We start from the raw sequence: 144,179 nt of genomic DNA, 5'->3' as shown, positions 1-144,179 counted from the left end.
GGCCTCCCCGTCGACGGCAACCGCGGCGGCTCGACGGGTCCTGGGAACCAAGGTTGAACGGAAGTGCTCATAAAGAGGTCGGATCCTCTGCTCTACTGAGGTAAGAAAGATCCATCTTTTCTTCTTTCGGCCGGGGTGATCTTTTCTCTCTTCTTCTCTTTCTTTTTTCTCTTCCTCCCTTCTTCTATTCTCTGTGGGGTTTATCCTAGGCTAGCTTCTTCTTGTAGTTTCTTCTATGCTCTGTGGGGTCTAAAATTTTGGCTTTGTTTCCTTCATTTATTTTTTTAATTTTTTTTCTCATTTACAGATTTGAGTTGCGAATGCTTTTTGGTATAAACAGTCTAGTAGTTCTTATGGAAGATTCTACATAAATTCTGCACGAGAATAATTGTTTTTAAGTAGCATTTTTTTGAATGCTGGTAAAACCCCAAGATGCATGCCGTCATGTTATACAAAATACTGTAGCTTTCTTAGAATGAGAGTGTCATTTTTTTGGGAAAATAATAGTAAGATTTATGCTTAAAGCTTTGATCCTCTTAGTAAGACTGTAAGAGGGGCTTTCTTTGGCCTTAAAATCATTGGTTATAATAAGTTGCAAACATCAAACAAATAACTTGTCTAATGCATTTGTATTCAGGGCCTGGTTGTTCTTCTATTGGCAATTGGAGCTGATGCTCAGGGCTACACAGCAATATAAATTTAATTGGAGGTAGGATTCTTCTAATTTTGCCGACACTGGCAAGAAAAAAAGTAGGGGTGCCACAGGAGATGATTCTCAGATTACCACTGACTAACTTCATCCCGTTGCTGGATGATCGTAGATATATCGATGCTCGACCTCTTAGTTATTTATGACAATGATAAGCAGCGGACTGGATGGGCCAGCGTAGACTGCAGCAGGGCTTTCAAGTCTGTAACTTACCCGCTGGAATGATTTACGTCCTTCTTGAAAGGGTTGACAATAAGACGAAGACATGAGCATCCATTGTCTCTGACTTGATGTTTGCATGCATACATGCAGAACTTAGAATGAAACCTTTCTTACTCTACTATCTAATGATGTAATATTAAATACATCAAAATTCTCATCTTTTCTCTGTGAGTATTTTGTTGCTGTGCTATTTTTATACTGTACACTCTTCGAATAAGGGAATGGGAGCAGCGCTTTGCATTGTGCGCTGAACATAAAAACATGGCCTCTTTTTGCACAAACTGTAATGAATGGGATCTATTTTCTTGATTTTTGTAATGAATGGGATCTTCTTTTTTTTTGATTTTTTTCTTATGCTGCTTAATATATAAAATATGTTGGATCGGATTGGGTTGGGCTAAGGCCTAAGGCTAGTAGCCTAAGAGGTTATCTATTTATTAAACAGGTTAAACGGGTCGGATTGGGCAGGTTAAACAGGTCGGGTTGGGCAGGTTAAACAGGTCTAAACAGGTTAAACGGGTCGGATTGGGTAAACAGGTCGGATCGGGTTAGGCAAACAGGTTACCTGTTTATTAAACAGGTTAAACGGGTCGGGTCGAATTACCTATTTATTAAACATGACAGGTTCAGGTTCTAATTTCTGACCCGTTTAATAAACAGGTCGGGTTCAGGTTTATGATTTTCTGACCCTACCTGCATGTGACCCGACCTGTTTATGATCTGACCCGACCCGATTGCCACCCCTACCATTAATCCAAGGTAGTCATGTTTGCATCTCAAATTGAGGTGCTATTCATCCATTGGCTTCTAAAATCGAGATGCTACGTACTCAGATTCATTGGGTGCCAGACGCTCATCAAAAACCAGTGAGGCCAAAATTAGAAAATTTTAACCCATTTCCTCTAATTACTTTTACCGCATCTCCTTTTAAACGCACTAAATTTTACCATATCTTCCTAAATCTGCACTAAATTTCAGCATATCTGTACATTAAACTGGATTCTTCCACCATGGCCCTATGCCTTTGCATGCTTACCAACAAAAGAATAGATATCATCAAGAATATCAACAAAAAATTAGCTAAATATATAACAAACCAATGCTAATAGATATCATCAAGAATATCACCAAAAGATTAGCTAGATATAAAACAAAACGATCCAGTTCTGAACCAACACTACAGGAGAACTTACCTTTTCCGACGCTTTTTAGGACCTTTAGCGACGCTTATAAGCGTCACAGAAGCGTCGGCGATACCGGAGTGGGAAAATTTTTGCCGACGCTTTTTCCACGCGGGTTACGCCTAGGCCGATGGTTTTTACTGACGCTTTAAAGCGTCGGGCAATGTAATTATTTTAAAAAAAATTAAAAATATCAAACTCCATAAATTTATATATATCATAAAACACACATTATACAATATGAACCAAATATTCAAATTATATTGATATTGACACAAACATTTAGATCATTCGAAATATAAATTTACATAAAAAGTTATGAATTACAATGTACTTTTACATATCAAACTCCATAAAAAAACAATCTACAAAATATTAGGGATGGGATTCAGCTCCATCATCATCAAAACTGGAAAAGAGTATTAGAATGAAAATTGGAGTTGAGGCATAGTTACAGGGACTCTTAGAAGTATCTATGTTAATAAGTTTTGGGTTGTAATATATTGCATACTCAAGTATTTGATTTTGATGCTCGGTATTTGCTTCTTTATGATTAGTCAATAGATTTGATCGGATTTGGTTTCATTTTATGAAATAAAATTGTTATCATGGGCTGCGTGTTATTGTGGACAGCAACCAACAATAGCACGGCCATGTCATAAACTGGATTTGGGGCGCATAATATAAATAAATTAAAAAAAAAAACATGTCCGAAGTCTGTGCGTCTGCCTCGACTCTTGTCCGATGGTGGGAAGGGTGTGAGGCCCAATAGTCCCACATCGGAAAGACTCGTTCTAGAGCCTGGGCATATGAGGCGGGTGTCTCCTAATCCTGCAGACGCGTTTTGGGTGGAAAACAAAATCGGGGAGGGGTGAAGGACGCTTGCGTGAAGCCCCAGAACCGGACAATATCTGGCAGGGGAGCTCCGTGTTCCCCCTCATGTGGCCCCCACGTGGGCACTAGGTGCCTCACGTGCCTCGCAGAGGCGGGGGCGTGACATGATTGTCACACCTCTGGCTTTGGCGCGCGCGGGGCGTGCGCGGGCTCTGCCATGCGCAGGCCGTGGCACTGGGCGCACGGCTGGGCAGAGCGAGGAAGTGTGCGGTGGAGCACACGCGAGTGGCCAAAGGCCGGTGCTGGCCTGTGCACGGGCTGTGCGAAGGAGGCGCACAGCCAGGCCAGGCGCCGGGGCGTGCGCGGGTGTACGCACGCAGGATGGCCACGGGCGCGCAGAAGGCGTGCCGAGCACTTGGCCAGGGCCAGGCCTTGTGCGCACTGCACAGTGCGTAGGTTACAGCGCAAATGGCAGTGGCCCTGTGCAGCGGAGACAGGCCGGATCCAGCCTGTGCACAGGGGCGCACGCAGCGGAGACGTGCGCGGACGCTGGCCCATGCGCAAAGGCGTGCGTGGATGGGTCAAGCGTGGAGGCCAAGAGAGCGCGCGGGGCGCGTAGGCGTCGGCCCACCTGCAGGCCGTGCGCGGGGCACGGAAGGGCGGACGCTGCGGCGTGCGAAGGAGGCGCACGCACCAGGCCTCGGGACGGCATGCGCAAGAGACGTGTGCCCAGACTTGGCCGTGAGCAGGCCGGGCGCAGGAGCGCGCGCGGCCAGGCCGAGCGGAGAAGTGCGCGCGCGGCGCGCGCACATAGTCGGCGGACCGTGCGCGGGCGTGCGCACGGCAGAGCGGCATTGACGCGCGCGGGGCGCGCGCAGAGGAGTTGGACCGCGCGTAGGTGCGCGCGCGGCCAAGTGAGCCAGGGCCGGGCCTTGCGCTAGGGCAGTGCGCGGGGCGCACGGCAGGAAGGATGCGAGGGCCGCGCAAGGGGCGCGTGGCCGAGGCCAGACCCTGACCTGCGTGCGCGCGGGGCGGGCACGCACAGAGAGCCGGGCGTGGGCGCTCGGTGGATCAGCAGGGCCACGCGCAGGCGCGCGCACGGCCGAGCGACCAAGGCTAGAGCAGTGGCCGGGCGGGCCACTGCTGCGCGCAGGCAGGCACGCGCAAGAAGCCGCGGGCGCAGGAACGCGCCCGCCAAGACAGCTGTCACACCCTTGAAAAGGTCGGAATGGAGTAACCAATTTTTTCCTTGAGTTCTCCCTCTTTTCGGTGTGCGGCACTAGTGTGGAGTTGGCTACCCACTACTAGTCAGCCTCTTGCATGCGCCAAGGCCGGATCAAGCCCCGCATGCGTCTTGGCTCGGCCAAATCCTTTGCCAAGACCCTATCCTACCAAGCACACACATAGGCACAAGTCTTTAGGGGAAAGAAGGCTTGTATTGCTCATACCAACACAAATCCCTCCTCACAAGCCGAGGAGATAGCCACTACATTGGCCCCTCTAAAAACCCCCAGCCAACCTTGGCCCCCAAGCCCAAATAGACCCTCACAAAACTCCATTTGGTGGACGCATGTACAAGGATAGCTCACCTCTTTCGAACTCCCCTTCAGCCCACACTTAGGCCTAGGCTTTCCTCTCAAAGCCTCCAAGGAACCCCAAAGTGGTCGGCCAAGGAACCCTCCCTTGGCTCACAAGTCTTCCGCAAGGAAGCCTTCTCTTTGGCCTCTGCCAAGCGTGCCTTGGCCAAGCACCTCTTGGCCAAGGGCCTAGTGGCCCGGCGCTCCTTTGGCGACCCTCAAAACAGCCCCAAAAGCAGCCCCGCCCAAGCCTCAAAGCTCTCTTCCTTTTGGCTAGAATCCTACCACAAGACCTCAGCCAAAAGCCTTCTCTCGCATCAGGCTAGGGCCCCTTTTATAGCCAGCCCTTAGCCATCTGGTTGCAGCCTCCCTCAAGCTGAACCAATCCGTGTGCAAGCCCTCCACGGCCTCCCATTGGTCAATAGGCCTTTCACCCGGATCTGTGCTTCCTTGGCGGTTGAGGAATGTGCTTCCTCCTGCCCAGCTGCCCAGCAGCCTGCCCAGCCACCACCCAATGCACCGCAGCCTGCCAAGTGTCCATGGACAGCCCATGTGCCTGCCCGCTTGCAGCCTGCTGAGGGAACAGCCCACGTGCGGCTGTCTGCCCCGCCGCCCAGGGCCGCTCGGCGCCCTAGTTCGCCCGTGCGCGCACGCCCGGCGCGCGCGCCCAGGCCTGGCCGCGCGCGTGCCTGCGCACAGCAGTGGCCCGCCCGGCCACTGCTCAAGCCATGGTCGCTCGGCCGCGCGCGCACCTGCGCGTGGCCCTGCTGATCCACCGAGCGCCCACGCTCGGCTCGCCGTCTCTGTGCGCGCGCGCCCCGCGCGCACGCTGATCAGGGTCTGGCCTCGGCCACGCGCCCCTTGCGCGGCCCTCGCGTCCTTCCTGCCGTGCACCCCGCGCACTGCCCTAGCGCAAGGCCCGGCCCTGGCTCACCTGGCCACGCGCGCACCTGCGCGCGGTCCAGATCCTCTACGCGAGCCCCGCGCGCGTCAATGCCGCTCTGCCGTGCGCACGCCCGCGCACGGTCCGCCGACTGTGTGCGCGCGCCGCGCGCGCACTTCTCCGCTCGGCCTGGCCGCGCGCACTCCTGCTCACGGCCAAGTCTGGGCACGCGTCTTCTGCGCATGCCGTCCCAAGGCCTGGTGCGTGCGCCTCCTTCGCACGCCGCAGCGTCCGCCCTTCCGTGCCCCGCGCACGGCCTGCAGGTGGGCCGACGCCTACGCGCCCCGTGCGCTCTCTTGGCCTCCACGCTTGACCCATCCACGCGCGCCTTTGCGCATGGGCCAGCGTCCGCGCACGTCTCCGCTGCGTGCGCCCCTATGCACAGGCTGGATCCGGCCTGTCTCCGCTGCACAGGGCCACTGCCATTTGCGCTGTAACCTGCGCACTGTGCAGTGCGCACAAGGCCTGGCCACGGCCAAGTGCTCGGCACGCCTTCTGCGCGCCCATGGCCATCCTGCGTGCATACACTTGTGCACGCCCCGGCGCCTGGCCCGGCTGTGCGCCTCCTACGCCCAGCCCGTGCACAGGCCAGCGCCGGCCTTTGGCCACTCGCGTGTGCTCCGCGGCACACTTCCTCGCTCTGCCCGGCTGTGCGCCCAGTGCCACGGCCTGCGCATGGCAGAGCCCGCGCACGCCCCGCGCGCGCCAAAGCCAGAGGTGTGACAATCCTCCCCCGGCGTTAGAAGTCGACGCCCTCGTCGACGGCTCCCCTCAAGGCAACCCGAATGGTGGACCTCCGCCTCATGTTGCCTCGCCCGTCCGCAGCCTTTGTCCTCACCTTCGGTCCCATACCCGAAAGTGGGGACAAACCCGCGGCCTTGGACCTTTCTCCCGGTCCCATACCCGGAAGATCGTCCAAGTCCACCGTCGAGGACTCCTCCTCATGGCCGGCCCCTCCGCTCTGCCGCGCGACACTCGCGCAGCCTGCCCGCTCGCACGCCCTGGGCGCACGTTGGGCCTGGCCAGCCTGCTGGCCGACGGGCCTGCACCACGCCCGGCAGCCCCATGTGCGCCTCGGCCTGCTGCTGTGGCCAAGAATCCGTGCGCGCGCCCCGCGCGCTGTCCACGGTCTGGCCTGGGCGCGCCGTACACTCTCCTGCGCACGGCCTGGCTGCCTGCGCCAGACTGTGCGGGCGCGCTCCTGCGCCCGCGGCTTCTTGCGCGCGTCTGCCTGCGTGCAGCAGTGGCCCGCCCGGCCACTGCTCTGGCCGAAGTCTGCCGCTCGATGAGGCCCAATAGTCCCGCATCGGAAAAACTCGTTCCAGAGCCTGGGCATATGAGGCGGGTGTCTCCTAATCCTGCAGACGCGTTTTGGATGGAAAACAAAACCGGGGAGGGGTGAAGGACGCTTGCGTGAAGCCCCAGAACCGGACAATATCTGGCAGGGGAGCCCCGTTTTCCACCCTCATGTGGCCCCCGCGTGGGCACTAGGTGCCTCACGTGCCTCGCAGAGGCGGGGGCGTGACATTTGGTATCAGAGCCGAGGACGACTCTTGTCCGATCGTGGGAAGGGTGTGAGGCCTAATAGTCCCGCATCGGAAAGACTCGTTCCAGAGCCTGGGCATATGAGGGGGTGTCTCCTAATCCTGCAGACGCATTTTGGGTGGAAAACAAAACCGGAGAGGGGTGAAGGACGCTTGCGTGAGGCCCCAGAACCGGACAATATCTGGCAGGGGAGCCCCGTGTTCCCCCTCATGTGGCCCCCACGTGGGCACGAGGTGCCTCACGTGCCTCGCAGAGGCGGGGGCGTGACTAGTGTTGGGCAACGGGCCGTGCCGGGCCGGCCCGGCCCAGGCCCACCGGGCCAAAGGACTAAATGGGCCGTGCCTGGCACGGCCCGTCCAGCACGGAACGCCAGCCCGGCCCGGCCCCAGGCCCGTCTATTGGCGGGCCGGGCCGGGCACGGCACGCCACGGACCGTGCCAGGCACGGCCCGTAACAGGCGCAAACGGGCCGTGCCAGGCACGGCCCGCAACGGCTTCAAACGGGCCGTGCCTGGCACGGCCCGCAACGGCTCCAGACGGGCCGTGCCGGCACGGCCCGTCTGGAGAGGGGGGAGGAAATTAGCCGTTTCCAACGGCTATTTTCGGGAAAAAGTCCATTTTACCCCTCCCAACAGTCCAATAACGGCTAAATTGAGGGGTATTTTGGGAAAAAAAATTTTTGGGCTTCTATAAATAGCCCATTCCTCCCTCATTCTCACCACACCAAACCTCTCATTCTCTCCTTCTCTACTGCTATTATTTCTCTCTTCTAAAGTGCTCTTCTAGCAATTTAATTTTTAGTTTGTTCAAGTGCTACACAAGAGGAGGTTCCTGTTGAGAAGAGAAGGTCGCTTCTGTTGAGAGCACAAGAGGAAGCTCGGAATCTCGGCTCTGCCTCTGCCCTCCGACCCTCTACTCAATTCCTCCTTGCGGTTAGTTTTTATTTTTTGAATTAATCATAGATATGTCATCTTTTGAGAAAAGTCAGTTTGGCATTCCTGTTTCTGAGGGAGAAGAAACTAATCCCCAACCCCATGTTCCTAGTTCCTCTAGAACTGGTGAACCGAGTGAAGATCAAACCTCTTCTCGTAAGAGGACTAGTGCTGTATGGAATGAATTTGATAGAGTTATGGTTGATGGAGTCTGGAAAGCTAGATGTAAAAAATGTGCCAAACTTTATAGTTGTAGTAGTAGTGGGGGAGCAGGGCATTTAAAAAGACATCAAGAGAGTCATAGGATGTATGATTCTCATGCTCAAACTCAAAGTACCCTTAATATACAAGGGGGATTACTTGTAGGTAATTTTGCATATAATCATGAAAATCAAAGAAAAGCACTTGTAAAATGGATAGTTAAGGATGAATTACCTTTTAGTTTATGTGAATCTTTTAATTTTGAAGAATATGTTCAATTAAACCTACAACCTGCTTACAAAAGAACTAGTAGGCGTACATTTAGAAGAGTAGCTATGACCAACTTTTTAGCAATGAAACAAAATTTAATTGAAACACTTTCTACTTTAAATGTAAAAATTTCATTAACTTCTGATATTTGGTCAGCATCTGTAGGTAGTAATTGTTTTATTGCCATTACTGCTCATTATATTGATAATGATTGGCAATTAAATAAACGTATTCTTGCTTTTCGTGCTTTTGATTTTTCACATTCTGGGCAACAAATTTCAAATATTATTTATCAAACTGCATGTTCATATAATATTAATGATAAAATTATGTCTGTTACTTTTGATAATGCATCTAATAATAATTCTGCTGTTGCATTATTAAAAGACTCATTGCATCCCATATTAGATGGAAATTTACTGCATATTAGATGTGCATGTCATATCTTAAATCTTTCTGTTCAAGCTGGCATGGGCATGATTCAAGATGTGATTTCAAAAATTAGAAATGCAGTTTTTTTTATTCATGCTTCAAGATCAAGACTTCAAGAATTTAAGGAATTATGCATAAATCATGGTAAACGTTTTAAAAAATTTAAACTTGATGTAATTACTCGTTGGAACTCCACATATAGCATGATACATGATGCATACCCATATAAAAACTTATTAAGTGCATATATTAATGATCGTGGATTAGGCTTTACATTGTCTGAAACTGATTGGAATAAAGGAAAAATTTTGGAAGATTTTTTGCTTAGTTTTTATAATGCTACCAATGTTCTTTCTGGTATTTATTATCCTACTTCATGTTCATTTTTACAACAAGCATATATAATTAGTCAAAAATTTGCAGAACATAGATATGATGATGTTTTAATGCCTATTATTGACCTAATGGAATCTAAATGGAATGAGTATTGGGACAAGATATGTCCTATGCATAACTTAGCTGATGTATTTGATCCTAGAGTTAAATTAAATGGCGTGCTAATTTTACTTGATGCATATTCTGAAAATATGAATCAAGATTCTGAATCTGCTAAAGATGAGGTAAAACAACTTCTTTATGATATTTATGCTATATATGATGAAAAAATTCGTGGATCTAGAACACAAATACAAACCTCTATTTCTTCTTCTAGTTGTTCTCGTTCGTCATCTATTTTTTCATTCATTGCACAGAGAAGACACACACATGCTTCAAGTTCCTCTTCATCTTCTTCATCTTTAAGTAGTGAACTAGAATTTTATTTACGAAATGATCTTCAGTCTGCATATGATGAAAATCAAATAGAGAATCTAGATGTATTATCTTGGTGGAAGAGTGTTAGAAATCAATATCCTGTTATGTCTGCAATTGCACGCGATATTTTAGCTGTGCCGATGTCCACGGTAGCATCGGAATCCGCTTTTAGTGCAGGTCGGCGTGTTCTTGACGAAAAGAGAAGTAGGATGACGGGCGAAACGGTGGAGATGCTTCTCTGCTTCAAGGATTGGTTGGATGCTGAGGCAAGACTTCAAGATAAAGGTGGACATAATACAACATCCTCTGATAATGATGATACAAACACTACTGAAGACTGAAGACTGAAGAGTGAATACTGATTCACTGAATCACTGATGATTAGTAAGATTTCTTAATTTTTTATAATTGTACATTTTTATTGTATTCTAGAGGTCAGACCAAGGTCCAAACCTCGGCCCTTTCTTAGTTTCTTATTATATTCTAGAGGTCAGACCAAGGTCCAAACCTCCCTTCATGTACCATTTTGATTTAAATTAATAAACTGGTAGGGGTCTATGCCAAACCCCCCACCATTAAGGTGGCTTTATATTCATAAATCCTTAGTTTTCAATATTTATTAATTTTTTTAGGAAATTTATGAAGCATTAATTTTTATCGGGCCGGGCCGGGCCCAGGCCCGCGGGCCAACCCGGACCAGGCCCTTATGGGCCGTGCCGGGCTAGCCCGCGGGCCGTGCCGTGCTTGGCCCGCGGGCCTAGAGCGGGCCGTGCCGGCCCAGGTCCGAAGCGGGCCGTGTCGGGCTCGGCCCGCGGGCCAGTACCCTGTGACCCAGCACGGCCCTCTCAAATGGGCCGTGCCAGGCACGGCCCGGCACTGTAGCAAGCGGGCCGTGCCAGGCACGGCCCGCTTCGTGCCGGGCCGTGCCGGGCCGTGGGCGGCCCGGCCCAGTGCCCAACTCTAGGCGTGACGGCATGTAAATGAAAATGATAGATAGTTAAATGCACAAAGAATGGAAACAATAAAATTAATGCAACTTCACTAGAAACCACCACCAAAACTAGAAAATGGAACTCCCTTCAACCAGAGGAATATAATAACTGGAAAGGCCATCAGTAATTTTTGTTCTTCGCCTACTGCTCAGAGAACAAGTTTCATCTATTTGCGTAATGAAGATTAAGTACCTGGGTGGAGGAAGGGAATGGGGAGGCAGATGGGATGCTTACAGTTGATTGAAATTGAGGTCTCTTCCTCAAAAGCTGGTGGATGGCTCTTCCTGCAGCCATTTTAGTCAACTCCTCAAAGAGTGAAGATCAAGTAGCTCTGCATATGCAATAAGAGAGTGTAAGACAAAAGGCATATGAATTTCCAGATTGAGGTAAGATCAAGATTTTTCCCTTACTCAAAACAGTGCACAAAGCAGAGGAGAAATTCTGAGATACATTGATCTCCAAATATAAATATCAAAATGCATTATGGAAGAGATTTGAATTTTCCAAGGAGATGTGCACACGCACATCTTACCCTGTACTAGGACTGCTATAATATGTGCATCATTCTCCATTTAGACTTACATCTGTCAACTAGTTTCTAATGTGTTTATAAACATTATACTCTTGATGTTTGCATTGATATATATAGCAGGGAAATTGCACAGATACCGTAAATTGACTAAAGAGAAGCATATTCAAATGACATGTTAGACAAATTAAGAAAAACACAAAAATTCAATTAGACTTACATCTTGTAAGGTTCGGCACCAGTGAAACCAGTAGGTTTTGGTATCGGAATCAAAACCTGTGCACAAAATCAAAAGAAAAACAAATAAATAAAGAACAAATTATGAGGGCGGAAAACCCTAGAACAAAACCAAAGATCTTACCCTCCCGATTAACAGCAAAAATAGGGCAGTGGCGGTCAATAACATCGTTCCAGATAGTTCTTGACTGAGATTTCCCAAAGTACATCAGATCGAAGTGGATCAAGAATGGATCCAGATAAAACGAGGGTTTCAGTTCGAGCTTTTACCCCATGGTACTGGCCCGCCTTGCTCATTGGCACGATGTCTCCCGGCCTGTAAGCGAGCGAGATCGAGAGCAGAGACGAGATCCAGAAGAAGAAGAGGCAACGAACTGGAAGAGCTCTTCGATCGCCGGCCATGGCCAAGACTCGGACACGAGCTTTTGGGGGGAGGAAAAGGAGGGAGGAGGGAGGAGGAGAGGAGGTCGCTTGGCGCCAGAGAGGAGGGTGAAGGACGGGACAAGGGTCGGCGCCGGAGACAAGGGAGGAGGAGGGGACAAGGGTCAGCTAGCTCTATTAGGGCTTGATCGATCGAGGATAGAGGGAGAAGGGGGGGCGGCCACGGATTTTGATGAGATTTGGTTTTCAACGACGCGCATAAGCATCGTCTTATCCCAAACTCTACAACGACACTAATAAGCGTCGTAATTAGCTGACGCTTTTTACAAGCGTCGGCTATTTTCGGCGGTAATTGGAAAATTGCCGACGCTTGGAACAAGCGTTGGCAAAAAAGCATCGTTAAAACCCATATTTCCTGTAGTGCAACCAAACTATAAAAAAATATAAAATATATAAGTAAATCTACTTCATCCTATTAGCTTAAGCTTTTAAGGCAAGTGGTGATTTTAACACAAACTATCTGATCGAACTCATGCAAGCCCACGATGCTGGAACCAGAGTGGAGCCGCCCAATCTCCTCGAGGACGTGGTAACGAGATCAGTTCTTGCAGGTACTGACGACCATGCCGTCGAGATCGCCTGCTCGGAACCCGTGACAGAGCTGGACGGTCAGCACGAAGGTCACCACTATCCATCGCTGGCCAAGGCCCAGCGGATGAGCTTCCGAAAAACAACAAAGGAAGAAGAGACAAGGAGAGGCAGTCCTTGCACTACAAAAGAAGGAATAACTCCCGACGCTTTTTTTTGTCTCTACCGACGCTTATAAGCGTCGGCGAATTCCAAGCCCACGCTTCCCAAAGCGTGGCTCCGACGTCGGGCAGGTGGGTGTGGATCGGGTTTAACCCGACGCGTTTAAAAAGCGTCGTTGGTCTATGCCGACGCTTTTAAGCGTCGTTCCTTTTATCATACTCCGACGCTTAAAAGCGTCGTTAAATGCTACGATGTATCAAGAGTCAACGGCATCATCATCTCTACGAGTAGATGAAGTATCAGCAACCTACAAGAAAAAAATACTTTAGAAACTAAAAATACGAAAGTCATCACGCTCATACAAGAATACATTATAATTATATAAAATATTCAAATATATTTATTTATGTACCGGAGGAGCAAATCTCTGCAAAAAAGATGAAATATGGTCAAGCTGATCCTGCAAAGATTGTATCTTCAACTCTTGGCTCTGCTTCAACTCCGTCATATCAGTCATATGACTCTGCCTCATCTCCTCTATCCTTGTCTCATATGACTGCTTTAACTGTGCCATCTCTGTCTTCAAACTACAAACCTCTGCAGTGCTAGTACCTTGTCTGGCATCTTGCGTATATCGGCTCACTGCAGACAGCTGAGTGGGGGTAACTCCGACACCGTAACCCCTCACGCGTCCATAACATTCTGGGCCCATCAATTCTGCATAGACCTGAGCCTCGACGCGACTGGCCGCGTCGGATGATGATGACTCCCCGACGCACTCTGAAATGAGATTTGTAGCTCTTTCCTATATCTCTCTCAAAAAAATAAACAGTCACATTAATAATTTAAAGGAAGTAAAATTAATAAAATAATTATGATCAAATAAAAAATGAATACATACAACTATATCTCTCGACTCGTCCCTGACAAAGCTGCCATCTCGGTGAGTGTGGGTCATCTTATAAAACTCTACCTCACCAGGCTCCCTTCCATGCTCTACTATCTACACATACGGAAAGTATATTGCCAAACTATATATCATGATACGTGCTATATGTTAGTAGAGTTTCAAATAGTTTCAAACAAACTTACGAATTCATTTCTACGTCTCGCATAACTCTTCGAGCCTGAAGTATGAGGAACTGTTTGAGATGCTCGTGCAGCTCTACCAATATTAGAATATGTCTGCCAAAATAAAAGCACACAGTATAATATTATTCAATGTATATATTTGCAATCTATATTAGTAATAAAGATAATAGAAGATATTGAAACAATATACGTGACCTGTCCTCTTTCAGAAAATCAGTAGTGAACAAGCTCCCTCCACTGCTGAGGGTATACATCAGGAGGAGTCACACGAGCAACCTCCTCCTCTGTCATACCCTCGCGCTTGAAGTCCGTCTTCAATTTTGCTTTATATTCTTTCCATTTGCGGTTGAGGGACTTTAGCACCCAATCATGGCTCTCTGGAGGGAGTACAAACTTACCCTACAACAAGGTACAGAATGTTATAATAATATTAAAACTCTAAAATAAAATTATGGTACAAAGCAAATTAACATACAGAAGGTGTCGAATTAAAAAGAATAAATTCAATTCATTACCTCTATAAGTTTAAGAAGCTCAACCTTATACGAAGGAAGCATGTCATTCCACTTCGTATAGTTGAGCGGACACAGCTGACCCTTGCGTGCAACCGATCCTAAAAAGCTTGATAGTAGACTTCCAGCTCTATTGATGGGCTGCCCCAATTCGTTGCATCGGATGATGATCTTCTCACCCGGAGGAAGCTTCCACACATCCTTTGCTTGAGTGGGTCCCCGTCTCGTCCTCACCGTCCCATGTCCATCTATTAAAATTAAATAAAATATGTCTTAAAAAGTTGAAGACAAATATGAACATAAAATATGAACTTTAAATCGAATTACCCTGGATCCGGAGCTCATCCTCCGGACAATCAGCAGGAGGCTCGCGCTGAGATCCTGACTCGTGCTGCTGGTGCTCATATGGCTGCTGGGACTGCAGGGACTGCTCAGAAGTAGATCCCATCTGAGAATGCTGGAACTCCACATCTCTAAATCGTCTCCCTCGGGGCATATTGTTACCTGGTATGCGCAAAAAAGAATCAATATTTGGTTAAATGATAAATTTATACTAAATAAAGGGCTAATAAAAGAGATTATAATAACTCATTCAACGTATGCTTCATAAATTGTACTTACCATTATGAAACTACATTCTCATTCAACATCCATCCTGATCAAACTCATTGGCGCATTTACTTCATCAGTTGGCACAACATTATAAGGCATACACTGAGTATAAGTATCATCGTCCTCCTCTTCCAACCTTTTTCCCATATCATACAAGTCCCTAGGTTTCGTCTTAATAACGAGAGACCAATTTTTATCTTTTGAGTCTTGCACAAAAAATACTTGTCGAGCTTGAGATGAAAAAACAAATGGATCATCTTTCAATAACACACCAGTATGTATCAACCTTGAAAAATTTACAAGTGTGAATCCATTTATGTCTTGCCTCAAACCTCTAGGTGAGTTTATATCCACCCAATCACATCGAAATAATACTACCTTAAAATTTTCATAATAATCTAGCTCATAAATATCTGTTAGAGCACCATAATAATTTTTCCCATCCGCCTCAACCATAACCCCACTATTTTGGGTTTTTCTAAATTTCTCACGCTCTTTAGGATGAAATTTAAAACCATTTTTAATCAACCCACCATATCTGTTGACAATATTATTCGGACCTCGAGCAATGACTATTAACTCCTCGGAACAATTCCTCTCCATCATCATTGGTACCTAAAAAGAATTATAGAAGTAATGATTAATTTCTCTCTACAAAATTTAAAAAAAAGCTTAATATATTAGACATCTAACCTGTTTGAAAAGCCATTCTGGAAATAACTCAACCAACCATCGTTGCTCAATCCTTGGTGTAGGACAAATGTTATGATTGAGACTTCGCTGAGCTATTAAAAATTCTCTGCACGATCAGAAAATCATTAATTAAAAGCCAATATTACATTCTTCTGACATGACAGTAAATTTAGATTTCAATTAACCGTACTAACCTGCGAGACTCGGATATTATATCACTATGAAGTAAGACATAGCGATGTGCCTGTGCCAACGATTTCTGGTCAAGAACAACACTTTCAACTTTTTCCAAAACTCTTCCGCCAGATGAGAACTTGTAAACATCTGCATTCTCTATGATATCACAATTCCTTTGAGGTCGATTGAAAACCGTTTCAACACCTTCAAGATATCTCGAACAAAATGTCAAACACTCCTCAGCAATATATCCTTCAGCAATCGAGCCCTCGGGATAGGCTCGATTGCGTACATAATCTTTCAAGCGCATAAGAAACCTTCAACAATAAATTTTTAAAATAAATATCAAAATCAAACTGATTATTAAATAATTATATTAGAGTTTAGAAAAATCACCTCTCAATAGGATACATCCATCGGTAGTGAACCGGGCCACCAAGTTTAGCTTCCGCCGCTAAGTGAATGAGTAGATGAACCATAATAGTAAAAAACCCAGGAGGAAAGATCTTTTCCATATTGCATAGTGTAAGTGCAATTTTAGACTCCAATTGATCAAGCTCCTTAGGATCAAGAACTTTGGAACATAATGCCTTAAAGAATGATGATAATTGAGAAACAATTGCAAAAACTTGTTTCGGTGTTGACGATCTTAAAGCTAATGGAAAGATATCTTGCATCAAAATGTGACAATCGTGACTTTTAAGATTTGAAAGTTTTCGCTCTTTGAGATTTACGCATCGTGAAATATTCGATGAGTACCCATCAGGAACCTTCAAATTTTTCAGAACTGTCAGAAAAAGATCTTTCTCTTGAGTAGACATTGTATAACATGCAGGAGGTATATAAAATTTATCATTGGCAAGCTCTGTCGGATGAAGCTCTTGTCGTATGCCCATATCTTTCAAATCAAGACGCGCTTTCAAGTTGTCTTTAGTCTTTCCATCAAGATTTAACAATGTTCCAATTAAGTTATCACAAACATTCTTTTCTATGTGCATGACATCAAGATTATGTCGAAGAAGATTATACTCCCAATAAGGTAAATCAAAAAAAATACTCCTTTTTTTCCATAACTGTTTCTATGTAGAAGCAACCAATGTGTCATCATCATTTTCTTGTCCATATGCATTGTCATCATTCTCAAAAAAGTTAGCATCCTCTAAAATCTCTGATATTAACCCTTCATTTAATGAGCTACCAACATCCTCCCTTCCCCTCTTCTTTAAACATTTGGAGACCTTACCAGGTATGTAATTTGTGCCATGCATTTGTCTAAGAACTTCGGTACCAGTTGGTGGAATAGGGGCAGAACGCAACTCTGTGGTACTATCAAACAGATCATTCTGAAATCGAAATGGATGGTTTGGTTCTAACCATCGACGATGGCCCATATAATAGAACTTTCCTCCATTTTTTAACCAATATGAATGGGTTGAATCTCCACAAGAAGGACATGCAATACGCCCCTTAGTGCTCCAACCGGATAAATTAGCATATGCAGGAAAATCATTAATAGTCCATATAAGAGCTGCACGCAATTTGAATGTTTGACCAGTAAAAGCATCAAATGCATCAATACCCTCCCATAACTGTTTCAATTCCTCTATTAAAGGCTGCAAAAAAACATCAATATCATTACCTGGGCCCTTATCACCTAGAATAACCATTGACAAAATGAGTGAAGACTTTTTCATACACATCCATGGAGGTAAATTATATGGAACCAAAACAACCGGCCAAGTGCTATATGTAGAACTCATAGTTCGAAAGGGATTAAACCCATCAGTAGCCAAACCCAGTCTGACACTGCGAGCATCAGAAGCAAATTCGGGATGCCTATCATCAAATGCTTTCCATGCGGGACTATCCGCTGGGTGTCGTAACATTCCATCCTTTGTACGGCCTTCGTCATGCCATCTCATCGAGGAAGCCATCTTCGGTGATGCAAACATCCTTTTCAATCTTGGTATAAGAGGAAAATACCTCAAAATTTTAGCCGGTTTTTTCTTAGTCGGTGCAGCATCCACTTCAGTCAACGAATCATTCTCGTCATCTTTATGTTTTTCCCATCGTGGGGTTCCACATATTCGGCACAACTCTTGGTTCCTATTTTCACCACGATATAAAATGCAGTCATTCGGACAACTGTGTATCTTCTCATATCCAAGGTCCAACTCTTTTATCAGTTTTTTGGCTTCATATGAAGATGATGGCAGAGTAACACCTTCCGGAAATGCATCCTTTAATAATTGAAGAAGCATGGTAAAAGACTTGCTGGACCACCCATTCAAATATTTCAAATGTAATAAATGCAGAAGAAAAGAAATCTTCGTAAAATTCTTACAACCCGGATACAGTTCTTGATCACAATCTTTCACTAAGTTATCATAATGAGCTGTGTCATCAGCATGTATAGATTCCTCAACATGCATGGACTGATCAATAACTGCATGCTCATCTTCTCCTACAGTTCTGATATTATGTCCAAGAGCATCTCTAAGTAGGCCCCTTATATCATCTTCTTCTACAGAATTTTGTTCCGTGTCACTACATCCAAAATTGAAGGTGTCTTCTAGATCGGAGGGTTGGTTACATGAAGGTATGAACTCTCCATGGAGTACCCATTCAGTATAACCCTTTAGAAAACCATTCCATACCAAATGTTCTTCAACAATTTTTGGATCAAGAGCAGAACCGTTTACACATTTTTGACATGGACATAAAATTTTTCCATTCATATTAGATTTCTCAAAGGCAAACTTAATGAAATTCCGAACTCCATCCAAATATTCAGCACTAGATCTTAACTTATTTATCCAACTTTTGTCCATTCTATTAGAATACCGATTGAACTGCAGTTCATATAAAAAAGATAAACACTATTAAAAGGATGGACTACATATAAATTGCATGAAGAAAAGCATGTGACACTTACTATAACCTCACAATATATTGCATGACATTCAAAATACAAAAATAATGCGCTGTAATCATTCTCAAAACAAAACCATAGCTTGTTAAGAAACCTACCTTACAATTTAGACAATTTTGAAGGTTCCTTGGATCCCAGTTTTGAAATCCAGGTCAGAAGATACTAATTGAATCAATATTGGCAAACATCTACTATCACGAGTTGATCAATTCCCATACACATATGTAGTTTCATAGGAGCCTAAAGTTGATTTTATCATTTCTCATAAGGGTAAGTGCACCAATCCAAGATATTACGAATCAAGATCTAATATGCATAAGGGCAAGTGATGACCCAAAGATTGATTCATAGATTGATTTTGATGATCACAAAACCTTGAAGTATAGATACTAATGTTTATGTTGCAAGGAGAAAGATATTTATTTTGCAAGGAACATAGCAAGTTGGGAGAACACAAGAAGGCCTCCAAAGCTCTCAAGTTGGAAGAAAGCTACAATTTATTGGCCCAAGCTTAAAGTTCAAAGGATTCAAATTGGAGGAGTAAAATCAAAGAAAAAAATTCAAAAGAATAGTCTTCGAGTCGACTCCTGAGGAATTCGAGTCGACTCCAATGTTTACCGAGTCGACTCCGGGGAAGTATGAGTCGACTCCTAGGAGTCACAGGCAGAAAAGTCAGAGAGCAGTTTTCGGGTCTGAGATTCGAGTCGACTCCAGTGGAACGCGAGTCGACTCCGATGGTTGGTAGGTCGACTCCAAAGAAAGCAAGAGTCGACTCTCAGCGGAACACAAGGAAAAAGTCAGAGAGCATTTCATGGACTCTGAGATTCGAGTCGACTTCCGCAATACACGAGTCGACTCCGAGACTGCGCGACCATCAACAGACAGAAGATCAAGTTACTGCCTCTGAGATACGAGTCGACTCCCAGACAGCTCGAGTCGACTCCACGATAGCTTCACGTCAAAAGGCAGAAGACCAACTTTCAGAAACTGAGAGCCGAGTCGACTCCGAGGAAGTTCGAGTCGACTCCAAGACTGGATGAGCCAAAAGACAGAGGATCGGGAGTTCGGGCTCTGAGATTCGAGTCGACTCCCAGGACAGTCGAGTCGACTCGAGAGGACAAAATTCAAAATTGGATCCACGGACTTTAGTGGATGAGCTGACTCCGAAATTGCCAGGTCAGCTCCAGAAGTTGGCGAGTCGACTCCAGGTTAAGCCGAGTCGACTCCCAGTCAAGGCATGCACTTTAATTCAAATTTGGAACAGTGGCCGAGTCGTCTCCAGTAAAGCACGAGCCGACTCCTGCAACAGGCGAGTCGACTCCTGATCGCGCGAGTCGACTCCGATCCCAACGGTAATATTGTCAGGAAGTGCAGACTGTGTCCAACGGCTCTATTTTTGTCTCTAACGGCTATATTCTTGTTTCCACGCCATCTAAAGCTATAAAAACAAGAAGAGAGCTAGGGGAGAAATCATGGAAGTGGGAGAGATCATTTAGGAAAGAGATTCCAAAGAGATTACAAGGGAAATCTCCCATAAGCACAAAAGGGCCATTCAAAGTGAAATAGAGAGAAGAAGAGCATCCAAGAGAATCCCAAAGCTTCCTCTCCATCCGTGTGCTGCCTCAGGGATCCTCTACTTCATGCCAAATCAGAGGAGGATCAAGTAAAGAAGAAGCCGAGCTCCTCCATCTTCAAAACTCGTTTGAGGGCTTCTCTTTACTCTATTTGTTTATATTGTCATATTTGCTTGTTTAAGAAGCTTTGTTTTGTTTTATACTTTGTTTTAATATCTTGTAACTTGATTCAATCAAGGGATTGAATCAAGGGGTTAAGGTTTGTTGGTGAGCCAAAGAAAAACCAACGGTGTTAAGGTTTGTTGGTGAGCCAAAGAAAAACCAACGGTGTTAAGGTTTGTTGGTGAGCCAAAGAAAAACCAACGGTATTAAGGTTTATTGGTGAGCCAAAGGGAAAACCAACGGTGATAGGTTTGTTGGTGAGCCGAGAGTAAAACCAACGTGTAAGGGTTTGATTGTGATCCCGGAAAAACAATCGGGGAGGTTCTAGTCGGTGAGCCTGGAAAAACCGACCGAGTTCGTTGTGCGCTCGTAAAACAACAAGTTGGGTTGTGAGCTTGTAAAACAACCGGCTGTAATCGGTAGGATTATAGTAAAATTCCCAAGAGGTCTTGGGGAGTGGATGTAGGTGCTGGGTGCACCGAACCACTATATGTCCTTTGTGTTTGTAATGCCTCTAGTTATTGTCTAACTAACACACTTACTTATTTAGATAAATTGCTTGCTTAATTCTTATCCGCACATCCTTTAGTTGCAAGCATATTTAATCAAGTCGAAGTCTATACATCAAACCCTTGCTAAGTTTAACTTTCACTGTGCATCTATACAACTTAGCATAGTTAATCAAAAAGTTTTAGAAGTAGCATAAAAGTTTTAAAAGACCCAATTCACCCCCCCTCTTGGGTTGTATCTACTGGGCAACAAGTGGTATCAGAGCAGGTGCTCTAAGTTTAATCATTGATCTCACGATCAAGAGCCAAAGATCATGACAACTCAAATAGATAGTTTTCTAGGAGAAGGACAATCAATTAATACACCTCCACCATTTAATGGCATAAACTATACACATTGGAAAATACGCATGCGCATCTTTATTCAATCACAAAACTATTACTTATGGAAAATCATAATAAATGATCTTCACATACTCTCTCAAACTTTTAATGAAAAGGACTTAGCACAATTGAATGCTGATGCTATGAACATATTATATTGTGCTATTCAAGAAACAAAGTTTAATGAAATTTCTGCATGCTTATCTGCTAAGGAGATCTGGGATACTTTAAAAAATATTTATGATAAATCTCAGATTAGCTCTCATGTGCTTCAATTACATTCTAGCAATGAGACTGCAGAAAAAGGTGTTGAATCTCCCACCTCAGTCGAGTCGACTCCAAGTATTTCAGAGTCGACCCTCAAGATAACCGAGTCGACTCCAATAAGGTCCGAGTCGACTCCGAGGCAAATCAGCTTCCTAAAGACAAAGAAAAAGAGGAAGCAAGAAGAAAGGAAGAAAGAGATAAAAAGAAAGAAAGCCTTGACCAAGAAAGAGTCAAGCCAGAAAATAAAAGTTAGGAGCAACAATGATGATATTAGCTCCAAGAAACTACAAAAGGTAACGGACTTGTGCTTTATGGCACAGGAACACAAGGTAAAATCTGAATCTACTTTTACCTCAAATGATTTTCAAGACGAATTCTCTTATGATGAATTATTAAATGCTTTTCACGATTTGTATAGTGAATGTAGAAAATTAGCTGTAAAGAATAAAAATCTTAAGAAACTAAATCTGAAAATTTCAAAAGAAAGAAATTCTAATGATGAAATACAAGAGAAACTAAATTCTGAAAATGAAAGCTTAAGGTCATTTTCAGAAGAATTAATTCAGAAAAATCATAGCTTAATTAGAGAAAATCAAAACTTAAGTAAAGAAATTAATCAATTAAAATCTTTTATTAACAAATTCACCGTAAGCTCAGAACGATTGAAAATGATGTTTGAAAGCCAATATGTTGCTTATGATAAATCAAAACTTGGCTTGACTCCTTTACTTAACAATAAACCTCTAGAGAAAAAGGTTATCAATTCACCATGCAAACCATTAAATAAGATAACTTATCTCAAACATAAAAAGAATGGGAATAACAACTTTACCTATCGTTCTAGTATAATTAAATCAAATGGTAAAGTTATTACTATTAAACAGATATGGGTTCCAAAAGGAACCATATGTCCTAACTCTCAAGGACTCAAGCAAGCTTGGGTACCCAAAATGAGAAAATGAGGATGTACACATAGGTGTACCAAGGTACCTATGGAACATAAAGAAACTTAAAAAGTTATTAACAAAAAAAAAATAATAATGAAATCAGTAATTCTTGCATCTCATCATTATTTGTGCTTTAGTATTTGATATGATTTGCTAGTAGTGATCAATTTTGTGATATAGAAAATACTTTTGGAAATATAATCAAATCATTTCATTTTACTCACTAGTGGATAAGGTGCTAAATGATTAATCAACTTATTAAGAATAACTCTATGAATTCTCTATATGCTTGATTGAGAGTTTTTATCTATGGCATTATTGTTTATTGATCATAGATATGATAATGTGTACTTGGTATGCTTTTGAATATATGCACTATGAATACCAAGATTAAAGAAACCATATTTGGCATATGAAATCAGCTCATGCTAGTATGTACTTAATCTCAAAAGACCTTGCCATAGGCTTACTTAGATTATCCTCTTAAAGGTCAAAGTTTTACTATGCATGCTAACTAAGAAAACAAACAAAAATAATTTCTAAATCTAGAGATGTTGTTTCCAACACTAATTTTTTCAAAAGCTTACATTGGATTTATTCTTGAAAAATAAAACTGAAGTATTTTTCTGTATTTACTAAATCTTGTAAAAGTGGTTCAAATGATAAAGGTTTCCAAACTGTGAAGATAAAGAGTATCATGGCACAGTGTTGAAAACCAAAATCCCGATAAAGGTTATACAGAAAATAATATTAAATCCAATGATTTCAGCACCAAGGACACCATAAGCAAAATAGGATTAATAGAATTCTTGAAGAAATAAAAAAGACAATTATGTATGATAGTCATCTACTTAAATAATTTTTAAAAGACTATCATCACTGCTTGTCATACATATGATTTCTATTTTTGATGAAAATTTTGATCTTCTGAAAAATGGAAAATGAACCATTGCATATCTTTCATATTTTTCAGTCGTACATGTTATTATGAAAATAATGCCAAATCTGATAAAGATACTTCTATCCTTGGATATCATTCATCAAGCAATGCATATAGAACATTCATGAAAAATTCTAGTTGTAGAAGTATCAATTCATTTTATTCTTTATGAGACTAATGATTTATTATCAAAATACTAAAATCAAATTATATGGTTAATCTTTTACATATGCACTTAATGAAGAAAAATTGGTGACTACTAAAAGATTCAATCAAGAAAAGATGAATTAGATCTTGATGAAATTCTTGCATGATTAGAAGTAAAGATCACCATTATCATTTGCTTGCTTTATGAGCTTTATATTCTGTCAAATGAATGTGTAGAATATACGTCTATGTGGTTATTTCATTTAAAAAAAAAATCTATGTAAAATAACCACCTTATTTGAAAACACTCATTACCAATATGATAAAGCAATATGTGATTTGGAACAAGCATCAAAAGCATGATAGAATAATTATTTCATCATACACCTAATAGACCAGATTGTGTGATCATTATGTGCCCTTATGCAAGACTTCAATCTAACTCTAATGAATCATATTTTATTGATAACAAATAAATAATAATCTGAATTTTGATAGAAACAAATGTTTAAGATAAATTGATTAAAACATAGTTAACATATCTTATTGATAATTATCTTAAGCAAATAGAATCTAAACTAAATTGACTTAAACTATCTTGGTTAATGAATCTATCTCTTTAGTTCAAATGATATGTGCTTGCTTATATTTAGGCAATCTCTTGAGTAAAGTGACTCAACATGCAACTATTGTCATATCTTATATTGAGTCATCTAGTTAAAAAAAATATATATGTTGGATGAATGCTTTGTATCTTAAAGAAACTAATGACCTTCCTTCAAGAAAGAAAAATGAGAAATTTCAACTTGAAGGATATCTTCATGTAAGATACACTAAACATTCACATGCAAACAAGAGAGAGGATCTTCTTCAGCCAAAAGTTCACACATAAGAAATCTAGTTTGGCTTGAAGAACATATAATGAATAGGTAATTTAGATACCTTTCTCACAAATTAGTTGAGCAAAGTCAGTAACTTAAATCTTATTATGGCATGATTAAATTCTTTAATTATTAATTTTTGATATCATGTCTATATGTGTATTGACTGACTTATACTTTTAGAAATTATTTCATGGTTTGCCCAAACTAAAATATATCTTTGCCTATGTCATAACCATGAAATACACAAGTATATGCTTAAAATGTTGATGTAAAATAACTTGTGAGAAGTTATGAAACCTTGAGCATAATGAAAATGTTGTTTGCATGATATACATATATATGATACGTAAGATTAATTCTCTATTCTGCTCTCTCATGAAAATTACTTGAGAATAACAAAAAGAGAGAGAGATAAAGAAAAGAAAATGGATATTATTCAAGAGAAGTAAAATCCAAGTAGAGGCAAACACTTCAACCTTAAGGAAAAGCAAAACAAACTTAATATATTCGACACATTTGTGAGACTTGTGTGAGCATTCTTTTGGAAGGGATAAAATTCATAATTAATTACACTTAAACAGGGAGGTTTTGAAGTAAACATTTTAACCTTTCTATATTGCTCATCATAGGGATGGTGCCAATGGGGAGGCTAGTGGTAGTACCCGGCACTATTTGACCCAACTATTCGGTGTAGGGCATATTAGGGACGGCACAAGAGGGAGGCTAGTGGTAGTACCTCGTGGCCCTTCCCAACTCCACCGGATAGGGAGCAAGTAGAGTATAGAACATAGGAAAGTTAAAAATGAAAGACAAAGTAAATGAAAGTATATAAGAAGAATCAAGTCAAATTTTTAATCACTTGAAAACACACTTTAAGGATGAAATCAGTGCAAAATTATATTTAAATAGGGGGAGTTTATTTGAAAAGAATTGATTTTGATCCTTGACATTCTTTTTCTTATTATTTTAATGCATGACTTAACACATAATATATTTTGCATGTGGCATGATGTCTTGAATTATGGGTTCTCAATATTTTTGTAATGCCTCATACTTGGACAATTTGATTGAATGTTTGAAATACTACATAACATCTTGTGTTTGGTTTTATTGAAAAGAAATTTCAGATTTGTCGTTCACAATCATCGTTAAAATCTGAAAGTTAAATAAATTTGTAAAAAGGAGAAGAGAAGGATATCTCTATTTAGGCAAAATGAATTGAGTTTGTTTTATCTTTCAACTTGCTTAACTTTGGTATATAATGTGCTAATTCATACCAAAACTTAAATTAAATACAAAGATTCTGAACATGCTCTTATATATTTGAAATATAAGTTTTCAATCGTAATGATTTAAGATGAGCTATAATGTGGAAGATACATATCTCAAATTATGACCTTGAAAGGCTCTATTGAAAATCTTTATGAAATTCAGAATCTGATTTTGTATAAAAGCTTAAACTCATATGATTTCTAAATAAAATCTTAATATAAGAAAAATAGAATTAAAATTTTGATGCCTTGGTTGATTGCTCCGATACGCATCCGAAACATATCATTTCTTATCTTTAAAGTGTACTAATATTGGTCCAAATGATGTGTCTTTCGATGATTTTGATTGCAAACAAAAATTTCTAAATATATGATCTTATCTTGATATTAAAAAGATTTATTGTGTTTCATATATACATTGGTGAAAAACTATGATTAAGAAATTGAGTTCTATAAATATATATACCTCAATGATCATCTATATGTTTTTCTCTCCTACATTCTTAAAGACTTCCATCAGAATATATATATAGAGTGAATGATCTTAAAGCTAGAAATATTTCAGCTCACTCAAATGATTCTTAAAAGAAAGAAAATGTAAATGTTTTTGAAAGAAACTGAGCTACAAATGAATCATTTTCTGATTAATATTTCTATACATTTTCTCTAAGATTAGGAGAAAGCATAACTTGTGCTTAAAAGATTAAAAAGGGTGATTGCTATAAATTTTGAATAATTCTTGATCACTCTATATTCTCGATATCATAGAATTTCAGTTTTATTCACGCTTGTCATTAAAATCTGAAATTCAACAAAAGAAAAGAATGATTGAAGAGGAATGCATCTTTTGAGGGGGAGCTTTATATATCTTATCCTAAAGTTACTTTAATTTGATGCATACCTTGATTTTTATGGATTGATTTTGATGAACATCCTTATATTGCAATACATGCTTTAATTATAAGTTTATACCTTAAGATGAGTTCTATAAAGGTTGTCTTATCTCAAACCTTGAGTCTTATGAAAATAAGCTGAAACTTATAGAAAACATATTTTTGAGATTGACAATTTTATTGAACATTATCTACAAATTCTAAACTCTTAAAATGGAATGATCAATTAAGGGGGAGAAAGAAAATTTCAGAAGGAAAGATCTTATGGAACTTAATCGCATAAATCTATAACTAAAGGAGAGGGAAAGAATACTAAATGAAAAGTGATCCTAATACTCTCCAATATGTATCATCAGAAATTTAAATCTGAAAATCTTTATGATACACCTTGAGGCGTGTTATTTGGTTAGTATATCTCATGCATCACTCTTGAACCAAATTGCAAATTTTAAGAGCCTCTAATTTAATGAAAAAGGGAGAGAATAATGTGTTAAATTTTCTTGAGTATCTCTTAGAAAATCTATTTTTGAACTTCACTAATGAGTCCTAATTGGCTTGCTCTTTAGAACTTCAATTTTGTGCCAATTCATTATTTTATGTATCAAATTGTGCTTATTCTCTAAAGAAATAAAAGAAAGTCTTTAAAAGAGCTCTAAGATGTATCAAAAATTGCATGAATTCATATTTTGGTATTTGTGCCCCAATGCTCTTATTATCATAAAAAAAACTTTGAAGTCATGATCCAACATGATGATATGTTTTTCAAGTATATAAGTTTTGATCTTTTACTCTGAAAATCAATTAAATTGCTCTCATGTTGATAAAATACTTAATAGATTGGGCAAAAGTTCTTCAATGAACAAGCTTTCATACTTATTATTAAAGAGAGGTTAGATTTCCACTCATGTTTTTCCTTGAATATCATTTGTGGTACTTCTTGAATTAACCTAAGGAAGATTCCACCTACACTTGATTAGAAAACTATCTGTGGTATCAAATTAGAAAATCTCTTGAATTCACACTCGATGTGTTCTGCTCTGATCTTTGTGCTTAATGTTTCACTATCTTTTTGATGTTGTCAAAAAGGGGGAGAAATATCTAAGTATATGCTATATACCTCAGAATGCTTTATTACTTTGAATTGAATACAAATCAGCTTAAAATTTAAATATGTTAATTGTGTTAAGCTGATTAAATCTAAAGCATTATCATGAAGTATGTTTTTACATATATATGTTTTCTACTTCATGCAACTTAGCTATGTATTACTTCTAGAAATCAATATCTTTTATATTGCATATACTCCAAGTTTTGTCATCATCAAAAAGGGGGAGATTGATGACCCAAAGATTGATTCATAGATTGATTTTGATGATCACAAAACCTTGAAGTATAGATACTAATGTTTATGTTGCAAGGAGAAAGATATTTATTTTGCAAGGAACATAGCAAGTTGGGAGAACACAAGAAGGCCTCCAAAGCTCTCAAGTTGGAAGAAAGCTACAATTTATTGGCCCAAGCTTAAAGTTCAAAGGATTCAAATTGGAGGAGTAAAATCAAAGAAAAAAATTCAAAAGAATAGTCTTCGAGTCGACTCCTGAGGAATTCGAGTCGACTCCGGGGAAGTATGAGTCGACTCCTAGGAGTCACAGGCAGAAAAGTCAGAGAGCAGTTTTCGGGTCTGAGATTCGAGTCGACTCCAGTGGAACGCGAGTCGACTCCGATGGTTGGTAGGTCGACTCCAAAGAAAGCAAGAGTCGACTCTCAGCGGAACACAAGGAAAAAGTCAGAGAGCATTTCATGGACTCTGAGATTCGAGTCGACTCCCGCAATACACGAGTCGACTCCGAGACTGCGCGACCATCAACAGACAGAAGATCAAGTTACTGCCTCTGAGATTCGAGTCGACTCCCAGACAGCTCGAGTCGACTCCACGATAGCTTCACGTCAAAAGGCAGAAGACCAACTTTCAGAAACTGAGAGCCGAGTCGACTCCGAGGAAGTTCGAGTCGACTCCAAGACTGGATGAGCCAAAAGACAGAGGATCGGGAGTTCGGGCTCTGAGATTCGAGTCGACTCCCAGGACAGTCGAGTCGACTCGAGAGGACAAAATTCAAAATTGGATCCACGGACTTCAGTGGATGAGCCGACTCCGAAATTGCCAGGTCAGCTCCAGAAGTTGGCGAGTCGACTCCAGGTTAAGCCGAGTCGACTCCCAGTCAAGGCATGCACTTTAATTCAAATTTGGAACAGTGGCTGAGTCGTCTCCAGTAAAGCACGAGCCGACTCCTGCAACAGGCGAGTGGACTCCTGATCGCGCGAGTCGACTCCGATCCCAACGGTAATATTGTCAGGAAGTGCAGACTGTGTCCAACGGCTCTATTTTTGTCTCTAACGGCTATATTCTTGTTTCCACGCCATCTAAAGCTATAAAAACAAGAAGAGAGCTAGGGGAGAAATCATGGAAGTGGGAGAGATCATTTAGGAAAGAGATTCCAAAGAGATTACAAGAAAAATCTCCCATAAGCACAAAAGGGCCATTCAAAGTGAAATAGAGAGAAGAAGAGCATCCAAGAGAATCCCAAAGCTTCCTCTCCATCTGTGTGCTGCCTCAGGGATCCTCTACTTCATGCCAAATCAGAGGAGGATCAAGTAAAGAAGAAGCCGAGCTCCTCCATCTTCAAAACTCGTTTGAGGGCTTCTCTTTACTCTATTTGTTTATATTGTCATATTTGCTTGTTTAAGAAGCTTTGTTTTGTTTTATACTTTGTTTTAATATCTTGTAACTTGATTCAATCAAGGGATTGAATCAAGGGGTTAAGGTTTGTTGGTGAGCCAAAGAAAAACCAACGGTGTTAAGGTTTGTTGGTGAGCCAAAGAAAAACCAACGGTGTTAAGGTTTGTTGGTGAGCCAAAGGGAAAACCAACGGTGATAGGTTTGTTGGTGAGCCGAGGGTAAAACCAACGTGTAAGGGTTTGATTGTGATCCCGGAAAAACAATCGGGGAGGTTCTAGTCGGTGAGCCTGGAAAAACCGACCGAGTTCGTTGTGCGCTCGTAAAACAACAAGTTGGGTTGTGAGCTTGTAAAACAACCGGCTGTAATCGGTAGGGTTATAGTGAAATTCCCAAGAGGTCTTGGGGAGTGGATGTAGGTGCTGGGGTGCACCGAACCACTATATGTCCTTTGTGTTTGTAATGCCTCTAGTTATTGTCTAACTAACACACTTACTTACTTAGATAAATTGCTTGCTTAATTCTTATCCGCACATCCTTTAGTTGCAAGCATATTTAATCAAGTCGAAGTCTATACATCAAACCCTTGCTAAGTTTAACTTTCACTGTGCATCTATACAACTTAACATAGTTAATCAAAAAGTTTTAGAAGTAGCATAAAAGTTTTAAAAGACCCAATTCACCCCCCTTCTTGGGTTGTATCTACTGGGCAACAGCAAGTAATGCATAATGCATCAAAGTTATATCAAAGTAATGCATAAAAGTATGCATAAATTCGCTTTAAGGTAATGCATAAACGATATTACGAATCAAGATCTAATATGCATAAAAGTAATGCATAAAAGTAATGCATAAAGTTTTAAATCGGCGGCTAACCCATCATGACAGAACTTCATCTGATTGAAATCTTAGTGTAACTTCCTAAAGTTACAATATTCAGCATATAATGATAAATAATAAAGAAAATATTCAGCAAATCAAAGTTCATTCCTTTTCAAGCAATACGGTAAAAGTTATAGAAATAACGCATAAGGGGCATGGAACAAGCCTGAAGTATAAAACAGCATCATCTTGAGACATTTTTTCTGTTCTAAAGTCGTATGCTCACCTAGGAAGAAAAGTCCTCGAAAGGCTCGTCTCGCCTTATACATACCAAACAAAAGCACTATTCTTGTCCTTTGGAATGATTTTGCAATTGAGATTTAGATAAGCCTTTCAACAAAAGGCACTTTTCTTTAATTTGGATCCTTCATCATCAGATGTTATTCTAGAAACATTTCTTACATGATATTAAGGCAGCGGTTGGTTCTTCAAATAGATTTTGTGCCGGCCAAACAGGAATAAGGAACAGCCAGAATAAGTTTTCTGGCATAATTTCTTCCTGCCATAAACTTCCCATTTATTTACCTCTTTCCTTCTTTGGACAGAAAAAAAAATGCAGTCTAAAGTTACTCCCGAGATTGCTAAATAAAAACAAGAATAACTTGTGGAATCACTATTCCAAAAAGAGTTTACTAATGCACCTTTTCTCAGCCTAAATGCTTAAATATGGACTCGTCATTCATCACAGCAGACAATTAATTCACTACTATTAATGGGCTTTTAAACAATGAATGAATTTTTTATGTACATGCTATCTGTTCTCGCTCTTAGCATTGCTCATGAATTGTGAAGCTATTTCATACACTATTGTTCCTGTATGATCCCTCACCCAAGGAAACTGTTATACCGCCATGACATCAGAAAGGCAGCAGACTGAAGTCATGCATGACTGCTAGCACTATTGGAAGATGAATTGTGAAGTGTTTAGTGGCGAATTTACCAATCACTGCCAAATAGTCTTGGATAACCACTCAAACTTCTGTAAATAATAATAAGCCACTAAAACAAGGAATAGGATACAGTAACTAAAATGTGGGCAGTGGTCACAAACCATTACAAAAATCATCAGCAGCAGCACCACCATCATCATCAAAGCCTTACATATCAAATATGAGATTTACCATAGAGCATTAGTCTAAAGTTTAAGAATAATAGAATATCATGAATTCAATAACAATAATGCATCAAGTTCGTCATTGTTAAAATGAGCTGTATTAAAATATGCCCTTTCCCACTTATCACACCCAAAAAAAGGACAAAGAACCTCCAGTTAGTCCACTTCAAGCAGGAACCAGCCTCCATTGTCAATGGGAACCAACCTCCAATTGGCCCATTTCGGGGGGGGGGGGGGGGGGGGGGAATCAGACTCCTTTATATCTTCTAGAAGAAGAAGAAGAAGAAGACAGTTTTTCAAGCTCTAAGCTTCTTCATAGCCAACAACATCGACAAAGAACTCTAAATGGGAGGCTGGTTTCCTCTCTAAGTGGACCAATTGAAGGTTGATTCTCATTACAAAGAACCAGATTTCCTCTTTTTCAGACTCCAAGGAAAACGGCACCCAACTTACATAGATAACCCTTGCAACTAAGCATTTCCATCACCTAATATTATGTATGATTGAACAACTACCACATGCCACCATCAAGTCACATGCATATGAAGAACATCATGTCCTTCAACATTGCAAGTCCAGCTGAATGGATATCTAGAACACCAATTTGTAAATATTCATGAACACAGACTACTTCTTGAAGCTACATATGCTGGAAACAATCATATGCAATATAAACCACAACTTTATCAAGGCATAATCTCCAATCCGTACCTTCCTCTACCCCTCGGCGATTCAAATCCCAGAACCCTGCAAAACTGCAAGAATCCAGCAAAGGAAACTTTTTCAAACAAATAAAACCATCACACTTATACACACAAAAAAAAGTGAAAAATCGAATCAAATCCCAGATCTACCAGATCGAAACCATTTCCGGATCCCCGTACCTTCCAATCCGTACCTTCCTCTACCCCGAGATAGGCGGTGGGTTGGATCCAAGTTTTCTCCTCGGGCGGAGGCGGGCCTGAATCGATCGGGACTTGGGGCCGGTCGGTCGACGCCGGAAAAGAGAGAGAGAACAAACCCAGAACACCCGAAGAAGATGAGGAGGAGAAGAAGGAGAACAAGCGAGACCGTTGGAGAGGAGGGAGGAGGAGAAAAATACCTCCGGCGGAGCGGGTTGGGATCGGTCCGCGCCGGAGAGGAGGTAGCGCCGGAGACGAGGAATGGGGGCTAAGGCAGCGCCGGAGACGAGGAATGGGGGCTAAGGCAGCGCCGGAGACGAGGATCGAAGATGAGGGTGCTCGGGAGTAGCTAGGGCTTTTTTGCGGGCTCGGGGTCGGCTGCTGGGTATTAAGTGGGCTTCGGCGACGCTTATAAGCGTCGTATTATTAACCACGCTTGGAAAAAAGAACGACGCGTTAAAGCGTCGTTGGATGTTAGGTCCTCGACGACGCTTTTAAGCGTCGTTGATTGCTTCGAATTACCAACGCTCCTACAAAGCGTTGGAACGATTGGGCGCGGGAGCGGAATCTGCCGACGCTTTTTCCTAGCGTCGGCAGATAAGCGTCGGGATTTTGTTATTTTACTGTAGTGTTGTGTTAGGTATGGATGGCATGGAACAAGCTCGAAGGGCGCAAACCGTGCCTCTCGAGGGGTTTTTTCCTTCCCCGGGCACGGAGGAGGACGGCATGCAAATTCTGCTGCCAGGCTCCACGTATGTGCAATTGCCTACTTGCATCTGAGGTGAAAGTATTTGGAGCCTGGTCTGTTTTGCCACCACCCTCCTTGCACTCCGTTTATAATGCATGCTTTAGAGAAAGCTTCAGAGCTGGCTTCATTACATTCCACGATGTCGACATTCATATCTGTCTATATTTAAATGCCTGCAAAGGAACAGTTGTTAATCTGCAAATATTTCATTATTTGTTTCTCGAATATGATTGCGTGCATGAATTGGATTTGTGTAATGATTCATCCAGATAATTGCTGTAAATGCTTGTCTGATATAATAAGTTCTTTATTTTATTTATTTTTTTTGGGTACAAATAAAGGGGGAGGGAAAGCCGAACTAGAATGGTAAGTTCTTTATTTATCATACGTGCATTATTGATCTTCCGTATGCAAAGTTAGGCTAGCATGAAACACATGGTAGACATTAGTTTGCTATGGAAAAATAGTATTAGATGTGGAGAGCGCGCAAACATAGTATACAGATCATACACATCGTGCAGTATAATAAGTACTTTGTTAGTTCTTGCAAGAGTAGGTCGCTCAAATGAGGCTTACAGATCGAAATCTTCTCTTATTTGTAGCCTAATGGATGCTGATATGATGTGACTTCCACATACAATCCCTATTTATAAGGAGTCAAGTTAAAAGCTTACGGAAAAAGGAGTCGTGTTTCAAAGGAAGCACATAGCACTTTCATCTTTAGAGAGAAAGAGGTAGAAACTTATCTATATTATAGTTCTTGGAAATGAGTCCAAATTTTAGATAATTGCATCATTTAAGATTCGGACTTAAAATCTTAGATTTTAAAGCAAAAGTGATCGTTAGGATAAGCTCCAATTTACAATACTCAATTATTTTTTTATTATACAATATTTTTTTATTATACAACAACTGGTATTAGAAGCTTTAAAAGCACGATTATCATAAGCTCCATAAAACACAGTGATTTTATCGAAGGCCTAACAGAAAAACTGGCTATATATTATGAGTTTTATAGGGATCATAATATCACCTGCATGTCATAGCATGCAAGTTCCTAACATACGTGCAGTTGATATCAAGATTTGAATCAGAGGGATCACTAGATCGATATGGATCACTTTGGCCGCTATGAGTAGGATTGTATAAGATCTAAGAGCAAGATCCGCAACGTCGAAAAGCCGAATTAAGGGCCAAACTTTAAAAGCCATAATTTGGTCATGTGTTGTTTGATTAAGATTTTTTTTTTTTTTGAAATTGAATAATATTTTGAGACCTATGCCTTAGAGCGAGCCTCCTAGGGGGTTAAAATATACCGAAATCTATCTTTTGGGCCCTGAAACAAACCAATCAAATCGTAAGTTCTTTTTTCGAAGAAGATTTTGATTGAATATATCTTACAATCCATAGAAAATTAAGCAGAGCGACAGAGTGCAAGGTTCATATAGAAGTTGAGATATACTTTCTATAGAATTTTAGTTTTTTTTATGATTAATGCTATTAGTCATATTTATTTTTGGAGATTTAGCTCTATTCGAACTAGGAGAATTGTATGTAGACTATCATGCATATAGAAAATTGTATGTAACTATATACTATCATGCATATAGAAAATTGTATGTAGACCAATAATACATATGAAAAATTTCCCTTTCAAAAAAATTATTGTAGGACTATTTGTATAATCCAACATGATTTAGACTAAATTTTCTACCAGATTCATGGTTTAGGAAGCTTGTTTGAGTATCAACTATATCAATACAACATCTCCCAGCCCAAATCCTGGGAGAATAAAAAAAACTCTTCATGAATCTTTTTTCTTCAAGACCAATAAGCCTACAGGTTGGGATTTAGATTGGCACTTGATTGGTCCATAGAATATGCAAACTGGATGGATCAACAGACACTACAAAAGAAAGAAAATCTCCCGACGCTTTTTTTGGTCTATACCGACGCTTATAAGCGTCGGCGAATTCCAAGCCCACGCTTCGCAAAGCGTGGCTCAGACGTCGGGCAGGTGGGCGTGGGTCGGGTTTAACCCGACGCGTTTAAAAAGCGTCGTTGGTCTATGCCGACGCTTTTAAGCGTCGTTCCTTTTATCATACGCCGACGCTTATAAGCGTCGGCGAGAGGGGTTGCTTTTCCCGACGCTTTTAAGCGTCGTTTCTTCTATCAGACTCCGCGGAGAAGGGTTGGTTACTACGGGTTTAGGCCGACGCTTAAAAGCGTCGTTACAGGCTTGCTTTTCCCGACGCTTTTAAGCGTCGTTTCTTCTATCAGACTCCGATGCTTATAAGCGTCGGGGAGAATGGTTGGTTACAACGGGTTTAGGCCGACGCTTAAAAGCGTCGTTAAAGGCGTGCCATTAGCTTTTTTTCTGTTGCATTTCCCGACGCTTATAAGCGTCGGCATTAAATTTTTTTTTAAAAAAAAAATTTGTAACAGTAATTTTTAAATACTCTGTGTACATTAAATTCTTACAAAACAATAGAAACAAATACACTGAATCACATATATAACAAAATATGAGTCACAAACAAGAACTTTGATTACATTCATATTATCATATTTGATTACATTGTGCTTCAAAAACATTCTAAAAACATACAAGTCAAATTCCTAAGTACACAATCTACAATATGTATCAAGTTTCCTAAATGAGAAGCCAACTCTCGAGTTTGTTTAGCGAACTTCGCATCTTGGATTACTGGGTTGTTAGTGCGCACAGGCGGCGAGCCACAGAAGAAGCCTGCTTGGTTGTTCATGTCTGAATCACCATCAGGATCATCCTGAGAAGGACCAAACTTTAAAAAAGTTGGATACGAAAACTAATAAATTAAGACTAAAATATCTGTTACATGATTTTGAAGTAGACGGGTACCTTGTTCAAGATAATATCAAGGATCTCCGGACCACAATCCCCTCTATGGATAGGCAAAATGCTGGAAAAAAATAAAACAGAATCAGGGAGATGCAACCTTGGCGCCGGCATTGTAAGAATATAACGTTGAAAAGATGAGGGCATTGCGTCATGCATGCTTTACGGGCTTTATCTCTAGCTGGTTAGTTCAAAGTCATTAACTAATATATGTTCACTGGATGCTGACTCATCTTATTGAAATCACTTTGGAGAAACATGAAAAAGAAAAAAAAGTTCCATCTGCAATGTCAAATATACTAAGAATGACAAATAAGGTCAAAATTCAACCAGCCTTCTACTTTAATTCAAAACTATAACATGAACCAAACTGGCACAAAATTTATCAACAATTATACGCTTTTTTCAGAAGCATTTTCACTGCACGCTGGGAGTGAGCATCAGAAGCATATTCATTGAATAAAATGTAAATGCAAGAAAGAATCACTCACTTGAAGATGTCTGCAATATCATATATGCAATGGCCTCTTGGCAGTGTATATGCCGGAAATCACCAAGCTTCCTTGACTGGGCCAATATTCTGGTTATGAAAATGTTGGGCAAATCAGCATCCAACAATATGTTGCCAATCATACGGAACAAGGGTGCACTGAAAAAACCTGGAAGTTCCTTTTTAAGGTTTTGTTCCCGATAGCTGGGAGAAATGGCACTGTAGCAGTTTGACTGAGTCTAAAATTAATACATGAGCACAATAAATACCTAACTTGCACTGTACCACCCTGTTTGACCAACAATAAAGAATTAATACATGAGCACAATTAACTACAACCAAAACACAAGGTACCTGTCTAGCAGTAAATAAAGTTCTGGGCTGCTTTTTTTTTTTTTTTTTGGGTACAACAGCTGCAATAAGAAACAATAAGAAAGACATTTTTATTTCCCAACAGCAGCTTAGAGAAACAATTATACATGGCTCACATAGAGTCAATAAGAAAGACAAAAGTTATAAATATAATCTGCAAACCAAGAACAATGAAAGTGGTTGTTGCTGCCGTAATCTGCAAATCAAGAGTCAAAGCAAACGTATTAATAACGCAAGATACACTATAGATGGAAGTCAAATGCAACAAGACTTTGCTATAATAGAGTCAAATTTAATCGCTCAGGAAGTTGAAAGTGTTATAAATATATGTAAAAGCTCGATAAGTTGATACGATGAGCAGTCCATGAAAATTAATTAGGCCGCTTAAGTCACTTTTCGTACCTCTTCAACCTATAAATTAGAAATCAAAAAGTAAGTGATTAATAAGATTAGCAAGAACGCTGCCACATTTTATCATTCAAACAAATAAGAACTTTTCACATGGCACTTGAAGAAAATACCATCACCACCAGTGCTCGTATATGCCCTACAATACATTTCTAGCCTTTCTTCTTAGAGAGAAAGAGATATCAATACTGCTGGTTTAGATGAGAACAACTTGGCATAGAGAAATAAATTCTTTGTCTTCAAGCTCCAAATAATTAGTAAGCACAGATGACTGAAAAAAATAAGAGGACATGAAAGCAGTGAAATATTAGAATTCAATCAAGGGATTTTTATTTTTATTTTTATTTTTTTGTGTGTATGTGTGTGGTAAAAAGGATGTGGCAGCATGTCTATAGTTTTATTATGTTCTTTTGAGAAAGTACATACATATGGATTAGCATTTGCAAGAGTATATTGACATGATCAGCGTCTTCCACCTGAGTTGGGAGGTCCCAAGAGATCATGTATCAAACCCCTGGTGGAGAACTGATATTATTTGACTACCAAATCCATCAGAAATTGGCATCTTGCATGGAACTTGATTCTGCTCGTCCGATGGTAAGGTATAGATATCCTATAAATGAACTGTAGTGGAAGTATTGTTGTTCCAACACATAACATCATGTTGAAGATTCCTTGGAATAAATAGGCAGTGAGGAAATTAAATGGACCATATCTGAAGGAGTGGTGGTAGTAGCTGTCTTTTTGAGTCAGTTACAACTTACAAGGTTGTAAGTAGTAATTTCTCAAGGCACTCTTCCAAGAGGAACTTCACCTATCAAGCCCCAATACAGTCTTAGCTGCGCTGTCTTTTTGCCCAATAAGAACAAGTGCCCAAGAAGAATACATGAAGACAGTTCTGAAATAAAATGTTAATCACTCGATTGCAGTCATGTGAGAATTACCAAACAGCAAAATCTTCCCAGCATTAGCCTTGCATCCAGAAAATACATCATAACAATTATAAAAATGAGAATGATGCCATAAATCTGAACACATTAGATATGAAAGGCGTGACCTCAATTGATGGAAACCTGGTCTGGAAATTTATGTTTATGTTTTCTTTACAAATTCAAGATGGACTTTACAAAAAAAGGCAGTATAATTTCAGCTATCTTACCACTACAACCCTAGCAAACCCAACACAACACAATGAATATGTGCATGAAGAACCATGCAAAATGTAAAGCTATTCTGATTGAGGCTGGAAAAAAGACCATGGAATATTAGTTGATACATGGAAAGCTACCTTGGTAAGTGTTGCTATTCCACTCATTCTTTGCATAAAATTGAGGGCAACCCTTTCTGCCACAATAATGCTGCATGCACATCCTTAACATAACAAATAAAAAAGAAAAATAAACAAGCATTCTCATGAGTATAATCAAAAGACCAAGTCATGTTATAATCTAAATTTTTACCATATACTTTGCCAAACTGCATGCCTTTGTGAACATAGTTTCCATCTTTCTGAGACCATTCAACCTATCAAATTATCCAGAAAAATTCTGCTGAATGAAACTAGCGAGCATTATATTGAATCTTGGAGAATTTATAGCAAGGAGTTATACCTTTAATGATGGATCAACCTCATTAAAAATCATCTCTGCAAAAGAAATTCCAGCAATGACCCCATCCTCCTTTGCAATGAAGTGGGCTTCTGCTTTCATGTCCACCGGAACAGTGGCTAAACAAGTTACATCCCCTGTCTCAATACAAAGAAAACAATAAGCTAGATAATCGTCATACAAGTTCTGCAGGACTTCCACTGCAAAATATTGTGCAAATATTCCACTCAAGAACAGAGTGAGAAGAATTTGAAGACCCCAAACCATACTTTCCCTGGTAGTTGAATTTGTTACTGTACTTGCTATTAAAGCACCCTACCACCTTCACTCTTCCCCCTACTGGAAGTGTTTCAAATGGACTACACACTATAAAAATTAATTTATTGACTAGAAGTAATGATAAATACCGTAGAGCACTTACATAGAAAATCTGAACAAGGATGAAACGTAAGAAGGAATAAAGTGCTAAAGCTGCTTTATGGTCGCAAAGACTCTGTGAACTTAATTTTTCACATTGATCAGGTAATATCCACATCAGGGTTGGGATGACTGCAGACTTTAGTGTAAATAAACTGCACAGAAAAAAGAAGCTAACAGTAAATAAATCGCAAACACATAAAAATTAACAAAGTAGCTGTACAGGTATCAGCTCAACCCCCTGTATGACTATAACTCGTTAACCATTAACTACAAGAAACACGAGATTAGATTGCTGTCGAGTGCAAATAAAATAGCACATAGATATCACGAAAATTAATGCTTGGGACAAATGCCCATTGTTTCACAACCAAAAAAGAAGTTTAATGAAAGAAAGAATTTGACCAGTGCCAAGAAAACCATCTTTGATAACCAATGTTTTCATTTCTGTTTGGTTTTCTTCAATAATCTAAAGAGATAACCACTTTTAAGAAACGAGAGAAGAAGAAGGGAACCGGAGTGCGAGGTCGACGGTGGCGGGGAAGCGAGATGGGGAGGCGATGGATTAATGTCGGCGCGGGACGCCGATCGGAGCTCGGAAAGCGAGATGGGGAGGCGATGGATTGATGTCGGCGCGGGGACGATGATCGGAGCTCGGGAAGCGAGATGGGAGGCGATCGGAGCTCGGGGACGCCGATCGGAGCTCGGGAAGCGAGATGGAGAGGCGATCGGAGCTCGAGGACGCCGATCGGAGCTCGGGAAGCGAGATGGAGAGGAGAGGAGATGGGGACCCTTTTGAATGAGAGGAGAGGAGACGAGACGAGACTTTTTAAGGCAGAGAGGGTTGGAAAGGATTTGGCCTACGACGACGCTTATAAGCGTCGTCGTAGGTCCAGCTTACCGCGACGCTTAAAAGCGTCGTCTATTCTAATGATGTACCGACACTTTTAAAAAGCGTCGGTAAAATTTGGCGCTGATCAAAACTATCCCGACGCTTTTCCCTAGCGTCGGGAAAAAAGCGTCGGGAAATGTACCTTTTCCTGTAGTGAATGTATGTTACTTCTCATTTCAATAAAAGCACCCAATAATTCACACTTCTTCGATGTTTATTATCTAGCCCCTTTGGTTTTCACAGCAATACTCACATGTCATGCCAACTTAAAACAATCATGGCCAGTCCCAATCATGATAGGAAAGGTAAAAGTTTGCCATTAGGTTCACAGCCAGTTGTTAAAAAAAAAAAAATCCAAACTATCAAATGGATCCAAATTTGATATTCACAACTGCAAGTGCATCACTTGTTTTATCTAAAGGTAGTGCTAAATAGAAATGCTTGGAAAAAGAGGATTAAATAGAAATGCTTGCAAGTGCATCACCAATCATTATAAACCATCACCAAGCTTATTGGAGGCAACTGAGCCTCACAGTGTCAAACCAACAACAGGGAGCAAATCTATTGTATTTTATTGGCATCATAATACTTAGGTACAATATTTAGGCACAATGGCATTCCTTACAAACCATAAGCTTTACTTTGCACAGACTAATCCTCTTTTTTTTTTCTTCAGTTTTTTTCTCTATTTAAACTTACAGATTCTGGACAACAGTAACAAAAAAAGCTAAACATCAATTAAAAAGCAAGCAAGAAAGAAAGACCACGAATACTCCTATCCAAAACTAGATTAGAAAAATCAGCATCATCATTCCTCAAACATATTTTTTCCCATAAGATTATTGTCTAATCAAGGTAAGCACGTGTGAATAGTATATTAATGTGAAATTCAAGAGAGAGAAGAGGGAAAACGGTCTATAAACCCTGTAGCATAGAAAGATGCGGTTGGTTAATCCAGAACTATTAGGGCGAGCCAGATACCTGATTTCTATAAGGATAGATGTACTCTGAAGTGAGCTCCATGTATTTGCATTTCATGATCCCTGCTGGACCTCCCTTGAATCCGTACAGCGTGCTCCCCTTGGCTCGATCCTGCAAGTAATCTACCATGACGACAAAAAAGATGAGGAAACCAAGAAATTAATCCATCACACAATCAACCAAAAGCACACCAAAAAAAAAATCATCCATGACCACAAAAGGATATAGAAAGAAATCAATCAATCAATAAGGGGTAAAAATCCAAAAGAAACAATGAAACGAAGCGCTCACCAAAGATCCCAGAGATGACATTGTGCCCACCGGGAGCCTGGCCTCCAGAGAGCACCACTCCGACCTTAAGACTCCCAGCCATCTCCGAAGGAGCGGAACCCGTCGGAACTAGCGTGGCGGAGGGCTGGCCGAAAAGATTAGGAAACAGCTTCTTGATCTCATCTGCAATCGATATCGTCACAAGCATGACAATCAAAACACAGACCATCATTGGCCTCAGATCGATCGATATAGATCTCAATCAAGTCATAAGGGGGAGAGAGAAAACAGGGGAGACAGATACCGGGGTTCCCGGCGGCGGAGCTCAGAGGGCCGTCCACGATCTTGAAGGGTCCCCTAACGACGGAGGGGAGGGGGAGGGAGTGGTTGAGGCGGCTAGTCTGCACCTCGCTGTACACCGCCGCGAGGCGGCCGGGCGACGGCCCCTTGCCGCCGTTGGCGAGGATGGAGTTCGCAGCCATCCGCGGAGATCGAGAAAGATGATGAGATGAGAGCAAGCGACGGAGAAGATATATCACTTTGTATAGTGTGCTTACGGTCCTTTTATAGCAGGGGGAGAGGGAGCAGGGTGGGATCGGTTAGGGTTATCGTCACGGAGATTCAGGGGGTGAGGGAGAAAGTCTAGGGCTCAAGCCTCGAGCTATGAACCACCAGTTATATGAGCGGAGGTGAGGCAACGCTCGATCTATGAACCGGAGAGGAGGGAGGAGGCTTGAGGGAGAATCGGGAGGCGGAGAGGCGGAGAGGCGGAAATGCTTCCAGGCTAGGGATCGATTGGGAGAGGAGGAAGCTACCGACGCTTCTTTGAAGCGTGAGGACATGTGGCGCTTGGGGTATTTTTTTCCGACGCTAGTGAATAGCGTCGGCAAAAAAGGGTCGGCTTTTCCCACATTTCCTGTAGTGAGATTCGGTTCCTATGGGATACATCTACATCGCTCCTAAATCAACTGACTTCATGGGACTGTCTTTCAAGTACATTCCACTCGACGAGGGATGCCGGAGGAGAAAAGCAAGTTCCCTAAAACAACTATTTCAGCTCTACTTGTTTTGGTTCTCCAACCAGGCCAGGAGGACTGGTGCCTTTTGACCATTTGACAAAAGAATCATTCGATGCCAGTTTTCACCCCAACTAACACTACAGGAAAAAGGACCTATCCCGGCGTTTTTTTGGACCTTTAGCGACGCTTTTTAGCGTCGGCTAAAGTACCGCCCACGCGAAGACAAGCATCGCCAAAGCGTTGGAGATACCAGAGTGGCAAAAGTTTTTGCCGACGCAGGCGGAAAGCGTCGGCAAAAATTGGGCTTTACCGACGCTTTCATAGCGTCGGCGCTAACCCGACGGCCATTTTCGTCATGGGTGTGCTCCTGATTTTCTCCGACACTTTATAGCGTCGCAAATTTCCGACGCTTTAAAGCATCGGCATATCCTCATTTGCCGACGCTAACATAAGCGTTTGAAGCGTCGGCATAAGCGTGCCGGTGCAGTGCCACGACGGCTTTTACCGACGCTTAAAAGCGTCGGGAAATGTTTTTAAAAAAAAAATAAAACACCATTCCATATTAAAAAACACACATTACAAAACATACATTATTACAATATGAACCTGTATTACATTGATACATTGACACAAACACTCAGATCATTCGAAATATGAATATTGTCATATCTGATTAAAAATTTGCTTAATAAGTTTCAAATTACAATGTACTCTGAAAAATAAGAAACATATACATATCAAACTCATAAAAAATAATCTAGAATGCATCAGGGACGGGATTCAGCTCCATCATCATCTCTATAAGTGTTTGAAGTATCAGGAATCTACAAAAAAAAAAAAAAAACCATAGAAGTTAGGAATAATGTGATACATTAACTCATATATCATAAATGATAATATGTAAAGTATTCAAATATATATAGTTATTTATCTGAGAAGGAAGAAATCGTTGTAACATGGATGAAATATTCGTAAGCTGAGACTGCAAATTTGCTTCGTTTTGCTTCAGCTTTTCAATAGTTGCTTGAAGATGACGAACTTCTGCAGTGTTACTAGATTCTCTGGCATTTCTTGTATATGTGTCCACTGAAGACAACTGAGTGGGGGTAACTCCCACTTCGTAACCCCTCACTCGACCATAATGCTCTGGGCCCATCAATTCAGCGAGCACTTGAGCTTCAATATTATGGGTCGCGTCGAATGATGATGATCCTCCGACGCGCTCTGAAATAAGATTTGTTGCCCTATCCTATATCTCTCAAAAAAAAATTCAAATTAATGTATGCCAATAATAAAACCAAAAAAAATACAGCACAAGCCAAAGATGAATACATACAACTATATCTCTTGACTCCTTCCGGACAAAGATGAATACATACAACTATATCTCTTGACTCCTACCAGGCTCCCTCCCATTATCATCCATCTACAACAAAAAGTATATTTCAAGAGTATACATGCTATATGATAGAATAATTTAAGATAAATTTAAATTATTTCAAAAAAGCTTACGAATTCAGCTCTACGCCTCGCATAACTCATGGAGCCTGAAGTGTGAGGAACAGTCTGTGATGCTCGAGCAGCTCTACCAATATTGGAATATGTCTTCCCCGAAAAACAATAAACAATGTAATTTATACAATGTATAAATTTCTAATCTATAATAATAGTAAATACAATCAAGGTATTGAAAAAATATACACAACCTAAGCTCTCTCGGAAAACCAGTAGTGAACAAGCTCCCTCTACTGATGAGAGATTACATCTGGAGGACAAACACGGGCCACCTCCTCTTCAATCAAGCCCTCGTGCTTCCAATCCGCCTTTAGCTTCGCCTTATATTCTTTTCATTTGCAGTTGATGGACTTCAGCACCCAATCATGGCTATTTGCAGGAAGGACAAACTTTGTCTACATCAAAGTCAAAAATGTTATATCAATGTTAAATCAAAAAATAATTGAAGATAGTAAGCAAATTCAATTCTTTATCTCAACAACTCTAAGAAGCTCAACCTTATACGAAGGAAGCATTTCGTTCCATTTCGTATAGTTGAGCGGACACAATTATCCCTTCCGCGCAATCGATCCTAAAAAAGTGGATAAAATGCTTGCTGCATTCTTGATGGGCTGCCCCAGTTCGTTGCAATGGACGACAATCTTCTCATCCTCAGGTAGGGTCCATACGTCTCGTGCTCGAGTGGCCCTCGTGTTTTCCTTACTTTTCCTAGTCCATCTATAAAATAAGAAGTCCATTAAAGGCAAATGATTTAAAATAGTTAGAACTGGAATGAACATCTAACCATTAAAAGCAAATGATTTAAAGCTAAACAGTTAGAACTGGAATGAACTCATAATTCTACTAGATTTCTGGGCCTCCTATTACTTTCTATCATATATCATCAGCTTCAAATGAACATTTAGGTTTGCTGGAAAGAACATTGGCGTATCACTGCTATTGTAGTAAACAGCATAGGTACTATTACTGACAGCATATGATATATTTGTCTGTCCTATTCTAATTTAGTTTTGAACCTTGGTACAGAAGTTCATCCTAAGTTGGCCTTTGAATAGGTTTCTGGGCCACCTCCCTGTTCTCTAAGCAATGCCAGGTGGGTTCGCCATCTCTTTCCCTCACAGATACACACACACACACACACACACACAGAGCATGTGAAAGACTGCCAAAGAGCCTTCACAAGGGTGCTCACATCAGTGGAAGAGAGAAAGAATGAGGACTGCCAGCTGACATTTGTATGTTGTGCTTTTTAATATTGCTAGGAATTCAAAGATCTAAGAAAAGCCATAGAAATGTAAGCATAACAACCATTGTTTCCAATTTTTGTGATTAATTAAAAATCATGATATTCAAATGAAAAGCATGGATGAACATATGAATGATGGGAATAGGGGGGATCATTTATTCAAGATAAATTGCATACAATACTTCAATGAATTTATTATTTTATGGGATATATGAGAATATATTCAGTAGAAGTACCCATCTGGATGATAACCACGTTACACCCAGAAAAGTAAAACAAAGAAAGTAATGTGGACCTCTGACTTAAGCATCGGAGGGTCGGAGCCGGAAACCCCGGCCACCGGCATTTTGCAGGTCTTCCAGAGGATGCCGCCCGCCGACGGACCGCCACCCGCCATTCTCGCGCCGGAGCTCCACCTTCCTAGCCCAGTGGTCGCCCCCGGGTCCAAATTCCAGCAACAGTTGGCGCTAGAGGAAGGGTCCGAGTTGCGGCCATGAAACTAAGGAGCAGAGGAGCCTTTAATGCCTCTCGGCATCATGCTCCAAGTCGCAAACGCTCAGTCCAGAATTCACCACCAAGATCTCCGGTAGATCAAGTTCCACAAGTCCAACCCGAGCACTTCGACGCGCTAGTGCAGCCAGTCCAAGTGCTAGCCATTGCAGCCCAAAGCCTGCAACAAGTGGAGGCCCCTCCTGTGCCGCCTCCACGGGTTCATGTTAAGCAGAGAAAGAAACTTTCTCCCGAGCCATCTCGAATCAGGTATGGCTCTCGCTGCAATGACGTATGTGGGGGCAACCAGTGAGAAGTAGTAGCCCAAGTCTCATGTCAACGAGTTGGAGGAAAAGAGAAATAAAAGCTGAGGTCTAGAGAAGGAGATTATGGAGCTTTAAAATGGGATTGTAAGCCTCTGTGGCAAAGGGTACAGCCCCATTAAATCCCATTGTCCTTCCAAGTCTTCTGTCTTCCGACAGCAAGTAAGAAACCAGCATGTACTCCCTCCTCACGGGTGTAAGTCCTCAGGACGGCGCCCGCGACGTTGCTCTCCTTCAGAGCGTCGCCATCACCGATGTTGCCCAGAGATGGTCACCCAAGAGGGGGGTGAATTGGGTGTTTTAAAAACTTTTTGCCTAATTAAAAATAAAACACACAAATATATGAACTAAAATAAAGATAAAGAGATAAGAAGAGACAACCACAAACACACAGTTTTATAGTGGTTCGGAGCCTTCACCGCTCCTACATCCACTCCCCAAAGCGCCTTTGGGAATTTCCACTATAATCCAAGATTACAGTACGGTAGTTTTGCGAGTTCACTACCCAACTCGTTGTTTTACACCGGGCTCACAACAAACCCTAAAACTCCCAATTTCTCTTAGGCTTGGGACGCCTTTCCCTTGTTCCAAGTCCCTTGACTGGAACAAGCACCACAATAAAAGAGTTTACAAAAGGAAATAAAAGCTCTAAGAAGCAAATATAACAATTATGAATAATGTAACCCGGAAGAATCCTTTTGCCGTTGGAAGCGTGGGAAATGTTGATTCTTCCGAGGTGGAGCGCGTAGGGTTGAGTGTGAGCTTCGAATCCCGAGCGCACGAGAGTGGTTGAGCTTGAAATCGCTTGGGAGACTTGAGAATACTTGATTTCCTTCCTTGAATGCACTCACTCCCTTGAGTTTTTCTTTCTAACTTCTCTCTTGAATGATCTAGCTTTTTTTGGTTGGTGAAGAGTTGTTGAGAACCACTTAAGAGGTCCCTTTTTATAGCCCAAAAAGCAAATATAGCCGTTAGAAACAAAAAGAGAAGGATTTGAAATTCAAACCAAACCTGAAAAGCTGTCAGTCGCGTCCCAGGCGCTCCGGGGACGTCTCCGCTACAACGAGGGACGTCTCGCCTACAGGATCTTACTTTTTATGTTGTCTGGGGTCGACTCGGCACTTTACGGGGACGTCTCGGCTTGTCTGCACTTTTTGAGTGGGGACGACTCCGCTGCCTTGGGGACGACTCCGCTTCTTTATCTCCGAAAAAAAAAAAACATTCTCTGAAAAACCCTGAGAGAGCCGTCTCGGCTATCTTGGGGATGACTCGGAAACTCTCCTTTTTACCTGCGGGGACGACTCGGCGTACAGTGGGGACGTTTCGCGCATATCTCTTGAAAACTGCCTTTCTGCCGCCACTGAGAGAGTCGTCTCCGCTACTGAGAGAGTCGACTCCGCTAACGCGGGGACGACTCGGCAGGTGCCGGGGACGTCTCCAAGTGTGCCAGTTCTTCCTGTTTGTGCCAGAGACGTCTCTGAAACCATCAGGAGACGTCTCGGCTGTCCCTGAGCTTTTTCATTAACTCAAAATGTTCTTCAATGAATTCATAAAAATTATGGGAACTTGCCTAGACATTTCTCAACAATATTCTAGATAAAACACATGAATTCCTTAATTAAATTGTTAAGATATAATGGAATTATGCTCTAGTGTTTTGTATTCATCAAAATCCATTAGGGGGTCAACAATCTCCCCCTTTTTGATGATGACAAAACATTGAGTATATGCAAAATTTGAAATTTAAACATATACACAGTATTTGATCGGATGTACAAGTATAATATTTTGGCCTAGATACAATGTGCATCACTCAATTCAGTTCTTTCCTTGTGCATAAGATTGATCTTTATAGTTCTTAAATGATTTTGGCATATGAACTGAGTTTGAATCAAGTTAAAATGAAATATTGATGCTGAAGATAATTGAAAGCTAGATTCTTTTTGACTCCCCCTTTCTTTTCCAGAAGGGCAATTATCTTAAAATCAATATTCTTCAATTTTATCTTTCCTAATTCAACTTTGGAGTAAGATTAAAAATTTTGCATTCCATATTCAATATCCATGTCTACTCCCCCTTTCAATATCTCCATATTCAATATCTATTATAAATTTTGCATTTCCATATACTATCTACTCCCCCTTTTTGTCAGCAACATGAAGGGGACAAATTATCCTTAGGTGCTTAAGACTCAATTTATAGTGGAATTCAGCATTCATTTTACTCAAGGATATTCAAGTTGTGCTCCCCCTGTCCAAGTCATTTTTATTAATGTATTCATATCACTCCTCCTTTGTTTTGGAATTCATTTCAGACTTATCTTTTAGTTTAACATAGTTATCACAAGATGTGCTCCCCCTGTTTTATGTGCATTGTTTCTTTGTATCAAATTTGAACACTCAAGGTATGTGGTAAGAATTTTTATGGCATATCATACAATCACATACACAATCACAGAAACACATACGCAGAATTGGCAATGTACACAAAGTGTTCAAAAGAGATTGTATTCATTCATATGTCATCATAAACCTTTGAAGTCAGTACATAGTCAAAAGAAGAAATCATTACAAGTATTGATTTCTAATACAAAAGGTGTTTCAAAATAGCCTAGGATTTACAAAAAGAAGATCCTACAAGATATCCATCATCGGCGACGTTGCTCATGGGGCCTACTAGTTGTACTTTGTGCATAAGCCTTACAAGCTGCATCTATGAATGCATTGATAGAATCCATGAGGGTCTTAAATTGATCTCCCTGTGACTTGTGGAAACCTGCCACAAGTGCCTCAAACTCTATAGTTGCCATTTCAATTCTTCCTCTGAGTTGGGCAACTAAGGTGCTCACATTGCCATCTGGCTTTGTTAGCTCTTTAAGACTCTTGGAAATGCTCTTCAAGCTGTCCTTGAGCTCTAATGATCTGATGGTTTGGGTGGCACCCATACCAATTATTTCTTGTGTTGTAGCTTCAATTTGACTTCTAATATCCTTCATCTCTTGTAGAAGCCCTTCATGTGAAGCTCTGATGGGGGCCAACTCTGTGGAGATCATGGATCTCATCTCCTCCCTTATCTGCTGGCAAATGGCAGATGCTAAGGTGTGCATCTGATCCTCTGATAGGAAGGAGGGCCCACTGACTGGAGGAGGTGGTGGCATGGATGTGGAAGGTCCAGCTGAGCTGGAGGGAATATCAGGGATGTTCATGTGGCTAGGTGGAGGAGAGTGATGGTCAGACTCATGATGTGGGATTTCAGGCTCTATGGTTTGTGCTTTTCTTTTTGGAACCTTGACCCACGACCCATCTATCTTATGAAACTCCATTCTTCTCATTATGCCCTCATTATAGTAGTCGGTGTTTCTCAAGGCCTTTGCAGGTTCATTTGTTGGAATGGGAACCTTGAAGTGTTTAAAGATTAAGGTAAAGATCATGCCATAGGGTATACTAAACCTAGAATACCTATGACATAGGGCAATGTAATTTAGCATGAGTCTATGAAGGTTTAGAGGGATCCCTTGTAGGATATGATGCATAATAGCTAAATCTCGCTCCGAAACAAAATCGAAGCGACCGGTTTTGGGAAACAAGACCCGGTTGACAATACTTAAAAGTAATCTCATTTCGGCGTTTAGGTCTTGGGAGTTGATAACATCAAGAGGGCCGCAGTCCTCTTGTCCTAACAGCAGATTTAGGGCTAATTCCCTTTGGGGAAGTGAGGTTGGAGCCTCACCGTCCTTAGGGATTTGTAGGACAGTGGATAGGACATCTTCATTTACTTCCACTAATGTCCCCCGGACACATCCAGTGTACCCTTGGTCCCCTAATGCCATATTGCTAAAAAACTCTCTAACTAGGCCGGGATAGGTCGAGGTATTTAGTGTGCAAAGGTGCTCCCACCCTTGAGCTCGGAGTCTCTCTCCAATAGAGAACCCCTCATGATCTAAAAAGGAGAAATCGATGTACCTACCAGTCGTGACTGTGCGATTTGCACAGGAAATCGTCGTGGTCGGCGGAGCAACCGGAGGAGAAGGCGCGGAGGGTTCTTCCCGCCGTTCCTCACCGTCGGCCGCTACTCTAGGTCGCCTCCCACGGGTTGTCCTAGCTTTCTTTGGTGCCATGGATGCTAAGGTTTGTGATTTAGAGCAAACGGAGGCTGGGATTTGAGGTGGAGAGCAAATGGAGGCTAGGGTTTTCCGTTTTGGTCGGGAATGAGGGAGAAAGCTCGAGTCGGCTCGAGCGATTTTGACCTATTTAAAAAGCCCTCATTCGGTCCCCGAGACGTCTCCGCGACTAAGGCGAGACGTCTTCCCTTGGGGGGACGTCTCTGCGATTTGCCAGAGACGTCTCCGGCACTGAAAAATTTCAGACTGTATTCTATCTTCTCCCAATTTTGGTTAATTACCCTAATCGACATGATCTCTTTTGATAAACTTAGAGTGAATTTGTTTGTGATCCTCTCCCTTAATGATACAACCTATAATAATTTGATAATTTTTTGAATTATTAATATTGAAATGAGGAATGTTTGACCAAATTTCGAATACCTATGAAATAGGTTCTGAAAATATCTCCATGAAGAGTCTAAGGGAGGGTAACCATCCTCCGGAAAGTCAAACAGTTCGTCATTTAGCTTAGATGAATTCATGTTTTCACTTATGTCTACCTTGAGGTTGATTACTAGTTTGAGTAGCAAAGTAATCCAATACAAATTCAACTCATTTGCTAGGATCATACAAGCTCAAGGCATTCCTTAAGAAATTGAATCTTTCTTTACAAAGGGGCTTTGTAAAGATATCAGCTAATTGATTTTCTGTACATACATATTCAATCATCACATCATTTTTCAGCACATGATCCCTAATAAAATGATGCCTAATCTCTATATGCTTTGACTTAGAGTGTTGGACAGGATTTTTTGTTAAATTAATTGCACTTATATTATCACATTTAATTGGTATATTATCCATTTTGATACCGAAGTCTTCAAGTTGTTGCTTAATCCAAAGAACTTGGGCACAACAGCTTCCAGCTGCAATGTACTCAGCCTCAGCTGTGGACAAAGCAACTGAATTTTGTTTCTTGCTAAACCAAGAAACCAAATTGGCACCCAAGAATTGACATGTGCCACTTGTGCTTTTTCTGTCGAGTTTGCACCCGGCAAAATCAGCATCGGAATAAGCAATTAAGTTTATGTCAGATTGTTTAGAATACCATAAGCCTGCATTAGATGTCCCTACTAGATATCTAAAAATTCTCTTAACAGCTTGCAAGTGTGATTCCTTAGGACATGCTTGGTATCTAGCACACATACAAATACTGAATAATATATCTGGTCTACTAGCAGTAAGATAAAGTAGAGAGCCTATCATACCTCTGTATAATTTGCAGTCTATACTTTTACCTTTTTCATCTTTGTCTAGCTTGCAACTTGAGCCCATGGGTGTGCTGATTTCCTTTGCATCCTTCATCTTAAATTTTTCCAGCATTTCCTTGATGTATTTGGACTGACTGATGAAGATGCCTTCCTCTGATTGTTTTATTTGTAACCCAAGGAAGAAGTTGAGCTCACCCATCATGCTCATTTCAAATTCTCCCTGCATAAGCTTGGCAAACTCTTGACAAAGACTATCATTAGTAGCACCAAAAATTATATCATCCACATAAATTTGTACAAGCAATAAGTCATTTCCTTTTCTTTTAATAAAGAGAGTTTTGTCTACATTTCCTCTCTTGAATTTGTTCTCAATTAGAAAATTACTTAACCTTTCATACCATGCCCTAGGGGCTTGCTTAAGTCCATACAATGCTTTATGCAATTTATACACATAATCTGGATGTAAGTGATTTTCAAAACCTGGAGGTTGTCCTACATAAACTTTCTCCATTATATAGCCATTTAAGAATGCACTTTTTACATCCATTTGATAGAGTTTAAAATCCATGAAGCATGCATATGCTAAAAGCAGTCTAATAGCCTCTAACCTAGCAACAGGAGCAAAAGTTTCATCAAAATCTATTCCTTCCTCCTGATTATATCCTTTGGCCACTAGCCTAGCTTTGTTTCTTATTACTATTCCATCTTCATCTAGTTTATTTCTATACACCCACTTGGTGCCTATAATTGAAACATTAGGGGGTCTTTTCATTAGAGTCCAAACTTCATTTCTTTCGAATTGGTTTAATTCCTCTTGCATAGAATTCATCCAATTATCATCTTTTTCAGCTTCTTCTAGTGATTTAGGCTCTATTTGCGAAACGAAGGCAAGATAATTACTAGTGTTTCTTAAAGAGGATCTAGTTCTTATACCTTGTGAAGGATCACCAAGGATTAGATCCTTTGGATGACCATGTGCATACCTCCATTCTTTAGGAAGATCTTGATTTATTGATGGAGGTTGATCTCCTTCATCTCGTTGATTTGTATCTTCTTTGATCTCATCCTCATGTTGTTTGTCTTGAGTGGAGAGTTCCTTCATTTGGTCTTCAAGTATACCTACATCACCATCTTCTTCTTTTCTAGAAGAATCTCCATTAGTTTCATCAAAAACAACATGAATGGATTCTTCAACAACGAGAGTTCTCTTGTTGAAGACCCTGTATGCTCTGCTAGATGAGGAGTAACCTAAGAAGATCCCCTCATCTGATTTAGCACTAAATTTACTGAGATTGTCCTTTCCATTGTTCAAAATAAAGCATCGACAACCGAAAACATGAAAATAACTTATATTTGGTTTCTTACCTTTTATCAACTCATACGGTGTTTTCTTTAAGATGGATCTAACTAAAGCACGATTTAAGATATAACATGAAGTATTTATTGCTTCAGCCCAAAAATACTTTGGTAGATCCGATTCGCACAACATGGTACGAGCCATATCTGCTAGTGTGCGATTCTTCCTTTCTACCACCCCATTTTGTTGAGGTGTCCTAGGTGCCGAGAAGTTGTGATTGATACCATTTTCTTCACAAAATTTTTCAAAATACTGATTTTCAAACTCGGTACCATGATCACTCCTAATTGCTTTTAGTTTAAGATTGAGTTCATTTGAAACCCTATTATGAAACTTGATAAAAGCGGGAAAGGACTCATCTTTGTGTGCAAGAAATGAAACCCATGTAAAACGTGAAAAATCATCAACAATTACAAGACCAAATTTCTTACCCCCTAGACTAGCAGTTCTAGTGGGTCCAAACAAATCCATGTGAATTAGTTCTAAGGGTTTTGATGTTGAAACTATGTTCTTAGACTTGAAAGAACTTCTTGTTTGTTTCCCTAATTGACATGCAGCACAAATTTTATTCTTTTCAAAGTCTATTTTTGGTAGTCCTTTGACTAGATCCTTTGTAATTAATTTTGAGATTAAATTCATGCTAGCATGCCCTAACCTACGATGCCATAACCAACTAGTCTCATTGACTTTGGGATTCATGGCTACAAGACATTGGCCATCCTTCATGGTGAGATCATCAAGATCTACCATGTAAACATTTCCATGCCTATGTCCTGTGAGTATGATCTCATTGTCAAATGGACTACTAATTATGCATAGTGATGATTCAAATGATACTTTAAAGCCCTTGTCACAAAATTGACTTATACTTAACAAATTATGTTTTAGTCCATTAACTAACAATACATTGTCAATAAATGAGGAGGGTGATATGGAGATTTTACCAACACCAATAATTCGGCCTTTAGCATTGTCTCCAAATGTGACTACTCCTCCTTCTTTTAATTCCAAGGTGACGAAGAGACTCTTGTCACCGGTCATATGCCTTGAGCAACCACTATCAAGATACCACATTCTCTTTTTATTTCCGGCTGCAAGGCATACCTACAAAATGATCATGTGAAGCTCTTAGGTACCCAAGTTTTCTTGGGTCCTTCGTGGTTAGTGTAGTTGGTTCCCTTAGGCACCCATACTTTAGTTATGTTTTTAGCTTTTACAAATGTACTCTTCTTAGTTTGGATTTTTCTTTGAATACAAGAGTAGGCTTTATGTCCATTCTTTCCACAAAGAAAGCATGTTGGTTTTTCAGTTTTTACGTCTTTTGCTTTTACAAAGAAATTCTTTAGATATTTTTGTTGCTTATTAGTTTTATATCCTAATCCGGCTTTATTAAAAACAGCTCTTTGATTTGAAAGAATAAGATTTAATTTTTCAGAGCTTTGTGTAAATTTTTCAACAATTGGTTTGTATTTGTGTACCTCATTCTTAAGATTCAAATTTTCTTTGACTAGTTCTTCCTTATCCTTTTTAAGAGATTCAACATTTTGTACAAGTGAGGTATTGTTATCGAGTAGGGATTTTACTTTTAGATTTAATTCCTTAATTAGTGTTTTTGCCTTTTCATTTTCAATGCTCAGTTTTGAATTTTTGATTTCTAGGTTAGTAGTGTTAATATTTTTAATGCTCTCCTTTTCAATTAATAAGTTTTCAATATTTTCCTTTAGTTTTTGATTGGAAGCTTTTAATTCTTTATTCTTTGCTCCTAACATACTACAATCACCCATAAGTTCTTGAAAAGCCTCATATAATTCTTCTAAAGTAAAATTTATGGTTGGGTTTTGACATACCTCGTCGTCTTCGAACGCCATGAAGCATAGATTGGCGGTCTCTTCCTTCTCTTCCTCGGAGGATGATGTGTCACTGTCATCCCATGTTGCCTTTAATGCCTTTTTCTTCTTCTTTCCAAAATGCTTCTTTTATTGTGGGCATTCGGAACGAATATGTCCCGGTCTCTTGCAGTCATAGCATACGATTGGGTCTCTTTCTTTTTCTTTTTCTTTTTTCCAATCATTTCTCCCTCCAAATTTCTTTCTTGGGAATGGTTTCTTTCTTCTCATGAACTTTTTAAATTTCCTTACTATCAAACCCAAGTCCTCATCTTGACTTTCTTCTTCACTCTCACTGCTCTCTTCTTCACATACACTTGAGGTAGTCTTGAGTGCGATTGTCTTTTTCTTTGGCAACTCTTCTTCATGCTGCTTCATCGTGAGCTCATGCGTCATCAATGAGCCCAAGAGTTGTTCTAGCCCCAAGGTGTTGAGGTCTTTGGCTTCTACAATCGCCGTGACCTTTGCTTCCCATGCTTTTGGCAGTGACCTGAGAATTTTACTCACAAGTTCGGGGTTAGTGTAAGATTTGCCCAAGCTTTTTAGACCATTAATAATTTCGGTAAAACGTGTAAACATGCATGTGATGGTTTCATTAGGTTCCATCTTAAACAATTCATACTTGTGAACTAGAATGTTCACTTTGGACTCTTTGACTTGATTTGTACCCTCGTGGGTAACTTCAAGCCTATCCCATATTTCCTTAGCGGAACTGCATGTAGAGACTCTATTGAACTCATTTACATCTAGAGAACAAAACAATGAGTTCATGGCTCTAGAATTGAGTTGAGCCATCCTATCATCATTCTCATCCCAATCCTCCTCAGGTTTGGGAACTCGAATGCCATTCACCACGTGTGATGGTTCTTGTGGTCCCTTGACTATAACCCTCCACAAGGCATAGTCTTGTGCTTGAATGAAAATTCTAATTCTCGTCTTCCAATAGGTATAATTTGTCCCATTGAAGAGTGGAGGTCTATTGGTTGCTTACCCCTCGGCAGGAACATTGTTAAAGGGTGTTGCCATCTAGATCTTTGGCTAAGACGGTTCGGTCTTTCAAGAAATATACAGAGCACCCGCTCTGATACCACTTGTTGCCCAGAGATGGTCACCCAAGAGGGGGGTGAATTGGGTGTTTTAAAAACTTTTTGCCTAATTAAAAATAAAACACACAAATATATGAACTAAAATAAAGATAAAGAGATAAGAAGAGACAACCACAAACACACGGTTTTATAGTGGTTCGGAGCCTTCACCGCTCCTACATCCACTCCCCAAAGCGCCTTTGGGAATTTTCACTATAATCCAAGATTACAGTACGGTAGTTTTGCGAGTTCACTACCCAACTCGTTGTTTTACACCGGGCTCACAACAAACCCTAAAACCCCCAATTTCTCTTAGGCTTGGGACGCCTTTCCCTTGTTCCAAGTCCCTTGACTGGAACAAGCACCACAATAAAAGAGTTTACAAAAGGAAATAAAAGCTCTAAGAAGCAAATATAACAATTATGAATAATGTAACCCGGAAGAATCCTTTTGCCGTTGGAAGCGTGGGAAATGTTGATTCTTCCGAGGTGGAGCGCGTAGGATTGAGTGTGAGCTTCGAATCCCGAGCGCACGAGAGTGGTTGAGCTTGAAATCGCTTGGGAGACTTGAGAATACTTGATTTCCTTCCTTGAATGCACTCACTCCCTTGAGCTTTTCTTTCTAACTTCTCTGTTGAATGATCTAGCTTTTTTTGGTTGGTGAAGAGTTGTTGAGAACCACTTAAGAGGTCCCTTTTTATAGCCCAAAAAGCAAATATAGCTGTTAGAAACAAAAAGAGAAGGATTTGAAATTCAAACCAAACCTGAAAAGCTGTCAGTCGCGTCTCAGGCGCTCCGGGGACGTCTCCGCTACAACGAGGGACGTCTCGCCTACAGGATCTTACTTTTTATGTTGTCTGGGGTCGACTCGGCACTTTACGGGGACGTCTCGGCTTGTCTGCACTTTTTGAGCGGGGACGACTCCGCTGCCTTGGGGACGACTCCGCTTCTTTATCTCCGAAAAAAAAAAAACATTCTCTGGAAAACCCTGAGAGAGCCGTCTCGGCTATCTTGGGGACGACTCAGAAACTCTCCTTTTTACCTGCGGGGACGACTCGGCGTACAGTGGGGACGTCTCGCGCATATCTCTTGAAAACTGCCTTTCTGCCGCCACTGAGAGAGTCGTCTCCGCTACTGAGAGAGTCGACTCCGCTAACGCGGGGACGACTCGGCAGGTGCCGGGGACGTCTCCAAGTGTGCCAGTTCTTCCTGTTTGTGCCAGAGACGTCTCTGAAACCATCAGGAGACGTCTCGGCTGTCCCTGAACTTTTTCATTAACTCAAAATGTTCTTCAATGAATTCATAAAAATTATGGGAACTTGCCTAGACATTTCTCAACAATATTCTAGATAAAACACATGAATTCCTTAATTAAATTGTTAAGATATAATGGAATTATGCTCTAGTGTTTTGTATTCATCAAAATCCATTAGGGGGTCAACAACCGAGGCCCCCGCCGAGCTCATGTAGGCCGAGCCGAGCTCAGAAGGCCGAGCTCGTCATCCACATGCTGCAGCCACGACCTGCCGCAGTCTCATGCAGGCCGAGCTCATGCAGGCCGAGCCGAGCTCAGAAGGCCGAGCTCGTCATCCACATGCTGCAGCCACGACCTACAGCAGTCTCATGCAGGCCGAGCTCATGCAGGCCGAGCCGAGCAAAGAAGGCCGAGCTCCGAAGGCCGAGCTTAGAAGGCTGAGACCAGAAGGCTGCCGAGCTCACCCAGGCCAAGCTCATGCAGGCCAGGCCGAGCTCATCATCCACATGCTGCAGCCATGACCTGCAGCAGTTTCATACAGGCCGAGCTCATGCAGGCCGAGCCGAGCTCAGAAGGCCAAGCTCAGAAGGCTGAGACCAGAAGGCTGCCGAGCTTAGAAGGCTGTCGAGCTCATCCAGGCCGAGCTCATGCAGGCCGAGCCGAGCTCAAAAGGCCGAGCTCATACAGGCCGAGCCGAGCTCAAAAAGGCCGAGCTCGTCATCCACATGCTGCAGCCACGACCTGCAGCAGTCTCATCGAGGCCGAGCTCATGCAGGCCGAGCTGAGCTCATGCAGGCCGAGCCGAGCTCAGAAGGCCGAGCTTAGAAGGCTGAGACCAGAAGGCTGCCGAGCTCATAAGCCCGAGCTCAGAAGCCCGAGCGCAGAACACCTCTCCCAGAAAATTGAGCCAAAGAAAGCTAGTGCAAAGCCAAATCCTGAGGGACTTCGAAGTTCGAAAGCCATCAAAATATCTCCAAAAGGTACAGGATGTCATTTTGGCTTTAAATAATTTTAATATTTTACCTATCTCCAGGTCGGAGAATGCAAAAGACAACCTACGGGTATCTCTATCTCCAACGTCGCCCCACTCCAGGTGGGAACGCACGATCGCTAACAGACAAAGCCATCTCCGGTCTCCATCTCAATCTCCCTCAAAGACCCCGACTAAGTTCGGGATGCCCCGTGTGTCGACCTTAGAGTCTCAAACTCCCTCGACCTCGGAAAGTGTCGCAGGTCGACAGTGCGTTTCCAGACCCCTCGACCTTGCGCACGATCCCTCGACTAAGGTCGAGATGCCCCGCTGAGTCGACAGTGAGCCCAAGCTCCCTCGACCTCAAGAAGATGGGATAGTACCTTCGCGGTCCCCCGTAGCGCCTCCTCGATTAAGGTCGAGATGCCCCGTGTGTCGACAGTGCGTTCCCAGACCCCTCGACCTCGGGAAGCGTCGCAGGTCGACAGTGCGTTCCCAGACCCCTCGACCTTGCGCACGATCCCTCGACTAAGGTCGAAATGCCTCACTGAGTCGACAGTGAGCCCAAGCTCCCTCGGCCTCGGAAAAATGGGGTAGTACCTTTGCGGCCCTCCGTGGCGCTCGACATCGACAACGGGGTAGTACCTTCGCGGCCCCCCGTAGCGCCTCCTCGACTAAGGTCGAGATGCCCCGTGTGTCGACAGTGCGTTCCCAGACCCCTCGACCTCGGGAAGCGTCGCAGGTCGACAGTGCGTTCCCAGACCCCTCGACCTTGCGCACGATTCCTCGACTAAGGTCGAGATGCCCTGATAAGTCAACAGCAAGCCTAAGCTCCCTCGACCTCAGGAAGACGGGGTAGTACCTTCGCGGCCCTCCGTGGCGCCTGACAATGACAACGGGGTAGTACCTACGCGGACCTCCGAGGTATTCAACAACGTTCGACGATATTTCGACGACATTCAACGCCATTCGACGCCTCCTACGACAACACGCCCCGATCTGAGTGGGGGCACCCTGCTGAGTCGACCACAAGCCAAGGAAGGCTGCTGAGTCGACCTGAAGCATTTAACTCCAACTGCATGAGAGGTACACTCTACTTGGCACACACATCTCCATATATATTTAGCTATATTACAGGATGATCGATGACTGGACTACTTCCTTTGCCCGAGCCAAAAAGCGACTCGAACTCGAAAGTCGGGAGCTAGTGTTGGGAGGAAAAATGGACCACCCCACAAATACAATTAAAGCACCCAAATCCGACAGCAAGGCCGAGCTCATCCAGGCCGAGCCGAGCTCAGAAGGCCGAGCTCATGCAGGCCGAGCCAAGCTTAGAAGGCCGAGCTCGTCATCCACATGCCGCAGCCACGACCTGCAGCAGTCTCATCCAGGCCGAGCTCATGCAGGCTGCCGAGCTCAGAAGGCCGAGCACAAAAGACCGAGATCAGAAGGCCGAGCACAGAAGAATGCTGAGCTCAGAAGACTGCCGAGCTCAGAAGGCTGCCGAGCTCATTCAGGCCGAGCTCATGCAGGGTGCCGAGCTCAGATGGCCGAGCTCATGTAGGCTGCCGAGCTCAGATGGTCGAGCACACAAGGCCGAGTTGACCTCAGAAGGCCGACCTCGTCATCCACATGCTGCGGCCATGCCCTGCAGCAGCCTCACCTCACCATATTTTACTTGCCGGCCACGCCACGACATATCAACCAGGGACCATACCCTGCTACGACTGTCAACGTCTCACCATTCCCAGAATGTACTACACTGCGCGCCACAAGCAAGCTCTGGCTGCACGCCATCTCCTCCCATGATGGAAACAGGCCATCCACGGCAACTCATTACTTCCACGCCAACGTCGAATCATGACGGTAACACATTAATTCGCCCAATCACATCACAGGTAACCCTAGGACTCCCCCTATAAAAGGGGAGCTTCTTCCTCTAAAAAGGGGCTTCTTCCTCCGAAGGGAGGCTTCGGACTTCTACATACAGTCCCTCTCCTTCTCCAAAATTAAGCCCTCCTCTGACTTAAGCATTGGAGGGTCGGCGCCGGAAACCCTGGCCACCGGCATTTTGCAGGTCTCCCTGAGGACGCCGCCCGCTAACGGACCGCCACCCGCCATTCTCGCGCCGGAGCTCCACCTTCCAAGCCCAGTGGTCGCCCCCGGGTCCAAATTCCAGCAACAGTCTCCATTTCTAGTACCAGTTATCATATGCTTTTTGGTCTTTTGATTTCTTTCCGCTATACTGTGATTAGTAACTATGAATCTATATATATATATATATATAGTGATTCTTCTCGGTCTGTCTCATTGGTCCAGATACTTTCGTATGCTTTTTGATCCTTTGGTTATTGTCTCTACCTGGCTACGTTGTGATTGCTAGTGAATGTGGAAAGAAAGATCATCTGGATTTCGAGTCAGTGTTAATTTTCTTATGATGTTTAAATCCCTCTTTTATATATCAGAAGCGTGATAATCTGGTTATATTCTAGACTGCTTTTCGTTTTTGTTTCGTTTGTTCTTTAGTTCCTTCATTAGTTCTTTTTTCTTTGTTAATACTTTCTTGCTTTTGGTTATTGTTTTCTAGTTCAGAACTTGAAAACCTGAATAGAGTAGCATTGTTGAGAAGTCCAAGATTAGGGAGTTTACCCAAAAATACTTTAGGTAACTGCATCGAGTTTCTCCAAAGGTTGCAGAAATGTCTCATTTTATTTAATCAAATTTGGAAAAGGAACTTGCAATTACAGCTTAAAAAACAGGACCCAGTAGAAGCTCAGGTTTTATCCGAGAGTGCTTACCCACATTAAATGTTGGCACGAAGATATTAAAATATCACGGAAATTAATTCCCACACTGCATTTGCGTATAATTCCGGCATTTTTGATGACCTTTACCGACGCTTATTAGCGTTGGCAAAAACCCCTCCGATGCCAGAACAAGCGTCGTAGACGCGTCGGCGATACATGAGTGGGAAAGGTTTTTGCCGACGCCAAAGGAAAGCGTCGGCAAAACCGCGGATTTACCGACTCTTATTAAAGCGTCGGTGTAGCTTGTTTTGGCGACGCAACTTAGCATCGGCATAGACTACAACTAGGGCATGCCGGCATAGTTGTAATGGCGCTTATAAGTGTCGGCGAAAGCATTTCAGCCCGAGCCAAAGCTGGTTTTTAACGACGCTTTAAAGCGTCGGGACAGAATTTTTTTAAAAAAAAAATAGAAAAATACATGCATATCATAAGTCAGCATTTATATCAATATGAACCTGCATTACATTTACATCAACACAAATATTCAGATCATTCAAAACATTCATATTGTTTTATAAAATGTACTTTAAAATCATTAACTCATGCAAAATAAGTGATAATTATGTAAAGTCATCAAATACATATTGTTATTTACATGAGGAGGGAGAAGTCGCTGTAACATAGATGAAATATGCTCAAGCTGAGACTGCAAAGTTTGTTAGTTCCGCTTTAACTCTGCCAACTCTGCCTGATGGCGATCCTTCATATCTTCAATTGTTGCCCGAAGTCTATTAACTTCTGCATTGCTACTACCTTCTCCAGCATTTCTTGTATACATGCCCACTGCAGACAACTGAGTAGAGGTAACTCCAACGCCATAACCCTTCACTCTACCATAACGCTCTGAGCCCAATAATTCAGCGAGCACCTGAGCTTCGACATGACTGGTCGCGTGGGATGATGATGACTCCCCGACGCGCTCTGCAATAAGAGTTGTTGCCCTGTCCTATATCTCTCAAAAGAAAAAGTCATATTAATGTATGCCAATAATAGAACTAATAAAAATATCGTTGAAAGATTCAAAGATGAATATATACAACTATATCTCTTGACTCCTTCCGAACAAAACTGCTATTTCGGTGGGTGTGAGTCATCTTATAAAACTCCACCTTACCAGGCTTCCTCCCATTATCATCATCTACAACAAAAGGTATATTGGCAAGCTAGTTATCATGATACATGCTATATGATAGAACAGTTTAAAATAGTTTCAAAAAGTTTCAAAAAACTTATGAATTCAGCTCTACGTCGAGCATAACTCATCGAGCAGCTCTACCAATGTTGTAATATGTCTTTCCAAAAAAAGAATAAATAATATAAATTTATAATCTAAATTATTAGTGAATATAATCTAAGGTATTGAAAAAATATACACAATCTGAGCTTTCTTGGAAAACCAATAGTGGACAAGCTCCCTCCACTGATGAGGAATTACATCAGGAGGACAAACACGGGCAACCTCCTTTTCTGTCATACCATCGTGCTTCCAGTCCGCCTTTAACTTGGCCCTATATTCTTTCCACTTGCGGTTGACGGACTTCAGCACCCAATCATGGCTCTCTTTAGGGAGCAAAAACTTCTTCTACACCAAAGTAATTAAAAAATATTATAACAATATTAAATCAAAAAATAAAATTGTGATAGTAAACAAGTTCAATTCTTTACCTCAATAACTTTAAGAAGCTCAACCTTATACGAAGGAAGCATTTCATTCCATTTCGTATAGTTAAGCGGACACAACTGATCCTTCCGCGCAACCGATCCTAGAAAAGTCGATAAAATGCTTGCAGCGCTCTTAATGGGCTGCCCCAGTTCATTGCAATGTACCACGATCTTCTCATCCTGAAATAGGCTTTACACGTCCCGTGCTCGAGTGGGTCCTCGTGTCCTCCTCACTCTCCCCAGTCCATCTATAAAAATAAAATAAAATATCCATTAATTAAAACATTAAAGGCAAATGATTTAATATAATTAGATTGTAAGAAAAATTAATACATAAAATGTAAATCAAATTACCCTGGATGTGCACGTCATCCATGTCTGGACAATTAGCAGGTGGCACGTGCTCAAATTGAGACTCATGTTGAGTGTGGAACTCATGCTGAGAATGAGACTCGTGCTGCTGAGGCTCGTCGGGCTGCTGGGACTGTAGGGACTGATCGGAAGAAGATCCCACGGATGTGTGCTGAAACTCAATATCTCTGAATCGTTTTCCTCGCGGCATGTTGTTACCTAGCAATCCTATAATCACAAAGGCTTCATTTTTGTAACCTATCTTTGCCTCTAAAAATCTTTTGAATTACCTCTTTCTCAGGCGGAGGGAGATGGGGTCGGCCGGTCGGCGCCGCAGAGGAGGAGGAGAAGAGGAGGATGCGGACGATCGCTCGGCGCCGGAGAGGAGGAAGGAGGAGAGGAGCTTGCCGTCGGACGTCGCTCGGCGTCGGAGATGACAAGGGCCGGTCGCTCGTCGTCGGAGAGAAGGAAGGAGGAGAGGAGCTAGGGTTTGATCGATCGGGATGCAAAATGAGGAAGAGGGGGTTGGCCACTTGGTTTTGTTGTTAATTTGACTTTTGACGATGCTTATACGCGTCGTCGTAGGAGGCGAGTACGACGACGCTAATAAGCGTCGTTTATTCCTACGCTTTTTAAAAATGCGTCGGCTTTTTCTATAAGATTACGATGACGCTTTTACGCGTCGTCTATTATTGATAATTACCGATGCTTAGTTAAAGTATCGGCAAAGTTTGGCGGCATGCTTTTTTTCCCGATGCTTGTCCCTAGCGTCGGAAAAAAAGGGTTGGCAAAGGCCAATTTTTCTGTAGTGATATTTCATTTTAGTCCTTGATTATATCTTATATCTTAGATCATCGATGACTCTTATCTTGAAGTAATCTGGTCCCTGATGATCTAAGATCACTATATTTGATATTTCAGTAATTAAGAATTAATATATTTTATTAATATATTAATTATTAATATTTATATTTAAAAAAATTAATACTAATATTTATTTTGATTAAAAAATATGGTAAATAGAAGCAATATATTAGATAATTTCATTATATAAATATAAATTATAATAATATATTTCAACATAACTTGAAGTTATCAGTAATAACATATTACAATATAATATATATCATAAATATAATATAATGTCAATATAACATAATGTAAAATATTGATATAATATATTAATAGTGTATGGATACACAATTTTTTTTTTTGCTGGACCGAGGGACATTTTTATCCTCAAATTTCAGCTCAAGATCACCGCTATTGAATACCTAACCTCAAGGACGGGTATCCCATTATTAGGTTAGGTGATGATTTGAGGAGTGAGGATGATTTAGTATTGCTACCATGTAGGATCACCATGGTATAACTAAATATGTTGATCTCATCATCTCCATACATATCATCTTTGATCTTGGGATGATCGCCCCATACCAAATTCTCCTTACAAGTGGTCTATGATGATTCATCAACTATCTCTCAAGAATAGAAAATTACAAGTGGTCTAAGATGATTCATCAACTACCCCTCGAGAATAGAAAAAAAAGGGAGATGATTAGCCAGCTAGTTTGTATTCTCCTATTTTGTAATAGCACTAGCTCCGACCTAGCTTTTTTCTAGGGCTCGTTTGGTTCGCAGGAAAAGGAGGGGGGAAAGTGTGGTCAACGGGAAAGTAATGAAATGCCTCTTGTTTGGTTGGAGTTTTCAAAGGAGAGAGATGGAAAAGTTGTATTCCCATGGGAATATGATTTCCACATTTCATGGGAAAGTCTTTCCCATGAGAAACATGGGAAAGTTACTTTCCCATGAGGTGGGAATCACTCCTTTTTTATTTTTTCCCAAAAAGACCCTTCAGCATTAAAGAAGCATTAAAGAGGCATTAAAGACCTAATTTTTATTAAGGGCATAATAGGAATTATACATAACTTTCCTAGGAAAGTGGATGGTCAACCAAACATAAGCACTTTGGAAATTTGTTACTTTTCCATGGTTAACCAAATATGCCAAAAGTACTTTTCTAGGTATCCTCTTCCTAGGAATCTGATTCCCAGGAATCATATTCCTAGGAGGAAAAATACTTCCCGCGAACCAAACGAGCCCCTAATGTTGCCGCAATCGTTTGGCCGTGGACAAATAATATATAACCAAGGTGGTTAAAATGTTTCTGTCAAAATTAATTAGATAGTATCTGTCCCTATATTTTTTAAGAAAATGCATCTAATCTTCGATTTTTTTATTATATAAGCGAGGAAACATAATTATTTTACTTTTTGAAATGCCAAGATGACATGATATATTAACTATTGTTTCACTTAAAAAACAAGAAGAAATGTTAAATATTACAAGACTTTCTAACCCTAGGTCATTATTATAAACAAATATATAAAATAATAAATTGTTGAATTATTAAAATAATAAGATCTAATTTATATAGTTTTATTAATTGTTGTGCTCACTTTTTTTATTTTTTTAAAGACTTTTGAATGATCATGGTCCAAGGGTCTTGTGATATGCAACAATATATAGGTGTTTTTTCTTTAACAATAGTCATATTGCCAATTGTGTTGCATTTAATAACAAATATGGTTCATCTTAGACCTGATGCCAAGTTAGTGCAGTGGCTCAGGTCTCTCTTTTTGGATTTTTTTTTTCAGTATAGGCTGATGTTCTATAGAGTCATGGAGCTACTCCTTAAATAAAAATTAAATTTTGCGGGAATAATAATTTATCTAAAATAAAAATTAGGCATTATGAAGGAAATATGCTTTAATTTCAGTACATTTTATAAATACATATTTTTGAAAAATGCAACTTTTAATTTTAGGTTGCTATTTATTTTTATTACAAAAAATCATATCTAACAATTGCTATTATCATCCATTCAAAACCATGCTTCATTTTCCTTTTTAAGGTACTTAAGGCGTTCTTCTTTGTTGAAGCCTTCATGGATTGCAAGAATGTTGAAATTGAGCTTGGAACAAGAGTAGCTACAGCTACTAATTTCCTGCGATGGAAAAGGAGAACAGTTTTAGCAAAAAAAAGGAGAACAGTACAACCCAAAGAAAGACAACACAGGTGAAGGAGACAACACAGACAGGGAACTTGTATTCAAATCAACCCCAAATCAGTACACTATATGCAGGCCTATTTATAGGCTTATGAAACCCATCGTGGCATAGTGGCATGACCACCATACAAGGAAACAGTTAAAACAGAACCCATTAATATAGCTAGGCTACTAACTCGTTCAACTTAAAAACAAACAAAAGACTCTTTCAACTAGAATAGAAAAAGCCCTGAGGTCTTGAGCTTGCATCAATTTCCAACACTCCCCTTGATGCAAAACTATTGACACCAAGTAATTCACGGAAGTGAGCAAACTTCTCATAGGATAAAGCCTGGGTCATAATGTCAGCAGCTTGATTGTTCACCGAGCAGTGGTGCATGTCTATTAATCCTTCCGCTACAATTTCTCTAATAAAGTGATGCCAAATTCCAATATGCTTCATTCACCCATGAAATGTAGGATTATTTGTCATTGATATTGTTGATTTATTATCACAAAAGATAGTAGTAGCATCAAGTTGAGCGTGATGAAGATCTTCAAGAATCCTTCGAATCCATATTGCTTGACACGCTGTAGATGTAGCTGCTATATATTCTGCTTCCGAAGATGATAACGCTGTCGTGGCTTGCTTCTTCGATGTCCAAGAAATGGCTCCTAATCCAAGAGTGAAACAATAACCTAATATGCTTTTCCTATCATCCAAAAAACCTGCCCAATCACTATCTGTAAAACCAATAAGCTCGAAGTCAGTAACTGAAAAATACCAAATTCCAAAATTAATGGTGCCACGAATGTATCCCAGAATGCGTTTTGCTGCTCCCAAATGATGCTTTGATGGGTTGTGCATGAACCTTGAAACTAAACAGATAGCAAACATAACATCTGGTCGAGTATGAGTCAAATACATCAGTCCTCCAACTAATTTTCTAAAATATGTTGCATCAACCTTGCCAGTTCCATCTTCTAGACATAACTTTTCTCCTGCATTCATTGGTGTATTGTAACCTTTGCAATTTCCATATTAAATTTCTTTAATAGACCATATGCATACTTCTCCTGAGAAAGAAAAATTCCATTCTATGTTTGCTTGATTTCAAGACCCAGAAAGTAAGGTAAGAGGCCCAGATCAATCATTTCAAATTCATTCATCATTCTCACCTTAAATTCTTCAATAAGAGAAAATGAGGATCCAGTATAGATCATATCATCAACATATAAGGACACAATAAGAATGTCTTTACCTTGCACCTTGATGTAGAGAGTTGGTTCATTTATGCTTCTATCAAAGCCATTTTTCAGAAAATAGGCATCTATTCTACCATACCATGCTCTCGGAGCTTGCTTTAACCCATACAGAGCCTTTCGTAACTTGTACACCTTCTCCTCCATGCCTTGAATTGTAAATCCTTGTGGCTGCTCAACAAATAAAGTTTCTTTCAACACACCATTAAGAAATGCTGATTTAACATCAAATTGGTAAACTAACCATTTCATCTGTGCAGCTAGAGCTAAAACAATTCTTATTGTTTCAATTCTAGCAACGGGAGAGTAGGTTTCAATGAAATCAATACCTTCTTGTTGTGTATACCCCTTTGTGACGAGCTGTACTTTATACTTCTGTATGTTGCCATCAGCATTGTACTTGTTCTTGAAAACCCATCTCAAGCCTATTGCATTCTTCCCTTCTGGCAAGTCTACTAGCTCCCATGTGTTGTTTCTTTCAATTGCTGCAATTTCACTTTCCAAAGCTTGCTTCCATTCTTCCCTTTGAATTGCTTCCTCAAAACATGATGGTTCTATTGCTGCCTGGTGGTTGACGAAGTGTGTGGTTGCTCCATCTCCACAAATCTTGAAGGAACCTGTTCAACTTCATTCAAGCTATAACAGCCATTCTCATCAAAAATGACATCCCTGCTCATAATAAGCTTCTTAGTAATAGGATCATATAAGCGATAACCTTTGGTTTGTTCGCTGTATCCAACAAAAATACACTTTAAACTTTTCTCATCAAGTTTATGCCTAGTTTCAGAGTTTACATGAGCATAGGCAAGAGAACCAAAGATTCTTAAATGGCTTACTTGAGGTTTTTGTCCACACCAAGCTTCATATGGAGTACGATTTCGAACAGTCTTTGTAGGAGATCTATTTAGTAAATATACTGAGGTTGCCACAGCTTCTGCCCAAGGATAGTTTGGAAGATTTTTAGCCTTCAGCATGCTTCTAGCTATTTCAACTATCGTCCGATTCTTCCTTTCGGCCACGCCATTCTGCTCCGATGTGTAGCTTGTTGTTAACTGCCTATGAATTCCATTTGCTTCACAAAAGGACTGAAACTCATTAGATAAAAATTCTCCCCCACGATCTATCCTCAAGGTCTTAATGTAGTACCGAGATTGTTTCTCAACATATGCCTTGAATATTAAAAACTTAGGGAAGGTTTCATGCTTAAACCTTAAGAAGTACACCCAACTCATCTTGTTGAAATATCTACAAATAAGAGAAAATACTTACTCCCGTTCAATGTTGGTGTAATAACCCAAAAAAAAAATTATATATAAAAAGGGATAGAAGGGGTAAAATTGGAAGGAATCAAAGGATAATGGCATAGTTGTAGATGCGTTGAAGTGGTAAGGGTAAAATTGAAAGGAATCAAAAGTTAATGGCATAACAGTAGATATGTTGAAGTGTTAGGGGCAAAATGAAAATTTAATAATATTAAACAAAGGGTGAATAGTGCTTGATGTGACTTAATTCATGGGTTGGTGCTGTGTCCGTGGGATGAAACAGAGGAGGAAAGGGAGTCTCAGGCGGTGGAAACACAGAGAGAAGAAGAAGAAGAAGAAGAAGAAAGAGGGAGGAGATTCGAGGTAGAAGGGAGTTCCGGTTGCGCTGCCAGCTGCAGAAAAAAGCGTAGGTCTCCTTTTTCTCTACGCAAAGATCTCGATTTTTCGAAGAGAAAAAGGTAAATACCCATCCCTACCTAGTCTTTTGATGAAATTAGGCTATACAAAGGGTGGATGTAGTCTAGAGGGGTCGGATAAGGGTTGTAGAGGTGGCTAAAAGAGGAAGAATTGGATTTCGACAAGTTTTTCCGGCACTGCGGAGAAATTGTGTCGAAGTCCCAACTTCGGTGAATTATTTCAGGGGTCAATCGACCTCCGATGATGATGTATCTTATCATTTTGGAAACCCTATGAGTGTAGAACATTAGGTAAAAATTTCATAAACTTTGGAGTTTGGAAAGTGAATCAAAATCGGGATGAAATAACCCGCTGTCAGTTCGGGTTACTGTTTATCCGAGAGAAAAAAAAGTGAGAAAGTGGTGGGGGTCGCCTCAAAGCGCGCCGGAGTGGACTCGGGGCAGATTGGGGTCGACTCATGCCTCAGAGGGGTTGACTCACGAGGTTGGGGGTCGACTCTCTCTGAGAGTCTAGAAAATAAAGTTTTGCAGCTCTGTGGTCGGGGTCGACTCATGAGGTTGGGGTTAACTCACGCTTCAGTGAAATTTTTAGTGAAGGTGGATTTTGACTCTTTCTCGTACCTTGACCCTATAGCAGTGGCCTAAGGTGTGTATGTAATGCTTTTGCATCATAATACATATAAGAGAAAGATTAATTGATAGGAAAAAGGGAAAAAGGAAAGAATTTAGAAAAGGGGGAAGTTGAATCAATTAAAGTTTCCTATATTTATGACTGGCACGTAGATTATGGCCCTTGATACAAGACTAAATGTATTGTAAATGCATGTACCAGTTGGGCAAAAAGCTAGCGAACAAGAGGAGGAAGTCCCCTACTGCCTACTGTAGATTTTTGGAGGCGTATCAGGGCTGTGCCAGATTGACAGGTGAGTGGGAGTCATGTACTTTGCACCATGAGCATTCTTAATTCGTTTTCATGAATGTCGCCAAGTGTGAATTGATTCCACTTGTGCATATTGATTGATATTATAGTGGATTCCTCTATAATCTTGTTTCTCCATGCTTGATTATTTGTACATGCATTTGAGGGAACATTGAGAGGAATTACAAGGAGTAGATAAGTAGTTAAATTGGTTCCAAATTGTGAAATGACTTCTTTTGTAAATTAATTTCATTTCCTCTATTTTAAAGACTTGTAGAGCCTTTTCAGTGGTATATTGAGTTGCATTGCACTCCTATGATTCCTCACTCCCAACCCTAATGTTAGTTATGATTGGGTCGTGGTCGGATGAGTGGTAGTCTTCATTATACTCCTTTTTAGTAGAGTATTGGGAGGGTGCATTATGGCATTATGCATAGCTTGGCAGTATCTACAGGACACCTATAGTCGATGGGGTTAGACATCGGCCTGTGTGCACATAGTAGCCTTCTGGGTGGGCGGAGCCCAGTCCCTTCTTGAGGGGGGATACGGCCCTAGGCGTAGGATCGGCCGGTCCCACGACTTATATTTTGCTTGCCGCCGGACATAGTAAGACCCCGCGAGGTGCAGTATGGCTTTATGCGGATGTAGAATTTTCGCGAGGTGCCGTTTAGTATATAGATGTGAGATGTTTCTATGGATTTCTGTTCTGGATACTGGCCGGCATTTACATGATCAGTGTGGTGTCTTATCTTGCATATGCATGTGACAGTAGAAAGTTGTTGTGGTTCGCTTGGGGCGTAAGATCCACCTTCCGACAGCTGTCTAGTGATGATTTCGCATATTGACACTCTGATTTACATATTTGTGTGGTGTCATATTCTATGTATGCATATGGCAGTAGAAAGTTGTTGTAGTTCGCTTGGGGCGTAAGACCCACCTCCCGATAGCTATTTATCGATGATTCAGCATATTGACACCCGATTTGTATGTTACAGCATTATGATCTGTTGAGCATATTCATGAGTAGCATATATGTTTACTTGATTATTCCATATATGCTTTAGATGAGTTGATATTGATTGTGGTGATATTGATGATTTACTCCATATTTTCTATGTTGAGATCATGTTCATCTTGTTATTGATCTTGAGATTTCATCTCGAGCCATGATTATATCTTGTCTCATATGCATAGTACTCTCTACTTGACTCACTGAGTATTTATATACTCACTCCCCAGTTTGGTGTTTTTGATTTCAGGACAGGTGTTGTATAGAGAGGAGCAGGGTTAGAGATTGCCTGCTAGCTGTGCCGCTCCATAGTATAATGTAGATAGAGGTTTATACCTTTTGGTGTATTATAAACCTTCTATTGTATATAGTGCATAGTTACAGTCATAGATCCTGTTGTGGATATGGGTTGACCATGGATGGATTGGAAAGCATGTATATATATATATATGTGTGCAGATCAGTTGTGTGCCTGTGATAATGTATTGCTATATATTGTTCAGGTTTATTATGTGACAGATTATGTGATTGCTGCTCTGATAGGTAGTGTGTTGTATGTATTGAGATAATCCTGACAGGTCACCATAGGAAAGGTGATCATTTTGTGCATGCATCATGCCAAAATTTTCAAAATTTATTGATGATTGATAGGTAGTAGGGTTCTACGTGGTGGCTGGTGGCCTTATGCGTACCCGCACCCTAGGACCGTCGCGGCAGCCCGCCGGGAACGGGGCGGGGGTTGTAACAGTTGGAATTCGCATAGGCCCATAGAGCTCCATCTTCTCAATGTTGGGTAATCCAAACACCATATTCTTCTGCTGTAGAAACTTCAAACCACCATAGTGCAAGTGTCCATATCTCATATGCCACAACCAGAGTCATTCTTTAAACTAGAGACAAGAGCATGATCATCAAGACATGAAAATTCCAAAGGAAACATTTTGTTAGGTGACATGTTAACTGTCACAATGGCAACACCAGATTTCAAATCATGGATTTCACATGTATTTCCTTGAAAAATAATCGAATAACCTCTTTGTGCTAATTGTCCAATGCTTAACAAATTATGAGCTAAACCAGGAATATAAAGAACATCATGAATTTGTTTTTCTTTACCCGATTTAGTTTTGATAGTGATAACACCTTTGCCTGCAGCTGGAACTTGTTTGCCATCTCCAAGTTGAACTTGCAATTTTACTGATTCATCAATATTTTTGAAGATTCCTTTCAAGCCTGTCATATGATTGCTGCAACCACTATCTAATAGCCAGATATCATTCTTATTCTCTTTAACATTACAACATGTTAGAAAGAGATTGTTATCATCCATTTGTTCTTCAGTAAAATTAGCTTGTTGTTCAGACTTTTTTCTACAAAAACGTTCAATATGACCATACCTCTTACAAAAATTACATTGGACATTAGCATAGCGGTTACCTTGCTCATTATTAAAGCTTCTGTGTTCTGTGAATGAAGATCTTCCTCTGCCTCGCCCTGGTTACCACCTCTTCCTCGGTAAGAACCTCTTCCACGGCCTCTTCCTGCAAACTTTGGCTCATAACTTTCAAGGGGTTTAGCATGCAGTTTTCTGCTGATTAGAGATCTCCAACTTTAAACTAAAAGCTTGTTCAACATTTTTTTCAGCCGACCTATTAAGTCGTTGTTCATGAGCTTGCAATGAACCCATTAGCTGGTTAAGAGAGTAATCAGACAAATCTTTTGATTCTTCCATGGCTGCAACTATATGATCAAACTTAGATGGCAGACTTCGTAGAATTTTTTTAACAACCTTTTGGTCAGAAACATTTTCTCCAAGCGATCTCATTTGATTGATTATAACAAAACTTCTAGAGAAAAATTCTTGCACTGATTGTGTTTCTTTCATGCATAAGTTTTCAAGATCACGCCGAAAGGTTTGAAATTTTACTGAGATTACCTTATCCGATCCTTGATACTCTTTCTTTAATATGTTCCAAGCTTCTTTGGATTTAGTTGCTGCAGCAATCCTCGGAAAGATAGAATCTGTGACAGCTTGTTGTAGTGCTACTAGTGCCTTAGCATCCTTATTTCTGTTCTCCTTCAGCTCTGTCTTTTGTGTTGCTGTAAGCCTTGCCTCATCATCTGGTGCTACATAACCATTCTCAACCAAATCCCACAAGTCTAATGAAATAAAAAATGTTCTAATCTTAATACTCCAAAACTCATACAAACCTCCATTGAAAATAGGTATCAAAGTCTGAGAAATATTGAGAGAGTTGCTGTTTGTCATGACTACTTCACACAGACTTCTAATAAATCGGTAACAAGTAGAGATTACCTCTCAACTTCAGCAAGAAACTTGAGGAGAACTCGTACTGCTGACGATTCCCACTCTTCTTCCTTCCTGCCCGGGTAGAATGAACCTAAAGCTCTGATACTAAATGTTGAAATTGAGCTTGGAACAAGAGTAGCTACAGCTACTAATTTCCTATGATGGAAAAGGAGAACAGTACAACCCAAAGAAAGACAACACAGGTGAAGTAGACAGCACAGACAGGGAACTTGTATTCAAATCAACGGCATGACCACCATACAAGGAAACAGTTAAAACAAAACCTATTAATATAGCTAGGCTACTAACTCGTGCAACTTAAAAACAAACAAAAGACTCTTTCAACTAGAATAGAAAAAGCCCTGAGGTCTTGAGCTTGCATCAATTTCCAACAAAAGCTCCATGGACAGACATGGATGTCCAAACAAAAACCCCGTAAATTCGTCAACCCCTTAGTGTTGTCCCCTTCAACTTCATTTATACTAAACATCTAACCATGTAGAAATATATTCAAATAAAAGTATAAAATAAATAGATATCATTACATCCATTATCAAAAAGAGTAATGCTACGGTAGCACGGGAAAATGACATAAAAAAATAACAAAAGAAATTGTAGCATCACGGCCAAATGCCAATCCCACTCTTGTTCAGCCCACCCTCCTGCCCAAACTCATTTCAAAGAGTGAGAGAGAGAGAGAGAGAGAGAGAGGGAGAGGAAATGCCTCGCCTTGCAGAAATCCCACTTCTCACTCACTCCGCCGCCGCCGCCACCACCATCACCAGATCTGCCATCGCACGACTTCTGCTCACCGCCTTCACCATCCTTCTCGTTTTCCACCTTACTATCTCTCCTTCCTCCAAATCCACCTACCACTCCCTCTTCCTCTCTTTCTCCAACAACGCCACCGTCGCCCGCCACCTCCTCGCCCTCACCCGCCGCCCCCACGTCGCCGGCACCCCGGCCAACGCCGCTACCGCCGCCTACGTCCTCACCGTTCTCTCCTCCTCCTCCCTTCCCGCCCACTCTGTCTTATACGACGTCTTCCTCACCTACCCCCTCGGCCGCTCCCTCATCCTCTCCCCCTTCCCGCCGCCTTCCCCGGGTCCCACCCTGGCCTTCGACCTCGTCCAGGAGATCTACCCGGGCGACCCCTACGCCGATGTGGCGAAGGAGGTGCTCCCCACCTTCCACGCCTACGCCCGCTCCGGCGCCGCCGCCGGCCCGGCTGCCTACGCCAACTACGGCCGCCTGGAGGACTTTGCCGCTCTGAGGGCCGCGGGTGTGAACGTCACCGGCGCGGTGGTCCTCGCGAGGTACGGTAAGATATATCGCGGGGACATCATAAAGAACGCGAAGGACGCCGGGGCGGCGGCGGCGGTGGTGTTCACGGACGCCAAGGACTACGGCGGCGGCGGGCGGGGGCGGTTCCCGGAGGGACCAGGGATGCCGGCGAGCGGTGTGCAGGTAGGGACCACGTCCCAGGGGGTTGGCGACCCGACGACGCCCGGGTGGGCGAGCACCCGCGGGTGTGAGCGGTGGAGCGCTGCGGAGGTGGCGGCGAGCGGGCTGGTGCCGGGGATCCCATCGCTGCCGGTGTCGGCCCGGGACGGGGAGGCGATCCTGAAAACCATCGGGGGACAGGTGGCGGCCGATGATTGGCAGGGCGGCGAGGGGGCGCCCCTGTACCGGCTCGGGCCGGGTCCTGGTTTCCTCAACCTCACATACATTGTAAGTTGGAGTGTCACTCGGGATCATCTGATTGATGGTGATCTCCTAGGTTTCTTCTGGATTATCGCTCTCTTTTTAATTTTATTATCTTTTTTTGGACTTGTATGGTGGTATGTTTACTGAAATGTTACCGGCGGCCTCATCACTTACGGAAATGTTAGGGAGATGAAACATTGCCAACAATCCAAAATGTCTTTGCGGTGATCCAAGGGGAGGAAGAACCTGACCGGTAAGTTTTGTCGCTTGTATTATTTTAAAATGGCATCGTTATCGTTATTTGGGGTTAGATTTAGTTTTCTTATAGTTTATTAAAACAAGATGACTTAAACAAATTTCAGGATCTTCTGACTGTTTGTGGTGGGTGGAGAGTATAAAACAAATTTCTTTGTAAGTTACCAAAAAGTAAAAAACAGAAAGCAGGATGGGAGGAATTATGTAATTAATACTTCAATTAGATCGAGATGCTGCCTGGATGATGGAAGGGAGCACAAAAAGAAAAAAAAATAATTCGGCAATGCTTATGGAAATCGCATGCATGCATTTGTCAAGTAAAACAGATGAGATTTGAGGTTTTGGCGCAAGCTTTATTGGAATTTGGAAATGAATCTTATGATTGGACTTTAATAGCGGAGCATGTTTAATGATCTAGAGAGAATTTGGTGGTCAGTTGAGGAAATTAGGATGAATTTGATCCATATCCCTGTCAAATTGTTGAGTGTGGTTTTGTGGTTGAGCACTTGCTTTGGGCTGCTAAGATCATTGGAATATGTAGTCTGATTGACCATTCTAAAAGTCATGTGGATGTCTGTTTGGAGGAGAGACTAAAGACTTACTGTGCCAAAATTTCTGAAGAGCCTTAGTAGGATATTAAGTGCATGCTTGAGGGTTTGTTTACACTGTCAAAAATAATTTTAAATCTAAAAATAAAATTTTAATTATTTGGTTCCAATTCAAAAATAATTTTAGATCGTTGGAGATTGTACGAAATATAGTTTGCATAAAGCTATCCTTCTCTCATTTTCAGTACACAGTACATACGGCACTGTAAATTAAAATGTCATATTCGCAGAAAGTTATTATTTTTTTCAAAAAATAATGTGTTGCCTCTCAGCATCAAGTTTGCAGAAAATTATTATTTTTTAAAAAATAATGTGTTGCCTCTCACTACCCCTCTCTCCTCCGTTTCTTTCCGACTTGAGGCTCACTTTTTTCTGAAAAAAGATTAGCCTAACAAAGTGGTAATAATCACGTCTCTCTCTCCTTAGTAGCAACGAGATGTCCATTTCCAATCTTTTGTTATTAAAAAAAATCGGTGCAAATGTTTGTCTTTAATGACCACTTTCATTTCATTAATAATTATATTAGCTTTTTGTGCCCAACAAAAATTCGAACAAAAGAAGATTGTCGGTGACAATATTAAGGCCCTATTTGAGGAGCTGTTGGCAGTAGAACTTTTGGCAGTAGAGCTACTGAAAGTAGAGTTTTCTGAAGTAGAGGTTTATAAAAAGCTGTTTGTTATTTGATAACTATATTTCTAAAATGCTGTGGCATTTTAACATGTGTTTGATAAACAAACTGAAAAAGTACTTTTGTATGACAAAATTACTATAAAGGACATTGCATAGTATTATACAACAGAGTATAATAAAATATAACACATATTAATACATAAATATATGATATAGTATAATATTACTATAATGTAATATAATATTATTATAATATAGTAATATAATATTGTATACTATAGCATAATAATTTAATAAATATTAAATTATTTAACATAACATATCAATATATTATGATATTATGTAATATAATATTATATTTATAGTATAATACAATAATAAAGATAAAAAATATTATAATTATTAGCGTACATTAATTTTTCATAATATAGCATAATATTAAATTATTTAACATAACACATTAATGTATTATGATATAATGTAATAAAATATTATATTTATAGTATAATATAATAATAGGAAACAAAAATACCTATTCTTGCATGGAAGGGAGTCTGATTCATGGCTAGGGTTCTTTGTTAGGGCTCTAGCAGATTTTTAGATTTATAAAGAGACAAAGTATGTAATTGTTATATTTTATTATGGGTATTTTGGTCAAAAAAACTTCTCGAAAAATCGCAAAACAGCTTTTTCGAAAAATTTCAAAATAGAGCTTCTTCCAAAAAGCTGTTTTTAGCTTTCTGAAAAAACTAAAACAACTTTCCAAAATTTTTACCAAACGTTCTTTTCATCCAAAAGTACTTTTGGAGTGCTTTTTGGCCCTCCAAAAGCTCCTCCAAACGGAGCCTAAATTATCATTAAAACTCATTTTTAATCATTAATTTCTTATCAAATTGTCATTTTTGGGCCATTTAGCAATAATTTTTTGATCTTTGGAGACAAATAAAATCGTCACTAATATTTATCTTTAACAACCATTTGTGTTTCGTCGCTAAATGTAATAGTTCTTCTAACGACTTTGTATTTTGGGCAGTAAAATTTTAAGCACGGGTCTTTAGGGACCGTGTAGCGATGAAAGTAAAATACTTTATGATCGAATTTTTTGCCAATAAAAATCTGTAGTTTTGTAGTGTGTATTATTTGCCTAGTATCATGGAAAGCAGTTCAAGATGTACGATAGTTATTTTTATCCTTCAAACTAGCACATATGAATTACAGCAATAAAAGTTGGCCTACTTTAGCATCATCCGGCGATACCTGCAGGTATGTTCTCCTAGGTAATCATCGTGATGCATGGACGTTTGGAGCAGTTGACCCCAGCAGTGGAACTGCAGCTTTACTTGAGGTAACTCTAACCTCTTACAGTCAATACTTCATCCAAAAACTGTATCAGTTTCAGTTAAATAATTTCAGGATGAATCATCGCCTCATTTCACTGATTAATGTCATGTTTTGACATTTGTTTTGACGTAAGCTTGTTATCTAAATTCTTTTTTCTAGGTAGCTCAGAGGTTTGGGAAGCTGCAAAAGATAGGATGGAGACCTCGACGAACCATTATTTTATGTAATTGGGATGCAGAAGAGTACGGCTTGGTCTCTCTCTCTCTCTCTCTCTCTCTCTCTCTCTCTCTCTCTCTCTCTATCTATCTATCTATCTATCTATCTCAGTCACACATACACACATATGCATGCACGGTCACGCATTCAGTTACGCATTTGTAACATAGCTGGTAACTTGACATATTCCATCACCTCTGTACTTTTCTGCAGATAGGATCGACAGAATGGGTTGAAGAGAACAGGGAGATGTTAGCTTCAAGAGCTGTTGCCTATCTGAATGTTGATTGTGCAGTCTCTGGTCCTGGATTCCAGGCCTCTGCAACCCCGCAACTTGATGAGCTGCTCAAACAAGCAAGTGAAAAGGTGGATGGCATTGTCATTTCCTGTCAATTTTTTTTGACTTAACAAACATAAACTTAAACTTAGAATAGCATCAACATTCAAGAAACATTAGTTTAAGTGGACAGTTGATGGACAGTTGTAGATATGTGAGTAATTTTGTGCTTATGGTAATAGGAGTCTTTGACTCTTGACAATAGTAGTGTGTATGAGCTGATGAATATTAGAAATCATTGCGAAAGAGGCATTGCATTTATATCACCAGCCTTTTCTCTGTATAAAACCTTAATAACGTTTGTTATGTTTTTATTGTTAAGGTTCGAGATCCAGACAATTCCTCTCAGACATTATATGAATCATGGATTGCATCTAATTATTCTTCGCTGGTGAGTAGTTAAATTTGTTTCTTTGCTTCCGTGTTGAAAGTTGTATTTAACTTTGATGTATTTCCAGAGAAAATAATATGTATTTATATTTATCCCCAGTTAATTTTAGCTTTGATACTTGATAACTGAAAACCAACTTTTCCCTTAATCCATTGAAAGATTGGGAGATTAGGTGGTAGAGGATCAGATTTTGCGGCTTTTGTCCAACACGTCGGAGTTCCATCAGTTGACATGATTTTTGGAGGAGGTAACTTTCTTGTCTGTCCAAAAGTCTGAATCTCTTTTCATGATCTCACTTCCTAATTTTCTTTCTTCTATCGTAGATACTTTTCAGCACGCTTTAGCTACTAGCTAATAATTTTAGGAAAGAGATTCTATGCGGTACACACCTGCGTTCTCCCCCTGTATGAGAAATAACTTCTCCATAAAATCTATGCTTTCAAAGCTGCCTTATGGGTTGATTGCTTCCCCAATACATATATTATTGAGAGAGAGATCGGAAAGAACACTAACGAAGAAAGTACTCTACTGATGGAATTAAATATTCCAGTAGCTATAGTCATAAATGATAGATGGACATTGTACGTATTGACCCATGCAGTACTGCAACTAATGCAGTACTGCTTGCTGGCCATTTTGTGCTCGGGGGTTTGAAAGTGTGTTCGGCTGGGATATAATACTATACTTAGAAGTTTCATTGGTATACTTGAACTGTTGAACATCGAACTAACCATTATCTTATAGATATAAAGTCACCACGACGTACTCCAAGAATATACTGTGGGGCACTTTTATTACAATTTTGCTCTCACAATTAGTTCTAATTCCAGACATGTCCTTCTGTGTTATACGGCCCTTGCGTTCCTTTGCTTGCTTTTGTTTTTTTCTTTTTTATGCCTTCCCTTGGTGCTTCCAAGGTTAAGCATCATGTGTTTGACAAATTGTTTCACCCATTAGGATGATGGGGTTGGTGTCTAGGATTCTAGGTCAGGGTGGTCATTCTTTGATAACTGGCTATGTTTTGCCCTATTGTTTCAGGGACGTGTTGTTTTTAGCAACGGATTGGCCCAACCTAACTGGCCATTTTGTTAGAGTGGGCAGGATTTCGGTTTTGGTCCCTTCTAGTTGAGGTCAGGATCTTCAAGCATTCATTGTTGGGAAAGCATTATATGCTGGGTTGGTTTTGTGAACTAATGCTGACCGTCATGTGTTGGATGATTTTTCCCCTGCGTTCCAAGGGTTTGTGTAGATTGTTTTGGAGCATCATTTGTTTGATGAAATGTTTCTTCCGTTAAAATAGTTAATTATTTTTTGTTCGTTGCTGAAGTTTGGGTTCAGTATGGATATGGCTTATATTTGGCTTCCTGGGTTGAGCCTTGGCTCGGTGCATGGAGCCATGTGCTGGCGTGGAGGATATTGAGAGGAACCAACCTTATCTTGCTGAGCTGAGCCTTGTGCTAGTTCGTGGTGACTGAGAAAGACTAATTAGGCATTTGACATTGTGGAATGTTTGTGCCAACTATTTCTCCTTTCCTTAGATAGTAGTTTGAAAACAGCAATTTTGCCTTTGGTTTAATGTGGGCATTGGCCAGTTAAGAATGAGGTAACTCTTATAATTAATTAGTCGTTTTAGCTACTTAAGGTTGTTTTATTGTGAATTCTTGATGGGCAACAAGTATAAATGTGCTATTCTTCTGATCTCATATCAATTTTTTTCCTCTTGTAGTTTGGATGGCCAGTACTTTAGACTGACAATTGCTGCAGGAATCTAACATTTGCCTTCTATTTATGCTTGGAGTATGCAGCGATCTATGGGTTTTCCCCTAAATTCCATATGAGAGACTTTTTTCCCCAATGATTAGTTCTGCATTCATATTTTCCCTTTTAGATGCTCGAGTATTTTAGATTTATAATGCAGTCTGTGTTATTTTCTATTTTGGTTGTTTAATGTTTTTCTTTTTAAAATTTTGCGTGGTATTTCCATTCATTCAATAAGCAAAATGAGAGAGAACTATGGACATCCCTTCATAAATCAGAGCTGGAGAAGAATCATAAAACTTTTTTATTTGAAAAGTGAGGTTGGAATTGTAATTCTAAACTCATTTTTTATAAATGAAAGTTTATGAAAGTTTAAGATTAGAAAGTTTGAAAAAGTACATAAAGGTTATAATTCATAAACTTTGAAAGTTGAAACAACAATTCAGATTAATTGTCATTATTTTTCTAATCTTATCATATAGCACATAAAATGGCTGCCAACTAAATAGAGATACATGATAACCTCTTCATCATTATATTCCCAAATTCTTTGTTTTTCACCTAAACAAACTCCAACGCATAGCATGGCAGCTTTTGCTAGTTGTACAATATGCACTCAAACAAGTGTGTATGTGTGTATTTAATTTTAAATTTCTATTTTTATTTCTGAATTATAATGAATTAATTTTAATTTTTAATTATTTATATATCATTTATATTTAAAAATTTTTAAAAAATATCAACTGCATAAATGCCTGCATATTGCAGATGCTTTTTAGGGTGCTGCTTATTTACAACTTGCGCTTTTTTTCCTTGAAAAATATCATTTATAAGTATGAGTTTGCAAAGTGCTAGTTTAGAAAAGAAATGTTCATTAAGTATCATGAAGAGGTTTTTTGGTTGGATAGTATCCTTGTTCATAAAACTGGATATTGAAGTCAGTTGCTGATAAATTGGGTTCTGGTGGATGTCTATTGGCAAACCTCTTCTCTGAATACACTCTATCTTGTATCCTCATCTTGTGAACATCTACAAGAAAGTGGAGGGTTAGAAATATCATGTATCCTCCGAGCAAGCTGCAAAATTTGTTTACACAAGGCCTTGTCATGGGTTATAAGTGCTTGAACTTCTTCATCTACGATACTTGTATTTTCTTCCCTCTATATATTTGTACTTGAGGATAATCTTCTTACACTTGAAGATCATGCTTGCATTGTTTTATGTATGTTTGACAAACCAAAAAAGGAATCAGAAACATAAAATATTTCTATGACTGAAATCATGAAAAACTACAATATTGTTTGCATTAAATTACATAGCTAGAAACCTAAGATCTATATATTTTAGGAGCACTTTTCTTATATTTTTTCATTTTAACATCTCTAATTGAGGATTGACATCTCTTTCAGGATACCCAGTTTATCATTCCATGTATGATGACTTTGTATGGATGGAGAAATTTGGAGATCCTATGTTCCATAGGCATGTAGCAGGTACTCCATGCAATTTCACTTCAGTACAGACCGTTCTGAAAAATTCCAGCTTCACCTTTGGGGATGTTTAGTTGCCCCATTGTGCCATACAAGAAGCATCAGTCTTATATTAAAAAAATTAGTTGGCATCCTAGCCCAAGTAATGACAAATTGATTCCTGTTTTTTTTTTTTTTCAGTAGAATTCCCAGTCCTTTCATTGGCTGCCATTTCCTGTTAAACCTTGACCTAATTTTGTTTAACATTTACCCCCTGATATACAGTTAGGCTTGCTCTTTTACACACAGCTATGCCTGTTTTGCACACATTTATACATGGGCCAGGGACAAAAAGGAAAATGGCCAGCAAAACTAAGAGCGAGAAATAAAACAGGCAGTCAACAAGGCCTAAGCCCTAAATGGAAGTCTCCAAGGTCTGGGAATTAATTTCCCCAAAATTCAGATACCCTCCAACTTCTTATCCCAGACATCCAAAGTCCAAACACTGTACAATTGTTCTCTGCAAGGATGTACCCCCATGAGGTCCATATGTATGCTTTCTTTGGGGACCTTCTAATTGACCTTTTGATTTGAATTCCAGCTCTTTTACTATACGTGTATGAGAGGTCTGACTTCTGAGCTACCTCAGAAGCTACTATGTATATGGCCATTATGCTAATATCGGTTTTGGTTGGAATCCATCTTTGTGAGGTTTTAATTGTACTAAATGTTGCAAAACCAGACTGTCAGAACTCAGAAGTATTAGAGCACCCTTTCCTGGTCTAGCAATTATATGGTGATGTATTCCTAATTCTGTTTCACATTAGTCCAGCATCTTGTGGAATTTAGGTTTCTTGCTTTTGTTATAATATTTAAAAACTAATTTTATATACCTGAAGCTTTGCTAATGTTGCTGTGATGGAAACAAAAAACCATCATTTTTTCCTACTCCACCTCTTTTACCACCAGTTATTTATGACAATGGCAGAATCAAAGTGTTTGTGGATCTTGTTATTAACTGTTCCATATGAAGTATTGGCACATGCTAAGTTCAAGGTCATGAGAAGATTCATTTTGATTCCTTATCTCTTCAATCTCATATAGTGGCAAGCTTCTGGGGACTGGTTGCTTTGAGGCTTGCAGATGAGGAGTTCTTGCCATTCAATTACATCTCCTATGCTTCAGAGCTCCAGGTATAATTTTCTCCTGTAACTCACAACGTACAGATATTCATGCAGATATGCAGAACAATCTGAACGTACTGAGATCAATATGTGTGTCAATTGGTGTATGTCTGCAATATATTCCTTTCTTCTGGGACAACACTTCTCCTGGCATTCTGTTGCTTCGACATACATTTATGGAAACACGACATGGGGATCAAGTGCTTATTTGCAGGCTTCAGCAATATAAAGGACTTGCATATTTACCAACATGATTGGAGTGCATGCCACATATGAACACCTAAATTCATGCATAATTGGGTAGCTGAAGAATCTGACGGTGCCTTTTATTGACAGAGAAGCGCAAAGATATTAGAAGATGATGCATTGGGGATGCCTGTAACTTTTGCTCCCTTATACAAGTCTATAAAAGAGCTCAAGAAGGCAGCCACCGAAATAGACAACCAAAGAAAGGTATCCTTAAATCAAAAGAAGATTGAATTGAAATCATTGATGTTTTTAATTAACAGTCTTGTTGCATTTTTAGGCACTAGAAAGGAATTTTTTGTCATTGAATTGGAGGAAGGATCCTTTGAAAGTCAGAGAGCTCAATGATAGGTTGATGATGGCTGAGCGGGCATTTACTGATAGGGATGGACTTTTTGGTAGAGAATGGTACAAGCACCTGGTAGGTTTTTACGTTTAGAATATATATTTTGCATAAATATTGTAAACTTCAAACACATCTCATATTTTACAGTACTAATTTTCCTGCTGTGAAAATAATTTTAACAGATTTATGGACCTTCGACGCACAATAGTTATGGATCTAAATCATATCCAGGCATTGATGATGCCATTGAGAAGGCAAAGAGCTCGAACACTTCGGACTCATGGAGTTTTGTACAGCATGAAGTGTGGAGGGCTGCCAGGGCTGTGACCCAAGCAGCTTTAGTCTTGAACGGGAAATTCACATGAATGTTCACAAATCCATCTAAATGGTGTTCAAAGCTTTTGTACAGATTCATTAGCTGAACAATCATGTGAATTACTAGGAAATAAATGCAACCAATTTGTACAGCTAATGTTAACAAATTGTGGTAAGAATCTAATATTGCTCTTTGTTTGTATATCTTGAGCAAATACTTTTTAAGGGTATCCTTACAGCTTGGACTATCATATCATGGTAAGAATCAAATTCTGCGGTTCCTTTTATTTCTTGAGCAAATAATTTATAAAGATATAATTATATCATTCTTTTCCACTTCTGGTGCTATTGTGCTGTTACAAGAAACATGAATGAGACCTCGTGAAATCAGTTTGACGATCTTCTCGGTTCTTCAAAATGGAGTTCATGCAAGGGTATCCTTACAGCTTGGAGCCTTGGACTACCATGGCATGGTAAGGATCAACTTCAACGGTTTCTTTCACTTCTTGAGCAAATAATTAAAGATGTAATTGTATCATGCTTTTCCACTTGCATTGTTATTGTGCTGTTAGGAAGAACATGAATTAAGCAATTCAATCTCAAAAGCCATCACATGGTCTCGCAAGCATATTCGCTTATTGAGTACTGAACTAAGTCACCCGATGAGGGGATAAAGGACTTAGGTTTCGTTTGGCAGAGCTTTTAGTGGACCGAAAAGCACTTCTGATCCTTTAAAAGTACTTTTGGATGGAATAAAGATGTTTGGTAAAAGAATCAGAAAGCTGTTTTAGTTTTCCAGAAATCTAAAATAGCTTCTTAGGAGAACCTTCAAAATGGAGCTTTTTCGGAAAAGCATTTTTAGCATGCGTTGGAAAATTATTTTGATTTATAATTTTTTTTCTTTTTGGACCAAAATACCAATAATAAAATATTATAGTTACAGAAAATGTCTCTTTATATTATAAAAATTTGCAGGAGTCCCAACAAAAAAAATGAAAAGCCTAAAAATTAGTTCATAAAAATATTATATTAATAAAATATTAACATATAATGGTAATAATTATAATATTTTATATTTTTATTATTGTATTATACTATAAATATAATATTATATTACATTATATCATAATACATTGTTATGTTATGTTATATAATATCAAATTATGTTATATTATTATGCTATAGTATACAATATTATATTACTATATTATAATAATATTATAATATATCAAAGTAATATTATATTATATTATATATTTATGTATTAATATATATTATATTTTATGATGCTTTGTTGTATAATACTACACAATGTTATTTACGATCAATTTATTATACAAAAAGTACTTTCTCGGTTTGTTTACTAAACACATATTAAAGTTTCATGGCATTTTAGAAATGTAGTTACCAAATAGCTTTTTATAAAAATTCTACTTTCGAAAGTTCTAGTGCCAACAGTTTTGTGAAATGGAGCCTTAAACTCAAACCTCTTTTGGTTTTTTTACTTTTTGCTTGCTCCCCCCAAGTATTTGTAACCATTCCTGCAATGCGTCTATCTACAAATAATAACTGAAGTTTCCTTAAGGTCCTTAGTGTTATGTTACCAGTTAATTACTTAATTCACACTTTTGTGGCGTTAGTGTTCTCCCAGGTACAATCGCAGATGCCCAGAACGATGGCTCGTCAACAGGGGAATTTCCTGTGACACTGAATGTAATATGAATTTGCTTTCGCTAAGCCTGGTGGAATTGGGACTGTTTCTTGCGGAAGTTTTATCATTGCTTCCAGCTCGGATTGTGCCTTTGAGATTCTCATCCCGGTTTTATGTGCCTCAAAATCCCGTCATCCAAAGATTTATCCGGGAAAACCCTTTCTCCTTAAAAAAACTCCAATTCAGTCTACAAGCATCTAGGAGATACTGATGGGTAGAAGTCCCCAGATAGCTCTCCTTGTTATTCTTATAATGCTGTGGTGTAGAAGATCTCCATGGCCTGGACTGAGCGTCTCATGCTTCCGAACAGCCGAACATTCTCCATAACGTTACCAACAGAAGTAGACATTATTCTTGTACACCTACACCATGTATGGTCATCCTAATTAGTGCCTAAAATAGTTCTCTTTGCACGCACACAGTCACACACGTGGGACACCTTGGGATTGAAATCTTAATGATATTTTCAGCAATTTCTCCATCTCCTTGGATTGTTCGACTGAGCTACTGGGTTTCCAGGCATGCGTTAAAAGGCCTGGAGGACGGGTTCGCGTGTATGTTGGGGTTCACTACCACACAAACGTAAAGAACGTTTTTGCTTTCAGGCATGCACCGGGTATGCGCAACTTCACTTGCGCATCCAAGCTTGAAGTAGATGCTGATGCCGGGGATCCTGTCGCTTCTGGTGTCGGGGCGCCGTCCGCCGGGGAGGCGATCGTGACGGCCGTCAGGGAACGGGCGGCACCAGAGGATTGGCAACGCGGTGAGGGGGCACTGCTCTGCCGGCTTGGGCCTGGTCCGGGGGTTCCTCCACCTGACGTACACAGTGAGTCCCAAGTACAAATCATAGATTATAGTATGGGTGATCGATACTCTCTCCTCTTGAGAGAATATTAAATAGAGCGGTCTTCCTATTTAGCCACATATTCTATAGTGCTTATCTTAAAAAAGAATCCAAAAATCAGATTGGGACAAAACTTCTATTATTAATGGAGTCTGTCGGTTGCGTGACTCAAAAAAAGAAAAAAAGAAAAAAAAAAAAAGGAAATCACATGCATAAAGAGAGGTAGTTCGCTCTCATCCTCTCTTCTTCCTCATCAAAGCCTCTATCAATCCGTCCTCTTTCTCATCACACCATCTCTCTCATCCGTGAAACCTTCCTTCTCCTCCTCGTATTTCTTTCCTTCAAATCTCTCTTTTTCAGGATCAAAGAATTATAGTATGTATTAGAAAATTGTTGAGTATGTATCAACTGGCTATGTACTGTATACTGGTGAACATTATATTCTGTAAACTACATATCAATTTATCTAGAGGTGTGTGTTGGGATGCTATATGACTATTTTGCAAGCTAGGTGTGTCACCTGGCCATGTAGTGTGGACTAGTGAACATCTTGTTATGGGCACTATGTATCAATTTGCATTGAGATGTGTATTAATATATTGTGATTATGTTGCTAGTTATATATCATCTGACTATGTACCATATACTGGCGAACATCATGTTTTGAGACTGTATATCAAGTTGCCTAAAGATATGTATTGGATTGCTACTGAGTGTATATTAAAGAAGCTTACAATATGTATCTAGAAGCCGATGAATATGTATCATTTAACCATGTACTATGTATTGTTGAACATCATATTATAAAAATTGTGCATTGATTTACCTATGCGGTCATATTAAGATGTTGAATGACTATTTTGTTAGGTATGTATCATCTAGCAATGTGGTGTATATATTGATGAACACTATGTTTTGGAAACTATATATCAATTTATTCAGATATATGTATTGGAATGCTAGATTACTATTTTGCTAGGTGTGTATCATCAGATAATATAATATATACTGAAGAACATCATGGTTTAGAAACAGTATATCAATTTACTTGGAGGTATGTATTAGGATGCTGGATAACTATTTTGCTAGATGTGTATCACCTGATCATGTATTGTGTACTGCTTAACACCATATTTGGACACCTTCACAAATAAGAAGATTTGTAGAAGGAGAAAGGACTCGGGGATGAGGAAAAAAGCCTCATGAGGAAGAAGAGAGAATACCATGCAAATGACCTTACTTCACATGTGCAAAATAGAAAGCCCACCTTATCTTATACTTTTTGTTGTGCATATTAGAGAATTTTTGTTCAACATTGTTTATCTTCTTCCAATAAACATACAAAAAAAAAAGAAACAAAGGAAACAAGATGATATCAGTTTCCTCTCAAAAAAAGGATGACGTCGTCCGTTTAATTTTGTTCATAGATTTTTTAGGCCCTGTTTGGGGAGCTGTTGGCAGTAGAGCTGTTAGAAGTAGAGCTGTTGGAAGTAGAGCTGTCTGAAGTAGAGCTGTTATAAAAAGCTGTTTGCTGTTTGGTAACTATATTCGTAAAGTGCTGTGGTACTTTGTTTTGTGTTTGGTAAACAAACTGAGAAAGTACTTTTGTATGACAAAATTACCATAAAGGACATTGCATAGTATTATACAACAGAACATAATAAAACATAACATAAATTAATACATAAATATACGATATAGTATAATATTATTGTAATATAAAATAATATTATGTTAATATAGCATAATAGTAATATAATTATTAGAGTAAATTAATATTTGGTAATATAACATAATATTAAATTATTTAACATAACATATTAATGTATTATGATATAATGTAATATATATTATATTTATAGTATAATACAATAATAAAAGTATAAAATATTATAATTATTAGTATAAATTAATTTCTCATAATATAACATAATATTAAATTATTTAAAATAACATATTAATGTATTATAATGTAATGTAATATAATACAATATTTATAGTATAAAACAATAATAAAGGTATAAAATATTATAATTATTATTATAAATTAATTTTCCATAATATAACATAATATTAAATTATTTAAAATAACATATTAATGTATTATAATGTAATGTAATATAATATAATATTTATAGTATAATACAATAATAAAGGTATAGAATATTATAATTATTAGTATAAATTAATTTTCCATAATATAACATAATATTAAATTATTTAACATAACATATTAATGTATTATGATATAATATAATATGATATTATATTTATAGTATAATACAAAAATAAAGGTATAAAATATTATAATTATTAGTATAAATTAATTTTTCATAATATAACATAATATTAAATTATTTAACATAACATATTAATGTATTATGATATAATATAATATGATATTATATTTACAGTATAATACAAAAATAAAGGTATAAAATATTATAATTATTAGTATAAAATAATTTCCCATAAAATAATTTTCCGCGGTCTAGGGGCTCTTCTTCGTGGTCCACGCTCGAGGAGGACCTTAGCGTGGGCCGCGAGGTTGATGATAAAAAAAAAAAAAAAACAATAGATTGATTTTGGAAGGTATGGAAAATGATTAAAATTTTTTTCTTCTAAAATGTGGTTCAAGAGATGCATACAAAAATTGAAAAGAAAAATACCTTTTCTTACGGAAAGGAGTCTCACGGCTAGGGTTCTTGGCTCCAGCAGATTTTTAGGTTTATAAAGGGACAAACTATGTAAGTATGTTATTTTAATATGGGCATTTTTGTCAAAAATACAGCTTTCCGAAAAAGCTGAAACAGCTTCCTCCCAAAAGCTCCAAATTGGAGCTTTCTCCCAAAAGCTGTTTTCAGCTTCCCGCAAAAGCTGAAACAGTTTTTTGAAAAATTTACCAAACACAGTTTTTCATCTAAAAGTACTTTTGGAGGGCCAGAAAGTGCTTTCTAGCCCTCCAAAAGCTCCCCCAAACACGGCCTTACTAATCAAGTTAGAAGACAAGCGTAAACACTAAAATACTTTTTCTACTTCTTTATTGCGCTTATGATGCCTTTGTTCCAAGATTACAAGACACCAGCCTACTTCCTAATCAGATGGATAGATTAAAAATATTTGCTTTTTCAGAAACATTCACACACACTTTAATTCTTATACATATAATTTCAGCTCAGATATGACGTTTTCTAAGCATTTGGTAACTAATAAAACACCATATGCACGCACATACAAAAAGAAAATAGGTCTTGAGACATGAGTCAGGCAGCAAGGAGAGACACTTCCTGTTCGCCTTCGTTGAAAATTACCTGTTACTTCTACAATCATATCTCTAACATCTCTTGTTCCTTTTATAGTTCTTGACTCTTCAGAAGAGTTCAAGCCTCAAGGAGGTTTTTAAGAGAAGCTGGAAAGTGACTTTGGTGGATCATGACAGCACATTTTATTTTTCCTGTTTAGCAATAAACAATTAAGTTGTGATTTTTGTTTTTAATCAACCTTCCCTCTCTTTTTTTAGCTACCCCCATCCTTTGGAGTATTGAAGCTTAATTTTGTTGCGATCAGTTTCTCATCTTTGTAGAGAGGAAAATTAGGCTACGGACTGGCTAACTGGCTAGCTGCTCAGCAGCAGGCGATCCAATTCATCTTGACTTAGCTTATCTAATGGCTGTAGATCGGTTAGGAGTTATGTATATACGGGCCTAGGTCTATTTTTGTTGTTTAACTTCTTTTTTCACTGTTTAAGGAAGTTTATATCCTCCTTTCATCTAATCATAAAAGAAAAAGAAATAAGGGCCGGTTCTCCGATCACGGCTGCCCATATTTGGCACAACGATCTTGATCTGATGGGTCTTGCAGATTTGTTGCCTATGTATCTCGGTGAGACCCATTCAATCATAGTCATCATGCTGGTCATGGATGGCTGAGTGATTGAAGGACCAAGACGGGCTCTCTCCCACTGCAGCAGACCTCAACCACACTTAAATCCATTGTCTAGTTCAACACTTGGAACAGCGTTGTATCATGAAAGAAGGATTCACCTTCCTTCGCACCAGTCCACCGTCGAATCATCCATCGATCATTTTGAGATATGTGCAGATGGATAAATAGTGGAGTTCAGAGCGCTAAGAGATATGTGCGGTGGGTGAACCAATTAGAGAGATACAATCCCTATCTTACTTTAACACTCCCATGGGTCGTAGTGCATTCCATCAAAACTAGCAAGAAATCCAATTAGAGAACTTTTTGGAATAAGTATTACTTGTTTCCCATCTTAATTTAACACTCCCATGGGTCGTCGTGCATTCCATCAAAACTAGCAAGAAATCCAATTAGAGAACTATTTTGGAATAAGTATTACTTGTTTCCCAAAATATACCACAAATCATTTCCACCGGATCTAAACCGGTTCTCCTGTCCGCTGGCCGCTTAGAGAGATACAACCCCTATCTTAATTTAACACTCCCATGGGTCGCCGTGCATTCCATCAAAACTAGCAAGAAATCCAATTAGAGAACTGTTTTGGAATAAGTGTTACTTCTTTCCCAAAATATACGACAAGTCATTTCCACCGTATCTAAACCGGCTCTCCGGTCCGCTGGAAAGAGGCAGCCCTACGGGAACGAGTATCCGACCGTCGAAGAATTCGAAATTTGAACCGTCGTCTCAAGCGAATAAAAACCCTCCCCAACGGTCACTTTTCCTCGACTCCCTTGAGAAGGAAGACGAAGAGCAGTCAGTTTCCCGGTGGATATTTTCTTGCAAGGGAAGAAGGAGAGATTTTTTTTTGGTGGATTAAAAGGAGAGATTTTTCAGTGGAAGAATAATCGAGGAAGAAGAAGGATCTCCTATTGATTTCTCCAAGAAATCTCTCTCTCCAAATTCGCGATTTGGCATCGTCAATCCCACCCCTTCTGGTAAATTTCTTGTCGCCTTTTAGGTTTTTAGTCCGCCCTTCGTTTCATTTCTCATGGCAATATTTTGTCCGTATGATTCGATTGTGGGATTCTTTAGATATTCTCTGTACCTTTTCTTTTTGCTTTTTCTTCTTTTTGATTGCCCTTTTTTGGTTTATTCTTATCTTTTTTTCTCAGCAATTTTATTTGGGGATTCTTTAGCTGTTCTCTTGTAGCTTTTTTGCCATTTTCTTATCAATTCTGGTTCCAGATTCCCAAAGAAGAAACATGGAATTTACCCAAGACGCCGATGAGAACAGTGGGCGTTTTCACAAAGTTATGGGGCCAAGATCACAGAATCCGGGGAAAGGAACCAAGAACTCCAACCCTTCAACCACATCAACAATTTCAAAGAAGAAGATCTTGGCCGAGAAGAATGATTCTCTTCTCTCAGATTCTTATGATCTCTACGACGACATAACCTCACAAGAAAATGCCGTGGTGGTTTCGGGCCATCCTGGTGCCCATTCTCGAGTCATGCCCCTTTGTTTGAAGGTCTTCAAGTCTGGTGATCAAAATGCAATCAGCTCTGATTGTTCTCATTTGGCTCCTTATGATCCGCTGATCAATTACACATCCCCTAGGCCAGAGTTCCTCCGCTACAACCCAAACAGGTGTAAAGAAATTCTTCAGCGCATTGAGGGAGAGATGAAGAAAGAAGAAGAGGGATCAGAGGCCGACTGGAGCGCTTCATCTGATTCCAAGAAGATTCTTCAGGGCATAGAGGGAGAGATGAAGAAAGAAGAAGAGGGATCAGAGGCAGACTGGAGCTCTTTATCTGATTCCAAGAAGATTGCCGCGGGGGAATCGTCATCAGTGTCTTCCACACCTTTGCAGACATCCTTCCAAGATAAAGATGTTGGAGACGGTGAGGAAGGTATTAGTGATGCCCAGGACGACGATGACACAGAAGAGGAGGAGGTGGAAGTGACGCATTGGTATTGTAGAATTGCGTGGAGGCTGTTTCTTCTACTTGGGGTTTTGCTGCCCTCTTTCTTTTATATATATTTTTTGAATTATGCTTCTGTTCCTACTTTAAAAGAATATGGAGGCCTTGAAGAAACTCATCAGATGATTCGATATGGAGGGCTTGATCAACGAACCCATAGTGGGAATAAATTTCCTGGAAATTTCTGGGGGATTTTAATGGGATTGTCAAATGAGTGCTTTGACATACATTCCAGGGAATTATCATGTCCGCTTGATGGCTTTAAAAGGGAAGTCCCAGAGGAGAAGGATTTGGAAGAAGGAATATCAATTATCCATCTCAGAAATTTAACTGAAGATGAACAGTTGAATGAAAAATTTCTAACGTTCGAGGATACTGCTAGAAAGGATGCGTCTGAGGAGAAGCAATCCTTTGATGGAAATGGAACTGAACTAATAACAGAAAGATATAGAGATACATTGCTTGAGAATGGGACATTAGGTGGTGTTGACTTAGTGGCTGAAGAAATGAGTGAGGAGGTAGGTAGTTCTAATGAGCTTGAGCAGGAACCATATATTGAAGGAAACCCTGAGGCAGTTAAAGGTGCAGGGAGTGAAAAAGTTGAGATTTTGGAAGCTGAGTCGGCAGAGGTACACAATATTGCTCAGCTTTTGAAAGAATCTTCACAAGTTTCAGATACCGAATTGCTTTCAATTGACTCGTCATTTGGTCAAGATGCACTCAATGGATGTGGTTCTTTTGAACCAATGAAAGATTTTGGAGAGGAAGCACAAGTTATGGGCAATTCTGGTTTTGATGAATCTTTGCAGATTCCTCAGTCCAAGATTGTTCCGAGCACATCATCCAATAATCAGAAGCTAGAAGAATCTGAAATCTTCAGTAATTCTGATATAAAATTGAAATGGGACAGCATTTATCTGTCTGCATCAAAGTATGTGCTGCAACTGCTATATATTTTGATATGTTTGTCAACAATAATTGTTTTTAATGGATTGCACAAATACTTCTTAAAATTTCACAAGATCTCACCACCTGAATCCCGCATTCCTCCTGCACTCAAACCAGCTTATGAGTTAGCACTGGAGAAGAAAAGTAGTTCAGTTGTGTCTGCGAAGAAAGAAGTGGAGAACAAGGGTAGTGATTCAGATGTTTATCAGATGCCTCTGACTCATTCGAATGATGAACAAATGAAGTTTAAAGGAGTTCAACCACCAGCAGTGGAATTGCTTTCAGAGTTCTCAGTTGTAGAAGGAACTATCTCTGGGAAAGGTTCTCGTCAGAAAGTGAGAATGTTAGCTGCCTCAGCTGAAGAATCACAGTTCTTTCAATCTCAAAGGAAGATTTCAGTGAAGAAGACCCTTCCATCTTCAGCTAATAAGGTTTATCCATCTCCTTTAGAGTTTTCTTCATTAGCAACAGAGTCCACCTCAACTGGAAATTCTACAGTTCGGAAGCTGCAAAAGAAAAAGGTATTGCATAGTTGATAATTAGCAAGGCATTTGATTGATTGCATATTCAGATATTCAATAGGTTCCGAGACTAATACAGAGACTGTTTGTTACTCAGTTAACAGTTACATGGATCATGCACAGATATTCAATAGCATAATCATAATCATGCATCCTAAAGGTAGTCAATATGGAAATAAGAGACCTTGTTATATTGGAATCAGAGGTAGATCAAGATTGAAAATGCTAATCTAAGTGCACACTGGGCTGCTTCTCAGCGGTTGCAACTCTCCATTAGAGAGGAGGTTCCATGTTTGGACCTTAGGAGTTGTTTTGCCGTGTGTGTTTTGTGCGGGCTATCCTTGCATCATTTCTTTCAAATGATTGGTGGTGTTCCCAGCAATACCCTTAAAAAAGGGAAAAAGTTAAAAAGCTAAACTTAGGTCAAAGTAAAGTTTTTCTTAGCATAGTCTTTCCCATAACTTTATGATAAACAACCACATATCTTGAACATAGTGAATATGGGTATATATGGAAATGCTCGAGGCTTGTCATAGTTGAGATTATTGAATAGAGATGAGGATGGAAATAAAACTCAGAAAAAGAACACATGTGAAACATGATTGTGCTTTTGTTAAATAATTTGAATTTCTCTTTTTGAAGTAGAAATTCAAGATGCACTATATGTTAATGTGTTTGGGTAATCTAGTAGGATTGGGCTAGATTTCTTACTGGATTCACAGATTGGACAGCCAATTTGAGCATGGCCCATGTCAACTCCACACCCTTCTAGCCTTAATCCTGTGGAAGGAATAAAAAGACCTCCATGGGCCCTTTTTTCGTTTCTACAGACCAACAGGCCCATGGTCTGGGTCGTAGACTGAGACGTGGGCTTTGAAGATTTGGGCTGGGCAGGCTGACCGATTCTCGCAGGGTATCCTGCTGAAATACCTAACAGGCCCTTAGTGTATAACCCCTTCGGACCTATGGGATTGTGGAATATTTGTGTCTGAAACCTTGATTCTGACCTATGGAATAGTGGGGACTGAACTTCTTGCTAACTTATTCAGTATTTCAATCCACTAACTTAAAAATGATGAATGGTGAAACTCAATATCTGAATATTAATCAAGATAGATGCACAAGTCTTTGTTTTAAAAAAAATTATCCCATAGTTGGTCTTTCAGATTTTTTTAGAAAACTTGTGATTGAGCAGGAGTAAGTATAACCATATGCATGTATACAATGCTAGATGCACATATTTTCATGAATTGGAACAACAATTAGCAATCTCCCGTAGAATTTATGTGGCAGCTCTTGAAAATGAGTTTTTGATTGTTTAGACTTTGAGGGTACATTCATTATATCCGGTGGTTAAAAATGCCTTCTTTGAAGAAACCCATCTTTCTTTCCAATTAAACTACGAAAACTTAATCCCTGATCCTTCATTTATCTCCCATTTCATTTTTGGCATGACAAGTTTCAATGGGTATGTGCATTTTGAAACATGTTACAAAATGTTCTATCCGCAAAATTATTCTGCCTTTTTCTCAGGAGTCTGGGTCCAAATCAAGAGTTTGTTTGGACATATGCTTGGGAGTGAATTATGCATCAATCTAGGTAGTCCTAAGATGTTACGTTAATGATTCTGTGTGAACTCTGGTGGGGACACAGACCACCATTTTCAGCATGTTTATAAGCGTCACCGGCATGCATAGCACTTTGATGCATATGCAGGGGCCTTAGTGTTATTTTCTTATGTATTTTTTTTTATTTATTATGCATTTCCATCCTTATGTTAGTTGCTATTTTTAGCTGACTTGTTATGGCTGTGTTTAGTTATTTTAGTGTCCCATGTTGTTTGTTAGATCATGGGTAGTTACATGATCACTTGTTGGGATCATGGGTAGTTGCATAGGGGGCTATATATGGAACCCCATGTCTCTTGTTTAGTCAGAATATTTGGAATGAACATATTATTTTGGCAAAGGTACTCACGAATTGGAGACCACTAGAGGAGGATTCCTCGAATTTGGTGGACTCCAGATCTTCCCCCCTCCTTCTCTTCGTTTCCAGAAATTTCTGTTCTGCATCAGTTTGGTATCAGAACCAGCCAGGGCTTTGCCTCTATGCCAAAGCCTTGATCCTATCTCCCTATTTCCCTCCCTGAACCCCTCTCGGTTCACCCATAGCCGTCCTCAACCCAGAGATCTGGTGCATGGACAGGCTACCCCTATTTCGTATGCCGCACGAGTTCTTCACGGAATATTTTGCACCACGGACGCTGGAGCGTGATGAGCACCGACGACCAGCTCACATTACAAAGAAAAGGAAGAGTCTTTCATCCTGTTCCCCTCCCTCTCGATCAGTTCTCACCAGAACGAGTAAGGGGAGGCTGCTTCTCCTCTAATTTCACCAACCAATCAGGAGCTCGTGACCAGCCGCCATCCATTGCCGCAGGCCACAGAATTCGCTCTGCAGCAGTAGCCGCAGAGTTCAGAACCACCTCCCGAAACCGTCGGGAGGTTGAGGGAGCACCGGTTATTGGAAAAGTCCCTCACCCGTCACCCAGTTCATTAGCCCGGATCCGCCCCAAAAAAAAAGAAAGAAAGAAAAAAAAAAGAGGCTGCACGTGAGTTGCACGTGCCCCGTCCCACGTGAGGCACACATGCTCCATCGAACGTGAGTTGCACGCGCTAGTCACAAAAAAAAAGAGGAAATACCTCTTCGTCTGCCTCACGACCGGCCGCCCGCAGAGCCGCTGCCGGCAGGACGCTGCGCCCACCCTTCGCTGCCACCGCTCCGCCTCTCCTCTTCGCCGCCAGGCCGCCCTCGTCCGCCGTCACCGCTCTCCTCTGCGACCGCCCACGCCGCCACCCGGTTGCGCTGCCACCTCCTTCATCTTCTCCGCTGTCTCCACCCTCCACCGACCCTCGAGTTTACACCGCGTCCTTTTCCTTCAGCTCACCAAGACCCCTCTCCCTCCCATCTCTAATTCCTCAAACCCTAATCCCCTTCTTCTCCCTCCCATCTCACCGAGATCGCTCTTCCTCTACGCCGCCACCTCCGACCTTTGTCGCCGCCTCCGCCCACGTCGTCTCGCCGCTTCCATCACCTCTTAAATTGAAGATCTCCTCCCTCAGATCTTTTCTTTCCCCCGCATCTTCCTCAGACGTCTTTCTTCCGCTGCCAAGAAGGATCCGAAGCTAATCCAGAAGCTTCGGGTCCCTTCTATATCAACTCTCTCGAGCGAGCGGGCCGACCCCCTCAGCATTTGGCCCGTTTCCACGTGGGCTCAAGTGGTTCTTTTGGCCCGTTGCTCCGTGGGCCCGGCTTTCAGGCCCTTACACTTGATCCAGCCCCTGCAATGTGTTGGGCCTCCACAAAGATACCCGCAGTCAACCATCTTCCAGCAGCATCCTCCACAAATCGTCTGACCCCTGTTCTACGCTTCGCACTCTGACAACCAATCTCTTCTACTGATCCAGATCCGTAAGAAAAATGTCATATCTTTCCTTTAAATAATTTTTCAGCCTTTTCCTATAAATTAGTTTATATGTAGATTGCTATTTCTTTTACTTCATGTTGTCGGTTTGAGATAGGACCTTAATTTTATAAGAGCTGTGCCCGTGAAAACACATATTGAGCCTCACAAGTTATTTTTTCAAATCCTCAAAAGGCAACTAGGAAATTTACTTAAATCTGGTGAAGCCCTAATCAATTTGAAGGACCCCACTTTCATTTGGTTAACCTATGAAGATTTTGCATGACCCAGGCCAAGGTTGGCAGTATCTAAGGCCTTGATATTTAGTTATCACCTATGCTAATTCGAAAGTAATCGAGACTCTATCATTAGTCTTTTATTCAAGATTGTTGATTTTAATCTGAATGTTAATTTTTATATCTAGAATTTTTGTATTCTAGAGCATGACAACTTGCAGCGGTACATACTACTCACATGAGATGTCAACCAACCCAAACTAACAGGTGTTAGATGCCATTGCGGCATTAAAAACCAAATTAGGAGCAAAAATCACTGACCTTGAAACTAGGATGAACACTCGCTTGACTTTGGCTGAAAATTCAATCACCAACCTCCAAGTTACTAACAACGATGGAGAGTCTGAACTTGGTGAGTTTGAGCTACCCCGCCCAAGAAGCCATGGGCAACAATACCAGAGGGATTATCTAAGAGCACGTGAGGCACCAGATGAGCATGTAATGCACAGTATTAAGATAGAAGCACCAAGTTACGATGGTCGTCTCGACCCAAAAGTCTTCATTGACTGGTTCGCTGATATGGATCATTACTTTGAATGGTATAGTCTATATGAAGATCGCAGAGTTCGTTTTGCGAAAATGAAGCTCACTGGTCCCGCAAAGTTACATTGGAATACAGTAGAGAACATGCTTGCTAGAGCTAGGCAACCCCCTGTGGTACAATAGGATGAAATGAAGGAGAACTTAAAGAAAAAATATCTCCCCATATCCTATAAGAGTCGCCTATTAGATCAGTGGCAACGATTGACTCAAGGAAACAAACCTGTGTCTGAATACATCGCTTGCTTTGATGAGTTCTTGAAGTGATGCGATGCACGCGAGAGTATGGAGTTGACCCTTTTTAAATTTAGGTCCGAATTGCGAGATGACCTACAAAAAGAGCTTATTCTATACGAGGTCAATTCTTTAGAACATGCCTATCAACTTGTCCAAGACATCGTGCGTTACAATAATAAGCCAACCTTCAGGTGTTTTGATCTTAAGGAGTCAAACCACAAGTTCACCTATGGGAGTCAAATTAACACTTGGGGTAAGCCCAATATTAGAAATCAAGCGATAGAGTCCCAAAAATTTAATGATCAGAAGAATAAGAGAATTTTCATTGAAGAAGAACGTAATGATGAAGGAGATGAGTTGGTCTATGAGCCTGAGGTTGACCCTGAAGATTCAGATGAAGGTGAGGAGCTTGGCTCACTTGAGGGTTCCACTCCTTTAGGCGTAGTTAGGTGTGTCCTTACACAACCTAAGCAAGAGATGGACTAGAGGCGCCGATCCATATTTCATACCTATATCAAATGTGGCAAACATAGCTGTAAAGTTATTATCGACAGTGGAAGTAGCGTCAATGTTGTATCCACACGAACCGTCAAGAAGGTACAGTTAAAGACAGTGCCTAATCCTAATCCTTATAATGTATCTTGGATGGATAAAACCCCCATACCAATCACTGAGTGTTGTCTAGTCCAAATCAATTTTTCTGAATATAACGATAAGGTCTGGTGTGATGTTATTCCCATGGATGTTGGACACATCATCCTTAGTAGACCATGGCTTTATGATTTGGATGTGACCATTTATGGTAAATCCATTTTCTGTTCTTTTGTTTACCAAGGAAAGAAAATTCGTCTGAACCCTTTGCCTCCTAGGTCCTCTACTGCTGGAAAGAAGGATGTGAAGGTTGAAAAGCACCTTCAAATTATTACTCCTAAGGAGTTTGAGAAAGCAGCAACACAAGAATCCTTAATTCTTGTGTTAGTTTCCAAAGAAGTTGCTCCTGATTTCCAAATAGAATTTTCGAATGAAGTTCATCATGTTTTGGAAGAATTTAAGAATATCTTCCCTGAGGACCTTCCTGATGAGCTCCCTCCTCTGTGTGACATTCAGCACGCCATAGACTTGGTCCCAGGGGCAACTCTTTCGAACTTGCCTCATTATAGACTTAACCTGATTGAACATGCTGAATTGAAATAGCAAGTTGATGAACTACTCCAAAAGGGGTTCATTCGAGAGAGTCTTAGCCCGTGCACGGTGCCTGCACTTCTGACGCCAAAAAAAGACGATACTTGGAGAATGTGTGTGGATAGCAGGGCAATTAATAAGGTAACGCTTAAGTATCGATTTTCTATACCACGATTGGATGACATGCTTGACATGATAGCAGGTGCCACGATCTTCTCCAAAATTGATCTTAAAAGTGATTACCACCAAATCCGTATCCACCATGGTGATGAATGGAAAACAACTTTCAAAACCAAGGATGGACTATATGAGTGGCTAGTCATGCTTTTTGGGTTGACAAATACACCAAGCACATTTATGCGTATCATGACTCAAGTGTTAAGACCTTTCATGGGAAAATTGCTTGTAGTCTATTTTGATGATATCTTAATTTATAACAAAAGCAAGGAATAACACCTTGAGCACCTACGTTTGGTCTACAACTCGCTTAGAAAAGAAAGCCCATATGTGAACCTTAAGAAGTGTTCATTTATGACTGATCGTGTTATCTTCTTAGGGTTTGTTGTGTCTTTCGAGGGGTTTCAGCAGACCCACAAAAGGTCCAAGTGATTCTTGAGTGGCCGGAACCTACTACATTATTTGAGGTGCGAAGCTTCCATGGCTTAGCCACCTTTTATAGGAGGTTTATCAAGAATTTTAGTACAATCACTGCACCGATTACGGATTGTATCTGAAAAGGTGAATTTCATTGGACCGCCGCAGCCTCAAAAGGCATTCCAAGAGATCAAGACCAGAATGATAGAAGCTCCGGTCATACGCTTTCCAGATTTTACTAAAATTTTTGAAGTCTCTTGTGATGCATCTGGTATAGGTATAGGTGCAGTCTTAAGCCAAAAAAAATATCATATCGCACACTTCAATGATAAGCTGAATGATCCCAAACGGAAATATTCCACCTATGACAAAGAATTTTATGCAGTTATACAAGTGCTGCGTCACTAGCGTCATTATTTGTTACCTCAAGAGTTCGTATTATATGCTGATTATGAAGCTTTGAGGTACTTGAATTTTCAGAAATGATTGAGTTCATGACACGGAAAGTGGGATGAATTTCTTCAAGAATACACCTTCGTGTTATGTCATAAAGCAGGAATTGACAACAAAACAGCTGATGCCTTAAGCCGACATGTAGCATTACTTTTTTTTAGTAAGCATAAAGATTACTAGATTTGAGCGTATGATTGACGATTATGCATCTTGTCCAGACTTCGCTGAGATCTATGCTAGCGTGTTAGAAGGTTGCACCAGGGACAATAGTACTACGTTGTGGTAGATGCTTTTCTGTTCAGAGGAAACAAGCTGTGTATTCCTCAAATGTCCCTTAGAGTTTTTCTTGTTTGGGTACTCCATGCGGGAGGAATAGCTGGCCATTTTGGTAGAAATAAGACCATTGATATGGTCAAACAAAGATTTTATTGACCTAGTTTAAAAAAGAATGTTACGAAAATTATTAGTCAGTGTCGTACTTGTCACTTATCCAAACAGTGCAAACATGGCTTATATACCCCCTTCCTATCCTTGATCGTCCTTGGCAGGACATTAGTATGGATTTCGTGCTAGGGCTACCAAAGACTAGAAGTAAGCATGATTCCATTCTCGTGATAGTGGATCGGTTTTCTAAGATGGCACATTTTCTGCCCATTTCCAAAACTTCTGACGCCTCCAAAGTTGCGAGGATAATCTTTGACGAGGTAGTTAGGCTCCACGAGCTTTCAAAATCAATAGTGACTGATAGAGATGTCAAATTTGTTAGTTATTTTTGAAAGACCCTTTGAAATTTTATGAGTACGAAGCTTAAATATTCCACAGCATATCACCCCCAGACAGATGGTCAAACTGAGGTGGTCAACCGTAGCCTAGAAAACCTTCTAAGATGTTTAGTGGGTGACCACCCGGGTAATTGGGATCTTCTCCTATCCACGGCTGAATTCACCTACAATAGCTCGGTGAACAGGACCTCTGGCTTGAGTCCTTTCGAAATTGTTTTAGGCTATGTTTTACGAAAACCTGTTGATCTTATCCTAGTAGCACCTAACAACAGAATCTTTGAGACCGCTGAGTCCTTTGCTCTTCCTCCTTATGTTCTTACCACCCTCTGACGAATTGACAACTTTTTTTGAGTGCAAAATGCCTGACATATGGGGCCTTTCGGGGATCGAACATGAGCAACCTCCTTCCCAACACATGCAAAACTTACATAAAGAGATTAATAAGAAAAGAAATCAATAATGCGAGATATAAAATGACCATTGACTTGTGTCGCTGTTATCAAGAATTTCGAGTGGGTGATGATGTAATGATCAGAATCAGACCTGAACGGTTTCCACCATGAGCCGTTAGAAAATTGCACGCCCGAAGTATGGTCCATACAAAATTTTGAAACGGGTTAGATCTAATGCATATGTGGTGGATATTCTACATGATTTTGGAATTAATCCAGTTTTTAATGTAGAAGACTTAGTTGCCTACAGAAGTCCGACAACTACTCCTGAAGACCTATTCACTGAGCCTGATACTGACCACACATCCAATTTTGAAAACACATCTCCTGCTCCTGCCTTGCCTTCTGTACCTTTTTCTTCGCAGATCACAGATACAGTGGAGCATATTTTGGACAATCAGATTGTTAGTATGTAGAACGGTGGTTATCAGCGATATCTTGTCAGATGGCATGGTCGACCTCCATCAGATGATACCTGGATTAGCAGAGATGAGCTTCAGCGACTTGCTTCAGACTTGTTGGAGCACTATTAGAGATCCGTTTCGTCAGGGGCGAACTCTTCTCAGCTGAGAAAACTTGGTGGGGACACAGACCGCTGTTTTCAGCACGTTTACAGGCATCGCCGGTGTGCATAGCACTTTGGTCCTTATGCAGAAGCCCTAGTGTTTTTTTCTTGTGTATTTTCTTTTATTTATTATGCATTTCCATCCTTATGTTAGTTCCTATTTTTAGCTGACTTGTTATGGCTGTGTTTAATTGTTTTAGTGTCCCATGTTGTTTGTTGTATCATGGGTAGTTACATGATCACTTATTGGTATCATAGGTAGTTGCATAGGGGGCTATATATGGAACCCCATGTCTCTTGTTTAGTCAGAATATTTGAAATAAAAATATTATTTGGCAAAGGTACTCTTAGATTGGAGACCACTAAAAGAGGATTCCTCGAATCTGGTGGACTCCAGATCTTCCCCCCTCCTCTTTGTTCCCAGAAATTTCTGTTCCGCATCAAACTCCTTCTGGAATCAGGATTACTCTTTGTTCACATGTTTTTGAGCGAAAACTGTTGGTTTACAACAAGCAGATGGCTTGTGCACGCATGCATGCATGCTTGCATATAAATGTTAGGATGTATTTACCCAAATTCGGTCTTGCTAGCTACTCAAATTTGAACTTTAGAATCACTTGTGACATTCTGGGTGGACTAAATGATTTTTGACTCCTTTTATTTTGGTGGTTAAGTAAATCAGTTTTTTGGCTGGGCATATTTGGGCTTTGTCTAGTACAAAAATATAACTGTCACATCTGGATTGACCTTGTCCAAAAGATATGCTCGATGTTTACCAGTCTGAGGCAAAGTCGTGGTTCCTACTTATAGAATATCTCCTTTGCAGATTTTTTCCGTTTAAGAAGCTTAATTATTTCAAGAAAATAATCTTGGTGCGTGTCTAATAGTTATATCGTGTCTTGACGGAATAGGATGCTGGAGATAGAGAAGAGGTAGTCAAGTTGGCATCTACTCCTCTGAGGCGCTCAAGCCGACTCCGCAAACGGGTTACTTCTCCTTGAGCTGAAGATGAGACAGCTCTTTAGTGCTGATCGAAACAGCATCCTGTTGTTGTTTCATGTTCTGATCTCTGACTTGTTGTATTGACAAAACAAATGCTTTCCTATTAGTGCTGTACTATGAGAAGGCTTGACACAACTGAATGATTATTTTTTACATGTAACTCTTCTCTCCTGCTTAACAGCTTTAACTCTGCATGCAAAAGAAAGCTGAGGAGTTTCAGAGTGCATCTCATATAATTTTTGCCTCATTATTGCCGCAATCACCTGCCTCTGATAGTTTTGTCAACACGACCTTAGTTTTTTGTCTGCGTCAATGATTAGCCAGACAGGTTTGCAAGATCTCTTCACTTGTTGATTAATGAGATTTATTTGGTGATCAGAATCTCCATTAGAAGTATGAGCTCCTTATTTATACCAGTAGTGGAATGATTTGTCCTGTATTAACTCATTTTATGCTGCCTCTCTGACATAGTTACATCTGAGAATTGCTAACCTTCTGGCTGGTGATTGAAGCTTGGGTACCATACATTGCAATCTGTTGTTGGAGTTTGATACTTGGAGCATCAACTTGTATATATTCTTATTCACGGGATGGTCTTGAGGTCAAGGTTATTTCTTCTTTCCATTGGCTCTGGAGAAGCTCGTAGCGAAGGTTCAGATGATGGAAATTAAGAGAAATGGGTTAGTGTTATATCTTTATATTTACATTTTCGTTTTTGTAAAATCACCAATAAAAAGCTCTGCATCATTTGCCAATCCAGTTAATTTTGTAAATTGGTTCCCATTGTTTAATAGCCATGAGTTTTTTTTTTTTTAGCACTATGAGGTTTCAGGGTGAGGTGAATGTTGTTAAACTCTCATATAAGGTGATGCCAACGTGTTCAATTTGTTTTTTACTACATTTGAATTGATGCACTACTTCCACTGCTTTCTACCTGGAAACTCGTGGCTGTTATCATTGTTTTGACTGTTGGAGAGAGTTTTATCTTAAATATCATGAGTTCTTATGATGTCATTATCTCCGTTATCATGATTCACATCTCCGTTATCTGTCTGCAGGTCAAGGCTAGGTACATCGTATAACGACGGATGCAACTTTCTGAGTCGAGGTAAAAGCGTCACTCGTCATAATGATTGTGGTTATGCTGCATAATTTTACCAATACCATCCTTCTTTTTTTTTTTTTTCTTTTTCTCAGTCCCATCAGGGACCAGGATAGATTATGAGCTACGCAAAAGGTGTGATATTGGATTGTGGCATGAGTCTACCCTGGTTTATGGAGAAGATTTTTATATCTTCAGATGACCCTAACTTTTCCCCAAAACGGGGTTATCTGCTCGTCTCCATCACCATGTACGCATCTAAGTCCTACTGATCTGTTCTTATTCAGCTGTTGGATTAGAAACCTACTACTTTCACTGGCCCACTAGAAAGGTGGGTGTGGTGTTACGTGGCACTAAGTTGGGTGTGATGTTGCATGCGACTAAAGGTTACGAGGAACCAAAAGCTCAATGATTGGGTGGGTCAGCGGCGACGATTTAGATTCGGTGCCATGGCCTTTAGACCCCTTTTAATTTGGTGTTCGCTTGTGCACGTGAATGCATAGCGAGAGTAAACCTCATCATCAACTTTGGCATTGAAAAAAATAAAATAAAAATAAAAACTTTGGCGTGTAATTGACAAATTGGTGAGTGACGGTTACCTAACTTTATATCAAAAGGAGTTTGAACAATGCTGCCAACTTTAAACTATTTATCCATCATCGATCTATAGTGATACTGAACCAACCAAGATAAAATAGACATATAATTCTGAAGAATTGGAGGAATTCTTGTCTTAAAAAATTGCTTATAGGAGGGCCCAGCACCTAATTACATAGTCTTCAAACCCTACAAGTGATTTTTCAAGGTGATTCGTCAGCTACCTCTCAAGAACACAAAAAAGAAGAAGAAGGGGGATGATTAGCCAGCTTTAGGCTGGCAAGTATTTTCTGTTCTTTTATATAACGTGACGTACCACTAGTTCCCACCTAGCTTTTCCCTAATATGGTGGCTATCCTTGGTGTTAGATCAATAATATATATCCAAGGTGTTTCGAAGGTTTATAAGTCAAAAATATCTAGATAATATCTATCCTTATATTTTGTAAAACAAAAAAATACCATCTTAGATTTTTTACTATATAAGTGAGGAAATATAATTAGTTTACTACTAGAAATTTTGAAATGACATGAAATATTAACTATTTTCACTTTAAAAAAAGAAATGTTAACTATCACAAGACTTTCTAACCCTAGGTCATTATTATAAACAGATATATAAAATAATGAATTGTTGAGTTATTAAAATAATAAGATCTAATTTATATAGTTTTACTAATTATTGTGCTTATCTTATTTCTTTAAGACTTTTAAATGATCATGGTCCTGTGGTCTTGCGATGCGCACCAATAGATGGTTTTTTTTATATATATACTGGTCATATTGTCAATTGTGTTGCACTTAATAACAAATATGGTTCATCATTGATCAATTTAGAATGTATTTGCCAGATGTGATTTTAAGTTAATGGAGCGGTTTAAGTCACTTTTTTAATTTTTTTTTAATATAGGTTAATGCTTCTATGCATACAATTGTTTGAATCAGAGGACTCACAAAATCAAGTTAAGCAATGCAATATATATATATTATTTTTGTTCTCAACTCTTGTATTCATAATATATATTTTGATAGAAATTATGGACACCTTGTGAAAGAGTTATTTGATCCAAGTTTGTAAAATTGATTTTTTTTGAAAGGGGAGAGTGAATCATGAGATACTCCTCAAATAAAAATTAAATTTAGCAAGTATCTAAAATAAAAGTTTGGCAATATGAAGTAAATATGCTTTTATTTTTATTTAAGTTATAATAAGTTTTAAAATGCATTTTATAAATATATATTTTTAAAATAAATGTAACCTTTTATACTTTTTAGGTAACTATCTTTTATTTTGTTATAAAAATTATTTCCAATTATTATTATTACTATCCATATAAAAACGTATTTTATTTCCTTTTTTTTTAAGGGTCCATAAGGCATGCTTCTTTGTTGAAAACTTCATAAAATCCAAAAGCTTCTATGGACAGACATGGATGTCCAGCCAAAGATCCTGTAGATTCGTCACTCCTCTTCGTTTGTACGAACGATGTAACCATATAGAAATATATTCGAATAAATATAAAAAATAAATAGATATCAATATATCCATTATTTAAAAAAAAATACTACGGTAAGGAAGAAAAATGACATAAATAAAATCACAAAAAATTTTATGGCATGACTGCCAAATGCCAATCCCATCCTACCTCAGCCTCCCTCCTCCTCTCAAAACTCATTTCCGAGGGAGCGGGGGAGAGAGAGAGGAAATGCCTCGCCTTGTAGAAACCTCGTTTCTCAGTCCCTCCACCGCCGCCGCCGCCATCATTAGATCTGCCACCGCGCGACTTCTGCTCACCGCCTTCACCATCCTTCTTGTTCTCCACCTCGCTATCTCTCCTCCCTCCAAGTCCACCTACCACTCCCTCTTCCTCTCTTTCTCCAACAACGCCACCGTCGCCCGCCACCTCATCGCCCTCACCCGCCGCCCCCACGTCGCCGGAACCCCGGCAAACGCCGCTGTCGCCGCCTACGTCCTCACCACTCTCTCCTCCTCCTCCTCCCTTCCCGCCCACTCTGTCTTATACGACGTCTTCCTCACCTACCCCCTCGGCCGCTCCCTCATCCTCTCCCCCTTCCCGCCGCCTTCCCCGGGCCCCACCCTCGCCTTCGACCTCGTCCAGGAGATCTACCCCGGCGACCCCTATGCCGACGTGGCGAAGGAGGTGCTCCCCACCTTCCACGCCTACGCCTGCTCCGGCGCCGCCGCCGGCCCGGCTGCCTATGCCAACTACGGCCGCCTGGAGGACTTTGCCGCCCTGAGGGCCGCGGGTGTGAACGTCACCGGCGCGGTGGTCCTCGCGAGGTACGGTAAGATATATCGCGGGGACATCATAAAGAACGCGAAGGACGCCAGGGCGGCGGCGGCAGTGGTGTTCACAGACGCCAAGGACTACGGCGGCGGCGGGAGGGGGCGGTTCCCGGAGGGACCGGGGATGCCGGCGAGCGGTGTGCAGGTGGGGACCACGTACCGGGGGATTGGCGACCCGACGACGCCCGGGTGGGCGAGCGCCCGCGGGTGTGAGCGGTGGAGCGCTGCGGAGGTGGCGGCGAGCGGGCTTGTGCCGGCGATCCCATCGTTGCCGGTGTCGGCCCGGGACGGGGAGGCGATCCTGAGGACCATCGGGGGACAGGTGGCGGCCGATGATTGGCAGGGCGGCGAGGGGGCGCCCCTGTACCGGCTTGGGCCGGGTCCTGGTTTCCTCAACCTCACATACATCGTAAGTTGGAGTGTCAGTCGGGATCATCGGATTGATGGTGATCTCTAGGTTTCTTCTGGATAGTCGCTCTCTTTTTAATTTTTTTTATCTATTTTTGGACTTGTATGATGGTATGTTTACGGAAATGTTACTGGTGGTCTCATCACTTACGGCATGGTTCTTCGATAAGTTAGGGAGATGAAACATTGGCAACAATCGAAAATGTCTTTGCTGTGATCCAAGGGGAGGAAGAACCTGACCGGTAAGTTTTGTCCCTTGTATTATTTTAAAATGGTATCGTTACGGTTATTTGGAGTTAGATTTATTTTTCTTGTAGTTTATTAAAACAATATAACTTAAACAAATTTCAGGATCCTCTGACTGTTTGTGGTGGGTGGAGAGTATAATATAATGCGCGGGGTCCCAAATTGTTAGTTCCAAATTTCTTTGCAAGTTACCAAAAGTTAAAAACAGAAAGCAGCATGGGGGGAATTATGTAATTAATTCTTCAATTAGATCGAGATGCTGCCTGGATGATGAAGAGAGCACAAAATGAAAAGAAAAAAAATTCAGCAATGTCTATGGAAAGTGCATGCATGCATTGTCAAGTAAAACAGATGAGATTTGAGGTTTTGGAGTAACATGGTCCAAGTTTTATTGGAATTTGGAAATGGATCTTATGATAGGTCTTAATAGCGGAGCATGTTTAATGATCTAGAGAGAATTTGGTGGCCACTTGATGAAATTTGGGTGATTTTGATCCATATCCCTGTCAACTTGTTTAGTGTGGTTTTGTGGTTGAGCACTTGGTTTGGGCTGCTATGATCATTGGAATATGTAGTCTGATTGACCTTTCTAATGAGTTGATTTGCCAGCCCTTGTCAAAGTACATAAAATGAGCTTGAGCATATGATATCAATGCTTGCTCGAGTCTAAAAGTCACATGGGTGTCTGTTGTTTGGAGGAGAGATGCAAAATCTACAGTGAAAAAAATTCTGGAAAGCCTTAATGTTGCATTGACACCTCTTTCAAGACCCATTTCCATGTTTCTCTGCATCAGAAGTTGGGCACAATTTTTCCGATGATTGCTTAGATAACATAAATATATGTCGATTTCAGACTGTTGACTTGATGACTTTTATATAGGATGCACAACTGAATCCTTGTATATCGAATATATACAGAGATCTCTTGGAGTGGAATAATCATCTATGTTTGAGGAGCTAAGGGTACTCTGAAAAATTTTGCAGAGGTTAAAGAGATGAAGTTTGGTATGCTCATGTTATGAGATTTATGAAGTTCTGAAAAGAATTTCTTTTGACTTATCGTTCATCCATCCTTTACAGATTTTCATCTAGAATAGCACATGAGCATATGAGACCAAACTGATGATATCATAGTTTCTTGATACATATAGGATGGAAAAAGCAACTCTGGATGCAAGAGTAGCTGGTTTAAAACTTGCAGTTGGACATAAAATGGTAATGCGGTTCCTTATGCTGTAAGTTTCCTGTCAATAAAATTTACAGGTACTAGATGATAAATTTAAGTTATGTGTACTTTGGGAGTGTGACTATACAACAAATTTTCAGCCCTTATGATGCAATAATAGCTATGTTAAAACTTATAGAAATCACGGCATAGAGCTGTTGCGGTTCCATGTGATTCTTCTAGTATGGACATGTACAAGTGGTGACTATTAGACTATAATATAGATCTTCAGCCCTTTGGATACTTGGTGGTAGTGAAGATGATCTAGATCAAGGATTACAAAATTGAAAGAGGAGCCTAGCTTCTGTTGAGCTTCCTTTCCCCCTTGTTTGGAAGTTTTTAGGAGAGGTTGACTCCTCATTAGTTCAGACTCTGTGTTGGTTAAATTGAGGGTGCAGAACCAATATACCCGCTCTATGATATTATTTTCTTCTCTAGCAATGGCCCATCATTGATGGGTAACACTATCCCCCCCCCACCCCCTCAAAAAAAAAAAAAAAAAAAAAACCTCTCTTCTTCTCAAACTTATGGACCCAGGAAGTTTTAATCTAGTTTAGTCGTCGTAATATTTTCACACTGTGAAGTTTATTGAGAAAGGGGGCATGATGCCATGACCCTTTTTTTGGAGTTTTTGTGGATCAACCCTTGTTTTAATTTTGTAATGCATACTCAATAGTTTGAAGAGACATCTCTCCTATATTGACGTCTCCTTTACTGAAAATGATAATTTCTTGAGCGCATGTTGTGGCTCTTAGGTCTCTTATACTTTTATCTATTTAATGCTTAGTGATCCAGAAGGATCACCAAACTATATATGATTCATGATTTGGCCATTACGAGTAGGCCGGGCAAAATCTAGGAGGGAGATCTGCCATATTAGGAAGCTGAATCGCATGCCAAACTTCTAGAGATCATAACTTGGTCATATGATGTTCGATTGAGATGATTTTTTTCTCTTTGAATTCTGTAACTTTTCGAGATCTACGATGTGGCGTCACTCCAGATTTTATTATTTGGGCTTTGAAATGAACCGATCAAATTAAAAATTTTCTTTTCAGAAAAGTTTTTACCAGACGTATCTCCCAATCCAGGAAGAATTAGAGAGCGATATAAGGCAAAGTTGATGTAGAAGTTGAACTTTAGCTCCTGTAAGATTTTAGTTTTTTGTGTTTATTTTTACTAGTCATGTCTATTTTTGGAAAACTAATCCTTTTCGAATAAGGAGAAGAATTCGATCTAAATTGTGGTCCATATGCGCAAACAATATGAGCAGTTGGAAGAGGGACTATCCGTGCTTGAAGTACATCGAAGAACAAAGGTGAGTATGGTTGCTAGTTCTTCCTCGATAGATAATGAGATGAAGGAACATCTCTTACAACTAAAGAAAAAAATTGCCCAACTCATCGAGATCATATCTTCATTAGCGATGCCTTCAACACAAGTACCAGCAACTTCTGTAGTGAAATTATCTTCTACATTTAGAGATGGGGTTTTATCATCTAATGAGGAGGATGAGCAACCTGCGAGCACTCAGAATCCCCCTCTTTAGTCTTTTAAAGTCGAAGCTCGAATCGAGATCCCTGTATATGATGAAGATGTCGATGCAGAGAAGCTAGTTAATTGGCTAGATTAGTTAGAGGCCTATTTTAGTATCTATTGATACTCTAGTGTCCGAAAGATAGTTTTTGCCCACTTCAATCTTTTCTGGTAGAATTCGTAGATGAGGCATAATGATATCTCTAATCTGATGTGGAGAAAATTTAAGGGTCTAATCAAAAACCAATTCTATCCAATCAGCTTTAAGAAGGATTGATGGATCAAGTGGCATTATTTATGGCAGAAGTATGATCAATTTGTACAGGACTACACCATCGATTTCCATAAGCAAGCCATCTCACTTAGGATTTTCATTGATGATCATGCAATCTTCATGAAATATGTCAAGAGCATCTGAAAGGAGCTGAAGCTCTTCAAAGTTGAAGACACTAGCGTGAAGACTATAGGGATTAGAGAGAAGAATCGTAGGGAGAAAAGGAAGATAAGTTTAAGAAAGGTGGGGAAGATCTAGCCAGAGCAAGAAGCAAGCCAACATGATTCAAAAAAATTATTGTGACCATCGTAACATCCGTGGACACATTAAGCAGAAGTGCTAGAAGCTTCACGTCGAGTTGTGACTGAAGAGGAAGAAGTCGAAGGATGAGGATTCTAAGAAGAAAAGGGAAGGCGATCGTCAATTTTACAGGTTGAGAAGCTGCTTGAGCTTGAGCAAGCAAATTCAAAATTGAGCCCAATGGCAAGAAATCCTGAGACAACAACTAAGATAGACCTAGAGACGCTAAAGGAACTCTTCTACTTGAAGTTCTAGATGAAATAGAGCATCAATGGGGCTATTGTAGATTCTAAAAATCAGAAGGACCTCATCTTTGAAAATCTGGCTTAGAAGCTAGGGTTGACTACCAAGCTTCATCCACGTTCCTACCCTCTCTGATGGATTCAGAAAGATGTTGAATTGAAGATCACCAAGCAATGTACCTTCAAATTCGCAATAACTAAGAGATACATTGACGAGGTAACATGCAAAGTAGTTCCTTTGGATATATGCCATATTATCTTGGAATGCCCGTCCGTATCTATGAGATTGAGAAGTAGTCTTGTATAAACGGCAGAGGAAGTATCGACTCATAAATGATGGGAAGGAGTTCATGATCAATCCCTCTAGGACTCGAGAAAATATAAACCTTACAACAGCTACCTAGGTGAAGCGACTAGTTAATGCATGAATAAGTTTGTGATGATGATAAAAGAAGCCGATACTACTTATGAGAAGCTAAACTCTCGCCTCTTAGTTCCACAGATTGATCGACTGCGATTGAGGAGCAGTTGTCATAGTTATCATCATTAGTGAGGAAAGATGACAAGGACAAACCCTACCATGAAGTTTAGATGCGACAACATGACGAGTTGCTTGTTGAGATCTGGAAGCAAGGAAGACCAAGTCTAGAAACCATCTCTAAGCAAAGTTAAGTGGTTCGGCCACGAGGAGAGGAAGTAGGCATTTTTTCCACCTTCAATTCTAATTTAACAGGAGCTAAATCCTCTAAATAGAGGTTGAGCCCTAATCTAAGAGGATCACTAGATTCAATGTGGGTCATTTTGGCCACTACAAGTAGGGCTAAATAGGATCCAAAGGCAAAATTCGCCACATCGAAAAGCTGAATTGCATGCCAAATTTTCTAAGATCATAATTTGGTCATATGATACTCGATTGAGATGATCTATTTTTTAAATTAGGCAACTTTTCGAGATCTACAATGTGGCGCCGTGCAACTAGCAATCAGATCCAAATTCTATCGTTTGGGCTTTGAAGCATGCCAATCAAACCAAAAATTTTCTTTCCAAGAAAGTCTTTGATTGGTTGTATCTTCTAATTCAGGAAGAATTGAGCAGAACGATAGAAGGCAAAGTTGATGTAAGAGTTGAGATCTACCTCCTATAAGATTTTGCTTTTTTGCATTTATTTCTAGTACTCATATCTATTTTTGGAAAGCTAGTCATTAGACGAGAAATCTGACCCGAATTGTGTAAAGACGGACCTCATTATTATAAACTAGAGGCTATGTACTTCAATTTGAGTCGTCAATGAAAAAAAGGACTTAAACCCTACTTTCATCAATTTTTTCATCTTTTTCTAAATTTAAGCAGGTTAAGAAAATTTTTCCTTCTTCCCAATTGGATCACTTAGTAATCTTTATATCCTTTTATTTGGTTTTACCTCTGAAATCGTTATAGGTCTTAAAAAGTTTAATTTCTCTTATTTTTCATGCAAATTATCTCCTGATTGAATTTTTGAACCATTTATTGTTGTTAATGGCATTAAAGCAATACTCATATGATCTGTCTAGCTACTTAAGTTGTCCTAGTTTTGCTACAATAAGCCCTTAAATTTGCAAATTTCTCTCATTTTTCAAATTTGTCCCTCAATTCTTAACCTAGTCTGAGATCCATAATTTAAGTTCTTTCTTTTCCTTTCAAAACCCTCAAGGAAACTGACAAATATATCTGTCTAACAATATGTTGGTCTGCTTATTTAAAATCTTATCTCTAATCTTTTTATAAGTTCAATTCCTATTTAACTCCCTTTGCAGATCCTTCTAAACTCTAACCAGCATATAGGGGAGTTTCCTGCATTATGATTGAAAATGACAGAGATGTGCCTTGTCCATTTTTATTTATGTGACAAGTATCTGCTGTCTTTGATATAGCATATGAGTATGTTGTCATTCATAACACTGATGTATAGTCACCTATTATCAGAATTTAATATAACACTCATTAATTGTATGTATTCATGAATGGAGGTGTGAATTTTTGCATGTATGTTTGTGCCTGTGACAGATAGAAGTTCTTTATAGCCATGCTATCGTTTATGCATGGGTGGCTTATATCTGAGTGAGCTATAACCCTTCTTTTTCTTCTTCTTCGTCGTCGTCGTCGTCGTCATTGTCATTGTCTTCTTTTTGACTATAGCATTGTTTGGTCCTTCCTAAAAAGGATATATTAGTTGCCTATAGTTCTGCAAAGCAGTTCAAGCTGTATAGTAGTTATTTTTATCCTTCAAACTAGCACATATGAATTACAGCAATAAAAGACAATGTACTTTAGCGTCATCTGGTGATACCTGCAGGTATATTCTCCTAGGTAATCATCGTGATGCATGGACGTTTGGAGCAGTTGACCCCAACAGCGGAACTGCAGCTTTACTTGAGGTAACTCTAATCTAGAAGCCTCTTACAGTCATACTTCATCCAAGAACTGTATCAGTTTCAGTTAAATAATCTCAGGATGAATCATCGCCTCATTTCACTGATTAATGTCTTGTTTTGACATATGCACATTCATGCATCTTAGTGACCAACTGATGATGCCATAAGCTTGTTATCTAAATTCTTTTTTCTAGGTAGCTCAGAGGTTTGGGAAACTGCAAAAGAGAGGATGGAGACCTCGACGAACCATTATTTTATGTAATTGGGATGCAGAAGAGTACGGATTGGTCTCTCTCTCTCTCTCTCTCACATACACAGATATACATGCACAGTCACACATTCAGGCGCACATCTGTGACATAGCTGTTAACTTGACATGTTCATCACCTCTGTACGTTTCTGCAGATAGGATCGACAGAATGGGTTGAAGAGAACAGGGAGATGTTAGCTTCAAGAGCTGTTGCCTATCTGAATGTTGATTGTGCAGTCTCTGGTCCTGGATTCCATGCCTCTGCAACCCCACAACTTGATGAGCTGCTCAAACAAGCTAGTGAAAAGGTGTATGGCATTGTCATGTCCTGTCAATTTTTTTTGACTTCACAAACATGAAATCTGATTGCATTTTGAAACTAAAACTTAGAATAGCATCAACATTCGAGAAACATTAGCGTAAGTAGACAGTGCATGGACAGTTGTAGATATGTGAGTAAATTTGTGCTTATGGTAATAGGAGTCTTGAGTCTTGATAGTAGTAGTGTGTATAAGCTGATGAATTTTAGAAATCATTGCGAAAGAGACTTTGCATTTATATCACCAGCCTTTTCTCTATGTAAAACTTTACAAGATTTGTTATTTTTTTTATTGTTAAGGTTCAAGATCCAGACAATTCCTCTCAGACATTATATCAATCATGGATTGCATCTAATTATTCTTCACTGGTAAGTAGTTAAATTTGTTTCTTTGCTTCCATGCTAAAAGTTGTCTAAACTTTGATGTATTTCCAGAGAAAATAATATTAAAAAATATGTATTTATATTTATCCCCAGTTAATTTTAGCTTTGATACTTGATAACTGAAAACCAACTTTTCCCTTACTCCATCAAAGATTGGGAGATTAGGTGGTGGAGGAACGGATTTTGCAGCTTTTGTCCAACATGTTGGAGTTCCATCAGTTGACATGTTTTTCGGAGGAGGTAACTATCATGTTTCACAATTCTGAATCACAATTTTCTATCACTCTCTCTTTTCATGACCTCACTTCTTGATTTTCTTTCTTCTATAAAAAATACTTTTCAGCATGCTCTAACTACTAGCTAATTTTAGGAATGAGATCTTATATGGTACACACGTGCTCTCGTCCCCTGTATGAAGGAATAACTTCTCCATAAAACCTATGCATTCAAAGCTGCCTTATGGGTTGATCTCTTCCCCTATATATGTTTTTCTTTCTTTGCTTTAAAGAAACAATCCCTAACCTTATGCCTTATTCATAGTCTCTTAAGAAGTATGGATTTTGTCCCTGGTGTGAAGATGGTGAACAAGGTACTGGTTTGAATCCGGCTTCCTAGTTTGCCTCTGGAATTCTGGGGCAAGGAGATAGTCCTGAAAGTGGCATCAGCGGCTGGGCGACCTGTGGCAGTGGATGGGTTCACAGAGGAACGGCGACGTGGGGGCTATGCGAGGGTGAAGGTTTAGGTGGATGCGAGCCTACCCCTTCGGCCAGGCATCTTCGTCATGGGGAAGAACGGGCGGTTTTGGTAGGCTTTCATTTACGAAAGTTTGCCGGACTACTGCTTCAGATGTGGACTTCTAGGGCACGATGAGGGTGGTTACGCGGCCCCTAAACCAGCCGTAGGCAAGACGATCAGCGAGAGGAAGTTGGGGGATCCGGAGATTAGGGATGAACTTGGGATGTTGAGGCAATCGGCGAGATCCCGAGTACTAGAAGATGGGAGCCGCGTCTATGGCCCATGGCTCGCCACCAGTAGAGCTCGGGCACCGAAGCCCCCGGCTACTGGTAGCAGGTCAAAGAGTAGGGCGGAGCAGCCGTCGGCGCGCTGCTCCGCCCCCGTCGACTCGACGGCTGCTCCGCCCCCGTCGACCGAGCAGGCTGGCATCAGCGTGGGCGAAGCCCAGGTGTCTTCGCCGGCGTCACCCGTGGACCTGGAAGGGTGGCAAAAGCCGACGAAGGTAGCACACCGACGTTCGCCGGTGATCGAAGGTGTAGGTAACTTGGGGGTGGTCGATGGCTCGGTGAGTGGACTCACCCTAGTTGGCGGTATGGACTCGGAGGCGAACAGGTTGGCGGGCCAGGTCCAACTAAAGGGATTGGAAGGCATTATGGATGAGACCAGCGGGCCAACGGTTCGTCCGGGCCCTGGTAAGTTGAAGAGGGCTTGGAGCCTGCCGAAGATGGCCACTAAAATTGGGCCGGGGAAGCCTGGGCCCGAAGCTCTTGGGCTTGGGCAAGGTGCGCTGGGCCTTGGGAAGATGGGCCAGCGCGGGCGGAGCTCTGAACCGGCACCTGGGCTTGGTAGGGGCCTGGGTCGTGGCCAACGGGGCACTAGTGTGGATCCTTTGACCCAGGGTTCGGTCCAACCAAGGGCGACGCCCGGACTAAGGGACTTTGGTGCGACCGACGCCGGAGATGATGGGGCAGATCAATGGAGAAGCCGCAACCGGCTGAGGGTGCGGAGTGCTTCGCCGGCTCCGGTGGCTAGAGCGGCGTTGAGACCCCCACGGATCGGTGGCGACGGCGGCGAGCGACGACAGACTCCTTCCTCCCCGAGTGCGTCGACGGGGTGCCCTACGGCGGCGGCTATAAGCGCATAGAGGGTAGTCGCAGTGGTGCCGGAAGCGTTGAAGGCGACTGGTCCGAGTGTCCAGGCAGCGACAGACTTGGAATCGGAGGCTCCACGTGTTCAGGCAATGGGTGGCGTGGTGGTAACCCAGGAGTCTGAGGGTGCACTTGGGAGCGGCGCAGAGGCTTTGGAGGGAGATTTAGTGAAGGCTGGGACCTAACACGAGCGGGTTCTTTAGCACCTGAAAGAGGTGTTCAAGTCTGGGATGACCGGGGTGGGGAGAAAGAGTCAGAAGGTAAGGAGGTAGCCGGGCCCATGGAGGAGGGCTATAGTGCTGTGAAGAATAAATGAAGATACTTCTTTGGAATTGCCGATGGGCTGGAAAACCTTCCTTCGCCTCGACGTTTCAATGGTTGGTGCACTTACATAGCCCGAAGGTTTGCGTGTTGTTTGAGACGAGACTATCCGGGAGGAGTTTGAGACATGCAAGAAGGTCCGTGCCGAGGTCGTGGGGCTTCTATGCTATGGAATCCTGGCGCTTATCGGGCGAGATCATTGTCACTTGGCGGAAGGGAGACCGCAATATGGATTTCCGGAAGAGAAGAATCTTGTGGGAGGAGGTTGCAAGATTGTCGGTTGATCGATATGGGCTTCGTGGGTCTGAGATTCACATGGTGCAACAATCGATAGGGGCATGCTTGAGTATGGGAGAGGCTGGATAGGGTGTTTGCCACTGCGGGATGGTGCCAAAGCCATCCAGACTATCGGGTAGACCATCTTCCCCGGATTGCCTTGGACCACAGTCCGTTATTGGTGAGTACCTCATCCCCGCTCCTTTATCGATGTCCATTTAGATTCTAAAAATTCTCGTGTCATACCCTAGATCAAGGGAGATTGTGAGGGAGGCCTGGAGAGTGCCAGTGCGGGGAGAGGCGATGTACAGAGTATCTCACAAGCTGGAGCTGACCAAGCGACGACTACGGAGGTGGAATCGGAAGGAGGTTGGGAATTTATTCAAGAGGGTGGAAGAGGTTGACGCCTCTATAGTTGCACTGCAGACCTAGGAGCAGAGAGGGGGGTTGACTGACTTGGAGTTGGGGGAGCTCAGAGGCCAATTATCCCTGCATGACTAACTTCTCAGGCAGCATGAGACCCTGTGGAGACAGAAATCTAGCATTCGGGGGATTAGAGAGGGAGACCGGAATACCAGGTTTTTTTATCAGTCAACAATGATAAGACGACAGAGGAATAGGATCAGATCCGTCAGGGGTGATGATGGGCATATCACAGAGGATCCGGATTCTATCAGGAGGGTGTTTGAGCAGTTTTTTCGCACCAAGTGGACAACGCAGACGGGGAGTGGAGAGCTGTCGATCATGCAGCCCCCAGGAACAAAGGTCTCGGCAGAGGAGAATGCAGCTCTGATCAGGCCTGTGTCTGCTGAGGAGATCTAGGAGGCATTGTGGTCCCTCACTGAGGATAAAGCTCCTGGTCCAGATGGCTTCCCTTCAGTCTTCTTCAGGAGATACTGGCCCGTGGTTAGATGGGATATGATCGAGGCCATTCAGCAGTTCTTTGGTACATCCGTGATGTTAGCAGATTGGAAACAGACTTTTATCACCCTTCTTCCAAAGAGACAGGATGCCGTGGAGCCGAGCCACTATCGCCCGATCAGCCTGTGCACCACCTTGTACAAGGCTACGATGAAGGTATTGGTGGCTAGATTGCGGAGTATCTTGCCGAGGCTCATCAGCCCAGAGCAGGGTGCTTTTGTGGGAGGGCGGAGTATTTCCGACATCCTTATAGCCCAGGAGTTTATGCATGATCTGCGGAGTGCTTCGTACAGGAGGAGCCTCATGAGGATCAAGCTGGACATGTTAAGGGCCATGACAGGATGCGTTGGAATTTTTTACAGTATTCGTTGGAGACTTTTGGCTTTCATGAGGATTGGATTGGTTGGGTTATGGGCTGTCAGGTCTCCATCATTTGCCATCTTAGTGAATGGCTCGCCAACACATTTCTTTAAGTCTTCTGTAGGGCTGAGGCAGGGGTGCCCATTGTCCCCGCTGTTGTTCATCTTGTGCTCGGATGCATTGTCCAGAGCCCTTCGGCGGGCGTCGAAGTCCCAGGTTATGGAGGCATACAGGCCAGTACCGGCAGGTGTCCAGATATCGCACCTTCTTTTTGCTGATGATTGTCTGCTCCTGGCACGGGCCACGAGGCAGACAGCTAGGGCTATACGAAGGATTCTTAAGGATTACTGCGCTGCTTCCGGCCAGCAAGTTAATCTGTCCAAGTCCATGGCCAGTTTTAGCCCGAAGATCAAGCCGTAGATGAAGGCATCTATCAAGGTGATACTTGGAGTGGGAGAGCAGGAGGGTGCTTTGAGATACTTGGGGGTTCCCATCACTAGCTGCAGACTTCGCTGTAGCGACTGTGTTGATATGGAGCTCAGTATCAGACGGAGACTTAAGGGGTGGCAGATGAGTACACTTTCTATAATGGGCAGTGGCTTTGGTGCGATCAATTCTCAGTTCGATTCCAGTCTACTTGATGTCCAATACTGTGGTGCCGGTGACATTCTTGAGCTCCTTGAAGAGGCTCTTCAGGGATTTTATCTGGGGGAGATAGGAGGGCAGAGGGGGTGTTCATTTGATGGCTTGGGAGGTTATTTGCTAGCTAGGGAGGCCTGGGGATCCATTCCATAGAGGCGCGACGGGGGGTGTTGGCGGCAAGACATGTGGCCAGATATATATTAGATCCTAGGAGCTTGTGGAGTACACTATTGAGGGCCAAATATGGAACATGCAAGGTGGCAGCAGATTTTCAGGTGGGGCGGAGGTGTTCCTTCATTTGGAGGGAGGTATGTTCGCATGCTCCATTGGCGTGTCCGGCAATCAGATGGGCCGTGGAGGATGGACGATCTATTGATGTCTTGGAGGACAGTTGGGTGTCTGAGTACCCACTGAGTTGAGTGCCGACCTTGGTCGATGTTACGAGACTGGAGGGATGCAGGGTCAGTGATTTACTGGTCCAGGGGGAGCGTCGATGGGACGGAGCACTGATCAGAGATGCCTTCGGGGAGGAGCTGGCTGATAGGATTCTGGCGATTCCGATCCCTCGGGGGGAGACACCGGACAGTTTGGTGTGGGCTTCCACAGGAATGCCCACGGTGCGGGCTGACTTACAGGAGGTGTTAGGAGGGGGAGCTACTTGGCAGATGGATTTGGCGGATCTCTTCATCCCCGAGTGGCCTTCTTTCTGTGGAAGGTTGCTTGGGGGTGCTTACCGATCAGAAGTGTCTTGGCTAGAAGGGGCGTCAGGATTGCGCCGAGCTGTGACAGGTGCCCTGACACGGAAGAGTCCATCAGTCATGCTTTGTTTGGGTGCCCTCGAGCAGCACAGATATGGAGACGGGTCCTGAGTCCACCGGCTCGGGCTTTCCATTCGGTTGACGACTTCCTACGATAGATGTGGGCGACCCTGCATAGCCCGAGGACGACTGTGTGGGGTGTTATATGTGTGTATGTGGCATATCACATATGGTTGGATAGGAACGCCTGAGTCTTCGAAGGCAAGTGGACGTCTTCGAGGTGTATTGTGGAGCGTGCACTCCTTCAGGCAGCAAAGATCACCAGAGTTACTACGTCAGTTTTCTCTGGGTTGGCCAGGGACGTCTGGGACTCCCCTCATGCTACTACAGCGCCCAGGACATCCTATGTCTCTTGGGAGCCCCCACCCCTAGGCCATCTCAAAGTGAACTTTGATGGTAGTGTATCTGGTGATGGAGACAGAGCATGTACTACTGGCTTTGTGATTCGGAGCCATGACTCTAGATTGATAGCTGTCGTGGGGCGGAGTATCGTCGACTTATTAGTGGTCGGGGCAGAACTCAGGGCGGCATGGAAAGGCATCTCGCATGTGAGGGGGGTGTTGGAGGCGGAGTGCATTCTTCTCGAGAGGGACTCCGCGATGGTAATCGATTGGATTCAGGAGGGGGGATGGCAACCTCCTGCTTCGCGATCTTCGATGGATAGTGGAGGGCTGTAACGTCTTCTAGGATGTGCACGTGTGCCGAGAGGCGAACGGGGCCGCCAATTGGGTCGCCGCCAATGCTGCCCAGCACTTGGAGAGGTCCATTGGACGGACTAGGGGGTTGTTCCTCCAGTTTTGAGTCATTGTCTTTTTTTTAATTCTATTGGTTATATCCACGCTAGAATAGCGTGAGCAACCGTTGTACCAAAAAAAAAAAAGAGTAGAATATGCAGTTGCATATGCAGCCATATATGCGAAGGCAGCATGTAAACCCAGCATGTAAACCCCACTGCATATATGTAGTGCCCATATACAATTAAGGCTGCAAATAGGTCGGGTTGACTCGTGACCCGACCTGACCCGACCCGAATTGGAGGACCCACGGGGTCGGGTCTTAAAATTGAACTCGTTTTATTTTTCGAGTCGGGTTTGGATTTATTGAATCTCGACCCGACCCGGACCCGACCCGGACCCGATGCGACCCAATTTTTTTTGGGTTAATTTTAGATCGTTTACCCAACGACCCGATAGATGGTAAAGGATAGAGGACTGCAAAATGGTGTGATCCTTTTATATTTATATTATATATAAATAAATATAATATAAATAATTATAATAATTACTTTGCTTTGATTCTGAATATTTGCTTCGACTATTGGAACATTTCTTAGAAACCATATTGACGGATACTAAAAACAAGATTAGTTAGAAGCTCAAGCGGTAAAGAGGCTCGCATAGAAGAGGAAGAGGCCCTATTTTTCAGATATAATGTTTTGGTCCCCTGTTTTGGCTACAAGCTCAGGATTTCAGTCTTCAGCTATAAGAACATTCGAACAGAGCATAGCATTCATAAATTATACTAAGGCTACACAAAGAAGAAAGACTTGAAAAACACAACTTTGACCCGATTCGAACCCAAATTACCCATTTAGGCCCGAGAAGCTAAATCATGCCTTTTTCCACACAAATGTAACCCACCGCCCTGTTTCAGATGCACCTCACGAACATTTTAATTCCCTAGAGCACTGACCACAATAGTCCCTAACAAGAGTACAAGACAACAAAAGAAGGTGGTGGGGGAGTGGTACAGCAATACTTCGTTAAATCTAATGTTACAACAAAAGAGGCATAATATAGTTTTACATGCATTTGGCTCTCTCCATCTCACCATTTAAAAACAACAATCCCACCATATCAAGTTGAGGGTAGATACTTCGTTAAATCTAAACCCATAGACGTGGTTCCCATCGTGCATTTCTAGGCGTATGGGTTGTTGGAAACCCTCGAAGAGAGAGAGAGAGGGGGTGTGTGGTGGTTCGGTTTTATGAAGGCTACGTCATTGTCGCAAAGGGAGACGCATTTGAGACCCCTCTGCTTCTATTCCCCTTGGTCCCTTCTCTTTCTCTCTCATTTCGTTCTCTACCCCTATCTGACTTGAATGAAGAAAGAAAAATTTAAGTCCGGTTGAGGCGAGAGAGAGAGAGAGAGAGAGAGAGAGTAGAGAGCAGAGGGCATGGCCATTACCCCACGTTAAGTTGGGCCCTAGGAGGAGCCGCTGTCCCCTTATTCTGTCCCCTCCGCTGCCCACCAGCCGTTCGATTGATGACTAGGGAGCTGAGGCGGAGGATGGGAGGAACGAGGGGTAGTGGAGGAGGGGGATGTCTCTACTTTTCGTCGACGTCGAGGTGGCCGGGGGGACCACGGTGGGGATGAAGGACTGCATCAGCCTCCCAGCGTACCTATAGCAACAGCAGCATAGAGACAACGACAGCAGCAAAGGGGAGGAGGAGAGGAATGGGTTCTTTACTTATAGAGAAGGTGAAGGAGGACTCCTTCCGTTCTCCGAGACCTCTTCCTTCCATCGTCAAATGGTGAAGGAGTAGCAATAGCCGATCATCATATGACGTGGCGAAATGTCATGTCGCCCTTAATGATGATGGGACGACTGTAGGAAAACTATTAAGAGAAAACGAAGTCCGAATCCTCCCCGGATCCAACCCAGACCAGACCCGACTTGGACCTGAATTTTTGGGTCAGGTCCGGGTTATACATGGACCCGACCCGACTCGAATGACCTGTTGAGTCAAAAATTGTAGCTGCGGATCCGACCCGACTCGAGTCGACCCGATCAGATCTTCAATTGGGTCAGGTCTGGGTCCAAAATTAGGATCCGAACAAGAAACCGGGTCGGATCAAAGTCACTCAAGACTTGACCCAACCCGACCCATTTGCACCCCTATATACGGTAGGCCACATAATCAGTTTGTAGACCACATATGTGGGCTAGGCTGCATGCTGGCCATTTTATGCAGATCCAAATGAGTGCTTATATGGGTTGGGGGTTTGAAACTAGGTTCAACTGGGTTATAATGGTATACTTAAAAAGTTTCATTAACATACTCGAAACTTGAACTTGGATGTAACCTATCGATATAAAGTCACTATAATATATTTTAAGAATATGCTGTGCGATTGGGCAGCCAGAGAGGTCTCTGGCTGGGCTACAACTAAGGGTGCAAATGAGCCGAGCAACTTGCAAGCTACCGAAGCTCGGCTCGGATCTAGTCTAAACTTGACTTAACTATTATCGAGCTTGAGTTGAGTTCAAGTAACTCGAACAGTTTTTGATTCAAGCTTGAGTAGTAAAACACTTGGCTCAAAAACTTGCGAGCCTAGTCGAACATATATATTTTTAATAATACTATATTTTATCTATAATACAATATTACTAATTTAATATTTTAAAAAATAATATTTATATTTTTTATCTGACCTAACTCTTAACTTTTAATTATATTTTTTTTAATGATGACCAAGGCTCAAATTCGAGGTCAAATATGACTCGGTTGATACTCGAGTTGAGTCGATTCGATCTCGAGCAAAGATTGCCGAATCGGGCTGAACTGCTCCGTTCGGGCATTGCCAATCTAACCCGGTGCGAAATTGGATCGGTTCTTTTGTTACATTCGGTTCCGGACTCGTACAGGATAGAACCGGCTGGAACCTGTCTCTTATCGATCGGTAAGTGCCCGAACTAGTCGGAACCGCTCGGTTCGGTGTAGACACGATGCGAACCGGCCGGTTTGCGCCGAGTTAACCCGATTCCAAACATTCTGGCACTATAGCACTTCGCCTGATGTTTTTTAAAAGCATTAGGTCACCTAACAAAATTTTGAAAGTGGCTTCGCTGCTTTCCTTTCCAAAAATTCTACAAACAGTACTGATTTAGGCTATTAGAAGAAAGATCCAAGGTTAAATAAGGTGTGCTTGCTCTCTTCTGCCTCATTTTCTCTTTTTTTGGGGGCTTGAAAAAATAGCTCAAAATTGCAAAATAAGAAAAAATCATACAAAATTTTTTGATTTAGGCTTGATTTTTTATATATTGTAAATCTATGGACGATCTACACGCTGACATAAAAAATTTTAATTTTTGGATTATATAATTTTAAAAATTTAAAATATATTTTTGGATTAAAAATAAATAAAATAAAATATATAAAATGAAAAAAATATAGAATTAGAAATGTATTTAGGAGCATGCAAGCTACTCCATAAAAATTCGGTATCCATTCATTCAAGTTTTGATGTGATCATGTGCACAATGGCCTAAGCTTAAATTTTTAAAAAAATGAAATAGGTAACCTTTGATGCATGCCCGAGCCTTTAGAAAAATATATGTAGGATCTATTATTGGGTTCTACATAAATCTGAGCTGAAATTATTTTTTTAAAATAATATCTAAAAATTATTTTTAAATTCAAAAAATAATTAAAAATATTTAAATAGCACTAAAAATTATGAAAAATTATTAGTACGTATTACATAATTCAGAAGTAATTTTTGAGGTAGAAATGATATTTTTCTGAATTTATGATATTTAAACATATTTTTAAATTTAAGAATTATTAAAAATATATAAATAAATAAAAAAAGAAAAATTAGAGTTATGTATTGGATAAATATGATGTATTTTTTGAGAAAAAAATTATATTCACCATAAATTAATTTTGCTATTTTTAAATAATTGATAAACTTACGTACTCGATAAACTTGTAGGAATGGAGCCATCAAGAAAAAAATAAGGACCTAGAGCGTGACTTTGGCTGGAATCATGGATAAATACTCTCGAGTCGACATCATTGAAAGTGCAATTGGTGCAACATAGAGTTCAAGAGATGAGGGGTAACCAGATTGAAGTACCACTTAGCTGCTGGTTATTCCGATGTATCTATATGCTGAATTTATGCACAGAAGGTTCGACAACTGATGAAGCACTTCGCTGGTTTCAGAGCACGAAGGAGAAGGTTTCCAAGAAGGCAGAGGTGGACCGTCGAGCGGCGGAGCCATCTTTCCATCATTCCAGAGAGACAGAGAAGGCGTCCGCTCTAGATGACGAGGCACAGATCCGGCTGCCATGCAGCGAGCCTGGATGATCAGCAGCAGGAGGATGGGGTAGCCCGGCATAGAGCTCGATTTGGGCCCTTATGCTACTAGTTGGGCTTCGGTTCTGCGAGCAGCAGGCCAGATTCAGAGTTCAGGACCACCTCGGTCAGGAAGGCTGTCAGTAGAAGTGGTGGCCAAATTGCATCTATGCTAGAGGCTTTTAGTAGTAAAAAGAAGTTATCCAAAGATATTCCACCAATAGCAGCAATCCATGATTTAGATCCACATGCCTTCTCCAGTAGAGATTCGAAGCAACAGAGGATTGATTCAATGCTGAAGAAGCATAAGAAAAATATATGGTGAGCTATTAGATCCTGATTCCACTTTAGTCACATCCTAGCAAATATGGCAGACAATACGTACTACATGTCTGCCATTTTTGCCATACAGGCTGCCGATCCTGGTGTAGATCCTCCAGATCCGAAGAAAATCTATGGTGAGTTTCTTGACAGTAATAAGGAGCTAGAGAAATGGATTGCCTCCTATAAGAGTAAGTGGCCCATATATAGACCGACTGTAACGTGTGATGGTTGGACCGGTCCTACCAGACGGAGCATCGTCAACTTTCTGACATACTGTGATACGAAGACTTTGTTCTACAAGTCGGTTGCTTTTGATTAGATGCATAACGCCGCATACATCCTCAAACTAATGGAGAAGGTGATTGATCAAGTAGAAAAGAAGAATATTGTGCAAGTTATCACTAATAATGGGCCACAATATAAGGCCGCCGGAGAGATCTTAATGGAGCGGCAACTACATTTTCTGAACTCCATGGGTTGCATATTATATCAACCTCATGTTGATAGACATTGCGAAGATTCGTCGGGTGCAGCAGACAATAGAGAGCCCAAACCATCATCTGGAATATTTATAACCATACGTGGGTTCTTTCATTGATGAGGATGTATGCAGGAGGAGAAATCTTGAAATCAGAAGCCACACAGTTTACTACCAGCTATGTTGCACTTGATAGCCTTCTTGAGAAGAAAGCAACCCTACGTCAGATGTTTATCAGTCTCGAGTGGCAGAAAAGTAGATATGCGAGGATCAACACTAAAGAAAGCAGTGTCATGGATTTGGTGACGGGGCAGATATTCTGGCAGCGGGGCCACTACAATAGTGAAGGCTAGAAAATGTAAGTTAACTTAAGTGACATGTGTAAGTTAACTGGTATCTTCTATTATTAACATAGTACAATATGGTTCTTTTTTACAAACCAAAAATTTAGAGAGGGCTGCGACAACTTTGGTGTATCAGCAATTGTTGTAAGAAAAGTTCAAATCCTGGTGTATTATACATCAGGACATTTATTTGGCATTAGATGGTTACTAATATGGTACTATCTTTTATGTAATTTTTTCAATATTTTTGCAGCTGAATGGTAGATTCATTTTGGGCTGTCCCCAAAAAATCTTAAGTGGCTGGCTATTCGGATTCTCTCCCAGACGGTCTCCTCGAGTGGCTGTGAATGCAACTGTCCCACCTTTGCCCTCATCCGCAACAAATAGAGGAATTGTTTGATACAGAAGCGCCTCAATGACCTTGTATATATTTACTTCAATCTGAGGTTAAGGTTGAAATGCATTCAAGAGAAAGTGAAGTTCAAGTATACAGATTCGAATCCATAGTACTTTCATTGATGATGAGGATGATTCTATGATCGAATGGCTTGTAGGCCAGCAGCAGGATCCAGAGCTTGATGAGCGAGGATCGTCTCTACGATCAACCAGTTTTGTAGCCAGCGAGGCTAGGGTCGATGTAGGGCAGATAGGCCAAGTGTAGTATTTTACACATTTTTTCAGTTGATCAGTCACAACCACAGAAGAGCCAGCCACCACATGACTCTTTGTCTGAGACATCCTATCAGAGATATGATCGAGAGATGCTTAGACGAGGCCACTACGCTATTCGGTCGACTCAGTCAGGAGGATGACATACATCCTTCCAGCATAGATAGATAGAGAGGAACACGAAGGGTAAAAAGGTAAAGAAAAACAAGACACCTGTAGGCCCAGTAGAGAGTATTGAGGAATCTGTACACTTAGATTTAAAGATAAGAAGCAACAACAATGACAGTTCTAGTGGTCATGGATCTGTCGACTAGAAAGAGAGTGGAGGATAGGAGCACTATTTATGAAACAGCTGCAAGGTAGTTTTCAATTCATCGGTGAGTTCCAATTTACGCATATTACATAGGAGAGGAACCATGGTGTATGATCTGTTAGAGCCTACGAGGATACAATTGTATATAGGAGATGGGCTCCTTAAGGTCATTCGAGAGGACACAATGCAGCTGCAGATGACCTCACACGTAGTGTAGAATTCATAGACGTATCAGATTCTTAGTCGTATACTGAATTCTGTTATTCACAGCCATAGACAGCCTATGACCTGTACAGATATGGATATGTTGCGTTTGAGGCATCTTTCGATGGTTACTACCTTACGTAGCTCGGAGCATCTTACGGTCGGATTTTGCTGTCGGTATATTCGGATGGGCTGCTCCATAACCGTATTATCAGCCAGAGGATACCTCTCAAAGCAAGAGTTTCAACGAGAGATCCGAGAGTGCTTATAACCCGGCGCACATTTCTTATGGCGTGAATGTTCAAGACTACAATGCCGCTTGGTTAGAGGAGTGGGCTGATATGCCTCTTAACTATGTTGATGATCTGGATATATATGAGAGGCATCACCATTCGACCCAATTTTAGATATCAGTATGTATGTTGGACTTTAAATGTATATAATTGATTGCATTATTTTTTAATTTTCACATCGCTACTTGATTTGAGGATATTTTTTGTTCATTTTATGATTTGTATCATTTTAAAGCAATAAGATGCATCATATAGGTTAGACCGAGATCATAGAAACATGAAAAAATATTAAGAAAATATCAAAAAAAACATCAAATTAGACTTAAATTCACCGAAAAAGTTCAAAAAGTGATTATCAATTAATTTTATTTGAAAACTCCAAAAACAAAATTGGGCGTGTCGGTCCGTGAATCGGCATGCCCTATCCATACCGGTTCAATATGGTACCGAACCATACTAGGCGCCCACCGGTATGGGTCCCAATACCGGTTCGACGAACCTTGATCTCAAGTATTGCTTTTTTTTTTTATTAAGTCAAGTTCGAGCTTGGATGTTAAGGCTCGATCGAGTTTGAGTTGAGTTTCAAGCTCGAGTATTTTGAATCGAATCAAGCTCGAGCCTCTAGCTACTGGACTCAACTCGGTTTGATTGCACCCCTAGCTACAACTTTGCTTTATTGCAGCTTTGTGTGTGTTCCCTTGGTGCTCGAAGGGTTAGCATCAAAGTATGCTGAACCGGTACCGGTAGGTGTACCGGTCGCCTATCGGAAAAGTTAGAAAACCGGTTTGTACTGGAACCGGTCCGGTACGAACCGGTTTTCTAACTTTTTTTTTGGTTCCCGTCCGCGTGCGGACGCCAAGGGAACACTTAAAAGTGCCGGGTGATCGGTCCGGTAGGCAGCCCGGGCACTAAACCAGTTTAGGGCCTCCTTCCATGGGTTAACTTGGGTTCATAGATCAGGTCGACAGGACCCTATATTAGGATTCATAGATCTCCTAAAAAGAGAGAGGGAGAAGAAATATGAGAGATCTAGGTTCTCTCTTCTTTTGTACCTTTTCTTCTTTTTTTTCTTTCTTCTCATTGGCAGAACAGGGGAAGGAGGTAGCGGACTGCGGCTGTGGTCGTGGTGGTTCGACGAGGTGGCAGTTGGAGGGGGTAGAGGGCAGTCGGTGGCGGCGGCTGGCCAGCAACAATCAACCCAAAATAGGGCCGAACATGGGAGAGACTTCTCGGTCAATTCTTCCACCGATGATGGTGGTTTAGGACCATGGGAAGGAAGAGAGGACAAAGGGGGGGAAGAACAGAGTGATACCTTTGCTCCGGAGGCGCCGATGACCTCGATTTCTGACGAAGCACGATCAGCAAGGTCGGTCCATGAAAGTAGGGGAGCGGAAGCTTTAGAGGGAAAAGGAGGGGTTTTCAGGTGACGGTAGTTGGCCGCGGTGGCACTCCGGTCACCGAAGGAGGGAGGAGAACAACAGGTGGAGGATCGGGTGGAGTGGATTCGGGGTTTTATAACCTCCAGAGAGAAGGGATATGCTTGGACGAATGGCGGCAACGACCAGCCGTTCGCTGATTGCATCTGCCAAACGACCACCGGCCGTTAGCATTGGCCATGGAGATTTCGCACCAGCCGCGCCTCAACGACGGCCATTTAGGCTGCTCAGGAAGGGTATCGCGACCCCCTATTCCGATTTAATTTTTTTTTTTTTTGAATTTTGAATCAAAGCCGGCTGGGCTTGCCGACTTTGGTCCAAGTCAGGCCCAGTTGGCCTGATTCTTACGGATTAGAAAGTTCAAAAAGTACATAACATAAACTCGAAAGTTGAAACAGCAATTTAGAATAATTGCCATTATTTTTCTAATCTTATCATATAGCACATAAAATGGCTGCCAATCAACTAAGCATACATGATGACCTCTTCATAATTATATTCCCAAATTTATTGTTTTTCACCTAAACAAACTCCCATGCATAGCTTGACAGCTTTTGCTCGTTCTACAATATGCGATCAAACAATGCATATGTGTATTTAGTTTTAAATTTCTACTTTTATGTCTGAATTCGAATGATTTAATTTTAAATTTTAATTATTTATATATCATTTATCTTTAAAATATTTAAAAATATGAACTGCATGTATACCTGCATATTGCAACTGCTTTTTAGAGCGCTGCTCATTCCCCGCTTGCACTTTTTTTCTGAAAGATAGAATTTATAAGTATGAGTTTGCAAAGTGCTAGTTTAGAAAAGAAATGTTCATCAAGTGTATGTCATGAAGAGGTTTTTTGTTTGTACAGTATCCTTGTTCATAAAACTGGATATTGAATTCAATTGCTGATAAATTAGGTTCTGTTGGATGTCTATGGGCAAACCTCTTCTCTGAATACACTTTATCATGTATCCTCATCTTGACTTTGAACATCTACAAGAAAGTGGAGGGATAGAATTATCATGTATCCTCGCTAGCAAGCTGCAAAATTTGCATACACAATGCCTTTTCATTGATTATACATACTTGAACTTCTTTATCTATGATGCTTGTATTTTCTTTCGATATTATTTTGTGCTTGAGGATAGTCTTCTTACACTTGAAGGTCATGCTTACGTTGTTTTAATTATGTATGTTTGACAAACCAAAAAAGGAATCAGAAACATAAAATATTTCAATGACTTAAATCACGAAAAATTACAATAAGTTTGCAGTACATTACATAGCTAGAGACCTAATGTTTATATATTTTAGCAGCATTTTCTCAATTTTTTTTGTTTTAACAGCTCTAATGGAGGATTGACATCTCTTTCAGGATACCCAGTTTATCATTCTATGTATGATGACTTCGTATGGATGGGGAAATTTGGAGATCCTATGTTCCATAGGCATGTAGCAGGTACACCGTGCAATTTCACTTCAGTACAGACCGTTCTAAAAAATTCCAGCATCACCTTTGGGGATGTTTAGTTGCCCCATTGTGCCATACCAGAAGCATCAGTTTTATATATAAAAAAAATTAGCTGGCAGACTATCCCAAGTAATGGCAAATTGATTCTTGTTCCTTTCATTGGCCACCATTTACAGGTAAACCTTGACCAAATTTTGTCCAACATTTACTCCCTGATATAAAGTTAGGCTTGCTCTTTTTCACGCAGCTATGCCTGTTTTGCACACATTTATGGATGGGCCAGGGACTAAACAGAAAATGGCCAACAAAACCAAGAGCCGGAAGTAAAATGTGCAGTCAACAAGGCCTAAGCCCTAAATGGATGTCTCCAAGGCCTGGGAGTTAATTTCCACGAAAATCAGATACCCTCCAACTTCTCATCCTAGTAGCTAAAATAATTAGCTTTAACGTTCAGCTCTATATATCATGCCCAGACATCCAAATTCCAAACACTATTACAATTGTTCGCTGCAAGAGCATACCCCCGTGATGTCCATATATATGCTTTCTGTGAGGGCCTTCTAATTGACTTTTGATTTGAATTCCAGCTCTTTTATTATACATGAATGGGCGGTCTGACTTCTGAGCTAGTTTAGAAGCTCCTGTGTATATGGCCATAATGCTAGTATAAGTTTTGGTTGGAATCCATCCCTGAGGTTCTAATTGTACTAAATGTTGCAAAAACCAGATGGTCGGAAGTATTAGAGCACCTTTTCCTTATCTAGCAATTATATGGTGATGAATTCCGATTCTGGTTCACATTAGTTCAGCATCTTGCAGAATTTAGGTTTCTTGTTTTGTTTATGAAAATTAAAAACTGATTTTATAAAGCTGAAGCTTTGCTAATTTGCTGTGATGGTAACAGAAGGCCACCATTTTTACATACTCCACCTCTTTTACCACAAGTTATTTATGAGAATTGCAGAATCAAAGGTGTTTGTGGATCTTGTTATTAACTGTTCCATTTGAAGTTTTGACGCATGCTAAGTTTAAGGTCATGAGAAGATTCAGTTTGATCCCTTACCACTTCTTTCTCATACAGCGGCAAGCATCTGGGGACTGGTTGCTTTGAGGCTTGCAGATGAGGAGTTCTTGCCATTCAATTACATCTCCTATGCTTCAGAGCTCCAGGTATAATTTCTCCTATTATTCACAACGTACATATATTCATGCAGATATGCAGAACCATCTGAACATACCCAGATCAATATGTGTGCGTGTGTATCAATTGGAGGTGTATGTCTGCAATATATTCCTCTCTTTTGGGACAACAGTTCTCCTGGCACTCTGTTGGTTCGACATACATTTATGGAAACACATGACATGGGGATGCTTATTTTCAGGCTTCAGCAATATAAATGACTTGTATACTTTTCAACATGGTTGGAATAAATGCCACATATGAACATCTAAATTCTTGTGCAATTGGGTAGCTGAAGTATCTGACGGTGCCTTTTACTGACAGAGAAGCGCAAAGATATTAGAAGGTGATGCATTGGGGCTGCCTGTAACTTTTGCTCCCTTGTACAAGTCTATAAAAAAGCTCAAGAAAGCAGCCACTGAAATACACAACGAAAGAAAGGTATCCTTAAATCAAAAGAAGATTGAATTAAAATTATTGATGTTTTTAATTAATGGTCTTGTTGCATTTTTAGGCACTAGAAAGGAATTTTTTGTCATTGAATTGGAGGAAGGATCCCTTGAAAGTCAGAGAGCTCAATGATAGGTTGATGATGGCTGAGCGGGCATTTACTGATAGAGATGGACTCTTTGGAAGAGTATGGTACAAGCACCTGGTAGGGTTTTATGTTTAGAAATAATATATATATATATTGCATAAATATTGTAAAGTTCAAAGACATCTCAAATTTTACAGTACTAATTTTCCTGTCCTGAAACTAATAATAAACAGATTTATGGACCTTCGATGCAAGATGATTATGGATCTAAATCATATCCAGGCATTGATGATGCCATTGAGAAGGCAAAGAGCTCGAACACTTCGGAGTCGTGTAGTTTTGTACAACATGAAGTGTGGAGGGCTGCCAGGGCTGTGACCCAAGCAGCTTTAGTCTTGAACGGGAAATTCACCTGAATGTTCACAAATCCGTCTAAATGGTGCTCAAAGCTTTTGTACAGATTCATCAGCTGAACAATCATGTGAATTACTAGGAAATATATGGCAACCAATTTTTACAGCTAATGTTAACATATCGTGGTAAGAATCTAAATCTTTGTTTGTATGTCTTGGGAAAATACTTTTTAACGGTATCCTTACAGCTTGGGGCCTTGGACTATCATATCATGGTAAGGATCAACTTCGGCGGTTTCTTTCTCTTCTTGAGCAAATAATTAAAGATGTAATTGTATCATTCTTTTTCACTGCCATTGTTATTGTGCTGTTAGAAAGAACATGAATTAAACCTTGGGAAATCAGTTTGCTATTCTGAACGCTGAACTTCTCGGTTCTTCAAAATGGAGTTCATGCAAGGGTTGTTGGTTTGTCCAAGCTATTCAATCTCAAAAGCCATGACGTGGTCTCGCACGCATTGGTTTTTCTACTTTTTGCTTATTCCCTCCAGGTATTTGTAACCATCCTGCAAAGCGTCTTTCTGCAAATACTGATTAAAGCTTCCTTAAGGTCCTCCATGATATGCTACCAGTTAATTTGAACTTTTATGGCATTAGTGTTCGAATCAATCCAAATCCTCTGACACTCCTTTTCAGCTGCTATTTTCATGATGGCCCGTCAACAGGGAAATATCCTCTGACGCCGAATGTAATATAAATATATTCTTTCACTAAGCCTGGAGGAATTGGGACTGTTTCTTGCTGAAGTTTCCTCATTGCTTCCAGCTCAGATTGCGCCTGAGTTGCTCATCCTCCTTTTATGTGCCTGGAAATCTCATCATGCAAAGATTTATCCGACAAAATTCTCTCTCCTTGATGGAGAGGTGTTGAAGTCGCCCCACAAAAATATCATATAAACTTTGGAAGCTGCAATGTGTCCATCAAGCTATGAGCCACAAACATAAAATGTATATATTTTGATAACATCTTTTTTCTTGTTTGGTTATATTATATTATCTTTTTCTGTGCATGATGACTTCATATGGATGCAGAAATTTGGAGACCCTATGTTCCATAGGCATGCAGCAGGTACTTGCAATTTTTCCCTAGTATAAACCTTTCTGAAAATTCTAATAGCACTTCTTATGGATGACCTGGTGTGCTATACAAGAATGCATTAGCTAGTGTTAGTTTTATTAATTTCAAGCACTTCATTTCCATTTTTTTTCTTTTCACTTTTTCCATCATGCAGTATTTTAATTACCATTTCCTTCCTTTTCCTTTCCCCTATTTCATCACTTCATTCTTCCCCCTGCTGTAAGGACATGGAAATGGAACACAAATTCAGAAATAACGAAGGGCCTGCAACGTGTGTGGCCACCCTATCTATCACAATTTATATCGCAAAAAGTGAAAAACCAAGTTTACATTTTGAAAACCATGAACTACCGTCATCTTATTTGAATATGAATCTTTCCCATATTTGCAAGAGAATATTCAGAAATGTGATGTAAAAGAAATGCAATTTTCTTAGACTCAAACAAGAATTTATTGATTAAAATTTTAAAATATATATAAGTTGTCAATGCTTAATCAATTTACTAGGCAAGTATTTCCAGTGGGTAATCAGCCAACTAGACCTCCCCCATGTATATTAAAGGGGATAGGTATACATTTTCCTCAGTTCCTTTGGCATGCTGAAAGGTGCTAATTTTGACAGCCTAAACAATCGGCTTTCTTGCAATTTCAAATTTCTAACTCCAACTTCACAATCTATTTGACTCAAATAAAAACCGAATTATCACCAGCGAACAAGAAGCATTCATCTTCTCCTGTTCTACATCTTGTATTCTCGTAGTAAACCTACTCAAATATTTTTGAAGTTGCAACATCAAACCTTTCTTTGGCAGCAGTTTGTTGCTCTATCTAATCACTTCTTTGACCCATTTGGTTTGCATTCTTTCTTCATATATGAATTGCAAATCCACTTAATAGATGTCCTCATACCAACATAGCCATATCCGATAAAATTTTTTGTAACACCAAGATATATTATGGAGGGTATTTTTCTATTTTTCATTTTTTTGAAGAATATATAGCTCAAGTCACACCTTCCTCAAGGACAGCACGCTGCCTCTCTTTTATTCTGTCCATATACAAGAAATGAATAAAAACGAAAATATATATTCTCATTATATCTGTTTCTATAGATACCCCAAGGGTTTAAGAGTCAATGTGGATACATTATTTTGTAAAATTTTCTATCGTTTTGTAGAAAAAGAAAATAAGGTATAAATTCGTTGTATCACTCCAAAAAAAGATATAGCCTTAGGATATAAGTTAGTGGAATCACATAATACTAAATTTAAGCTATAACATTCACATGGTGTGTAAACCGCTCTAAGATTTATATCCAATAATTTTCTTTGTATACCTTGATGTTTTCCTTTCATATTAGACCCGTTGTCATACCCTTGTCCTCTTATATCATTAACCTCAAGTTTATGTTTTTCTAGTATATTTATAAGTTCACTAAAAAGACCTTTTCCAGATGTATCATCTACTTCTAAAAATTCTAAAAAATATTCTTCTACTTTTACTGGATTTATTGTAGTATTTACACATCTTAAAACTAGGGCCATTTGTTCTTGATGGCTTACATCAGAAGTGCAATCAAGTATTACAAAAAAATATTTTACTTCTTTAAGCTTTTTAATTATTATAGTTTTAATTTCAGATGCTAACATTTGAATCAATTCATTTTAAATCTTATGATCTAAATAATGATTGTGAATTTCACCTTGTTGAATGCGTCGAACATATTCTTGCATTATTGGATCAAATTCTGCAATCATTTCAATAAAACTTAGAAAATTTTCATTATTGCTTTGGTAGATCTTTTCATTCTTTTTACAAAATGCTAAATTGTTTTTTGCAAGATTTTTCACAACAGCAATAATTCTTAATAGTACTTTTTTCCAATGGTCCTTCTCTTGGTTTATTTGTTTTTGGAGACTTTTGTCAATTGTCTTGTTTTCCAACAATCTCACTTCTAAATCAATCCACTTATTCATGCTAGTAATATGTTCATTAGTTGTTTCATGATTTTTGAGCTTAATACCTAGATTTTTCCAGTCCATAGTTCTTTCATAGACTAAATGAGTCGTGCTATGCGTTGAATCAAATAATTTACAATAAAAACAATATACTCTATCGAAATCCTTCGAATACACTAACCATCTTCTATCATATTTTTCACCATTAGGTAACTTACGAATATAATGTATATTAGAGAAGTATCTATTATTTTCATCTCTAGAAAAGTGAAGATCATAGTCTCTAATTGGACCTCTTTCCACTAATAGATCTCTCAACTTTGTATCAATATTTTTTCATTGACCAAGATTATATACATTTGTAGGATTAAAACTAGTTTCATTAAACTCTATACTATCCTTATTTATCCTATCTCCATCTAATTTCTCATTGTGTTCTTCATTAGAGATTGTTTCAGTAGATGTTTGAATACTATTATGAATCTGGTCGTCGATCTCATTTTGTTTCATTCTTTTTATGTCATCTTCAAACTCTATTTCGTTTTGAGTTGAACTTGATGTAGTTTATTTATTTGTGACAATAAATCTATCTAAAGCACCTTTTTGAGATTGAATGAGTTTTTCGATTTTTTTTGTTTTTGAGTTTTTCAAACCCACATTCAAATTTTCTATTAGACATTTGAATTTAAAAATAATATTATCAAACAAAACAAAATAATATTACTTTAAAGGAACTTGGTCGCTAAGCTCTCTTGTCTTATACAAAATCTCAATGAAAAACTGGAGGTATATCTATTTCTTAAATATGTTAAAAGTAGGTATGGTGTGATCCCAAAACTTCTAGTTGCTAAGCAGAATTGTCTCATTACTGGGAGTCTGGGACAACAGTCACAAGACTGTACTCAAAGAAAAATGATATGATTTAATAAGGTTAGAATAAATAAATCAAAATCTTTTGGATGATTGGATTCCTGCAATATGATTATGAGTATATAATAACAAAAATAAATAAGTAATAACTACCCAATAACCCATTACCTAAGTAACCCAACAAACAGAACACCCTAAAGGCTAAAGGGTCTAAACTTGTTCTCGGAAGGCGGAAGCTCACCTTCGGCCTCTGGCGATGGCAACGAGGATGAAGGGCTGGCTGAGAAGGAGAAGAGACGGGCAAAGGACAGAACTCGGAAGAACCGAGCCGAGGATGGCGAATGGGCGAAGGACAGAAATCACGAAACTCGGAAAAACCGAAGATTGAATCAACTAGGGCTAGGGATTAGGGAAGGAAGAACCGAAGATTGAAGAAGAGTTTAGAAGGAGAACTAGAGGACTCTCTATGGTTATCTACTTATCTGGAATTCTGCCAAGACTGCCATTTTGGTGACTATGGCCGACAAATGGAGAAGACGGGCTATGGAGGATCGTAGAGGCATAGGGCCCTCCATAGCCCTACTGTCCATTGCTCGTTGGGCATTGCCGCATTGGCCATGCTGCCATGGCTGGAGGCTGGATCGTACTTCGTAGGCAGATAAACAGCTAAGGCTCGTAGGCTTCGGGCTTCCTTCCATGACTCTTCCGACTTCTTCGGCAGCAAATGGCGATCCCAATTCCCAAAATGGCGATGCCCTGGGGGCTGGAGAGTGGAGAGCCAGAGGCCTTCCTTTGGGCTGAGGCCTTAGGCGACCGTCTCGGTCCCCTAGGGTTGGGCCACCCCTGCCTCCAACCTTGCACATCCCTCTGCAACCATTCGTCTCTCCCACCAAATTGTTTTCCACTAGCGTCATTTCTCTTTTCCTAATCATATGCTTGCACTGAGAGCACAATAAACGGGATCCAAGAACAAAATTAAGATCACGGCATATCGATCGATGGTATGATATGGAAGTTGTAGGATGAGACTGGCAATCCTATATCATACAAAGAGAGAAAGTTGTTCTGCTGCTAGAACAACAATTATATGGTTTCTCAGGTCATATTAGTTGATCATACCCATTTAGAAAAAAACTTTACAAGCTGAATATCTGAAAAACTCCAACCAATTGCAAATTAGCAGCAGAATAACCCATAATAATGCAAAAAAGATCTTCAACAATACACAAGTTTTATGCAAATTTGAAGATTTAGTATATTCAAATAAGCCTTGTTCCATACATTTGGAATCTGCTTTAGGATTCCTGTTCCATTCATCATTCCTTCCTATCAAGGCCAAGTTCTTCCATCATGGAAAGCATTGGAGAATTTAATTGTAGTATAAATCAGTTATTTACAGAAATGAAGCAAGATAGCATGGCAAGAGTTGAGCAAAGTGCCAATTTTTATGAAGGGCAAGGCCTCCACCATTAGGTAGTTAAAAGTTTAAGTTAGGCACTAAGGCCCTGTTTGGGGGAGCTGTTGGCAGTAGAGCTGTTAGAAGTAGAGCTGTTGGAAGTAGAGCTGTCTGAAGTAGAGCTGTTATAAAAAGCTGTTTGCTGTTTGGTAACTACATTCATAAAGTGCTGTGGTACTTTGTTTTGTGTTTGGTAAACAAATTGAGAAAATACTTTTGTATGACAAAATTACCATAAAGGACATTGCATAGTATTATACAACATAACATAATAAAACATAACATAAATTAATACATAAATATACGATATAGTATAATATTATTGTAATATAAAATAATATTATGTTAATATAGCATAATAGTAATATAATTATTAGAGTAAATTAATATTTGGTAATATAACATAATATTAAATTATTTAACATAACATATTAATGTATTATGATATAATGTAATATATATTATATTTATAGTATAATACAATAATAAAAGTATAAAATATTATAATTATTAGTATAAATTAATTTCTCATAAAATAACATAATATTAAATTATTTAAAATAACATATTAATGTATTATAATGTAATGTAATATAATACAATATTTATAGTATAATACAATAATAAAGATATAAAATATTATAATTATTATTATAAATTAATTTTTCATAATATAATATAATATTAAATTATTTAAAATAACATATTAATGTATTATAATATAATGTAATATAATATAATATTTATAGTATAATACAATAATAAAAGTATAAAATATTATAATTATTAGTATAAATTAATTTTTCATAATATAACATGATATTAAATTATTTAATATAACATATTAATGTATTATGATATAATATAATATGATATTATATTTATAGTATAATACAAAAATAAAGATATAAAATATTATAATTATTAGTATAAATTAATTTTTCATAATATAACATAATATTAAATTATTTAACATAACATATTAATGTATTATGATATAATATAATATTATATTATATTTATAGTATAATACAAAAATAAAGGTATAAAATATTATAATTATTAGTATAAAATAATTTCCAATAAAATAATTTTTCGCGGTTCAGGGGCTCTTCTTCGTGGTCCACGCTCGAGGAGGACCTCAGCGTGGGCCGCGAGGTTGATGATAAAAAAAAAACAATAGATTGATTTTGGAAGGTATGAAAAAGGATTAAAAATTTTTTCTTCTAAAATGTGGTTCAAAAGATGCATACAAAAATTGAAAAGAAAAATACCTTTTCTTACGGAAGGAAGTCTAACGGCTAGGATTCTTGGCTCCAGCAGATTTTTAGGTTTATAAAGAGACAAACTATGTAATTATGTTATTTTAATATGGGCATTTTTGTCAAAAATACAGCTTTCCGAATAAGCTGAAACAGCTTCCTCCCAAAAGCTCCAAATTGGAGCTTTCTCCCAAAAGTTGTTTTCAGCTTCCCGCAAAAGCTGAAACAGCTTTTTGAAAAATTTACCAAACACAGTTTTTCATCTAAAAGTACTTTTGGAGGGCCAGAAAGTGCTTTCTGGCCCTCCAAAAGCTCCCCCAAACAGGGCCTAAATTGGTCTGTTGTGATACCCTTGCAAATGTTAGCATCTACCTACATGACGATAAGATCCTGCCCACCAAATTATTGCATGCTGATCTGGGCCAATACAAATAAAATAACATCCATGCATCAACAAAATAAAAAGTGTCAGCTTTTACTATAAACAGTCATCTATCTCCAAACTGATGTGGGACAACAAATAATTTTTGAAAGATTTCAGATAGAAAGGAATTGGTAGAGTTTGCAATGAACTGAAAGGGAATATCTATTTATGCAACAACAACCTATGTCTGGGGTGGGGGGAGCCTTGGAATCAACTTCAATGCAATCGACACACTTCTATTCTAGATTTTCACAACCATTATTCAGCTAGAACTCCTTCTATTCTTATTGGCTGTAATAAAATCTCAGAATGCTATATATCCCAACATGCATGGGCCCAAGCTCAGCCAGAAAGCCAGTTTGGGTTAAAATTTGGGCCAGCCCAAGTTAGTAACAATCAAACTTCAAAAAATATCACTCATCCTCTCCCCGTAGTCATGTTTATAATTCCAAATCCATGTCGACAATTTATATACACTCCTTGGAAGAATGATTCCTTACTTTGGGATGCTTTTGAAAGATATCAAGAAAGATAAATAGCATGGAATGAGTACATCAGAGAATCCTTAAGATTTGCACCGTCAAGAGTATAATGTGATGAAGAATCAACGGGAACGTAGAGCAAAGCAAAGATTAAAGGAGGAGGTTGTGATTCCATTCCCTTTTTTTTGAGAGAGGGAACAGGGGCGGAAGCAGGGTGTGCTTGGGGTGGAATCCAGCAGCTTTTCCATCTAAAATATGGGTCGACAGCTATAGTGTACGGCCGGAACAGTAAAGAGAGAGGAGATTGGTGGGTAGGGATTCTGATTAGCCCATCTCCAGCAATGATTCCTAGCCTCCGACGGAGTCGGGCTCCTCCTCCGATTCGAACAGGGGAAACCCTACTTCATTTTTTTTTCTGGATTTGTGCCATCTCAGGCTGGTCAATAGTCAATAGTCAATAGTCAAAGTCGTAGGAGACGGGCCTCACAATGAGTTGTTTTAGGACTGTGAAACCCACTCACTCCAGGACTGGGCTTTGGAGTCTGTAAATTACGTGCAAAGAGCTCGAAGCTCCCGTTTCTCATAGCTTGGGAGCAAATTTTTCTGACCATCCCACGTCTCGCCGATCAAGAAGAAAACCAAGAAGAAAACATTCAACAAGCTCGGAGAGAAGATACAGAAGAATCGGCTGGTTGCTCTCGACGCTTGTTTTCTTCCTTAGTCTTCAAAGAGATTTCACACTCACCTTACAAGAAAAGGGACTACAAATTGATGGAAATGGCTGCAGAAGAAAAGATCAATCAGTTGATGATGGGCTCTTCTGAGATACCTGCGAAGAAGATAAAGCTGAAGCCCGGCAATATTATGGTGAAGAAGGAGAATCAAAAGAAGAAGAAGAAGAAGATAAAGGTCCCAAGCCACAGTCAAATCAAAAACAAGAATTGTTTTGACAGAAACCTCGTCATAGAGGGTGAGCAACATGAACAAATCTTGGAGGCCTTAAAAGAGCTAGGCATCACCGATCCTTTATTTGTACTGAGCAAGAAGATCACCAGCAGCGACACCACGAAGCAACAGAACTGTCTACTGCTGCCCTGTGACACCTCGAAGAGCTCACGCCTTTTCGAGTTGATCACCGGTGAGGAAAAGGCTCAGATGAAGAAGAAACAGGGGCTAAACAGAAAGGTTTTGGATCAACTGAAGAGAGAGTATTTTATGACCCTCAAGTATCTCGGTAGCAACAAGGCCCCCCGCATCATTGGCCCAGACTGGAGGAGGTATGTGAACAACAATACAGTAGAGGAGGGTCAGATTCTTGACTTGTGGGGCTTTCGAGTGGAGAAGGGAACAGAGAAGCAGAAAGATGATAGGGTCCTTCAGCTAGCCATACTCAATTACGAGATCACCGAGAAGGTGATTGAAGTGGGAGATCATGTTGAAGAAACGAAGGACTTCCCACCTGATGTAATAGAGGGCACAAGGGCATTGATGAGCTAGAGTATACTTGTCTGAGATACCTTTCATTCACTCATATATCCATTCCTATTTGCAGACGACTAAGGACTTTTCTATTATTTTTATGTTTTACTTTAAGTTGTGGTTTCCCATACTTTTAAACTTTCTAGTGCATGTAACAAAGAAATTTTACTCATAAACTATGATTTTTTCTATTACTAATTTCTGTTTCTCCTTTTTAGCTGCTGGTTCTGGGCATGAAATTCATAAAATATAGCATTATATATATGAATGAGTGCACTTTTTGTGTATATCGTAATGTCACCTTTATGTAAGTATATTGAAGAGAGCATTGTCCCATGAAACTTTTCTCTTAGTAATACAACATGGCACTCTTTAGAATGTAAATTTTCTTGCATGTATGCAATTTAAAAATTTTTATTTTATATTTACTATCTAAAAAATGAATAGGAATATACATACATACATATATATATATATACATATATACATATATATATATATATATATACATATATACATATATGTATATATGTGTATATATATATGTATATATATATATATATATATACACATATATACATATATATGTATATATATATACACATATATACATATATATATGTATACATATATATATATATACACACACATATATACATATATATTTAAAGAGGGAGAGAGTGATTCAAGAACATCACCAAACTTGATGTGGACAATTTTGGCTATTATGAATACGATTAGATAGAATCCAGAAGCGAATACTGCAATATCGAAAAGTCAAGTCACGAGTCAAACTTTTCGAGGCCATAACTTAGTCATACAATATCTTATTGGTTTTTTTTTAATCGTGTAATATTTTAAGATCTACGATATAGTATCGGCTTCTAAAAGAGGTTGTCCCCCTAGTGATATCATTCAGATTCCATCATTTGGGTTTTGAAATAGGCTGGTCAAACTGAAAGCTTTCTTTTTGGAAAAGTATTTGATCTAATATATCTTTTAATCTAAGAAGAATTAGGCAGAGCGACATAAGAAAAAATTGATGCAAAAGTCAAGATCTACTTTCTATAGAATTTTAACTTTTTCAATCTTGTTTTTACTAATCATGTCTATTTCATGAAAGTAAGTCCTATTATAACTAGGGGATAAATCCGACACAAATTGTAAAAAGAATAATAGAGAATTTAACCTAGCATTCCTAGTAGGCTGCTCATAGTAATGCTATCATCGACAGTAGTAATAAAGAATTATGGTCTCATGCACCACGCTTATGACAATACCATTCTGTTCTAATTATGGGCACAGATTTGCATGCTTAGACACAGAGTCCAATGGATGGACACTAATTTAGCATGTCTTCTTAAGAGAAAAACTTTCTTATATTTTTTTTATATATGTTCAAGGTTAATTCATGAAAGAAGACATAGTTTTGCATAATAAATAAAAATCTAGCTTCATAAATTATTAGTAATATCCATCCAAATAGTTGTTCATTTTGTTCACTTCATAATCTACAAATTAACATTAGAAAATCATGTTTTAGGCATTATAAAATAACTGTAAAATATTTTAAAAATTTATTTAAAAATAATTCGTCTAGCTTTTTGAGATGCAAAATTACTAATCAAATTTTTGTACTCAAGATTCATTAAAATACTAATTTCAATCGATAATATAGCTAATCCATTTAATCTTTCTTGCGACATAGTAGACCATAAATAAGATTTTATCAACTTTAATTTTGAAAAACTTCTCTCAGCAGAAGCAACTGTTACAGGTATTGTTAATAATATCCTGTAAGCAATGCATGCATTTGGAAAAGAATCTATTTTTTTTATAAAACTTAAAGTATCAATAGGGGTACTAGTTTCTATTTGTAAAACTTCTTTTAAAACTTTTAACTCTGAAAATAGATCAAGATCATCAATATCAGAATTTTCACCATGCTTTAAAAAGTTTTCAAGATTAAGACAATATTTTTTCAAATCCTCTTCATTCAAAGATTTAAACTTTCTAAAATTAAACAAAAAACTAAAAATATCTTCATATATGGTGAATTGTTCAAATCTATTTTGAATTAAAGAAATAGCTTGATCTACTATAAATAAAAAGTAATCAATTCTAAAAGATTCCTCGGCTGATCTTTCTATCTCATCATTACTATTTTCATCAAATTAATTTTTCCTACGGATCACACGTTTTTCACGAAATGTAGGTTCTATGTTTATTTCAATTGTAGTTTCTTTAGATGAAACCAAAGTAGTTATGAATCCATTTTTCTTATAATTTTTCAAATAAGAAAGATCTTTTAATTGATTTATAGCAACATCAATATGCATATCTTCAGATTGTAAGTTTTTACTAACTGAGTTAACAGCAAACAATATATCATACCAAATATTCATGCTTAATAAAAATTCAAAATTCTCAATCTCATATGTAGCTAAGTATATAGATTCACTCTTTGTTTTAGGATCTTTACTAGTTTCTGCTAATTAAACTA

At 40.2% G+C, this 144,179-nt stretch overlaps 7 protein-coding genes and 2 long non-coding RNA genes across 10 annotated transcripts; 4 read left to right on the top strand and 5 right to left on the bottom strand.

Annotated features, from left to right (window-relative positions):
* Positions 1-15,632: 15,632 nt before the first annotated feature.
* LOC120110403 lies at positions 15,633-16,501 on the bottom strand. Its single transcript, XM_039125225.1, has 3 exons — positions 16,030-16,501; positions 15,701-15,950; positions 15,633-15,650 (listed from the first exon to the last, which is right to left on the bottom strand). The coding sequence occupies exons 1-3, from the start codon at positions 16,452-16,454 to the stop codon at positions 15,633-15,635; spliced, it is 693 nt and encodes a 230-aa protein (XP_038981153.1). The 5' UTR covers positions 16,455-16,501.
* Positions 16,502-35,650: 19,149 nt separating this feature from the next.
* LOC120110435 lies at positions 35,651-35,894 on the bottom strand. The gene is made up of 2 exons (XR_005511374.1): positions 35,805-35,894; positions 35,651-35,712 (listed from the first exon to the last, which is right to left on the bottom strand). It is a non-coding gene; the product is annotated as an uncharacterized LOC120110435 (long non-coding RNA).
* A 782-nt stretch (positions 35,895-36,676) lies between these two features.
* LOC120110434 lies at positions 36,677-38,149 on the bottom strand. Its single transcript, XR_005511373.1, has 2 exons — positions 37,548-38,149; positions 36,677-36,859 (listed from the first exon to the last, which is right to left on the bottom strand). It is a non-coding gene; the product is annotated as an uncharacterized LOC120110434 (long non-coding RNA).
* A 6-nt stretch (positions 38,150-38,155) lies between these two features.
* On the bottom strand, positions 38,156-38,885 carry LOC120110433 (nicotinate-nucleotide pyrophosphorylase [carboxylating], chloroplastic-like). Its single transcript, XM_039125372.1, has 3 exons — positions 38,682-38,885; positions 38,532-38,595; positions 38,156-38,442 (listed from the first exon to the last, which is right to left on the bottom strand). The coding sequence occupies exons 1-3, from the start codon at positions 38,778-38,780 to the stop codon at positions 38,300-38,302; spliced, it is 306 nt and encodes a 101-aa protein (XP_038981300.1). The 5' UTR covers positions 38,781-38,885; the 3' UTR covers positions 38,156-38,299.
* Positions 38,886-40,932: 2,047 nt separating this feature from the next.
* LOC120110359 (pyrophosphate--fructose 6-phosphate 1-phosphotransferase subunit beta-like) lies at positions 40,933-41,851 on the bottom strand. The gene is made up of 3 exons (XM_039125175.1): positions 41,543-41,851; positions 41,260-41,421; positions 40,933-41,090 (listed from the first exon to the last, which is right to left on the bottom strand). The coding sequence occupies exons 1-3, from the start codon at positions 41,718-41,720 to the stop codon at positions 40,951-40,953; spliced, it is 480 nt and encodes a 159-aa protein (XP_038981103.1). The 5' UTR covers positions 41,721-41,851; the 3' UTR covers positions 40,933-40,950.
* A 31,569-nt stretch (positions 41,852-73,420) lies between these two features.
* Positions 73,421-83,894, top strand: LOC103696664 (probable glutamate carboxypeptidase LAMP1). Of its 2 annotated transcripts, XM_008778350.2 has the most exons (12): positions 73,442-74,535; positions 74,697-74,764; positions 77,268-77,349; positions 77,505-77,597; positions 77,775-77,927; positions 78,221-78,289; positions 78,449-78,536; positions 81,457-81,540; positions 82,621-82,709; positions 83,037-83,153; positions 83,227-83,367; positions 83,475-83,894. In XM_008778350.2, the coding sequence occupies exons 1-12, from the start codon at positions 73,525-73,527 to the stop codon at positions 83,655-83,657; spliced, it is 2,178 nt and encodes a 725-aa protein (XP_008776572.2). In that variant the 5' UTR covers positions 73,442-73,524; the 3' UTR covers positions 83,658-83,894. The 2 variants fall into 2 exon arrangements, with proteins under 2 accessions (XP_038981297.1, XP_008776572.2); XM_039125369.1 differs by lacking the exons at positions 83,037-83,153; positions 83,227-83,367; positions 83,475-83,894 and having other exon boundaries at positions 73,421-74,535; positions 82,505-82,635.
* A 6,847-nt stretch (positions 83,895-90,741) lies between these two features.
* LOC103696663 lies at positions 90,742-103,349 on the top strand. The gene is made up of 3 exons (XM_008778349.4): positions 90,742-91,081; positions 91,332-93,538; positions 103,014-103,349. The coding sequence occupies exons 2-3, from the start codon at positions 91,349-91,351 to the stop codon at positions 103,101-103,103; spliced, it is 2,280 nt and encodes a 759-aa protein (XP_008776571.3). The 5' UTR covers positions 90,742-91,081; positions 91,332-91,348; the 3' UTR covers positions 103,104-103,349.
* A 3,078-nt stretch (positions 103,350-106,427) lies between these two features.
* LOC103717453 (probable glutamate carboxypeptidase LAMP1) lies at positions 106,428-132,912 on the top strand. The gene is made up of 12 exons (XM_039125370.1): positions 106,428-107,519; positions 107,693-107,760; positions 113,674-113,755; positions 113,947-114,039; positions 114,158-114,310; positions 114,622-114,690; positions 114,858-114,945; positions 130,443-130,526; positions 131,620-131,708; positions 132,043-132,159; positions 132,233-132,373; positions 132,490-132,912. The coding sequence occupies exons 1-12, from the start codon at positions 106,431-106,433 to the stop codon at positions 132,670-132,672; spliced, it is 2,256 nt and encodes a 751-aa protein (XP_038981298.1). The 5' UTR covers positions 106,428-106,430; the 3' UTR covers positions 132,673-132,912.
* An 8,062-nt stretch (positions 132,913-140,974) lies between these two features.
* LOC120110402 lies at positions 140,975-141,694 on the top strand. Its single transcript, XM_039125224.1, has one exon. The coding sequence runs from the start codon at positions 140,975-140,977 to the stop codon at positions 141,692-141,694; it is 720 nt and encodes a 239-aa protein (XP_038981152.1).
* Positions 141,695-144,179: the final 2,485 nt, after the last annotated feature.

This window comes from Phoenix dactylifera, chromosome 4 (assembly GCF_009389715.1).
Source record: "Phoenix dactylifera cultivar Barhee BC4 chromosome 4, palm_55x_up_171113_PBpolish2nd_filt_p, whole genome shotgun sequence".
In the NCBI taxonomy this organism is placed as follows: domain Eukaryota; kingdom Viridiplantae; phylum Streptophyta; class Magnoliopsida; order Arecales; family Arecaceae; genus Phoenix; species Phoenix dactylifera.
This window is presented reverse-complemented; position numbering and strand designations above follow the sequence as displayed.

What these genes read in the sequence shown, in the direction of transcription:
- LOC120110403 (XM_039125225.1), bottom strand. Translation starts at nt 16,454, where the DNA reads ATGTCTACTCAAGAGAAAGATCTTTTTCTGACAGTTCTGAAAAATTTG. An exon ending in TGGATGTATCCTATTGAGAG is followed by an intron (nt 15,951 to 16,029) that starts GTGATTTTTCTA and finishes TTATTGTTGAAG; the next exon opens with GTTTCTTATGCGCTTGAAAG.
- LOC120110433 (XM_039125372.1), bottom strand. Translation starts at nt 38,780, where the DNA reads ATGAAAGCAGAAGCCCACTTCATTGCAAAGGAGGATGGGGTCATTGCT. An exon ending in AGGTTGATCCATCATTAAAG is followed by an intron (nt 38,596 to 38,681) that starts GTATAACTCCTT and finishes ATAATTTGATAG; the next exon opens with GTTGAATGGTCTCAGAAAGA. An exon ending in GCAGTTTGGCAAAGTATATG is followed by an intron (nt 38,443 to 38,531) that starts GTAAAAATTTAG and finishes TGTTATGTTAAG; the next exon opens with GATGTGCATGCAGCATTATT.
- LOC120110359 (XM_039125175.1), bottom strand. Translation starts at nt 41,720, where the DNA reads ATGGCTGCGAACTCCATCCTCGCCAACGGCGGCAAGGGGCCGTCGCCC. An exon ending in CTCCGCCGCCGGGAACCCCG is followed by an intron (nt 41,422 to 41,542) that starts GTATCTGTCTCC and finishes TATCGATTGCAG; the next exon opens with ATGAGATCAAGAAGCTGTTT. An exon ending in TGTCATCTCTGGGATCTTTG is followed by an intron (nt 41,091 to 41,259) that starts GTGAGCGCTTCG and finishes TCGTCATGGTAG; the next exon opens with ATTACTTGCAGGATCGAGCC.
- LOC103696664 (XM_008778350.2), top strand. Translation starts at nt 73,525, where the DNA reads ATGCCTCGCCTTGCAGAAATCCCACTTCTCACTCACTCCGCCGCCGCC. An exon ending in CATCTAATTATTCTTCGCTG is followed by an intron (nt 78,290 to 78,448) that starts GTGAGTAGTTAA and finishes ATCCATTGAAAG; the next exon opens with ATTGGGAGATTAGGTGGTAG. An exon ending in AAATAGACAACCAAAGAAAG is followed by an intron (nt 83,154 to 83,226) that starts GTATCCTTAAAT and finishes TTGCATTTTTAG; the next exon opens with GCACTAGAAAGGAATTTTTT.
- LOC103696663 (XM_008778349.4), top strand. Translation starts at nt 91,349, where the DNA reads ATGGAATTTACCCAAGACGCCGATGAGAACAGTGGGCGTTTTCACAAA. An exon ending in GGAAGCTGCAAAAGAAAAAG is followed by an intron (nt 93,539 to 103,013) that starts GTATTGCATAGT and finishes TTGACGGAATAG; the next exon opens with GATGCTGGAGATAGAGAAGA.
- LOC103717453 (XM_039125370.1), top strand. Translation starts at nt 106,431, where the DNA reads ATGCCAATCCCATCCTACCTCAGCCTCCCTCCTCCTCTCAAAACTCAT. An exon ending in TCAAACAAGCTAGTGAAAAG is followed by an intron (nt 114,311 to 114,621) that starts GTGTATGGCATT and finishes TTTATTGTTAAG; the next exon opens with GTTCAAGATCCAGACAATTC. An exon ending in TGACATGTTTTTCGGAGGAG is followed by an intron (nt 114,946 to 130,442) that starts GTAACTATCATG and finishes CATCTCTTTCAG; the next exon opens with GATACCCAGTTTATCATTCT.
- LOC120110402 (XM_039125224.1), top strand. Translation starts at nt 140,975, where the DNA reads ATGGCTGCAGAAGAAAAGATCAATCAGTTGATGATGGGCTCTTCTGAG.